Genomic DNA, 138,236 nt, shown 5'->3' on the forward strand with positions numbered 1-138,236 from the left:
CCAGGGCCCCTCCACACCACAGCCATGGCCTGCTCCGACCTCTGCCGCCCCTGCGGACCCACCCCGCTGGCTAACAGCTGCAACGAGCCCTGTGTCAGGCAGTGCGAGGACTCCCGCGTCGTCATCCAGCCTCCCGCCGTGCTCGTCACCCTGCCAGGACCCATCCTCAGCTCCTTCCCCCAGAGCACCGCCGTCGGATCCTCCTCATCGGCTGCCGTGGGCAACGTCCTCAGCTCCCAGGGAGTGCCCGTCTCCTCCGGAGGCTTCGGCTTCGGCTTCGGCTACGGCTACGGCTTGGGCGGCCTGGGCTGCTTCGGCGCCGGAAGGGGCTGCTACCCCTGCTAAGGGCCCTCACCACCACCCCTGACACCAACCACCCACACCCTACAAGCCACGGCATCGATTGAGGACGCAGCTCCGGGCTGTTGCTGGCACATGGGCTCACCCTCCATGGCTCCTCCTCTCAAGGCACCATGAAAAGAAACAGGGAAGGGGGAGCCGCGGCTGCCTGGAAACATGGCCCACGTACCTCCTCCTGTTCTCCAACTGTCTTCTTTGCATCGCCCCTTCTGCTATGTCTGCTGCTCTCCGCTGCAAACACCTTCTCACAAGCCAAAGCCCACTTGGAGCTCCAGTGAGCTACTCCTACTGCAGGGCGGGAAGACCTCAGAGATCTGGCAACATCACCTGCACAAGGGACCTCGGCTTGTGGTCGCTGTACTTCCACCACAGATCGGCTCTCTTCCACTCGGCACTCCTGACTTTTCCCTGTGTTTTTCCCTCAATAAAGTTCTCCTGCAAACCACCCAAACAAGCCTCCTCTTTCTTTCTTCTCCCAAGGCTCTTCCAACCTCACCCACCTAAAGCCAGGGCTCAACAGGCCATCAGAATGAGTAGAAAAGCGCTACACAACAACTCTTAGCGACGATCTCTCCAGCAAGGACACCAACACAGACTGGAAGCAGGGGGCTTCCTTCCCATGACACAAGCCCTTCACTTGCCTGCAGAAAGGCTCGGACATGCTATGCACGCACTTCTAGACATGCCCTTAACATAGGTTCCCCATGGCTACACACACCTGACCAACCCCTTTCCCCAGCACAACTCTCTAGTCACCACAACAAGCACAATCAAAGCAAAAAGAATCACTGGGTGCCAAACTACCTCTGAAGATCATCTGCTTCAACCCAAGCGGCTCAAGCATGGCCAGCTCAAGCACGCTGTCAACAAACATGGCCAGTCAAGTTTTCAGTATCTCCAGGGATGGGACTTCAGCACTTCTTTGCAGAACCACTTTCACTCTTTGACCACTCTCACACTGAAAAACGATTGCCACTCTTCCAAGGGTACGGCAGGTCATTTCAGATTTCTCCATTCTCCCTTGTCCTGGTCATGCACACCCACGAGAAGACTCTCACTGCCGTTTCCACCTGCCCTCCCAGTTGGGATTTAGACACACTGATGACATTTCCCCGGCACAGCATTGCCTCCCAGATGAAAAAAGCTCTCAGCTCTCTCAGTTTCCCTCATAGCAAAGATGCTCCAGTCCCTTCAGAGTCTGAATCGCCCTGAATTCACATCAATCCTCTAAGTCCATGTCCTTCTTCAATGGGGGAGCCTTCAATGGACACAGGACTCCATGTGAGGCCTCACCAGCCCTGCAGGGACTACAGGATCACCTCCACAAACCTCCTGGCAACGCTCTTCCCAACGCCGCCCTGGAGATACTTGGCCTCTTTTGCCGTAATGGTGCAGTGATGCCTCGCAGTCAGGTCATTCTCCACCAGCAACACAAAGCAGGGTTCAGTAAAGCTGCTTTCCAGCCTCTCTACCCCCAGCATGTCCAGATGCCCTGTGCTATTCACGCCACAGATGCAGGCCTTTGCATTTCTGCCTCTTGAACTCCCAGAGATTCCCCTCTGCCTCATTCTCCAGACTCCCTCAGAATGGCAGCACAACCATCCACTGGCTTAGGTTCTCTTCCAGATTTTGCATCATCTGACAACTTCCCTAGGCAGCACTTCGTCCCACTCCCCACGTCACTGATGAGGATGTTGAACAGTGTTGGCCCCATGGATGCCAGTCCTGGGCTACGCCATTTGAGACTTGCCTGCATCTGGACTTTGGGACACTCATCACAAGCCACTGCGCCCAGCCCTTCAGCCACTTTCGCAACCAACACTGTCTCAGTGTGTTTAGGAACATGCAAGGGGGGAAAGCGTCAAAGCTTAACGAAAAAAGGCAAGGTAAACACCAGCCACGGCTCTCATCCTTGTCCACAAAGAGAGTCACTTCAATATAGAGGACATGGAGGTCGGTCAACTGTGACTTCCCCTTTGTAAATCCACACTGACAGATCCGCACCAGCTTCTTGTCCTTCCTGGGACTGACAGTGCTTTCTGCGAGGATTTCCAACATCACCTGCCACAGGAGCAAGGCCAGTCTCAACAGTTTCTACTTTCCCAAATCTTCCATCCTCGTCTGCTTCAATAGATCAGGCCTTTAAGCTCTCTTCCAGCCATCAGGAACTGCTCAAAAGGGAAGCCGTCTTTCTCACAGCCACAGCCTTACAAGACCGAGGGGCAGGCAACCTCATGGATCTCAGCCAGCGGGGAAGGCCAGGCCTAAAGACACGCTTAGCAAGCTGGCATAAGGCGGGGAGGGACGGAACGTCATGGTAGGGTCAGTCCCTTGTGTCTGGCAAATCTACAAATCCCAAACCAGTCTGCCAGGGCTGCGAGGAAATGGAGACCCCTCTTCACAACACACCCAAAGCCACAACACGAATGCATCCCGATGACCTCACTGTTGACAAGCACATCTACGTTTTGGCAACATCTACCAAACGCTCTGACAAAAAGAACCAACATTAATGCATTTTTCCTCTATTACTCGCACTTAAAAGTTGCCGACAGGGTCAGAAGGACACGTCCTCAACAGAAGTACAGAAACGGAGTGTTGCGGGAAGGGAAACACACCCCACCTCATTCTTGGCGAGGTCGTGGCACACAAGAGCCGCCTGCTGCAAAATGCCGTCACGCGCAAAGGCTGTCCCGCCCCTTGGGCACCCGCATAAAAGCCGGCCCAGCGCCTCTCTCCCTCACACCCTTCTCCTGACGCCTTCTCCTCCGCGCTCAACAAGGTGAGCCTCAACCCCCTTCCCCTCCTTCTCCTGGCCTGCCTGGCCCGGCTCTTCCAGCACGCTCTGCTGGCCCCAGCCTCAGCAGCCCTCACGCCTCCCCGCAGCCACGCTCCCCACAGCCCCACACCACGCCTCCCCACTCCCTCGCCCTCCTGCACCACCGCCCCTCCGCTTTCTCACCCCCATCTCTTCCAGGGCCCCTCCACACCACAGCCATGGCCTGCTCCGACCTCTGCCGCCCCTGCGGACCCACCCCGCTGGCTAACAGCTGCAACGAGCCCTGTGTCAGGCAGTGCGAGGACTCCCGCGTCGTCATCCAGCCTCCCGCCGTGCTCGTCACCCTGCCAGGACCCATCCTCAGCTCCTTCCCCCAGAGCACCGCCGTCGGATCCTCCTCATCGGCTGCCGTGGGCAACGTCCTCAGCTCCCAGGGAGTGCCCGTCTCCTCCGGAGGCTTCGGCTTCGGCTACGGCTACGGCTTGGGCGGCCTGGGCTGCTTCGGCGCCGGAAGGGGCTGCTACCCCTGCTAAGGGCCCTCACCACCACCCCTGACACCAACCACCCACACCCTGCAAGCCACGGCATCGATTGAAGACGCAGCTCCGGGCTGTTGCCGGCACATGGGCTCACCCTCCACGGCTCCTCCTCTCTAAGCACCAAACATGGAAGCAGTGAAGGGGCAGCCCAGGTTTCCTGGAAACATTGCCCAAGTACCTCCTCTTTTTCTCCAACTGTCTTCTTTGCATCCACCTTCCTGCTATGTCCACGACTCTCTGCCGCAGGCACCTTCTACAAAGCCAAAGGTCACTGGGGACCTCAGGCGGGCTGCTCCAACTGTAGGGTAGGAAGGCTGTGGTGCTCTGGAAAAGTCTACTGCCCCGAAGGGACCTCTGCTGATGGTCACCCTATTGCACCTCAGACGACCTTGCTTTCCATTTTTTTTCCTTCAATAAAGTTCTGCATCCCAGTCAATGACTATACCACATCTTTTCTTCTCCGAAATCTCTTTCAACTTTACCCAGCACAAAGCCAGGGCTCAACTGCCATTGCTGTGGTGGGTGGAAAAGGGATACAAGACCTCTCCTCGAAAATACGTCACCACCAACACAGACTGGACCTGGGGGGCTTCCAGATTGTGGCACAAGCCCATTCTTGCACAAACTAAGGGGTAGATAGCACAACACTCCCCTACACACACCTCTGATGAGGTCCTTCCTGTGCCAGCACACACTTGACTAACTGTTTTCCACAGCATTACTCTCCAGCTCTCCCAGCAAACAGAATCACGGGATCATTACTTTGGCAGGAACCTCTGGAGAGCAGGTGCTTCTACTCCCTCTGCGCAAGCAGGGACAGCTGCAGCAGGTTGTCCGGGTTCCACGGCCGCTCACATTTTCAGTATCTCCCAGGATGGAGCCTCTTCCACTCCTTGACCACACTCACACTGAGCAAGACTTGCTGCTTTTGCCCGTGGAATTCCATCCTTTCTCACTTGTGCCCAAGGCCTCTTGTCCTGCAAATGCGCGCTACTGAGGAGAGCCCGGCTCCCTTCACCTCATTCCCTGGCTTCAAGGATTTATAAACATTTAAGAATGAGTGTAAAGGGGAGGCAGTGGATGTACAGTTCTCGATTTTAGTAAGGTTTCCGATTCTGGCCCTCTCGGAATACGCCTACACAATTGTTCCAACTGTGATGTGAGAACGTACATGCAGCATTGGGTAAAGAACTGGCTGAACAGCAGCGCTCAAAGAGTTGTAGGGAATGGGGATACAGCTGACACCTTCTGGAGCAGGCAGGATAGATTAGAGCACTGGGCAATGATTAACGGCCAGAAATTGAAGAAGAAGAAATGGCAGATTGTGCACCTAGGAGGGAGCAATCTCTCTACGCATGTAACAGACTGGGAGAGGAGTGGCTGGAGAGCAGCCCTGCAGAAAGGGATCTGGGGGTGCTGGCTGACAGCAGGCTCCCGACGAGTCAGCAGCATAGCCTGGCAGCCAAGGGGGCAAACCGCATCCTGGGGTGCAGCCAACACAGTACAACCAGCCGGTCACAGGAGGGGATTAGCCCGCTGGATTCCCCGCTGCTGCAGCCTCACCTTGAGTATCGTGGGCAGAATTGGATCCCTCCAATTTAAAAAAGGATGTTAAAGTTCTTGAAAGCAGCCAGAGCAGGGCAAGGAAGCTGATGGATGACAGGGCTGGAAGGCAAGTCCTATAAGGAGCAGCAAAAAACTCTGTGTTCATCTAGCCTGGAGAAAAGGAGGCTGAGGGGCAGCCTCATTGCTCTCTGCTGCTTCCAGAGGACAGGACGTGGAGAGGGAGCTGCTGAGCTCTTCTCCATGAGATCCAGAGACAGGATTCATGGCAATGGGTCAAATGAACCTCCTCAATGGGAGGTTCAGACAGAAGGAATTATTTTGTTATAGAGCGTGTGGCGAAACACTGAAAGAGGATTCCTAGAGAGGAGGACGATGCCCCAAGTCTGACAGTGTTTAAGAGGCATCTGGACAAACAATGCCCTTAATTACATTCTCTTCTCTTCATCACCCCAGCAGCGAACAGGCAGTTGGACAAGATGATCACTGCACGTCCCTTCCAACTGGACTCTTCTAGTCCAGTCTTGTCTATTATGCTTCGCCAAGCCTTTGGCACGCAAACATCACCTCGAGGTTCTCAGGTGCACAGCCCCATGCAGCACGCACGCCTCCCCTTTCCCCTCCACTGGATCCAATCCCACTCTGGCCCCACAAACACTGCGCAGAGAAATGGCCTCACCCCTCGGCAATCACCCCAAAGTCAGACCCCAACTCACCAGCCTCCCCTGCCTGCCGTTCCCACTCCCCCTGGGCCTCTCCCCACACTCACCATCTCTCCCACAACTCACCAGCCTCAGCTCCACAGCCAGGCCCTGCCTCAGCACCCTCAGCAGCCAGCCAATCATGAGACACCTAACAGCCTGCCAATCAGGGGGCAGCTGACAGGCACCAGCTGCTGCAGAAGCCCCTGGAAGCTTCCAGAAGGTGCCTGTCAGGACTCCAAAACCGACATTTCTGGTACAATAAATGGATAATCTTCACCAGACAGCCCCCAGAACAACTGCTGGGAGGGGTGGCTGTGAATGAGGGAATGAATGGGTAGAAATGCTGGCGAAAACCAAAAGTAACACCTCACACGAGAGCAGTTAGGGGACTCAGAGGGGAAAGAGGGAGGGAAAATGCCCTGATTAAATAACATCCCCCCCAAAATCTGCCATCAATTAATACCTCAACAGAGCCTGCGCTTCTTCCTGCGCTGCAGGGTGCCAGACACACCCACACAGGGTCCCCTGTCATCGTCCCCCTTGTTGTGGTCCCCAGGCCAACTGCCTGGCAGTCCCCATGACACCATCTGCCCTCACAGACGGCTCCCAGGGCCACCCACACAGGATCCCATGGCCCCATCCCCCCTGGCTACCAGGACCCTGTGCAACCCATGCAGGGTGCCCAGGTCACCACCCGCCTTGCTCTGGGCTCCTCAGCTGAACCAAGCGTGGGTCCCTGTGGCACTGTCCACCTGGCTGCCTGGTCCCCCTGCCACCTATGTGGGAGTCCCCACACCACAGTCTCACCTTGCTTCGGGGTCCCCAACTGATCCCTTGCAGAGGATCCTCAGTCCACCATCTCCCCTTCATTGCAGGGTCCCACAGTGACCCATGCAGAGGGTCTCCGGACCATCATCCTCCCTACCTCAGCGTCCCTGGGCCACTTGCTCAGGGGACCCCAAGACACCATTCCTCCGCTCTGAGATCACACAGAAAGCCCCCTCTCTGAGTGCATCCACCCAATCTGGGGTAGGGTCCTCCATGTGCTGCAGGTGGATATTTACTGCACCACAGACCTGCACGCTCTGCAGGTGGACAGCCTGCCTCACCATGGCCTTCTCCACAGGCTGCAGGGGAATCTCGCCTCTGCTGCCTCGAGCAGATCCTACCCCTTTTTCTTTACTGACTTGACACTCTGCAAAGTTGTTTCCTCTCACACATTCTCCCTCCTATCTTCCTGCTGCTGTTGCGCAGTACTTCTTCCCCTGCTTAAATACATTAGCAAAGCGGCGCGACTACAACAGCTGATTGGCTCAGGTTTGGCATGGAATGTGCTGTCATGGAGCCGGCTGGCATTGGCTTTATTGGATGTGAGGGAAGCTTCTGGCATATTCTCACAGAAGACAACCCTGCAGATCTGTCGCTAACAAAACCTTGCGATATAAATCAATATACCCAGCGACAAACATACAGTCCTGATGGGCAATGAGAAATACAGAAAGCATACCCAAAGGAAAAGGCCACGTGTAAGGACAGGCTTAGTGAGCTGGCAGAAAGATGTGGAGGGATGGAACGCCAGGGCAGAACCAGCCCCTCACACCCACAACACGTCCAAAGCCCAGATCAGTCTGCCAAGGCTCTGAGGAGATGGGGCCCCCTCTTCACAACACACCCGCAAAACCACCTCACACGGGTGCCACGGGATGACCTCACTGATGACACCCCATTAGTCCTACACTTTCGCTGCGTCTGCTGAATGCCCTGACACGCACCTTCCATGTAAATGCTCCCAAATACCTACTCTCCTTTCAAAGCTTCTGACGGGGTCAGGTGGAAACGTCCGCAAGAGCAAGACATGAAATGGAGCACTGCGGGAAGGGAAACACACCCCACCTCATTATTGGCGAGGTCGTGGCACACAAGAGCCGCCTGCTGCAAAATGCCGTCACGCGCAAAGGCTGTCCCGCCCCTTGGGCACCCGCATAAAAGCCGGCCCAGCGCCTCTCTCCCTCACACCCTTCTCCTGACGCCTTCTCCTCCGCGCTCAACAAGGTGAGCCTCAACCCCCTTCCCCTCCTTCTCCTGGCCTGCCTGGCCCGGCTCTTCCAGCACGCTCTGCTGGCCCCAGCCTCAGCAGCCCTCACGCCTCCCCGCAGCCACGCTCCCCACAGCCCCACACCACGCCTCCCCACTCCCTCGCCCTCCTGCACCACCGCCCCTCCGCTTTCTCACCCCCCTCTCTTCCAGGGCCCCTCCACACCACAGCCATGGCCTGCTCCGACCTCTGCCGCCCCTGCGGACCCACCCCGCTGGCTAACAGCTGCAACGAGCCCTGTGTCAGGCAGTGCGAGGACTCCCGCGTCGTCATCCAGCCTTCCACCGTGGTGGTCACCCTGCCAGGACCCATCCTCAGCTCCTTCCCCCAGAGCACCGCCGTCGGATCCTCCTCATCGGCTGCCGTGGGCAACGTCCTCAGCTCCCAGGGAGTGCCCGTCTCCTCCGGAGGCTTCGGCTTCGGCTACGGCTACGGCTTGGGCGGCCTGGGCTGCTTCGGTGCCAGACGGGGCTGCTACCCCTGCTAAGGGCCCTCACCACCACCCCTGACACCAACCACCCACACCCTGCAAGCCACGGCATCGATTGAAGACGCAGCTCCGGGCTGTTGCCGGCACATGGGCTCGCCATCCATGGCTCCTCCTCTCAAGGCACCATGAAAAGAAACAGGGAAGGGGGAGCCCCGGCTGCCTGGAAACATGGCCCATGTACCTTCTCCTTTTCTCCAACTGTCTTCTTTGCATCGCCCCTTCTGCTATGTCTGCTGCTCTCCGCTGCAAACACCTTCTCACAAGCCAAAGCCCACTTGGAGCTCCAGTGAGCTACTCCTACTGCAGGGCAGGAAGACCTCACAGATCTGGCAACATCAACTGCACAAAAGGGACCTCGGCTTGTGGTCGCTGTACTTCCACCACAGATCGGTTCTCTTCCACTCGGCACTCCTGCCTTTTCCCTGTGTTTTTCCCTCAATAAAGTTCTCCTGCAAACCACCCAAACAAGCCTCCTCTTTCTTTCTTCTCCCAAGGCTCTTCCAACCTCACCCACCTAAAGCCAGGGCTCAACAGGCCATCAGAATGAGTAGAAAAGCGCTACACAACAACTCTTAGCGAGGATCTCTCCAGCAAGAACACCAACACAGACTGGAAGCGGGGGGCTTCCCGCCCATGACACAAGCCCTTCACTTGCCTGCAGAAAGGCTCGGACACGCTATGCACTTCTAGACATGCCCTTAACATAGGTTCCCCATGGCTACACACACCTGACCAACCCCTTTCCCCAGCACAACTCTCTGGTCACCACAACAAGCACAATCAAAGCAAAAAGAATCACTGGGTGCCAAGCTACCTCTGAAGATCATCTGCTTCAACCCAAGCGGCTCAAGCATGGCCAGTTCAAGCACGCTGTCAACAAACATGGCCAGTCAAGTTTTCAGTATCTCCAGGGATGGGACTTCAGCACTTCTTTGCAGAACCAGTTTCACTCTTTGACCACTCTCACACTGAAAAACGATTGCCACTCTTCCAAGGGTACGGCAGGTCATTTCAGATTTCTCCATTCTCCCTTATCCTGGTCATGCACACCCATGAGAAGAGTCTCACTGCCGTTTCCACCTGCCCTCCCAGTTGGGATTTAGACACACTGATGACATCTCCCCGGCACAGCATTGCCTACCAGATGAAAAAAGCTCTCAGCTCTCTCAGTTTCCCTCATAGCAAAGATGCTCCAGTCCCTTCAGCATCTCGGTTGCCCTGCACTCACCTCATTCCTCTAAGTCCATGTCCTTCTTCAACAGAGGAGACCTCAATGGACACAGGACTCCATGTGAGGCCTCACCAGACCTTCAGGGAGTACAGGATCACCTCCCCAAACCTCCTGGCAACGCTCTTCCCAACGCCGCCCTGCAGATACTTGGCCTCTTTTGCCGTAATGGCGCAGTGATGCCTCGCAGTCAGGTCATTCTCCACCAGCAACACAAAGCAGGGTTCAGAAAAGCTGCTTTCCAGCCTCTCTACCCCCAGCATGTCCAGATGCCCTGTGCTATTCACGCCACAGATGCAGGCCTTTGCATTTCTGCCTCTTGAACTCCCAGAGATTCCCCTCTGCCTCATTCTCCAGACTCCCTCAGAATGGCAGCACGACCATCCGTTGGCTTAGGTTCTCTTCCAGATTTTGCATCATCTGACAACTTCCTTAGGCAGCACTTCGTCCCACTCCCCATGTCACTGATGAGGATGTTGAACAGTGTTGGCCCCATGGATGCCAGTCCTGGGCTACGCTATTTGAGACTTGCCTGCATCTGGACTTTGGGACACTCATCACAAGCCACTGCGCCCAGCCCTTCAGCCACTTTCGCAACCAATACTTTCTCAGTGTGTTTAGGAACATGCAAGGGGGGAAAGCATCAATGCTTAACAAAAAAAGGCGAGGTAAACACCAGCCACGGCTCTCATCCTTGTCCACAAAGAGAGTCACTTCAATATAGAGGACATGGAGGTCGGTCAACTGTGATTTCCCCTTTGTAAATCCACACTGACAGATCCGCACCAGCTTCTTGTCCTTCCTGGGACTGACAGTGCTTTCTGCGAGGATTTCCAACATCACCTGCCACAGGAGCAAGGCCAGTCTCAACAGTTTCTACTTTCCCAAATCTTCCATCCTCGTCTGCTTCAATACATCAGGCCTATAAGCTCTCTTCCAGCCATCAGGAACTGCTCAAAAGGGAAGCCGTCTTTCTCACAGCCACAGCCTTACAAGACCGAGGGGCAGGCAACCTCATGGATCTCAGCCAGCGGGGAAGGCCAGGCCTAAAGACACGCTTAGCAAGCTGGCATAAGGCGGGGAGGGACGGAACGTCATGGTAGGGTCAGCCCCTCGTGTCTGGCAAATCTACAAATCCCAAACCAGTCTGCCAGGGCTGCGAGGAAATGGAGACCCCTCTTCACAACACACCCAAAGCCACAACACGAATGCATCCCGATGACCTCACTGTTGACAAGCACATCTACATTTTGGCAACATCTACCAAACGCTCTGACAAAAAGAACCAACATTAATGCATTTTTCCTCTATTACTCCCACTTAAAAGTTGCCTCCAGTGTCACGAGTACACGTCCTCAAGAGAAGGACACAAACCAGAGGTTTGCGGGAAGGGAAACACACCCCACCTCATTATTGGCGAGGTCGTGGCACACAAGAGCCGCCTGCTGCAAAATGCCGTCACGCGCAAAGGCTGTCCCGCCCCTTGGGCACCCGCATAAAAGCCGGCCCAGCGCCTCTCTCCCTCACACCCTTCTCCTGACGCCTTCTCCTCCGCGCTCAACAAGGTGAGCCTCAACCCCCTTCCCCTCCTTCTCCTGGCCTGCCTGGCCCGGCTCTTCCAGCACGCTCTGCTGGCCCCAGCCTCAGCAGCCCTCACGCCTCCCCGCAGCCACGCTCCCCACAGCCCCACACCACGCCTCCCCACTCCCTCGCCCTCCTGCACCACCGCCCCTCCGCTTTCTCACCCCCCTCTCTTCCAGGGCCCCTCCACACCACAGCCATGGCCTGCTCCGACCTCTGCCGCCCCTGCGGACCCACCCCGCTGGCTAACAGCTGCAACGAGCCCTGTGTCAGGCAGTGCGAGGACTCCCGCGTCGTCATCCAGCCTTCCACCGTGGTGGTCACCCTGCCAGGACCCATCCTCAGCTCCTTCCCCCAGAGCACCGCCGTCGGATCCTCCTCATCGGCTGCCGTGGGCAACGTCCTCAGCTCCCAGGGAGTGCCCGTCTCCTCCGGAGGCTTCGGCTACGGCTACGGCTACGGCTTGGGCGGCCTGGGCTGCTTCGGCGCCAGAAGGGGCTGCTACCCCTGCTAAGGGCCCTCACCACCACCCCTGACACCAACCACCCACACCCTGCAAGCCACGGCATCGATTGAAGACGCAGGTCCGGGCTGTTGCCGGCACATGGGCTCACCCTCCATGGCTCCTCCTCTCAAGGCACTATGCAAAGAAACAGGGAAGGGGGAGCCCCGGCTGCCTGGAAACATGGCCCATGTTCCTCCTCCTGTTCTCCAACTGTCTTCTTTGCATCGCCACTCCTGCTATGTCCAATATTCTCCGCTGCAAACACCTTCTAAGCAGAGAAAGGCCATCAAGGCCTCTGGTGGGATGCTCCCACTGCAGAACAGGAACAGCTGGGTGATCTACTGCATGCAAGGGACCTTGGCTGATGGTCGCCGTACTTCTCCATCAGACCAGCTCCCTTCCACTCGGCGATCCTGCATTCTCCCTGGTTTTTTCTCTCAATAAAATTCTCCTGCATCCCAGACTGCAATGCCTCCACTTCCTTTCTTCTCCCGAGGCTCTTCCAACCTCACCCAGCACAAAGACAGGGCTCAGGAACCCACTGGGCTGAGTGGAAATGGGCTGCAAGACCTCACCTATCGAGTATGTCCTTAGCAACAACAACAACAAACACCACCGTAAAACAATTTAGATGGAAGTGTCTCTTAAGATCATCGAGTCCAAACTCGTTAATCTAATGCTACCAAGTCCACCACTAATCCACATCCCTGAACAACACATCGACACAGCATTTAAATAACTCCCGGGATGGTGACTCAACTAATTCTAAAGGCATCCACATCTAAAGCCTCGCAAACTTTTCAGTGAAGAAATGTTTCCTAATATCCAATCTAACCCTCCCCTGGCACAACGTAAGGCCGTTTCCTTTCATCGTATCACTTGTTACTGGATCGACACTCCCACCCAACTAGCTGATGTCTGCAATGTTACTGAGGGTGCACTTTATCCCCTCCTCCAGATCACTGATAAAGCTATTCAAGAAAATTGGCTCAAACTCTCAGCCACGGCCAACACCACTTGTGACTGGCCACCAACTGGATTTAACTCCATTCACCACAACTCTTAGGGCACAAACATCCAGCCGTTCTCTACCAAGCAAACAGTATGTCAGTCCAAGCCATGAGCAGCTAGTTTCTCCAGGAGAATGATGTAGGAAACAGCATCAAGTGCTTTACTAACTTGCAGGGAAAGAACATCCAACGCCTCTCCTCTCACTGACGGAGATCAGGATAGTCAAGCTGGACCTGCCTTTCATAAAACCATGCTGACCGAGCCTGATCACCTGGTTGCCCTGTAGGTGCCGAGTGAAGGCTCTCGAGATGATCTGCTCCATATCTTTGCCTGGCACTGAGGTCACACTCACAGGACTGTAGTTCCCCACATCCTCAATCCAGCATTTCTTGCACATGAGCCTCACTTTTGCTAATCTCCAGTCAGCTGGGACCTACCCGGTTAGCCAAGGAGTGCTGAGAAGTGCTTGAAAGTGGCTTGCAGAGCACATCCAACACCTCCTTTGATGCCTGTGGGTGGATCACTTTCGTTCCCACAGACTTGTGCATGTCCAAGCGCAGTAGCAGGTCGCTAACCATCTCCGTTGAACTATGAGGGCTTCATTCTGCTCCCCACTGACCCACTCCCTTCCTCATCACAACTCTGGCCATCACAGCAAAGAAAATCACAGCAAAAAGAATCACTGAGAGTGCAAGCAACCTCCGGAGCTCAACGTCTCCATCCCAACCTCCTCAAGCATGGCCAGATCGAGCACGATGTCCATAAACACGTCCACACAGGTTTTCAGTGTCTCCGAGGATGGGAATTCAGCACATCTTTGCACAACCAGTTTCACTCTTTGACCACTCTCACACCAAAAAAGGGTTGCTTTCCCTTCCAAGGAAATGGCACATCTTTTCAGCCTTCTCCATTCACCTTTGCACTGTCCATGGGCACCCATAAGAAGATTCTCATTCCTCTGCCCTTCTGCCCTCCCACCTGCAATTTCGACACACTGATGACATCTTCCCAGCATGGCCTTGACTCATGCCTGAAAACCCGCCAAGATCATTTAGCTTCCCCTCATAGTAAAGATGCTTTACTACTACCAGCATCTGGGTGGCCCAGCACTTACCTTATTCCAATAAGTCCATGTCCTTCTTCCATGGGGGAGCCCTCAATGGACACAGGACACCACATGGGACCCCACCAGCCCTGCAGAGAGTACAGGATCACCTCCCCAACCTCCTGCCAATGCTCTTCCCAACGACACCCTGGAGACACTTGCCCCCTTCAGACATGACAGCACAATGATACCTTGCAGTCAGCTCGTTCTCCCAAGCAGCAACACAAAGCAGGGTTCAGAAAAGCTGCTTTCCAGCCTTTCTACCCCCAGCATGTCCTGCTGGGCGTGATGACACTCTAGGTGCACAAATTGTTCCTCATATCCAATGCAAAGCTCCCTGGAAACAACTGGAGGCTGTTTCCTCCTCTATCTCTCGTTACTAGAAATAAGAGACTGACAGGCACCTCCATACAACCTTCATTCAAGCAGTTGTACAGAGAAATAACATCCCTGCACAACTTTCTTTTTCGGGAAACTAAAGCAGCCAAGTTGCTTGAAGCATTCCTCATTCATTGTTCTTCTCTAGACACTTCACCAGCTTTATTGCTCTTTTTTGGACACATGACACCAGAGCCCAGGCTGAAAACTTACCAGCCCTTGCCGAGGCGATTGCTCCGGAGGGGCCAACCCAAGCCTTTGGGGAGCAGGGCAGGCCTCCCCGCAGCACAGGGCTTGCCAGCTCTGAACCAGGGCTGCCAGGCCAACGGCCTGCTCTCGCAAACAGCCCTCCTCTGCCTGCTGGCACTGCCACCCCCAGGGACGGCCCCAAGGGGCTGCAAGCCCAAACAGGCAGCCGCCTTCCTCCCAGCCACAGCCTAACAAGTCAGAGGGGCAACAAGACACACACACAGAGCAGCTGACAGGAAAGGCCGGGTCTAAAGAGAGGCTTAGCGAGCTGGCGGTGAGGAGGGGAGGGACTGAACGCCATGGCAGGGTCAATGCCTTGTGCCTGACACAACTGCAAAGACCAGGCCAGGTTGCCAGGGCTGTGAGGAACTGCAGACCCCGTTACACAACATACCGCAAGCCACAACACACGAATGCATTGGGTTGACCTCATTGTTGACAAGCACATCTACATTTCGGCGACATCTAGCAAATGCTCTGACACAAAGAACGAACATTAATGCATTTTTCCTCTCTTACTCGCACTTAAAAGTTGCCGTCAGGGTCAGAAGGACACGTCCTCAAGAGAAGGACACAAAACAGAGGTTTGTGGAAAGGGAAACACACCCCACCTCATTATTGGCGAGGTCGTGGCACACAAGAGCCGCCTGCTGCAAAATGCCGTCACGCGCAAAGGCTGTCCCGCCCCTTGGGCACCCGCATAAAAGCCGGCCCAGCGCCTCTCTCCCTCACACCCTTCTCCTGACGCCTTCTCCTCCGCGCTCAACAAGGTGAGCCTCAACCCCCTTCCCCTCCTTCTCCTGGCCTGCCTGGCCCGGCTCTTCCAGCACGCTCTGCTGGCCCCAGCCTCAGCAGCCCTCACGCCTCCCCGCAGCCACGCTCCCCACAGCCCCACACCACGCCTCCCCACTCCCTCGCCCTCCTGCACCACCGCCCCTCCGCTTTCTCACCCCCCTCTCTTCCAGGGCCCCTCCACACCACAGCCATGGCCTGCTCCGACCTCTGCCGCCCCTGCGGACCCACCCCGCTGGCTAACAGCTGCAACGAGCCCTGTGTCAGGCAGTGCGAGGACTCCCGCGTCGTCATCCAGCCTCCCGCCGTGCTCGTCACCCTGCCAGGACCCATCCTCAGCTCCTTCCCCCAGAGCACCGCCGTCGGATCCTCCTCATCGGCTGCCGTGGGCAACGTCCTCAGCTCCCAGGGAGTGCCCGTCTCCTCCGGAGGCTTCGGCTACGGCTACGGCTACGGCTTGGGCGGCCTGGGCTGCTTCGGCGCCGGAAGGGGCTGCTACCCCTGCTAAGGGCCCTTGACACACGAGCTTGATGTCAACGGCCTCTTCTCTCAAGGAACCACGCAAAGAAATATGTAAGGGCCAGCACTGGATGCCTGGAAACAGGGCCCGTGTACCGCCTTCTTTTGTCCAAATGTCTTCTCTGCATCCTCCCTTCTGCCATGTCCCCTACACTCTGCTGCAAACACCTTCTCACAAACCTAAACCCACTGGGGACCTCAGGTGGGATTCTCCCACTGCAGGGTAGGAGTACCGGTGTACTCTGGAAAAATCTAGTGCCCCTAAGGGACCCCTGCTGAATGGTCACCCTATTACACCTCAGACAAGCTCCCTTCCACTTCGTGCGTCTTCTTTTTCCTTTCTTTTCTCCTTAATAAATTTGTCCCACATCTTAGCCAAAGACTACTCTGCTTCCTTTCTTCTCCAAAAGCTCTTTCAGCTTTACTCAGCACAAAGCCAGGGCTCAACTGCCATTGGGGTGGGTGGAAAAGGGATACAAGACCTCTCCTCGGAAATATGCACCACCAACACAGACTGGACCTGGGGGGCTTCCAGAATGTGCCAGAAGCCCATCCTTGCCTCAGCACCTTCAGCAACCAGCCAATCACAAGGCTCCTCTCAACATACCAGTCAGGGGGCAGCTGACAACCTGCCAGTCAGGGGGCAACTAATAGGCACCAGCTGCTGCAAAAGGCCCTGGGAGCATCCAGCAGGTGCCTGTCAGGATTCCAAAATTGACATTGCTGGTAGAACAAATGGATAATCTTCACCAAATGGCCCCCAAAACAACTGCTGGCAGGGCTGGGCGGTGAATGAGGGAATGAATGGGTAGAAATGCTGACGAAAACCAAAAGTAACACCTCACACGAGAGCAGTTAGGGGACTCTGAGGGGAAAGAGGGAGGGAAAATGCACTGATTAAATAACATCCCCCCAAAATCTGCCATCAATTAATACCTCAACAGAGCCTGCGCTTCTTCCTGCGCTGCAGGGTGCCAGACACACCCACACAGGGTCCCCTGTCATCGTCCCCCTTGTTGTGGTTCCCAGGCCAACTGCCTGGCAGTCCCCATGACACCATCTGCCCTCACAGACGGCTCCCAGGGCCACCCACACAGGATCCCACGGTCCCATCCCCCCTGGCTACCAGGACCCTGGGCAACCCATGCAGGGTGCCCAGGTCACCACCCGCCTTGCTCTGGGCTCCTCAGCTGAACCAAGCGTGGGTCCCTGTGGCACTGTCCACCTGGCTGCCTGGTCCCCCTGCCACCTATGTGGGAGTCCCCACACCACAGTCTCACCTTGCTTCGGGGTCCCCAACTGATCCCTTGCAGAGGATCCTCAGTCCACCATCTCCTCTTCATTGCAGGGTCCCACAGTGACCCATGCAGAGGGTCTCCGGACCATCATCCTCCCTACCTCAGCGTCCCTGGGCCACTTGCTCAGGGGACCCCAAGACACCATTCCTCCGCTCTGAGATCACACAGAAAGCCCCCTCTCTGAGTGCATCCACCCAATCTGGGGTAGGGTCCTCCATGTGCTGCAGGTGGATATTTACTGCACCACAGACCTGCACGCGCTGCAGGTGGACAGCCTGCCTCACCATGGCCTTCTCCACAGGCTGCAGGGGAATCTCGCCTCTGCTGCCTCGAGCAGATCCCACCCCTTTTTCTTTACTGACTTGACACTGCAAAGTTGTTTCCTCTCACACATTCTCCCTCCTATCTTCCTGCTGCTGTTGCGCAGTACTTCTTCCCCTGCTTAAATACATTAGCAAAGCGGCGCGACTACAACAGCTGATTGGCTCAGGTTTGGCATGGAATGTGCTGTCATGGAGCCGGCTGGCATTGGCTTTATTGGATGTGAGGGAAGCTTCTGGCATATTCTCACAGAAGACAACCCTGCAGATCTATCGCTAACAAAACCTTGCGATATAAATCAATATACCCAGCGACAAACATACAGTCCTGATGGGCAATGAGAAATACAGAAAGCATACCCAAAGGAAAAGGCCACGTATAAGGACAGGCTTAGTGAGCTGGCAGAGAGGTGTGGAGGGATGGAACGCCACGGCAGAACCAGCCCCTCACACCCACAACACGTCCAAAGCCCACATCAGTCTGCCAAGGCTCTGAGGAGATGGGGCCCACTCTTCACAACACACCCGCAAAACCACCTCACACGGGTGCCACGGGATGACCTCACTGATGACACCCCATTAGTCCTACACTTTCGCTGCGTCTGCTGAATGCCCTGACACGCACCTTCCATGTAAATGATCCCAAATACCTACTTTCCTTTCAAAGCTTCTGACGGGCTCAGGTGGATACGTCTGCAAGAAGAAGACATGAAAAGGGAGCATTGAGGGAAAGGAAACACACCCCACCTCATTCTTGGCGAGGTCGTGGCACACAAGAGCCGCCTGCTGCAAAATGCCGTCACGCGCAAAGGCTGTCCCGCCCCTTGGGCACCCGCATAAAAGCCGGCCCAGCGCCTCTCTCCCTCACACCCTTCTCCTGACGCCTTCTCCTCCGCGCTCAACAAGGTGAGCCTCAACCCCCTTCCCCTCCTTCTCCTGGCCTGCCTGGCCCGGCTCTTCCAGCACGCTCTGCTGGCCCCAGCCTCAGCAGCCCTCACGCCTCCCCGCAGCCACGCTCCCCACAGCCCCACACCACGCCTCCCCACTCCCTCGCCCTCCTGCACCACCGCCCCTCCGCTTTCTCACCCCCCTCTCTTCCAGGGCCCCTCCACACCACAGCCATGGCCTGCTCCGACCTCTGCCGCCCCTGCGGACCCACCCCGCTGGCTAACAGCTGCAACGAGCCCTGTGTCAGGCAGTGCGAGGACTCCCGCGTCGTCATCCAGCCTCCCGCCGTGCTCGTCACCCTGCCAGGACCCATCCTCAGCTCCTTCCCCCAGAGCACCGCCGTCGGATCCTCCTCATCGGCTGCCGTGGGCAACGTCCTCAGCTCCCAGGGAGTGCCCGTCTCCTCTGGAGGCTTCGGCTACGGCTACGGCTTGGGCGGCCTGGGCTGCTTCGGTGCCAGAAGGGGCTGCTACCCCTGCTAAGGGCCCTCACCACCACCCCTGACACCAACCACCCACACCCTGCAAGCCACGGCATCGATTGAAGACGCAGCTCCGGGCTGTTGCCGGCACATGGGCTCACCCTCCACGGCTCCTCCTCTCTAAGCACCAAACATGGAAGCAGTGAAGGGGCAGCCCAGGTTTCCTGGAAACATTGCCCAAGTACCTCCTCTTTTTCTCCAACTGTCTTCTTTGCATCCGCCTTCCTGCTATGTCCACGACTCTCTGCCGCAGGCACCTTCTACAAAGCCAAAGGTCACTGGGGACCTCAGGCGGGCTGCTCCAACTGTAGGGTAGGAAGGCTGTGGTGCTCTGGAAAAGTCTACTGCCCCGAAGGGACCTCTGCTGATGGTCGCCCTACTGCACCTCAGACCACCTTGTTTTCCAATTTTTTTCTTCAATAAAGTTCTTCTGCATCCCAGTCAAAGACTATAACACTTATTTTCTTCTCCGAAAGCTCCTTCCACTTTACCCAGCAGAAAGCCAGGGCTCAACTGCCATTGCTGTGGTGGGTGGAAATGGGATACAAGACCTCTCCTCGGAAATGCGTCACCACCAACACAGACTGGACCTGGGGGGCTTCCAGAATGTGGCACAAGCCCATTCTTGCACAAACTAAGGGGTAGATAGCACAACACTCCCCTACACACACCTCTGATGAGGTCCTTCCTGTGCCAGCACACACTTGACTGTCTTCCACAGCATTACTCTCCAGCTCTCCCAGCAAACAGAATCACGAGATCATTACTTTGGCAGGAACCTCTGGAGAGCAGGTGCTTCTACACCCTCTGTGCAAGCAGGGACAGCTGCAGCAGGTTGTCCGGGTTCCACGGCCGATCACATTTTCAGTATCTCCCAGGATGGAGCCTCTTCCACTCCTTGACCACGCTCACACTGAGAAAGACTTGCTGCTTTTGCCCGTGGAATTCCATCCTTTCTCACTTGTGCCCAAGGCCTCTTGTCCTGCAAACGCGCGCTACTGAGGAGAGCCCGGCTCCCTTCACCTCATTCCCTGGCTTCAAGGATTTATACACATTTAAGAATGAGTGTAAAGGGGAGGCAGAGGATGTACAGTTCTCGATTTTAGTAAGGTTTCCGATTCTGTCCCTCTCGGAAAATTGCCTACACAATTGTTCCAACTGTGATGTGATAAAGTACACGCAGCGATGGGTAAAGAACTGGCTGAACATCAGGTCTCAGTGTTCTGGTGAATGGGGCTACATCTGGCTGGTGACTGGTCACCTGTGGTGAGCCTCAGGGCTCCATTCTAGGGCCAGCTCCAGACAAGATCATTACCAACGCTCTGGAGGCAGGAGTTGAACGTGCCATTAGCAAATCTGCTGATGATACCAAACTGGGAGGTGCTGTTGACTATCTTGAGGGACAAGAATCTTGCCAGAGGGATCAAAAAAGGGTGTTAACTGCTTGGAAGCAGCCAAAGCAGGACAACAAAGCTGGGAAAAGAGCTGGAAGGCATGTCCTAGGAGGACTGGCTAAAGACTCTGGGTTTACCTAGTCTGCAGAAAGGAGGCTGAGGTGCTACCTCATTGCACTCTGCTGCTTCCTCAGGAGAGGACGTGGAGAGGGAGCTGCTGAGCTCTTCTCCATGAGACCCAGTGACAGGATTCATGGCAATGGGTCAGAGCTGCAGTGGGGAAGTTCAGACAGATAGAAGGAAATATTTTGTTATAGATCAGGTGGTCAAACACTGAAAGAGGCTTCCTAGAGAGGAGGACGATGCCCCAAGTCTGACAGTGTTTAAGAGGCATTTGGACAAACAATCCCTTAATTACATGCTCTTCCTCTTTGTCACCCCAGCAGCGAACAGGCAGTTGGACAAGATGATCACTGCACGTCCCTTCCAACTGGACTCTTCTAATCCAGTCTTGTCTATTATGCTTCGCCAAGCCTTTGGCATGCAAACATCACCTCGAGGTTCTCAGGTGCACAGCCCCATGCAGCACGCACGCCTCCCCTTTCCCCTCCACTGCATCCAATCCCACTCTGGCCCCACAAACACTGCACAGAGAAATGGCCTCACCCCTCGGCAATCACCCCAAAGTCAGAACCCACCTCCCCTGCCTGCCGTTCCCACTCCCCCTGGGCCTCTCCCCACACTCACCATCTCTCCCACAACTCACCAGCCTCAGCTCCACCGCCAGGTCCACCCCCAGCGGCCAGCCAATCACAAGGCATTTAGCAGCATGGCAATCAGGGGGCAGCTGTCAGCCTGCCAATCAGGGGGCAGCTGACAGGCACCAGCTGCTGCAGAAGCTCCTGGAAGCTTCCAGAACATGCCTGTCAGGAGCCAAAATCGATATTTCTGGTACGATAAATGGATAATCTTCACCAATCTGCCCCGAAAACAACTGCTGGGATGGGAAGGCGGTGAACGAGGGAATGAATTAGTAGAAATGCTACTGAAAACCAAATCAAACATCTCACACGAGAGCTGTTAGGGGACTCAGAGAGGGAAGAGGGAGGTAAAATGCCCTGATTAAATAACACCCCCAAAAAACTCTGACATCAGCGAAGACATCAACAGACCCTGATCTTCTTCCCGTAATGCAGCGTTCATGGGACAGCCATGCAGGGTCATTGTCCCCTCTTGCTGTAGTCCACACCCAACTGCCTGGCAGTCCCAGTGACACCCTCTTCCCTCATGATGTGGTCCCCAGGTCATCCAGAGATGGTCCCATCTCCAAGTCCCCTCTTGCACTGCCTTGCACTTTTCTCCTGACACCTTCTCTCTTCCATGGTCAAAAACGTGAGCATTCTTGCCTCCCACTCCCCTCAGATATCTCCAAATTCTCTTGCATCCCACCAGACACTGCCGAGAGAAATAGCCTCCTCCCTTGGCAAATCCCCCAAAGGTCCTGGCTCACCAGCCTCCCCTGCCTGCTGCTCCCACTCCCCCTCTGCTTCTCACCACGCTCACGGGCTCTCCAGAAATTCACTTGCTCTTGCAGGGTGCCTCATCTGCAAGCATAGAGACTTTTAGGTTGGAAAGGACCCATAACATCATCCAGGTCAACAATTAACCCAGCACTGCCAAGGCCACCAGTAAACCATGACCCTAAGCACCACATCTACAGGTTTCTCCAGGATGGTGACACAACCTCTTCCCTGAGCAGACTCTTCCACTGCCTGACAGCTCCTTCCATACAGACATGTTTTCTCATAGCCAACTTAAACCTTCCCTGGCACAAACTGTAGCTGTTTCCTCTTCTCTTATCACTTGTTACCAGGAATAAGAGTCTGAAACCCACTCAGTTACAAAGTCCACTCAGGTAGCTGTATGGAGTGATAAGGTCTGTGCTCAGCCTTCAGACTGAATAACCCCACTTCACACACAAGCACGTCAGAAATATTGTTCTCTTCACGCTTCCCCAGCTTCGCTGCTCTTCTTCAGATGCATCACGCTAAAGTCCAGTTTACAAACTTACCAGCCCCGGCTCAGGGGAGCACTCTGGAGAGGCCAAGCCAATCCTTTGGGGAGCAGGGCAGGCCTCCCCACAGCACAGGGCTTGACAGCTCTGAACCAGGGCTGCCAGGCCAACGGCCTGCTCTGGCAAACAGCCCTCCTCTGCCTGCTGGCACTGCCACCCCCAGGGACGGCCCCAAGGGGCTGCAAGCCCAAACGGGCAGGAGCCTTTCTCCCAGCCACAGCCTTACAAGCCAGAGGGGCAACAAGACACACACACAGAGCAGATAGCCGAAAGGGCAGGGCTAAAGAGAGGATTAGCGAGCTGGCGGTGAGGTGGGGAGGGACTGAACGCCATGTCAGGGTCAATGCCTTGTGCCTGACACAACTGAAAAGAACAGACCAGGTTGCCAGGGCTGTGAGGAATTGGAGACCCCATTACACAACATACCGCAAGCCACAACACACGAATGCATCCTGATGACCTCACTGTTGACAAACACATCTACATTTTGGCAACATCTACCAAATATTCTGTCAAACACAAGCAAGACTGAGTCTGTTTCCTCTAATATTTGTACTTAAAAGTTGCCGCCAGGGTCAGAAGGACACGTCCTCAAGTGAAGGACACGAAACAGAGGTTTGCGGGAAGGGAAACACACCCCACCTCATTATTGGCGAGGTCGTGGCACACAAGAGCCGCCTGCTGCAAAATGCCGTCACGCGCAAAGGCTGTCCCGCCCCTTGGGCACCCGCATAAAAGCCGGCCCAGCGCCTCTCTCCCTCACACCCTTCTCCTGACGCCTTCTCCTCCGCGCTCAACAAGGTGAGCCTCAACCCCCTTCCCCTCCTTCTCCTGGCCTGCCTGGCCCGGCTCTTCCAGCACGCTCTGCTGGCCCCAGCCTCAGCAGCCCTCACGCCTCCCCGCAGCCACGCTCCCCACAGCCCCACACCACGCCTCCCCACTCCCTCGCCCTCCTGCACCACCGCCCCTCCGCTTTCTCACCCCCCTCTCTTCCAGGGCCCCTCCACACCACAGCCATGGCCTGCTCCGACCTCTGCCGCCCCTGCGGACCCACCCCGCTGGCTAACAGCTGCAACGAGCCCTGTGTCAGGCAGTGCGAGGACTCCCGCGTCGTCATCCAGCCTCCCGCCGTGCTCGTCACCCTGCCAGGACCCATCCTCAGCTCCTTCCCCCAGAGCACCGCCGTCGGATCCTCCTCATCGGCTGCCGTGGGCAACGTCCTCAGCTCCCAGGGAGTGCCCGTCTCCTCCGGAGGCTTCGGCTACGGCTACGGCTTGGGCGGCCTGGGCTGCTTCGGCGCCGGAAGGGGCTGCTACCCCTGCTAAGGGCCCTCACCACCACCCCTGACACCAACCACCCACACCCTGGAAGCCACGGCATCCATTGAGGACGCAGCTCCGGGCTGTTGCTGGCACATGGGCTCACCCTCCATGGCTCCTCCTCTCAAGGCACCATGAAAAGAAACAGGGAAGGGGGAGCCCCGGCTGCCTGGAAACTTGGCCCATGTACCTCCTCCTGTTCTCCAACTGTCTTCTTTGCATTGCCCCTTCTGCTATGTCTGCTCCTCTCCGCTGCAAACACCTTCTCACAAGCCAAAGCCCACTTGGAGCTCCAGTGAGGTACTCCTACTGCAGGGCGGGAAGACCTCAGAGATCTGTCAACATCACCTGCACAAGGGACCTCGGCTTGTGGTCGCTGTACTTCCACCACAGATCGGCTCTCTTCCACTCGGCACTCCTGTCTTTTCCCTGTGTTTTTCCCTCAATAAAGTTCTCCTGCAAACCACCCAAACAAGCCTCCTCTTTCTTTCTTCTCCCAAGGCTCTTCCAACCTCACCCACCTAAAGCCAGGGCTCAACAGGCCATCAGAATGAGTAGAAAAGCGCTACACAACAACTCTTAGCGAGGATCTCTCCAGCAAGGACACCAACACAGACTGGAAGCGGGGGGCTTCCCGCCCATGACACAAGCCCTTCACTTCCCTGCAGAAAGGCTCGGACACGCTGTGCACTTCTAGACATGCCCTTAACATAGGTTCCCCATGGCTACACACACCTGACCAACCCTTTTCCCCAGCACAACTCTCTGGTCACCACAACAAGCACAATCAAAGCAAAAAGAATCACTGGGTGCCAAGCTACCTCTGAAGATCATCTGCTTCAACCCAAGCGGCTCAAGCATGGCCAGCTCAAGCACGCTGTCAACAAACATGGCCAGTCAAGTTTTCAGTATCTCCAGGGATGGGACTTCAGCACTTCTTTGCAGAACCACTTTCACTCTTTGACCACTCTCACAATGAAAAACGATTGCCACTCTTCCAAGGGTACGGCAGGTCATTTCAGATTTCTCCATTCTCCCTTGTCCTGGTCATGCACACCCATGAGAAGACTCTCACTGCCGTTTCCACATGCCCTCCCAGTTGGGATTTAGACACACTGATGACATCTCCCCGGGACAGCATTGCCTACCAGATGAAAAAAGCTCTCAGCTCTCTCAGTTTCCCTCATAGCAAAGATGCTCCAGTCCCTTCAGAGTCTCAATGGCCCTGAATTCACCTCAGTCCTCTAAGTCCATGTCCTTCTTCAACAGGGGATACCTCAATGGACACAGGACTCCATGTGAGGCCTCAGCAGCCCTGCAGGGACGACAGGATCACCTCCCCAAACCTCCTGGCAACGCTCTTCCCAACGCCGCCCTGGAGATACTTGGCCTCTTTTGCCGTAATGGCGCAGTGATGCCTCGCAGTCAGGTCATTCTCCACCAGCAACACAAAGCAGGGTTCAGTAAAGCTGCTTTCCAGCCTCTCTACCCCCAGCATGTCCAGATGCCCTGTGCTATTCACGCCACAGATGCAGGCCTTTGCATTTCTGCCTCTTGAACTCCCAGAGATTCCCCTCTGCCTCATTCTCCAGACTCCCTCAGAATGGCAGCACAACCATCCGTTGGCTTAGGTTCTCTTCCAGATTTTGCATCATCTGACAACTTCCTTAGGCAGCACTTCGTCCCACTGCCCACGCCACTGATGAGGATGTTGAACAGTGTTGGCCCCATGGATGCTAGTCCTGGGCTACGCCGTTTGAGACTTGCCTGCATCTGGACTTTGGGACACTCATCACAAGCCACTGCGCCCAGCCCTTCAGCCACTTTCGCAACCAATACTTTCTCAGTGTGTTTAGGAACATGCAAGGGGGGAAAGCGTCAAAGCTTAACGAAAAAAGGCGAGGTAAACACCAGCCACGGCTCTCATCCTTGTCCACAAAGAGAGTCACTTCAATATAGAGGACATGGAGGTTGGTCAACTGTGACTTCCCCTTTGTAAATCCACACCGACAGATCCGCACCAGCTTCTTGTCCTTCCTGGGACTGACAGTGCTTTCTGCGAGGATTTCCAACATCACCTGCCACAGGAGCAAGGCCAGTCTCAACAGTTTCTACTTTCCCAAATCTTCCATCCTAGTCTGCTTCAATACATCAGGCCTATAAGCTCTCTTCCAGCCATCAGGAACTGCTCAAAAGGGAAGCCGTCTTTCTCACAGCCACAGCCTTACAAGACCGAGGGGCAGGCAACCTCGTGGATCTCAGCCAGCGGGGAAGGCCAGGCCTAAAGACATGCTTAGCAAGCTGGCATAAGGCGGGGAGGGATGGAACGCCATGGCAGGGTCAATGCCTCGTGCCTGACACAATTGCAAAGACCAGACCAGGTTGCCAGGGCTGTGAGGCATTGGAGACCCCATTACACAACATACCGCAAGCCACAACACACGAATGCATTGGGTTGACCTCATTGTTGACAAGCACATCTACATTTCGGCGACATCTACCAAATGCTCTGACAAAAAGAACCAACATTAATGCATTATTCCTCTATTACTCACACTTAAAAGTTGCCTCCAGTGTCACGAGTACACGTCCTCAAGAGAAGGACATGAAAAGTGAGCGTTGCGGGAAGGGAAACACACCCCACCTCATTATTGGCGAGGTCGTGGCACACAAGAGCCGCCTGCTGCAAAATGCCGTCACGCGCAAAGGCTGTCCCGCCCCTTGGGCACCCGCATAAAAGCCGGCCCAGCGCCTCTCTCCCTCACACCCTTCTCCTGACGCCTTCTCCTCCGCGCTCAACAAGGTGAGCCTCAACCCCCTTCCCCTCCTTCTCCTGGCCTGCCTGGCCCGGCTCTTCCAGCACGCTCTGCTGGCCCCAGCCTCAGCAGCCCTCACGCCTCCCCGCAGCCACGCTCCCCACAGCCCCACACCACGCCTCCCCACTCCCTCGCCCTCCTGCACCACCGCCCCTCCGCTTTCTCACCCCCCTCTCTTCCAGGGCCCCTCCACACCACAGCCATGGCCTGCTCCGACCTCTGCCGCCCCTGCGGACCCACCCCGCTGGCTAACAGCTGCAACGAGCCCTGTGTCAGGCAGTGCGAGGACTCCCGCGTCGTCATCCAGCCTTCCACCGTGGTGGTCACCCTGCCAGGACCCATCCTCAGCTCCTTCCCCCAGAGCACCGCCGTCGGATCCTCCTCATCGGCTGCCGTGGGCAACGTCCTCAGCTCCCAGGGAGTGCCCGTCTCCTCCGGAGGCTTCGGCTTCGGCTACGGCTTGGGCGGCCTGGGCTGCTTCGGCGCCGGGAGAGGCTGCTACCCCTGCTAAGGGCCCTCACCACCACCCCTGACACCAACCACCCACACCCTGCAAGCCACGGCATCGATTGAAGACGCAGCTCCGGGCTGTTGCCGGCACATGGGCTCACCCTCCACGGCTCCTCCTCTCTAAGCACCAAACATGGAAGCAGTGAAGGGGCAGCCCAGGTTTCCTGGAAACATTGCCCAAGTACCTCCTCTTTTTCTCCAACTGTATTCTTTGCATCCGCCTTCCTGCTATGTCCACGACTCTCTGCCGCAGGCACCTTCTACAAAGCCAAAGGTCACTGGGGACCTCAGGCGGGCTGCTCCAACTGTAGGGTAGGAAGGCTGTGGTGCTCTGGAAAAGTCTACTGCCCCGAAGGGACCTCTGCTGATGGTCACCCTATTGCACCTCAGACGACCTTGCTTTCCATTTCTTTTCCTTCAATAAAGTTCTGCATCCCAGTCAATGACTATACCACATCTTTTCTTCTCCGAAATCTCTTTCAACTTTACCCAGCACAAAGCCAGGGCTCAACTGCCATTGCTGTGGTGGGTGGAAAAGGGATACAAGACCTCTCCTCGAAAATACGTCACCACCAACACAGACTGGACCTGGGGGGCTTCCAGATTGTGGCACAAGCCCATTCTTGCACAAACTAAGGGGTAGATAGCACAACACTCCCCTACACACACCTCTGATGAGGTCCTTCCTGTGCCAGCACACACTTGACTAACTGTTTTCCACAGCATTACTCTCCAGCTCTCCCAGCAAACAGAATCACGGGATCATTACTTTGGCAGGAACCTCTGGAGAGCAGGTGCTTCTACTCCCTCTGCGCAAGCAGGGACAGCTGCAGCAGGTTGTCCGGGTTCCACGGCCGCTCACATTTTCAGTATCTCCCAGGATGGAGCCTCTTCCACTCCTTGACCACACTCACACTGAGCAAGACTTGCTGCTTTTGCCCGTGGAATTCCATCCTTTCTCACTTGTGCCCAAGGCCTCTTGTCCTGCAAATGCGCGCTACTGAGGAGAGCCCGGCTCCCTTCACCTCATTCCCTGGCTTCAAGGATTTATAAACATTTAAGAATGAGTGTAAAGGGGAGGCAGTGGATGTACAGTTCTCAGTTTTAGTAAGGTTTCCGATTCTGGCCCTCTCGGAATACGCCTACACAATTGTTCCAACTGTGATGTGAGAACGTACATGCAGCATTGGGTAAAGAACTGGCTGAACAGCAGCGCTCAAAGAGTTGTAGGGAATGGGGATACAGCTGACACCTTCTGGAGCAGGCAGGATAGATTAGAGCACTGGGCAATGATTAACGGCCAGAAATTGAAGAAGAAGAAATGGCAGATTGTGCACATAGGAGGGAGCAATCTCTCTACGCACGTAACAGACTGGGAGAGGAGTGGCTGGAGAGCAGCCCTGCAGAAAGGGATCTGGGGGTGCTGGCTGACAGCAGGCTCCCGACGAGTCAGCAGCATAGCCTGGCAGCCAAGGGGGCAAACCGCATCCTGGGGTGCAGCCAACACAGTACAACCAGCCGGTCACAGGAGGGGATTAGCCCGCTGGATTCCCCGCTGCTGCAGCCTCACCTTGAGTATCGTGGGCAGAATTGGATCCCTCCAATTTAAAAAAGGATGTTAAAGTTCTTGAAAGCAGCCAGAGCAGGGCAAGGAAGCTGATGGATGACGGGGCTGGAAGGGCAAGTCCTATAAGGAGCAGCAAAAGACTCTGTGTTCATCTAGCCTGGAGAAAAGGAGGCTGAGGGGCAGCCTCATTGCTCTCTGCTGCTTCCAGAGGACAGGACGTGGAGAGGGAGCTGCTGAGCTCTTCTCCATGAGATCCAGAGACAGGATTCATGGCAATGGGTCAAATGAACCTCCTCAATGGGAGGTTCAGACAGATAGAAGGAATTATTTCATTACAGAGCGCGTGGCGAAACACTGAAAGAGGCTTCCTAGAGAGGTGGACGATGCCCCAAGTCTGACAGTGTTTAAGAGGCATTTGGACAAACAATGCCCTTAATTACATGCTCTTCCTCTTCGTCACCCCAGCAGCGAACAGGCAGTTGGACAAGATGATCACTGCACGTCCCTTCCAACTGGACTCTTCTAGTCCAGTCTTGTCTATTATGCTTCGCCAAGCCTTTGGCACGCAAACATCACCTCGAGGTTCTCAGGTGCACAGCCCCACGCAGCACGCACGCCTCCCCTTTGCCCTCCACTGCATCCAATCCCACTCTGGCCCCACAAACACTGCGCAGAGAAATGGCCTCACCCCTCGGCAATCACCCCAAAGTCAGACCCCACCTCCCCAGCCTCCCCTGCCTGCCGTTCCCACTCCCCCTGGGCCTCTCCCCACACTCACCATCTCTCCCACAACTCACCAGCCTCAGCTCCACAGCCAGGCCCTGCCTCAGCACCCTCAGCAGCCAGCCAATCACAAGGCACTTAACAGCCTGCCAATCAGGGGGCAGCTGACAGGCACCAGCTGCTGCAGAAGCCCCTGGAAGCTTCCAGAAGGTGCCTGTCAGGACTCCAAAATCGACATTTCTGGTACAATAAATGGATAATCTTCACCAAACAGCCCCCAAAACAACTGCTGGGAGGGGTGGCTGTGAATGAGGGAATGAATGAGTAGAAATGCTGGCGAAAAACAAACAAAACATCTCAAATGACAGCAGTTAGGGGACTCAGCGGGGTAGGAGGGAAGGAAAATGCCCTCATAAAATAATATCCCCCCCCAAAAAAAACTGATGCAAATAAAGGCATCCACAGACTCTGTCCGTCTTCGCTGTACTGCTGGGTGCCGTAGACACCCATGTAGGGTCCCCTGTCATTGTTCACCCTTGCTGTGGCCCCCAGGCCAACTGCCTGGCACTCCCAGTGACACCACCTTCCCTCATGGTGGGGTTCTCGGGTCAGCCAGAGATGGTCCCGTGTCCCAGTCCCCTCTCGCACCGCCTTGCATGTTTCTCCTGATGCCTTCTCCTCCATGGTCAAAAACGTGAGCATCCTTGCCTCCAATTCCCCTCACAAATCACCAAATTCTCATACGTCCCACCAGACACCGCGCAGAGAAATGGCCTCACCCCAAGGAAAATCCCCAAGGCCCTGGCTCACCAGCTGCCCCTGCCTCCTCCTCCCACTCCCCCTCTCCTCTCGCCACACTCATGGGCTCTCCGGAAACTCACGTCTCCCTGCACGGTGACCCATGTGCAATCAAAGAGTCCTTTAGCATGGAAAAAACCCTTAAGAGCACTGAGTACAAATGTTAACCTCACACCACTCGTCTGCCACTAACCATGTCCCTAAGTGTCACATCTAAACGTCTATCAAATACCACCCGCGATGGGGACTCCACCATTTCCCTGCGCAACCTTCTCCAAAACTTGATAACACTCTGGGTGCACAAATTGTTCCTCATGTCCAAACCAAAGCTCAAAGGGCACAATTGGAGGCTGTTTCCTCTTCTGTCACTCATTACTAATAATAAGAGACAGACACGCACCTCCATACAACCTTCATTCAAGCAGTTGTACACAGCAATAACGTCTCCCCTCCGTCTTCCTTTTCTGGAAACAAACCACCCAAAGTTCCTTCAAGCATTCCCCATTTATTCTTCTTTTATAGTCCATTCAGCAGCTTCACTGCTCTAATTTGGATGCATCACGCCACGGCCCACACTGTAAATTTCCCAGCCCCGGCTCACGGGAGCGCTCCGGCGGGGCCAACCCAAGCCTTTGGGGAGCAGGGCAGGCCTCCCGACAGCACAGGGCTTGCCAGCTCTGAACCAGGGCTGCCAGGCCAACGGCCTGCTCTCGCAAACAGCCCTCCTCTGCCTGCTGGCACTGCCACCCCCAGGGACGGCCCCAAGGGGCTGCAAGCCCAAACAGGCAGCCGCCTTTCTCCCAGCCACAGCCTAACAAGCCAGAGGGGCAACAAGACACACACACAGAGCAGATAGCCGAAAGGCCAGGGCTAAAGAGAGGCTTAGCGAGCTGGCGGTGAGGTGGGGAGGGACTGAACGCCATGTCAGGGTCAACGCCTTGTGCCTGACACAACTGCAAAGACCAGACCAGCTTACCAGGGCTGTGAGGAATTGGAGACCCCATTACACAACATGCCGCAAGCCACAACACACGAATGCATTGGGTTGACCTCATTGTTGACAAGCACATCTACATTTCGGCAACATCTAGCAAATGCTCTGACACAAAGAACCAACATTAATGCATTTTTCCTCTATTACTCGCACTTAAAAGTTGCATCAAGAGTCACGAGTACAGGTCCTCCAGAAAAGGACATGAAAAGTGAGCGTTGCGGGAAGGGAAACACACCCCACCTCATTATTGGCGAGGTCGTGGCACACAAGAGCCGCCTGCTGCAAAGTGCCGTCACGCGCAAAGGCTGTCCCGCCCCTTGGGCACCCGCATAAAAGCCGGCCCAGCGCCTCTCTCCCTCACACCCTTCTCCTGACGCCTTCTCCTCCGCGCTCAACAAGGTGAGCCTCAACCCCCTTCCCCTCCTTCTCCTGGCCTGCCTGGCCCGGCTCTTCCAGCACGCTCTGCTGGCCCCAGCCTCAGCAGCCCTCACGCCTCCCCGCAGCCACGCTCCCCACAGCCCCACACCACGCCTCCCCACTCCCTCGCCCTCCTGCACCACCGCCCCTCCGCTTTCTCACCCCCCTCTCTTCCAGGGCCCCTCCACACCACAGCCATGGCCTGCTCCGACCTCTGCCGCCCCTGCGGACCCACCCCGCTGGCTAACAGCTGCAACGAGCCCTGTGTCAGGCAGTGCGAGGACTCCCGCGTCGTCATCCAGCCTTCCACCGTGGTGGTCACCCTGCCAGGACCCATCCTCAGCTCCTTCCCCCAGAGCACCGCCGTCGGATCCTCCTCATCGGCTGCCGTGGGCAACGTCCTCAGCTCCCAGGGAGTGCCCGTCTCCTCCGGAGGCTTCGGCTTCGGCTACGGCTACGGCTTGGGCGGCCTGGGCTGCTTCGGCGCTGGAAGGGGCTGCTACCCCTGCTAAGGGCCCTCACCACCACCCCTGACACCAACCACCCACACCCTGCAAGCCACGGCATTGATTGAGGACGCAGGTCCGGGCTGTTGCTGGCACATGGGCTCACCCTCCATGGCTCCTCCTCTCAAGGCACTATGCAAAGAAACAGGGAAGGGGGAGCCCCGGCTGCCTGGAAACATGGCCCATGTACCTCCTCCTGTTCTCCAACTGTCTTCTTTGCATCGCCCCTTCTGCTATGTCTACTACTCTCTACTGCAAACACCTTCTCACAAGTCACAGCCCACTTGGTGGCTTTGGTGGGCTGCTCTCACTGGAGGGAAGGTAGACCTCAGAGCTCTGGAACGTGTAATGCACTCAAGAGACCTCGGATGATGGTTGCCATATTTCTACATCAGACCAGCTCCCTTCCACTCGGCGATCCTGCATTCTCCCTGGTTTTTTCTCTCAATAAAGTTCTTCTGCATCCCAGATTCACATGCCTCCACTTCCTTTCTTCTCCCAAGGCTCTTCCAACCTCACCCAGCACAAAGCCAGGGCTCTGCAACCCATTGGCATGGGTGGAAAGGGGCTACAAGACCTCACCTATCGAGTATGTCCCCAGCAACAGCAACAATAGAGACCAGCTTAGAATCATTCAGGTTGGAAAAGTCTGTTATGATCATCGAGTCCACCTGTTAACCTAACACTACCAAGTCCACCACTAAACCACGTCTGTTAACAGCACATCTACACATCATTTATATACCTCCAGGGATGGTGACTCAACAAATTTCCTGGGCAGCATGTTCTAACGCTTGGCAACCTTTTTAAAGAACAAATGTTTCCTCATATCCAATCTAATCCTCCCCTGGCACAACATGAGATTGTTTCCTTTCATCCTATCACTTCTTACTTGGGAAAAGAAGCCAACATCCACGTCTCTGTCACCTCCTTTCAGGTAGCTGCAGAGATCGACAAGGGTCCCCTCAGCCTCCTGTTCTTCAGAACCACTCCAGGTCCTTCAGTGACTCTTTGTAGGACTCATTCGCTAAGCGCTTCACCAGCTTCCTTGCCCTTCTTTGGACATTCTCCAGCACCTCAATGGCTTCTTTTAGTGAGGGGCCCAAAACTGAACACGGTATTCCAGGGGCGGCCTCATCAGTAACTAAAGAACAGCGGGACGATCCCTTCCCTAGTCCTGCTGGCCACACTGTTCCTGACAGAAGCCAGGACACTATTGGCCTCCTTGGCCACCTGGGCACACTGCTGGCTCATACTCAGACGGTTGTTGACCAAGACCCGCAGGTCCTTTTCCATCAGGCAGCTTTCCAGCCACTCTGCCCCAAGCCTAGAGCATTGCAGGGGGGTTGTTGTGACCCAGTTGCAGGACCCAGCACCGATCCTTGTTGATCCTCATACAATTGTCCTCGGCCCATCGATGCAGCCTGTCCAGATCCCTCTGTCAACCCTTCCTACCCTCAAGCAGATCAACACTCCCACTCAACTTGCTGATGTCTGCAGTGTTACTGAGGGTGCACGCCATCCCCTCCGCCAGATCGCTGATAAAGCTATTCAAGAAAATTGGCCCAAACACCCAGCCCTGGGCAACACCACTTGTGACGGGCCACCAACTGGATTTACCTCCATTCACCACAACTCTTAGGGCACAAATATCCAGCTGGTTCTCTACCAAGCAAACAGTATGTCTAATCCAAACCACGAGCAGCTGGTTTCACCAGGAGAATGATCTGGGAAACAGCATCAAAGGCTTTACTAAATTGCAGGTAAAGAACATCCAAAGCCTCTCCTCTTATTGAGGGAGATCAGGATAGTCAAGCAGGACCTGCCTTTCATAAAACCATGCTGACTGGGCTTGATCACCTGGTTGCCCTGTAGGTGCTGAGGGAAGGCACTCAGGTTGATCTGCTCTACAACTTTGCTTGGCACTGTGGTCACACTCACAGGACTCTAGTTCCCCACATCCTCTTTCCAGCCTTTCTTGTACACGAGCCTCAATTCTGCTAATCTCCAGTCAACATGGGTGTAACTGTTTACCCCAGGAGTGCTGAGAAGTGCTTGAAAGTGGCTTGATGATGCACATCTACCAGACCCCTCAATATGCTTGGACAGATCCAACACAGCCCCATGGACATGTGCGTGTCTAAGTGCTCTAGCAGGTCGCTAACCATCTGCATTGAACTATGAGGGCTTCATTCTGCTCCCCGCTGACCCACTTCCTGCCTCAGCAGTAATCTGGACATCACATCAAAGACAGTCACACCAAAAAGAATCTCACGGTGTGCAAGGATCCTCTGGAGATCATCTACTTCATGCCAACCTGCTCAAGCACAGCCAGCTCGAGCACGATGTCCAGCACCATGTCCACACAGGTTTTCAGTGTCTCCAAGGATGGGAATTCAGCACATCTTTGCACAACCAGTTTCACTCTTTGACCACTCTCACACCGGAAAAAAAGGTTGCCTTCCCTTCCAAGGAAATGGCACATCTTTGCACCTCTGTCCATTCACCTTTGCACTATCCATGGGCACACGTAAGAAGATTCTCACTCCTCTGTCCATCTGCCCTCCAATCTGGGATTTAGACACACTGATGATATCTCCCTGGCACAGTCTTGAATCCTGCCTGATAAAACTCCCAGCTCTCTCAGCTTCCCCTCATAGCAAAGATGCTCCAGTCCATTCAGCGTCTCGTGAGAGCCCTGCACTCACCTCGTTCCATTAAGTTTACATCCCTCCTCCACAGGGGAGCCCTCAATGGACACAGGACTCCACATGGGGCCTCACCACCCCTGCAGAGAGCTCAGGATCACCTCCGCCAACCTCCTGCTAACGCTCTTCCCAACGCCATCCTGGAGATACTTGGCGTTTTTTGCCAAGACGATGTGATGATACCACAGCATCCAGCTCGTTCTCCCAACCAGCAACACAAAGCCGGGTTCAGTAAAGCTGCTTTCCAGCCTCTCTACCCCTAGCATGCCCTGCTGCCCAGCATTATTCACCACAAAGATGCAGGCCTTCGCATTTCTGCATCTTCAACTCCCAGAGATTCCCCTCTGCCTCATTCTCCAGCTACCTCTGAATGGCGGCACAACCATCCGTTGGCTTAGCCTCTCTTCCAGGTTTTGCATCATCTGACAACTTCCTGAGGCAGCACGGTGTACTACCACCCACGTCATTTGATGAGGATGTTGAACAGTGTTGGCCCCATGGATGCCAGTCCTGGGCTACGCCATTTGAGACTTGCCTGCATCTGGACTTTGGGACACTCATCACAAGCTGCTGGACCCAGCCCTTCAGCCACTTACACAACCCATACTTTCCTGGCTTGTCTAGGAATGGGCAAGGGCAGAAATAGTCAAAGGCCTCACTAAACAGGCGAGGTAAACACCAGCCACGGCGCCCTCCTCATCCACAAAGTGAGTCACTTCAATATAGAGGACACAGATGCCGGATAAGCATGATTTCCCCTTTGTAAATCCACACTGACAGCTCTGCATCAGCTTCTTGTCCTTCCTGGGACTGGCACTGCTTTCTGGGAGGATTTTCAAGATCACTTGCCACAGGAGCAAGGCCAGCCTCACCAGCTTCTACCTTCCTGAATCTTCCTTTCCAATCTGCTTCAATACATGAGCCCTATAACCTCTCCTCCAGCCATCAGGAACTACTCCCAGGCACCATCACATTTCCAAGCTACTTGGTGTGCTCTCTCAAGGACTCCAGCCAGCTCCCGCAGCATTCATCGCTGTGACACCTCAAGCCCCCAGGACATACGTCCATCCTGTCACAAAGCAGTCCTTCCTGCCAAGATTCATCTCCCTCATACACAAAGACCGTTTGAACACAAAATCCTGCAAAACACTCTCCTGGACTCAGCTGGGAAACACCTTGCCATTCCTCTAGACCTTCACCACGCGTCCACCACCACCAGGGCCTCGGCTCTGCAGCCGCGTGCTGCATGCTTGCCTCCAACTCCCCTTGGAAATCTCCAAACTCTCTTTCCATTGGACACTGCAAAGAGAAATGGCCTCAGCCTTCGGCACTCATCCCAAGGAAAGTCCCCAAAGGCCCTGGCTCACCAGCCGCCCCTTCCTGCTTCTCCCACTCCCCCTCTGCCTCTCACCACACTCATGGGCTCTCCAGAAACTCCCTTACACTTTCAGGCTGTCCCATGTGCAATCACAGAATACTTTATTTTGGAAAAGACATTTAACATAATCAAGTCCAACAGTTAACTTCATACGACCTAGTCCGCCACTAAACCATGTCTCTAAGCGCCACATCTAAATGTCTATTAAAACCCTTCTGGGATGGGGACTCCACCATTTCCCTGCGCAACCTTCTCCACGGCTTGATAACACTCTGGGTGCACATATTGCTCCTCATGTCCAATCCAAAGCTCCCCGGGCACAATTGGAGGCTGTTTCCTCCTCTATCACTCATTACTAAGAATGGGAGACTGACACGCACCTCCGTGCAACCTTCATTCAAGTAGTTGTACAGAGCAATAACATTTCCCCTCAGTCTTAGTTTCCTGGAAAGAAAACACCCGAAGTTCCTTCAAGCATTCCTCATTTATTATTCTTTTATAGTCCCTTCAGCAGCTTCACTGCGCTAATTTGGATACATCACGCCAAGGCCCAGACTCTAAACTTCCCAGCCTCAGATAAGGGGAGCGCTCTGGCGAGCCAACCCAAGCCTTTGGGGAGCAGGGCAGGCCTCCCCACAGCACAGGGCTTGCCAGCTCTGAACCAGGGCTGCCAGGCCAACGGCCTGCTCTCGCAAACAGCCCTCCTCTGCCTGCTGGCACTGCCACCCCCAGGGACGGCCCCAAGGGGCTGCAAGCCCAAACTGGCAGCCGCCTTTCTCCCAGCCACAGCCTAACAAGCCAGACGGGCAACAAGACACACACAGAGCAGCTGACAGGAAAAGCCGGGTCTAAAGACAGACTTACTGAGCTGGCGGTAAGGTGGGGAGGGATGGAACGCCATGGCAGGGGCAGTGTCTCATGCCTGGCACACTTGCAAAGCCCGGACCAGCCAGCCAGGGCTGCGAGGAAATGGAGACCCCTCTTCACAACACACCCAAAGCCACAACACGAATGCATCCTGATGACCTCAATTGTTGACAAGCACATCTACATTTTGGCAACATCTACCAAACGCTCTGATGAACAAAAGCAACACTAAGGCTTTTTCCTCTGTTACTCGCACTTAAAAGTTGCCGCCACGGTCAGAAGGACACGTCCTCAACAGAAGTACAGAAATGGAGCGTTGCGGGAAGGGAAACACACCCCACCTCATTACTGGCGAGGTCGTGGCACACAAGAGCCGCCTGCTGCAAAATGCCGTCACGCGCAAAGGCTGTCCCGCCCCTTGGGCACCCGCATAAAAGCCGGCCCAGCGCCTCTCTCCCTCACACCCTTCTCCTGACGCCTTCTCCTCCGCGCTCAACAAGGTGAGCCTCAACCCCCTTCCCCTCCTTCTCCTGGCCTGCCTGGCCCGGCTCTTCCAGCACGCTCTGCTGGCCCCAGCCTCAGCAGCCCTCACGCCTCCCCGCAGCCACGCTCCCCACAGCCCCACACCACGCCTCCCCACTCCCTCGCCCTCCTGCACCACCGCCCCTCCGCTTTCTCACCCCCCTCTCTTCCAGGGCCCCTCCACACCACAGCCATGGCCTGCTCCGACCTCTGCCGCCCCTGCGGACCCACCCCGCTGGCTAACAGCTGCAACGAGCCCTGTGTCAGGCAGTGCGAGGACTCCCGCGTCGTCATCCAGCCTCCCGCCGTGCTCGTCACCCTGCCAGGACCCATCCTCAGCTCCTTCCCCCAGAGCACCGCCGTCGGATCCTCCTCATCGGCTGCCGTGGGCAACGTCCTCAGCTCCCAGGGAGTGCCCGTCTCCTCCGGAGGCTTCGGCTTCGGCTACGGCTACGGCTTGGGCGGCCTGGGCTGCTTCGGCGCCAGAAGGGGCTGCTACCCCTGCTAAGGTGCATTGTCACATGAGCTTGATGTCAACGGCTCCTCCTCTCTAAGCACCAAACATGGAAGCAGTGAAGGGGCAGCCCAGGTTTCCTGGAAACATTGCCCAAGTACCTCCTCTTTTTCAGCAACTGTCTTCCTTGCATCCGCTTTCCTGCTATGTCCGCGAATCTCCTGCCACAGGCACCTTCTACAAAGCCAAAGCCCACTGGGGACCTCAGGCGGGCTGCTCCAACTGTAGGGTAGGAAGGCTGTGGTGCTTTGGAAAAGTCTACTGCCCCGAAGGGACCTCTGCTGATGGTCGCCCTACTGCACCTCAGACGACCTAGCTTTCCATTTTTTTTCTTCAATAAAGTTCTTCTGCATCCCAGTCAAAGACTATAACACTTCTTTTCTTCTCCGAAAGCTCCTTCCACTTTACCCAGCACAAAGCCAGGGCTCAACTGCCATTGCTGTAGTGGGTGGAAAAGGGATACAAGACCTCTCCTCAGAAATGCGTCACCACCAACACAGACTGGACCTGGGGGGCTTCCAGAATGTGGCACAAGCCCATTCTTGCACAAACTAAGGGGTAGATAGCACAACACTCCCCTACACACACCTCTGATGAGGTCCTTCCTGTGCCAGCACACACTTGACTAACTGTATTCCACAGCATTACTCTCCAGCTCTCCCAGCAAACAGAATCACGGGATCATTACTTTGGCAGGAACCTCTGGAGAGCAGGTGCTTCTACTCCCTCTGCGCAAGCAGGGACAGCTGCAGCAGGTTGTCCGGGTTCCACGGCCGCTCACATTTTCAGTATCTCCCAGGATGGAGCCTCTTCCACTCCTTGACCACACTCACACTGAGCAAGACTTGCTGCTTTTGCCCGTGGAATTCCATCCTTTCTCACTTGTGCCCAAGGCCTCTTGTCCTGCAAACGCGCGCTACTGAGGAGAGCCCGGCTCCCTTCACCTCATTCCCTGGCTTCAAGGATTTATAAACATTTAAGAATGAGTGTAAAGGGGAGGCAGTGGATGTACAGTTCTCAATTTTAGTAAGGTTTCCGATTCTGTCCCTCTCGGAATACGCCTACACAATTGTTCCAACTGTGATGTGAGAACGTACATGCAGCGATGGGTAAAGAACTGGCTGAACAGCAGGGCTCAAAGAGTTGTAGGGAATGGGGATACAGCTGACACCTTCTGGAGCAGGCAGGATAGATTAGAGCACTGGGCAATGATTAACGGCCAGAAATTGAAGAAGAAGAAATGGCAGATTGTGCACCTAGGAGGGAGCAATCTCTCTACGCACGTAACAGACTGGGAGAGGAGTGGCTGGAGAGCAGCCCTGCAGAAAGGGATCTGGGGGTGCTGGCTGACAGCAGGCTCCCGACGAGTCAGCAGCATAGCCTGGCAGCCAAGGGGGCAAACCGCATCCTGGGGTGCAGCCAACACAGTACAACCAGCCGGTCACAGGAGGGGATTAGCCCGCTGGATTCCCCGCTGCTGCAGCCTCACCTTGAGTATCGTGGGCAGAATTGGATCCCCCAATTTAAAAAAGGATGTTAAAGTTCTTGAAAGCAGCCAGAGCAGGGCAAGGAAGCTGATGGATGACAGGGCTGGAAAGGCAAGTCCTATAAGGAGCAGCAAAAGACTCTGTGTTCATCTAGCCTGGGGAAAAGGAAGCTGAGGGGCAGCCTCATTGCTCTCTGCTGCTTCCAGAGGACAGGACGTGGAGAGGGAGCTGCTGAGCTCTTCTCTATGAGATCCAGAGACAAGATTCATGGCAATGGGTCAAATGAACCTCCTCAATGGGAGGTTCAGACAGATAGAATGAATTATTTAGTTACAGAGCATGTGGCGAAACACTGAAAGAGGCTTCCTAGAGAGGTGGACGATGCCCCAAGTCTGACAGTGTTTAAGAGGCATTTGGACAAACAATGGCCTTAATTACATGCTCTTCCTCTTCGTCACCCCAGCAGCGAACAGGCAGTTGGACAAGATGATCACTGCACGTCCCTTCCAACTGGACTCTTCTAGTCCAGTCTTGTCTATTATGCTTCGCCAAGCCTTTGGCACGCAAACATCACCTCGAGGTTCTCAGGTGCACAGCCCCACGCAGCACGCACGCCTCCCCTTTCCCCTCCACTGCATCCAATCCCACTCTGGCCCCACAAACACTGCGCAGAGAAATGGCCTCACCCCTCGGCAATCACCCCAAAGTCAGAACCCACCTCCCCTGCCTGCCGTTCCCACTCCCCCTGGGCCTCTCCCCACACTCACCATCTCTCCCACAACTCACCAGCCTCAGCTCCACAGCCAGGCCCTGCCTCAGCACCCTCAGCAGCCAGCCAATCACAAGGCACTTAACAGCCTGCCAATCAGGGGGCAGCTGACAGGCACCAGCTGCTGCAGAAGCCCCTGGAAGCTTCCAGAAGGTGCCTGTCAGGACTCCAAAATCGACATTTCTGGTACAATAAATGGATAATCTTCACCAGACAGCCCCCAAAACAACTGCTGGGAGGGGTGGCTGTGAATGAGGGAATGAATGAGTAGAAATGCTGGCGAAAAAACAAACAAAACATCTCAAATGACAGCAGTTAGGGGACTCAGAGGGGTAAGAGGGAGGGAAAATGCCCTCATAAAATAATATCCCCCCCCAAAAAAAACTGATGCAAATAAAGGCATCCACAGACTCTGTCCGTCTTCGCTGTACTGCTGGGTGCAGTAGACACCCATGTAGGGTCCCCTGTCATTGTTCACCCTTGCTGTGGCCCCCAGACCAACTGCCTGGCACTCCCAGTGACACCACCTTCCCTCATGGTGGGGTTCTCGGGTCAGCCAGAGATGGTCCCGTGTCCCAGTCCCCTCTCGCACCGCCTTGCATGTTTCTCCTGATGCCTCCTCCTCCATGGTCAAAAACATGAGCACCCTTGCCTCCAATTCCCCTCACGAATCACCAAATTCTCATACGTCCCACCAGACACCACGCAGAGAAATGGCCTCACCCCAAGGAAAATCCCCAAGGCCCTGGCTCACCAGCCGCCCCTGCCTGCTCCTCCCACTCCCCCTCTCCTCTCGCCACACTCATGGGCTCTCCGGAAACTCACGTCTCCCTGCACGGTGACCCATGTGCAATCACAGAGTCCTTTAGCATGGAAAAAACCCTTAAGAGCATTGAGTCCAAATGTTAACCTCACACTACTAGACCGCCACTAACCATGTCCCTAAGTGTCACATCTAAACCTCTATCAAATACCACCCGGGATGGGGACTCCACCACTTCCCTGCGCAACCTTCTCCACAGCTTGATAACACTCTGGGTGCACTAATTGTTCCTCATGTCCAAATCAAAGCTCCCCGGGAACAATTGGAGGCTGTTTCCTCTTCTATCACTCATTACTAATAATAAGAGACAGACACGCACCTCCATACAACCTTCATTCAAGTAGCTGTATACAGCAATAACGTCTCCCCTCAGTCTTTGTTTTCTGGAAACAAACCACCCAAAGTTCCTTCAAGCATTCCCCATTTATTCTTCTTTTATAGTCCATTCAGCAGCTTCACTGCTCTAATTTGGATGCATCACGCCAAGGCCCACACTGTAAATTTCCCAGCCCCGGCTCGGGGGAGTGCTCCGGCGGGGCAAACCCAAGCCTTTGGGGAGCAGGGCAGGCCTCCCCACAGCACAGGGCTTGCCAGCTCTGAACCAGGGCTGCCAGGCCAACGGCCTGCTCTCGCAAACAGCCCTCCTCTGCCTGCTGGCACTGCCACCCCCAGGGACGGCCCCAAGGGGCTGCAAGCCCAAACAGGCAGCCGCCTTCCTTCCAGCCACAGCCTTACAAGCCAGAGGGGCAACAAGACACACACACAGAGCAGATAGCTGAAAGGCCAGGGCTAAAGAGAGGTTTAGCGAGCTGGCGGTGAGGTGGGGAGGGACTGAACGCCATGGCAGGGTCAATGTCTTGTGCCTGACACAACTGCAAAGAACAGACCAGATTTCCAGGGCTGTGAGGAACTGGAGACCCCATTACACAACATACCCAAAGCCACAACACACGAATGCATCCCGATGACCTCACTGTTGAGAAGCACATCTACATTTTGGCAACATCTACCAAATGCTCTGATGAACAAAAGCAACACTAAGGATTTTTCCTCTGTTACTCGCACTTAAAAGTTGCCGCCAGGGTCAGAAGGACACTTCCTCAAGAGAAGGACACGAAACAGAGGTTTGCGGGAATAGAAACACACCCCACCTCATTATTGGCGAGGTCGTGGCACACAAGAGCCGCCTGCTGCAAAATGCCGTCACGCGCAAAGGCTGTCCCGCCCCTTGGGCACCCGCATAAAAGCCGGCCCAGCGCCTCTCTCCCTCACACCCTTCTCCTGACGCCTTCTCCTCCGCGCTCAACAAGGTGAGCCTCAACCCCCTTCCCCTCCTTCTCCTGGCCTGCCTGGCCCGGCTCTTCCAGCACGCTCTGCTGGCCCCAGCCTCAGCAGCCCTCACGCCTCCCCACAGCCACGCTCCCCACAGCCCCACACCACGCCTCCCCACTCCCTCGCCCTCCTGCACCACCGCCCCTCCGCTTTCTCACCCCCCTCTCTTCCAGGGCCCCTCCACACCACAGCCATGGCCTGCTCCGACCTCTGCCGCCCCTGCGGACCCACCCCACTGGCTAACAGCTGCAACGAGCCCTGTGTCAGGCAGTGCGAGGACTCCCGTGTCGTCATCCAGCCTCCCGCCGTGCTCGTCACCCTGCCAGGACCCATCCTCAGCTCCTTCCCCCAGAGCACCGCCGTCGGATCCTCCTCATCGGCTGCCGTGGGCAACGTCCTCAGCTCCCAGGGAGTGCCCGTCTCCTCCGGAGGCTTCGGCTTCGGCTACGGCTACGGCTTGGGCGGCCTGGGCTGCTTCGGTGCCAGAAGGGGCTGCTACCCCTGCTAAGGGCCCTCACCACCACCCCTGACACCAACCACCCACACCCTGGAAGCCCCGGCATCGATTGAGGACACAGCTCCGGGATGTTGCTGGCACATGGGCTCACCCTCCATGGTTCCTCCTCTCAAGGCACCATGAAAAGAAACAGGGAAGGGGGAGCCCCGGCTGCCTGGAAACTTGGCCCACGTACCTTCTCCTGTTCTCCAACTGTCTTCTTTGCATCGCCCCTTCTGCTATGTCTGCTGCTCTCCACTGCAAACACCTTCTCACAAGCCAAAGCCCACTTGGAGCTCCAGTGAGCTACTCCTACCGCAGGGCGGGAAGACCTCAGAGATCTGGCAACATCACCTGCACAAGGGACCTCGGCTTGTGGTCGCTGTACTTCCACCACAGATCGGCTCTCTTCCACTCGGCGCTCCTGCCTTTTCCCTGTGTTTTTCCCTCAATAAAGTTCTCCTGCAAACCACCCAAACAAGCCTCCTCTTTCTTTCTTCTCCCAAGGCTCTTCCAACCTCACCCACCTAAAGCCAGGGCTCAACAGGCCATCAGAATGAGTAGAAAAGCGCTACACAACAACTCTTAGCGAGGATCTCTCCAGCAAGGACACCAACACAGACTGGAAGCGGGGGGCTTCCCGCCCATGACACAAGCCCTTCACTTGCCTGCAGAAAGGCTCGGACATGCTATGCACTTCTAGACATGCCCTTAACATAGCTTCCCCATGGCTACACACACCTGACCAACCCTTTTCCCCAGCACAACTCTCTGGTCACCACAACAAGCACAATCAAAGCAAAAAGAACCACTGGCTGCCAAGCTACCTCTGAAGATCATCTGCTTCAACCCAAGCGGCTCAAGCATGGCCAGCTCAAGCACGCTGTCAACAAACATGTCCAGTCAAGTTTTCAGTATCTCCAGGGATGGGACTTCAGCACTTCTTTACAGAAACAGTTGCACTCTTTGACCACTCTCACACTGAAAAACGATTGCCACTCTTCCAAGGGTACAGCAGGTCATTTCAGATTTCTCCATTCTCCCTTGTCCTGGTCATGCACACCCATGAGAAGAGTCTCACTGCCGTTTCCACATGCCCTCCCAGTTGGGATTTAGACACACTGATGACATCTCCCTGGCACAGCATTTCCTCCCAGATGAAAAAAGCTCTCAGCTCTCTCAGTTTCCCTCATAGCAAAGATGCTCCAGTCCCTTTAGAGTCTCAATGGCCCTGAATTCACCTCAATCCTCTAAGTCCATGTCCTTCTTCAACGGGGGAGCCTTCTATGGACACAGGACTCCATGTGAGGCCTCACCAGCCCTGCAGGGACTACAGGATCACCTCCACAAACCTCCTGGCAACGCTCTTCCCAACGCCGCTCTGGAGATACTTGGCCTCTTTTGCCGTAATGGCGCAGTGATGCCTCGCAGTCAGGTCATTCTCCACCAGCAACACAAAGCAGGGTTCAGTAAAGCTGCTTTCCAGCCTCTCTACCCCCAGCATGTCCAGATGCCCTGTGCTATTCACGCCACAGATGCAGGCCTTTGCATTTCTGCCTCTTGAACTCCCAGAGATTCCCCTCTGCCTCATTCTCCAGACTCCCTCAGAATGGCAGCACGACCATCCATTGGCTTAGGTTCTCTTCCAGATTTTGCATCATCTGACAACTTCCCTAGGCAGCACGTCGTCCCACTCCCCAAGTCACTGATGAGGATGTTGAACAGTGTTGGCCCCATGGATGCCAGTCCTGGGCTACGCCGTTTGAGACTTGCCTGCATCTGGACTTTGGGACACTCATCACAAGCCACTGCGCCCAGCCCTTCAGCCACTTTCGCAACCAATACTTTCTCAGTGTGTTTAGGAACATGCAAGGGGGGAAAGTGTCAAAGCTTAACGAAAAAAGGCGAGGTAAACACCAGCCACGGCTCTCATCCTTGTCCACCAAGAGAGTCACTTCAATATAGAGGACATGGAGGTCGCTCAACTGTGACTTCCCCTTTGTAAATCCACACCGACAGATCCGCACCAGCTTCTTGTCCTTCCTGGGACTGATAGTGCTTTCTGGGAGGATTTTCAACATCACCTGCCACAGGAGCAAGGCCAGTCTCAACAGTTTCTACTTTCCCAAATCTTCCATCCTCGTCTGCTTCAATAGATCAGGCCTATAAGCTCTCTTCCAGCCATCAGGAACTGCTCAAAAGGGAAGCCGTCTTTCTCACAGCCACAGCCTTACAAGAACGAGGGGCAGGCAACCTCGTGGATCTCAGCCAGCGGGGAAGGCCAGGCCTAAAGACACGCTTAGCAAGCTGGCATAAGGCGGGGAGGGACGGAACGTCATGGTAGGGTCAGCCCCTCGTGTCTGGCAAATCTACAAATCCCAAACCAGTCTGCCAGGGCTGCGAGGAAATGGAGACCCCTCTTCACAACACACCCAAAGCCACAACACGAATGCATCCCGATGACCTCACTTGTCGAGAAGCATATCTATATTTTGGCAACATCTAGCAAACGCTCTGAGAAAAAGAACCAACATTTATGACTTTTTCCTCTATTACTCGCACTTAAAAGTTGCCGCCAGGGTCAGAAGGACACGTCCTCAAGAGAAGTACAGAAATGGAGCGTTGCGGGAAGGGAAACACACCCCACCTCATTATTGGCGAGGTCGTGGCACACAAGAGCCGCCTGCTGCAAAATGCCGTCACGCGCAAAGGCTGTCCCGCCCCTTGGGCACCCGCATAAAAGCCGGCGCCCAGCGCCTCTCTCCCTCACACCCTTCTCCTGACGCCTTCTCCTCCGCGCTCAACAAGGTGAGCCTCAACCCCCTTCCCCTCCTTCTCCTGGCCTGCCTGGCCCGGCTCTTCCAGCACGCTCTGCTGGCCCCAGCCTCAGCAGCCCTCACGCCTCCCCGCAGCCACGCTCCCCACAGCCCCACACCACGCCTCCCCACTCCCTCGCCCTCCTGCACCACCGCCCCTCCGCTTTCTCACCCCCCTCTCTTCCAGGGCCCCTCCACACCACAGCCATGGCCTGCTCCGACCTCTGCCGCCCCTGCGGACCCACCCCGCTGGCTAACAGCTGCAACGAGCCCTGTGTCAGGCAGTGCGAGGACTCCCGCGTCGTCATCCAGCCTCCCGCCGTGCTCGTCACCCTGCCAGGACCCATCCTCAGCTCCTTCCCCCAGAGCACCGCCGTCGGATCCTCCTCATCGGCTGCCGTGGGCAACGTCCTCAGCTCCCAGGGAGTGCCCGTCTCCTCCGGAGGCTTCGGCTTCGGCTACGGCTACGGCTTGGGCGGCCTGGGCTGCTTCGGTGCCAGAAGGGGCTGCTACCCCTGCTAAGGGCCCTCACCACCACCCCTGACACCAACCACCCACACCCTGGAAGCCCCGGCATCGATTGAGGACGCAGCTCCGGGCTGTTGCCGGCACATGGGCTCGCCATCCACGGCTCCTCCTCTCTAAGCACCAAACATGGAAGCCATGAAGGGGCAGCCCAGGTTTCCTGGAAACATTGCCCAAGTACCACCTCTTTTTCTCCAACTGTCTTATTTGCATCAGCCTTCCTGCTATGTCTACTACTCTCCACTGCATACACTTTCTCACAAGCCACAGCCCACTTGGTGGCTTTGGCGGGCTGCTCTCACTGGAGGGAAGGTAGACCTCAGAGCTCTGGAACGTGTAATGCACTCAAGAGACCTCGGATGATGGTTGCCATATTTCTACATCAGACCAGCTCCCTTCCCCTCGGTGCTCCTGCATTCTCCCTGTTTTTTTCTCTCAATAAAGTCCATCTGCATCCCAGTTTCACATGCCTCCACTTCCTTTCTTCTCCCAAGGCTCTTCCAACCTCACCCAGCACAAAGCCAGGGCTCTGCAACCCATTGGCATGGGTGGAAAGGGGCTACAAGACATCACCTATCGAGTATGTCCCCAGCAACAGTAACAATAGAGACCAGCTTAGAATCATTCAGGTTGGAAGAGGCTGTTATGATCATCGAGTCCACCTGTTAACCTAACACTACCAAGTCCACCACTAAATCACGTCTGTTAACAGCACATCTACACATCATTTATATACCTCCTGGGATGGTGACTCAACAAATTTCCTGGGCAGCATGTTCTAACGCTTGGCAACCTTTTTAATGAACAAATGTTTCCTAATATCCAATCTAATCCTCCCCTGGCACAACATGAGATTGTTTCCTTTCATCCTATCACTTCTTACTTGGGAAAAGAAGCCAACATCCACGTCTCTGTCACCTCCTTTCAGGTAGCTGCAGAGATCGACAAGGGTCCCCTCAGCCTCCTGTTCTTCAGAACCACTCCAGGTCCCTCAGTGACTCTTTGTAGGACTCATTCGCTAAGCGCTTCACCAGCTTCCTTGCCCTTCTTTGGACATTCTCCAGCACCTCAATGGCTTCTTTTAGTGAGGGGCCCAAAACTGAACACGGTATTCCAGGGGCGGCCTCATCAGTAACTAAAGAACAGCGGGACGATCCCTTCCCTAGTCCTGCTGGCCACACTGCTCCTGACAAGCCAGGACACTATTGGCCTCCTTGGCCACCTGGGCACACTGCTGGCTCATACTCAGACGGTTGTTGACCAAGACTCGCAGGTTCTTTTCCATCGGGCAGCTTTCCAGCCACTCTGCCCCAAGCCTAGAGCATTGCAGGGGGGTTGTTGTGACCCAGTTGCAGGACCCAGCACTGATCCTTGTTGATCCTCATACAGTTGGCCTCGGCCCATCGATGCAGCCTGTCCAGATCCCTCTGTCAACCCTTCCTACCCTCAAGCAGATCAACACTCCCAGTCAACTTGCTGATGTCTGCAGTGTTACTGAGGGTGCACGCCATCCCCTCCGCCAGATCGCTGATAAAGCTATTAAACAAAATTGGCCCAAACACACAGCCCTGGGCAACACCACTTGTGACTGGCCACCAACTGGATTTACCTCCATTCACCACAACTCTTAGGGCACAAATATCCAGCTGGTTCTCTACCAAGCAAACAGTATGTCTAATCCAAACCACGAGCAGCTAGTTTCACCAGGAGAATGATCTGGGAAACAGCATCAAAGGCTTTACTAAATTGCAGGTAAAGAACATCCAAAGCCTCTCCTCTTATTGAGGGAGATCAGGATAGTCAAGCAGGACCTGCCTTTCATAAAACCATGCTGACTGAGCCTGATCACCTGGTTGCCCTGTAGGTGCCGAGGGAAGGCACTCAGGTTGATCTGCTCTACAACTTTGCTTGGCACTGTGGTCACACTCACAGGACTCTAGTTCCCCACATCCTCTTTCCAGCCTTTCTTGTACATGAGCCTCAATTCTGCTAATCTCCAGTCAACATGGGTGTAACTGTTTACCCCAGGAGTGCTGAGAAGTGCTTGAAAGTGGCTTGATGATGCACATCTACCAGGCCCCTCAATATGCTTGGACAGATCCAACACAGCCCCATGGACATGTGCGTGTCTAAGTGCTCTAGCAGGTCGCTAACCATCTCCATTGAACAATGAGGGCTTCATTCTGCTCCCCGCTGACCCACTTCCTGCCTCAGCAGTAATCTGGACATCACATCAAAGACAGTCACACCAAAAAAAATCTCACGGTGTGCAAGGATCCTCTGGAGATCATCTACTTCATCCCAACCTGCTCAAGCACAGCCGGCTCGAGCACGATGTCCAGCACCATGTCCACACAGGTTTTCAGTATCTCCAAGGATGGGAATTCAGCACATCTTTGCACAACCAGTTTCACTCTTTGACCACTCTCACACCGGAAAAAAGGGTTGCCTTCCCTTCCAAGGAAATGGCACATCTTTGCACCTCTGTCCATTCACCTTTGCACTATCCATGGGCACACGTAAGAAGATTCTCACTCCTCTGTCCATCTGCCCTCCAATCTGGGATTTAGACACACTGATGATATCTCCCTGGCACAGTCTTGAATCCTGCCTGATAAAACTCCCAGCTCTCTCAGCTTCCCCTCATAGCAAAGATGCTCCAGTCCATTCAGCGTCTCGTGAGAGCCCTGCACTCACCTCGTTCCATTAAGTTTACATCCCTCCTCCACAGGGGAGCCCTCAATGGACACAGGACTCCACATGGGGCCTCACCACCCCTGCAGAGAGCTCAGGATCACCTCCGCCAACCTCCTGCTAACGCTCTTCCCAACGCCATCCTGGAGATACTTGGCGTTTTTTGCCAAGACGATGTGATGATACCACAGCATCCAGCTCGTTCTCCCAACCAGCAACACAAAGCCGGGTTCAGTAAAGCTGCTTTCCAGCCTCTCTACCCCTAGCATGCCCTGCTGCCCAGCATTATTCACCACAAAGATGCAGGCCTTCGCATTTCTGCATCTTCAACTCCCAGAGATTCCCCTCTGCCTCATTCTCCAGCTACCTCTGAATGGTGGCACAACCATCCGTTGGCTTAGCCTCTCTTCCAGGTTTTGCATCATCTGACAACTTCTTTAGGCAGCATTTTGTCCCACTCCCCACGTCACTGATGAGGATGTTGAACAGTGTTGGCCCCATGGATGCCAGTCCTGGGCTATGCCATTTGAGACTTGCCTGCATCTGGACTTTGGGACACTCATCACAAGCTGCTGGACCCACCCCTTCAGCCACTTACACAACCCATACTTTCCTGGCTTGTCTAGGAATGGGCAAGGGCAGAAATAGTCAAAGGCCTCACTAAACAGGCGAGGTAAACACCAGCCACGGCTCCCTCCTCGTCCACAAAGTGAGTCACTTCAATATAGAGGACACAGATGCCGGATAAGCATGATGTCCCCTTCGTAAATCCACACTGACAGCTCTGCATCAGCTTCTTGTCCTTCCTGGGACTGGCACTGCTTTCTGGGAGGATTTTCAAGATCACTTGCCACAGGAGCAAGGCCAGCCTCACCAGCTTCTACCTTCCCGAATCTTCCTTTCCAATCTGCTTCAATACATGAGCCCTATAACCTCTCCTCCTGCCATCAGGAACTACTCCCAGGCACCATCACATTTCCAAGCTACTTGGTGTGCTCTCTCAAGGACTCCAGCCAGCTCCCGCAGCATTCATCGCTGTGACACCTCAAGCCCCCAGGACATACGTCCATCCTGTCACAAAGCAGTCCTACCTGCCAAGATTCATCTCCCTCATACACAAAGACCGTTTGAACACAAAATCCTGCAAAACACTCTCCTGGACTCAGCTGGGAAACACCTTGCCATTCCTCTAGACCTTCACCACGTGTCCACCACCACCAGGGCCTCGGCTCTGCAGCCGCGTGCTGCATGCTTGCCTCCAACTCCCCTTGGAAATCTCCAAACTCTCTTTCCATTGGACACTGCAAAGAGAAATGGCCTCAGCCTTTGGCACTCATCCCAAGGAAAGTCCCCAAAGGCCCTGGCTCACCAGCCGCCCCTTCCTGCTTCTCCCACTCCCCCTCTGCCTCTCACCACACTCATGGGCTCTCCAGAAACTCCCTTACACTTTCAGGCTGTCCCTTGTGCAATCACAGAACACTTTATTTTGGAAAAGACATTTAACATAATCAAGTCCAACAGTTAACTTCACACAACCTAGTCCGACACTAAACCATGTCTCTAAGCACCACATCTAAATGTCTATTAAATCCCTCCTGGGATGGGGACTCCACCATTTCCCTGCGCAACCTTCTCCACAGCTTGATAACACTCTGGGTGCACAAACTGTTCCTCATGTCCAATCCAAAGCTCCCCGGGCACAACTGGATGCTGTTTCCTCTTCTGTCACTCATTACTAATAATAAGAGACTGACACGCACCTCCGTACAACCTTCATTCAAGTAGTTGTACACAGCAATAACATCTCCCCTCCATCTTCCTTTTATGGAAACAAACCACCCAAAGTTCCTTCAAGCATTCCCCATTTATTCTTCTTTTATAGTCCATTCAGCAGCTTCACTGCTCTAATTTGGATGCATCACGCCAAGGCCCAGACTCTAAACTTCCCAGCCCCAGATAAGGGGAGCGCTCTGGCGAGCCAACCCAAGCCTTTGGGGAGCAGGGCAGGCCTCCCCACAGCACAGGGCTTGCCAGCTCTGAACCAGGGCTGCCAGGCCAACGGCCTGCTCTTGCAAACAGCCCTCCTCTGCCTGCTGGCACTGCCACCCCCAGGGACAGCCCCAAGGGGCTGCAAGCCCAAACAGGCAGCCGCCTTCCTCCCAGCCACAGCCTAACAAGCCAGAGGGGCAACAAGACACACACACAGTGCAGATGTCTTTTGCCCTGGCCTTTTGGCTATGTTTAGCGAGCTGGCGGTGAGGTGGGGAGGGACTGAACACCGTGGCAGGGTCAACGCCTTGTACCTGACAAAACTGCAAAGAACAGACCAGATTTCCAGGGCTGTGAGGAATTGGAGACCCCATTACACAACATACCGCAAGGCACAACACAAGACTGCATCCTGATGACCTCACTGTTGACAAGCACATCTACATTTTGGCAACATCTACCAAATGTTCTCTCAAACACAACCAAGACTGAGTCTGTTTCCTCTATTATTTGTACTTGAAACTTGCCGCCTGTGTCAGAATGACACGTCCTCAAGAAGAAGGACATGAAACTGAGCGTTGTGGGAAGGAAACACACCCCACCTCATTATTGGCGAGGTCGTGGCACACAAGAGCCGCCTGCTGCAAAATGCCGTCACGCGCAAAGGCTGTCCCGCCCCTTGGGCACCCGCATAAAAGCCGGCCCAGCGCCTCTCTCCCTCACATCCTTCTCCTGACGCCTTCTCCTCCGCGCTCAACAAGGTGAGCCTCAACCCCCTTCCCCTCCTTCTCCTGGCCTGCCTGGCCCGGCTCTTCCAGCACGCTCTGCTGGCCCCAGCCTCAGCAGCCCTCACGCCTACCCGCAGCCACGCTCCCCACAGCCCCACACCACGCCTCCCCACTCCCTCGCCCTCCTGCACCACCGCCCCTCCGCTTTCTCACCCCCCTCTCTTCCAGGGCCCCTCCACACCACAGCCATGGCCTGCTCCGACCTCTGCCGCCCCTGCGGACCCACCCCGCTGGCTAACAGCTGCAACGAGCCCTGTGTCAGGCAGTGCGAGGACTCCCGCGTCGTCATCCAGCCTCCCGCCGTGCTCGTCACCCTGCCAGGACCCATCCTCAGCTCCTTCCCCCAGAGCACCGCCGTCGGATCCTCCTCATCGGCTGCCGTGGGCAACGTCCTCAGCTCCCAGGGAGTGCCCGTCTCCTCCGGAGGCTTCGGCTTCGGCTACGGCTACGGCTTGGGCGGCCTGGGCTGCTTCAGTGCCAGAAGAGGCTGCTACCCCTGCTAAGGGCCCTCACCACCACCCCTGACACCAACCACCCACACCCTGGAAGCCACGGCATCGATTGAGGACGCAGCTCCGGGCTGTTGCTGGCACATGGGCTCACCCTCCATGGCTCCTCCTCTCAAGGCACCATGAAAAGAGACAGGGAAGGGGGAGCCCCGGCTGCCTTGAAACTTGGCCCATGTACCTCCTCCTTTTCTCCAACTGTCTTCTTTGCATCGCCTCTTCTGCTATTTCCCTTTCTCTCTGCTGCAAACAGCCTCTCACAAGCCAAAGCCCACTTGGAGCTCCAGTGAGCTACTCCTACTGCAGGGCAGGAAGACCTCAGAGATCTGACAAAATCAACTGCACAAAAGGGCTCTCGGCTTGTGGTCGCTGTACTTCCACCACAGATCGGTTCTCTTCCACTCGGCGCTCCTGCCTTTTCCCTGTGTTTTTCCCTCAATAAAGTTCTCCTGCAAACCACCCAAACAAGCCTCCTCTTTCTTTCTTCTCCCAAGGCTCTTCCAACCTCACCCACCTAAAGCCAGGGCTCAACAGGCCATCAGAATGAGTACAAAAGCGCTACACAACAACTCTTAGCGAGGATCTCTCCAGCAAGGACACCAACACAGACTGGAAGCGGGGGGCTTCCCGCCCATGGCACATGCCCTTCACTTGCCTGCAGAAAGGCTCGGACACGCTATGCACTTCTAGACATGCCCTTAACATAGCTTCCCCATGGCTACACACACCTGACCAACCCTTTTCCCCAGCATAACTCTCTGGTCACCACAACAAGCACAATCAAAGCAAAAAGAATCACTGGGTGCCAAGCTACCTCTGAAGATCATCTGCTTCAACCCAAGCGGCTCAAGCATGGCCAGCTCAAGCACGCTGTCAACAAACATGGCCAGTCAAGTTTTCGGTATCTCCAGGGATGGGACTTCAGCACTTCTTTGCAGAACCAGTTTCACACTTTGACCACTCTCACACTGAAAAAGGATTGCCACTCTTCCAAGGGTACGGCAGGTCATTTCAGATTTCTCCATTCTCCCTTGTCCTGGTCATGCACACCCATGAGAAGACTCTCACTGCCGTTTCCACCTGCCCTCCCAGTTGGGATTTAGACACACTGATGACATCTCCCCGGCACAGCATTGCCTACCAGATGAAAAAAGCTCTCAGCTCTCTCAGTTTCCCTCATAGCAAAAATGCTCCAGTCCCTTCAGAGTCTCAATGGCCCTGAATTCACCTCAGTCCTCTAAGTCCATGTCCTTCTTCAACAGGGGATACCTCAATGGACACAGGACTCCATGTGAGGCCTCAGCAGCCCTGCAGGGACTACAGGATCACCTCCACAAACCTCCTGGCAATGCTCTTCCCAACGCCGCCCTGGAGATACTTGGCCTCTTTTGACGTAATGGCGCAGTGATGCCTCGAAGTCAGGTCATTCTCCACCAGCAACACAAAGCAGGGTTCAGTAAAGCTGCTTTCCAGCCTCTCTACCCCCAGCATGTCGAGATGCCCTGTACTATTCACCACACAGATGCAGGCCTTTGCATTTCTGCCTCTTGAACTCCCAGAGATTCCCCTCTGCCTCATTCTCCAGACTCCCTCAGAATGGCAGCACGACCATCCGTTGGCTTAGGTTCTCTTCCAGATTTTGCATCATCTGACAACTTCCTTAGGCAGCACTTCGTCCCACTCCCCACGCCACTGATGAGGATGTTGAACAGTGTTGGCCCCATGGATGCCAGTCCTGGGCTACGCCATTTGAGACTTGCCTGCATCTGGACTTTGGGACACTCATCACAAGCCACTGCGCCCAGCCCTTCAGCCACTTTCGCAACCAATACTTTCTCAGTGTGTTTAGGAACATGCAAGGGGGGAAAGCGTCAAAGCTTAACAAAAAAAGGCGAGGTAAACACCAGCCACGGCTCTCATCCTTGTCCACCAAGAGAGTCACTTCAATATAGAGGACATGGAGGTCGGTCAACTGTGATTTCCCCTTTGTAAATCCACACTGACAGATCCGCACCAGCTTCTTGTCCTTCCTGGGACTGACAGTGCTTTCTGCGAGGATTTCCAACATCACCTGCCACAGGAGCAAGGCCAGTCTCAACAGTTTCTACTTTCCCAAATCTTCCATACTCGTCTGCTTCAATAGATCAGGCCTATAAGCTCTCTTCCAGCCATCAGAAACTGCTCAAAAGGGAAGCCGTCTTTCTCACAGCCACAGCCTTACAAGACCGAGGGGCAGGCAACCTCATGGATCTCAGCCAGCGGGGAAGGCCAGGCCTAAAGACACGCTTAGCAAGCTGGCATAAGGCGGGGAGGGACGGAACGTCATGGTAGGGTCAGCCCCTCGTGTCTGGCAAATCTACAAATCCCAAACCAGTCTGCCAGGGCTGCGAGGAAATGGAGACCCCTCTTCACAACACACCCAAAGCCACAACACGAATGCATCCCGATGACCTCACTGTTGACAAGCACATCTACATTTTGGCAACATCTACCAAACGCTCTGACAAAAAGAACCAACATTAATGCATTTTTCCTCTATTACTCACACTTAAAAGTTGCCGCCACGGTCAGAAGGACACGTGCTCCAGAAAAGGACATGAAATGGAGCGTTTTGGGAAGGGAAACACACCCCACCTCATTATTGGCGAGGTCGTGGCACACAAGAGCCGCCTGCTGCAAAATGCCGTCACGCGCAAAGGCTGTCCCGCCCCTTGGGCACCCGCATAAAAGCCGGCCCAGCGCCTCTCTCCCTCACACCCTTCTCCTGACGCCTTCTCCTCCGCGCTCAACAAGGTGAGCCTCAACCCCCTTCCCCTCCTTCTCCTGGCCTGCCTGGCCCGGCTCTTCCAGCACGCTCTGCTGGCCCCAGCCTCAGCAGCCCTCACGCCTCCCCGCAGCCACGCTCCCCACAGCCCCACACCACGCCTCCCCACTCCCTCGCCCTCCTGCACCACCGCCCCTCCGCTTTCTCACCCCCCTCTCTTCCAGGGCCCCTCCACACCACAGCCATGGCCTGCTCCGACCTCTGCCGCCCCTGCGGACCCACCCCGCTGGCTAACAGCTGCAACGAGCCCTGTGTCAGGCAGTGCGAGGACTCCCGCGTCGTCATCCAGCCTCCCGCCGTGCTCGTCACCCTGCCAGGACCCATCCTCAGCTCCTTCCCCCAGAGCACCGCCGTCGGATCCTCCTCATCGGCTGCCGTGGGCAACGTCCTCAGCTCCCAGGGAGTGCCCGTCTCCTCCGGAGGCTTCGGCTACGGCTACGGCTTGGGCGGCCTGGGCTGCTTCGGTGCCAGACGGGGCTGCTACCCCTGCTAAGGGCCCTCACCACCACCCCTGACACCAACCACCCACACCCTGCAAGCCACGGCATCGATTGAGGACGCAGCTCCGGGCTGTTGCCGGCACATGGGCTCGCCATCCACGGCTCCTCCTCTCTAAGCACCAAACATGGAAGCAGTGAAGGGGCAGCCCAGGTTTCCTGGAAACATTGCCCAAGTACCTCCTCTTTTTCTCCAACTGTCTTCTTTGCATCCGCCTTCCTGCTATGTCCACGACTCTCTGCCACAGGCACCTTCTACAAAGCCAAAGCTCACTGGGGACCTCAGGCGGGCTGCTCCAACTGTAGGGTAGGAAGGCTGTGGTGCTCTGGAAATGTCTACTGCCCCGAAGGTACCTCTGCTGATGGTCACCCTATTGCACCTCAGACGACCTTGCTTTCCATTTTTTTTCCTTCAATAAAGTTCTGCATCCCAGTCAATGACTATACCACATCTTTTCTTCTCCGAAATCTCTTTCAACTTTACCCAGCACAAAGCCAGGGCTCAACTGCCATTTCTGTAGTGGGTGGAAAAGGGATACAAGACCTCTCCTCGAAAATACGTCACCACCAACACAGACTGGACCTGGGGGGCTTCCAGATTGTGGCACAAGCCCATTCTTGCACAAACTAAGGGGTAGATAGCACAACACTCCCCTACACACACCTCTGATGAGGTCCTTCCTGTGCCAGCACACACTTGACTAACTGTCTTCCACAGCATTACTTTCCAGCTCTCCCAGCAAACAGAATCACGGGATCATTACTTTGGCAGGAACCTCTGGAGAGCAGGTGCTTCTACTCCCTCTGCGCAAGCAGGGACAGCTGCAGCAGGTTGTCCGGGTTCCACGGCCGCTCACATTTTCAGTATCTCCCAGGATGGAGCCTCTTCCACTCCTTGACCACGCTCACACTGAGAAAGACTTGCTGCTTTTGCCCGTGGAATTCCATCCTTTCTCACTTGTGCCCAAGGCCTCTTGTCCTGCAAACGCGCGCTACTGAGGAGAGCCCGGCTCCTTCACCTCATTCCCTGGCTTCAAGGATTTATACACATTTAAGAATGAGTGTAAAGGGGAGGCAGTGGATGTACAGTTCTCAATTTTAGTAAGGTTTCCGATTCTGGCCCTCTCGGAATACGCCTACACAATTGTTCCAACTGTGATGTGAGAACGTACATGCAGCGATGGGTAAAGAACTGGCTGAACAGCAGCGCTCAAAGAGTTGTAGGGAATGGGGATACAGCTGACACCTTGTGGAGCAGGCAGGATAGATTAGAGCACTGGGCAATGATTAACGGCCAGAAATTGAAGAAGAAGAAATGGCAGATTGTGCACCTAGGAGGGAGAAATCTCTCTACGCACGTAACAGACTGGGAGAGGAGTGGCTGGAGAGCAGCCCTGCAGAAAGGGATCTGGGGGTGCTGGCTGACAGCAGGCTCCCTACGAGTCAGCAGCATAGCCTGGCAGCCAAGGGGGCAAACCGCATCCTGGGGTGCAGCCAACACAGTACAACCAGCCGGTCACAGGAGGGGATTAGCCCGCTGGATTCCCCGCTGCTGCAGCCTCACCTTGAGTATCGTGGGCAGAATTGGATCCCTCCAATTTAAAAAAGGATGTTAAAGTTCTTGAAAGCAGCCAGAGCAGGGCAAGGAAGCTGATGGATGACAGGGCTGGAAGGCAAGTCCTATAAGGAGCAGCAAAAGACTCTGTGTTCATCTAGCCTGGAGAAAAGGAGGCTGAGGGGCAGCCTCATTGCTCTCTGCTGCTTCCAGAGGACAGGACGTGGAGAGGGAGCTGCTGAGCTCTTCTCTATGAGATCCAGAGACAAGATTCATGGCAATGGGTCAAATGAACCTCCTCAATGGGAGGTTCAGACAGATAGAATGAATTATTTAGTTACAGAGCATGTGGCGAAACACTGAAAGAGGCTTCCTAGAGAGGTGGACGATGCCCCAAGTCTGACAGTGTTTAAGAGGCATTTGGACAAACAATGGCCTTAATTACATGCTCTTCCTCTTCGTCACCCCAGCAGCGAACAGGCAGTTGGACAAGATGATCACTGCACGTCCCTTCCAACTGGACTCTTCTAGTCCAGTCTTGTCTATTATGCTTCGCCAAGCCTTTGGCACGCAAACATCACCTCGAGGTTCTCAGGTGCACAGCCCCACGCAGCACGCATGCCTCCCCTTTCCCCTCCACTGCATCCAATCCCACTCTGGCCCCACAAACACTGCGCAGAGAAATGGCCTCACCCCTCGGCAATCACCCCAAAGTCAGAACCCACCTCCCCTGCCTGCCGTTCCCACTCCCCCTGGGCCTCTCCCCACACTCACCATCTCTCCCACAACTCACCAGCCTCAGCTCCACCGCCAGGCCCTGCCTCAGCACCCTCAGCAGCCAGCCAATCATGAGACACCTAACAGCCTGCCAATCAGGGGGCAGCTGACAGGCACCAGCTGCTGCAGAAGCCCCTGGAAGCTTCCAGAAGGTGCCTGTCAGGACTCCAAAATCGACATTTCTGGTACAATAAATGGATAATCTTCACCAGACAGCCCCCAAAACAACTGCTGGGAGGGGTGGCTGTGAATGAGGGAATGAATGAGTAGAAATGCTGGCGAAAAACAAACAAAACATCTCAAATGACAGCAGTTAGGGGACTCAGAGGGGTAAGAGGGAGGGAAAATGCCCTCATAAAATAATATCCCCCCCCCAAAAAAACTGATGCAAATAAAGGCATCCACAGACTCTGTCCGTCTTCGCTGTACTGCTGGGTGCCGTAGACACCCATGTAGGGTCCCCTGTCATTGTTCACCCTTGCTGTGGCCCCCAGGCCAACTGCCTGGCACTCCCAGTGACACCACCTTCCCTCATGGTGGGGTTCTCGGGTCAGCCAGAGATGGTCCCGTGTCCCAGTCCCCTCTCGCACCGCCTTGCATGTTTCTCCTGATGCCTTCTCCTCCATGGTCAAAAACATGAGCACCCTTGCCTCCAATTCCCCTCACGAATCACCAAATTCTCATACGTCCCACCAGACACCACGCAGAGAAATGGCCTCACCCCAAGGAAAATCCCCAAGGCCCTGGCTCACCAGCCGCCCCTGCCTGCTCCTCCCACTCCCCCTCTCCTCTCGCCACACTCATGGGCTCTCCGGAAACTCACGTCTCCCTGCACGGTGACCCATGTGCAATCACAGAGTCCTTTAGCATGGAAAAAACCCTTAAGAGCATTGAGTCCAAATGTTAACCTCACACTACTAGTCCGCCACTAACCATGTCCCTAAGTGTCACATCTAAACGTCTATCAAATACCACCCAGGATGGGGACTCCACCATTTCCCTGCGCAACATTCTCCACGGCTTAATAACACTCTGGGTGCACAAATTGTTCCTCATGTCCAAACCAAAGATCCCCGGTAACAATTGGAGGCTGTTTCCTCTTCTATCACTCATTACTAATAATAAGAGACAGACACGCACCTCCATACAACCTTCATTCAAGTAGCTGTATACAGCAATAACGTCTCCCCTCAGTCTTTGTTTTCTGGAAACAAACCACCCAAAGTTCCTTCAAGCATTCCCCATTTATTCTTCTTTTATAGTCCATTCAGCAGCTTCACTGCTCTAATTTGGATGCATCACGCCAAGGCCCACACTGTAAATTTCCCAGCCCCGGCTCGGGGGAGTGCTCCGGCGGGGCAAACCCAAGCCTTTGGGGAGCAGGGCAGGCCTCCCCACAGCACAGGGCTTGCCAGCTCTGAACCAGGGCTGCCAGGCCAACGGCCTGCTCTCGCAAACAGCCCTCCTCTGCCTGCTGGCACTGCCACCCCCAGGGACGGCCCCAAGGGGCTGCAAGCCCAAACAGGCAGCCGCCTTTCTCCCAGCCACAGCCTAACAAGCCAGAGGGGCAACAAGACACACACACAGAGCAGATAGCTGAAAGGCCAGGGCTAAAGAGAGGTTTAGCGAGCTGGCGGTGAGGTGGGGAGGGACTGAACGCCATGGCAGGGTCAATGTCTTGTGCCTGACACAACTGCAAAGAACAGACCAGATTTCCAGGGCTGTGAGGAACTGGAGACCCCATTACACAACATACCGCAAGCCACAACACACGAATGCATCCCGATGACCTCACTGTTGAGAAGCACATCTACATTTTGGCAACATCTACCAAATGCTCTGATGAACAAAAGCAACACTAAGGATTTTTCCTCTGTTACTCGCACTTAAAAGTTGCCGCCAGGGTCAGAAGGACACGTCCTCAAGAGAAGGACACGAAACAGAGGTTTGCGGGAATAGAAACACACCCCACCTCATTATTGGCGAGGTCGTGGCACACAAGAGCCGCCTGCTGCAAAATGCCGTCACGCGCAAAGGCTGTCCCGCCCCTTGGGCACCCGCATAAAAGCCGGCCCAGCGCCTCTCTCCCTCACACCCTTCTCCTGACGCCTTCTCCTCCGCGCTCAACAAGGTGAGCCTCAACCCCCTTCCCCTCCTTCTCCTGGCCTGCCTGGCCCGGCTCTTCCAGCACGCTCTGCTGGCCCCAGCCTCAGCAGCCCTCACGCCTCCCCGCAGCCACGCTCCCCACAGCCCCACACCACGCCTCCCCACTCCCTCGCCCTCCTGCACCACCGCCCCTCCGCTTTCTCACCCCCCTCTCTTCCAGGGCCCCTCCACACCACAGCCATGGCCTGCTCCGACCTCTGCCGCCCCTGCGGACCCACCCCGCTGGCTAACAGCTGCAACGAGCCCTGTGTCAGGCAGTGCGAGGACTCCCGCGTCGTCATCCAGCCTTCCACCGTGGTGGTCACCCTGCCAGGACCCATCCTCAGCTCCTTCCCCCAGAGCACCGCCGTCGGATCCTCCTCATCGGCTGCCGTGGGCAACGTCCTCAGCTCCCAGGGAGTGCCCGTCTCCTCCGGAGGCTTCGGCTTCGGCTATGGCTACGGCTTGGGCGGCCTGGGCTGCTTCGGCGCCGGGAGAGGCTGCTACCCCTGCTAAGGTGCATTGTCACATGAGCTTGATGTCAACGGCTCCTCCTCTCTAAGCACCAAACATGGAAGCAGTGAAGAGGCAGCCCAGGTTTCCTGGAAACATTGCCCACGTACCTCCTCTTTTTGTCCAGCTGTCTTTGCATCTGCCTTCCTGCTATGTCCGCAAATCTCCCGCCACAGGCACCTTCTACAAAGCCAAAGCCCACTGGGGACCTCAGGCGGGCTGCTCCAACTGTAGGGTAGGAAGGCTGTGGTGCTTTGGAAAAGTCTACTGCCCCGAAGGGACCTCTGCTGATGGTCGCCCTACTGCACCTCAGACGACCTTGCTTTCCATTTTTTTTCTTCAATAAAGTTCTCCTGCATCCCAGTCAAAGACTATAACACTTCTTTTCTTCTCCGAAAGCTCCTTCCACTTTACCCAGCACAAAGCCAGGGCTCAACTGCCATTGTTGTGGTGGGTGGAAAAGGGATACAAGACCTCTCCTCGGAAATGCGTCACCACCAACACAGACTGGACCTGGGGGGCTTCCAGAATGTGGCACAAGCCCATTCTTGCACAAACTAAGGGGTAGATAGCACAACACTCCCCTACACACACCTCTGATGAGGTCCTTCCTGTGCCAGCACACACTTGACTAACTGTATTCCCCTCTATGACTCTCCAGCTCTCCCAGCAAACAGAATCACGGGATCATTACTTTGGCAGGAACCTCTGGAGAGCAGGTGCTTCAACTCCCTCTGCGCAAGCAGGGACAGCTGCAGCAGGTTGTCCGGGTTCCACGGCCGCTCACATTTTCAGTATCTCCCAGGATGGAGCCTCTTCCACTCCTTGACCACGCTCACACTGAGCAAGACTTGCTGCTTTTGCCCGTGGAATTCCATCCTTTCTCACTTGTGCCCAAGGCCTCTTGTCCTGCAAACGCGCGCTACTGAGGAGAGCCCGGCTCCCTTCACCTCAATCCCTGGCTTCAAGGATTTATACACGTTTAAGAATGAGTGTAAAGGGGAGGCAGTGGATGTACAGTTCTCGATTTTAGTAAGGTTTCCGATTCTGTCCCTCTCGGAATACGCCTACACAATTGTTCCAACTGTGATGTGAGAACGTACACGCAGCGATGGGTAAAGAACTGGCTGAACAGCAGGGCTCAAAGAGTTGTAGGGAATGGGGATATAGCTGACACCTTCTGGAGCAGGCAGGATAGATTAGAGCACTGGGCAATGATTAACAGCCAGAAATTGAAGAAGAAGAAATGGCAGACTGTGCACCTAGGAGGGAGCAATCTCTCTACGCACGTAACAGACTGGGAGAGGAGTGGCTGGAGAGCAGCCCTGCAGAAAGGGATCTGGGGGTGCTGGCTGACAGCAGGCTCCCTACGAGTCAGCAGCATAGCCTGGCAGCCAAGGGGGCAAACCGCATCCTGGGGTGCAGCCAACACAGTACAACCAGCTGGTCACAGGAGGGGATTAGCCCGCTGGATTCCCCGATGCTGCAGCCTCACCTTGAGTATCGTGGGCAGAATTGGATCCCCCAATTTAAAAAAGGATGTTAAAGTTCTTGAAAGCAGCCAGAGCAGGGCAAGGAAGCTGATGGATGACAGGGCTGGAAGGCAAGTCCTATAAGGAGCAGCAAAAGACTCTGTGTTCATCTAGCCTGGAGAAAAGGAAGCTGAGGGGCAGCCTCATTGCTCTCTGCTGCTTCCAGAGGACAGGACGTGGAGAGGGAGCTGCTGAGCTCTTCTCCATGAGATCCAGAGACAGGATTCATGGCAATGGGTCAAATGAACCTCCTCAATGGGAGGTTCAGACAGATAGAATGAATTATTTAGTTACAGAGCATGTGGCAAAACACTGAAAGAGGCTTCCTAGAGAGGTGGACGATGCCCCAAGTCTGACAGTGTTTAAGAGGCATTTGGACAAACAATGGCCTTAATTACATGCTCTTCCTCTTCGTCACCCCAGCAGCGAACAGGCAGTTGGACAAGATGATCACTGCACGTCCCTTCCAACTGGACTCTTCTAGTCCAGTCTTGTCTATTATGCTTCGCCAAGCCTTTGGCACGCAAACATCACCTCGAGGTTCTCAGGTGCACAGCCCCACGCAGCACGCACGCCTCCCCTTTCCCCTCCACTGCATCCAATCCCACTCTGGCCCCACAAACACTGCGCAGAGAAATGGCCTCACCCCTCGGCAATCACCCCAAAGTCAGAACCCACCTCCCCTGCCTGCCGTTCCCACTCCCCCTGGGCCTCTCCCCACACTCACCATCTCTCCCACAACTCACCAGCCTCAGCTCCACCGCCAGGCCCTGCCTCAGCACCCTCAGCAGCCAGCCAATCACAAGGCACTTAACAGCCTGCCAATCAGGGGGCAGCTGACAGGCACCAGCTGCTGCAGAAGCCCCTGGAAGCTTCCAGAAGGTGCCTGTCAGGACTCCAAAATCGACATTTCTGGTACAATAAATGGATAATCTTCACCAAACAGCCCCCAAAACAACTGCTGGGAGGGGTGGCTGTGAATGAAGAAATGAATGAGTAGAAATGCTGGCGAAAAACAAACAAAACATCTCAAATGACAGCAGTTAGGGGACTCAGAGGGGTAAGAGGGAGGGAAAATGCCCTCATAAAATAATATCCCCCCCAAAAAAAACCTGATGCAAATAAAGGCATCCACAGACTCTGTCCGTCTTCGCTGTACTGCTGGGTGCCGTAGACACCCATGTAGGGTCCCCTGTCATTGTTCACCCTTGCTGTGGCCCCCAGGCCAACTGCCTGGCACTCCCAGTGACACCACCTTCCCTCATGGTGGGGTTCTCGGGTCAGCCAGAGATGGTCCCGTGTCCCAGTCCCCTCTCGCACCGCCTTGCATGTTTCTCCTGATGCCTTCTCCTCCATGGTCAAAAACGTGAGCACCCTTGCCTCCAATTCCCCTCACGAATCACCAAATTCTCATACGTCCCACCAGACACCGCGCAGAGAAATGGCCTCACCCCAAGGAAAATCCCCAAGGCCCTGGCTCACCAGCCGCCCCTGCCTGCTCCTCCCACTCCCCCTCTCCTCTCGCCACACTCATGGGCTCTCCGGAAACTCACGTCTCCCTGCACGGTGACCCATGTGCAATCACAGAGTCCTTTAGCATGGAAAAAACCCTTAAGAGCATTGAGTCCAAATGTTAACCTCACACTACTAGTCCGCCACTAACCATGTCCCTAAGTGTCACATCTAAATGTCTATCAAATACCACCCGGGATGGGGACTCCACCATTTCCCTGTGCAACCTTCTCCACGGCTTGATAACACTCTGAGTGCACAAATTGTTGCTCATGTCCAAACCAAAGCTCCCCGGGCACAATTGGAGGCTGTTTCCTCTTCTATCACTCATTACTAATAATAAGAGACAGACACGCACCTCCATACAATCTTCATTCCAGTAGCTGTACACAGCAATAACGTCTCCCCTCAGTCTTTGTTTTCTGGAAACAAACCACCCAAAGTTCCTTCAAGCATTCCCCATTTATTCTTCCTTTATAGTCCATTCAGCACCTTCACTGCTCTAATTTGGATGCATCACGCCAAGGCCCACACTGTAAATTTCCCAGCCCCGGCTCAGGGGAGTGCTCTGGCAGGCCAACCCAAGCCTTTGGGGAGCAGGGCAGGCCTCCCCACAGCACAGGGCTTGCCAGCTCTGAACCAGGGCTGCCAGGCCAACGGCCTGCTCTCGCAAACAGCCCTCCTCTGCCTGCTGGCACTGCCACCCCCAGGGACGGCCCCAAGGGGCTGCAAGCCCAAACAGGCAGCCGCCTTTCTCCCAGCCACAGCCTAACAAGCCAGAGGGGCAACAAGACACACACACAGAGCAGATAGCTGAAAGGCCAGGGCTAAAGAGAGGTTTAGCGAGCTGGCGGTGAGGTGGGGAGGGACTGAACGCCATGGCAGGATCAATGCCTTGTGCCTGACACAACTGCAAAGAACAGACCAGATTTCCAGGGCTGTGAGGAACTGGAGACCCCATTACACAACATACCGCAAGCCACAACACACGAATGCATTGGGTTGACCTCACTGTTGAGAAGCACATCTACATTTTGGCAACATCTACCAAATGTTCTGTCAAACACAACCAAGATGGAGTCTGTTTCCTCTATTATTTGTACTTAAAAGTTGCCGCCAGGGTCAGAAGGAGACGTCCTCCAGAAAAGGACATGAAATGGAGCGTTGCGGGAAGGGAAACACACCCCACCTCATTATTGGCGAGGTCGTGGCACACAAGAGCCGCCTGCTGCAAAATGCCGTCACGCGCAAAGGCTGTCCCGCCCCTTGGGCACCCGCATAAAAGCCGGCCCAGCGCCTCTCTCCCTCACACCCTTCTCCTGACGCCTTCTCCTCCGCGCTCAACAAGGTGAGCCTCAACCCCCTTCCCCTCCTTCTCCTGGCCTGCCTGGCCCGGCTCTTCCAGCACGCTCTGCTGGCCCCAGCCTCAGCAGCCCTCACGCCTCCCCGCAGCCACGCTCCCCACAGCCCCACACCACGCCTCCCCACTCCCTCGCCCTCCTGCACCACCGCCCCTCCGCTTTCTCACCCCCCTCTCTTCCAGGGCCCCTCCACACCACAGCCATGGCCTGCTCCGACCTCTGCCGCCCCTGCGGACCCACCCCGCTGGCTAACAGCTGCAACGAGCCCTGTGTCAGGCAGTGCGAGGACTCCCGCGTCGTCATCCAGCCTTCCACCGTGGTGGTCACCCTGCCAGGACCCATCCTCAGCTCCTTCCCCCAGAGCACCGCCGTCGGATCCTCCTCATCGGCTGCCGTGGGCAACGTCCTCAGCTCCCAGGGAGTGCCCGTCTCCTCCGGAGGCTTCGGCTTCGGCTACGGCTACGGCTTGGGCGGCCTGGGCTGCTTTGGTGCCGGAAGGGGCTGCTACCCCTGCTAAGGGCCCTTGACACACAAGCTCAACATCAACGGCTCCTCCTCTCTATGCATTAAATAAGGAAGCAAGGATGGGGTAGCTGCGGTTTCCTGGAAACATGACCCATGTACCTCCTCCTGTTCTCCAACTGTCTTCTTTGCATCGCCACTCCTGCTATGTCCAATATTCTCCGCTGCAAACACCTTCTCAGCAGAGAAAGGCCATCAAGCCTCTGGTGGGATGCTCCCACTGCAGAACAGGAACAGCTGGGTGATCTACGGCATGCAAGGGACCTTGGCTGATGGTCGCCGTACTTCTCCATCAGACCAGCTCCCTTCCACTCGGCGATCCTGCATTCTCCCTGGTTTTTTCTCTCAATAAAATTCTCCTGCATCCCCGCTTGAAATGCCTCCACTTCCTTTCTTCTCCCAAGGCTCTTCCAACCTCACCCAGCACAAAGACAGGGCTCAGGAACCCACTGGGCTGAGTGGAAATGGGCTGCAAGACCTCACCTATCGAGTATGACCTTAGCAACTACAACAACACACACCACCGTAAAACAAATTATATGGAAGTGCCTCTTAAAATCACCAAGTCCAACCGTTAATCTAATGCTACCAAGTCCAGCACTAATCCACATCCCTGAACAACACATCGACACAGCATTTAAATAACTCCAGGGATGGTGACTCAACTAATTCTAAAGGCAGCCAGTTCCAATGCCTCGTAACTTTTCAGTGAAGAAATGTTTCCTAATATCCAATCTAACCCTCCCCTGGCACAACTGGAGGCCTTTTCCTTTCATCGTGTCACTTGTTACTGGATCGACACTCCCACCCAACTAGCTGATGTCTGCAATGTTACTGAGGGTGCACTTTATCCCCTCCTCCAGATCACTGATAAAGCTATTCAAGAAAATTGGCTCAAACTCTCAGCCACGGGCAACTCCACTTGTGACTGGCCACCAACTGGATTTAACTCCATTCACCACAACTCTTAGGGCACAAACATCCAGCTGTTCTCTACCAAGCAAACAGTATGTCAGTCCAAGCCATGAGCATCTAGTTTCTCCAGGAGAATGATGTAGGAAACAGCATCAAGTGCTTTACTAACTTGCAGGGAAAGAACACCCAACGCCTCTCCTCTCCTCTCACTGAAGGGGATCAGTATAGTCAAGCAGGACCTGCCTTTCATAAAACCATGCTGACCGAGCCTTATCACCTGGTTGCCCTGTAGGTGCCGAGTGAAGGCTCTCGAGATGATCTGCTCCATATCTTTGCCTGGCACTGAGGTCACACTCACAGGACTGTAGTTCCCCACATCCTCGATCCAGCCTTTCTTGCACATGAGCCTCACTTTTGCTAATCTCCAGTCAGCTGGGACCTACCCGGTTAGCCAAGGAGTGCTGAGAAGTGCTTGAAAGTGGCTTGCAGAGCACATCCAACACCTCCTTCAATGCCCATGGGTGGATCATTTTGTTCCCACACACTTGTGCATGTCCAAGCGCTCTAGCAGGTCGCTAACCATCTCCGTTGAACTATGAGGGCTTCATTCTGCTCCCCACTGACCCACTCCCTTGCTCATCACAACTCTGGCCATCACAGCAAAGAGAAACACGGCAAAAAGAATCACTGAGAGTGCAAGCAACCTCCGGAGCTCAACGTCTCCATCCCAACCTCCTCAAGCATGGCCAGATCGAGCACGATGTCCATAAACACGTCCACACAGGTTTTCAGTGTCTCCAGGCATGGGAATTCAGCACATCTTTGCACAACCAGTTTCACTCTTTGACCACTCTCACACCAAAAAAGGGTTGCCTTCCCTTCCAAGGAAATGGCACATCTTTTCAGCCTTCTCCATTCACCTTTGCACTGTCCATGGGCACCCATACGAGGATTCTCACTCCTCTGCCCTTCTGCCCTCCCACCTGCGATTTCGACACACTGATGACATCTTCCCAGCATGGCCTTGACTCATGCCTGAAAACCCGCCAAGATCATTTAGCTTCCCCTCATAGTAAAGATGCTCTACTACTCTCAGCATCTGGGTGGCCCAGCACTTACCTTATTCCAATAAGTCCATGTCCTTCTTCCATGGGGGAGCCCTCAATGGACACAGGACTCCACATGGGACCTCACCAGCACTGCAGAGAGTACAGGATCACCTCCCCAACCTCCTGCCAACCATCTTCCCAATGACACCCTGGAGACACTTGCCCCCTTCAGACGTGACAGCACAATGATACCTTGCAGTCAGCTCGTTCTCCCAAGCAGCAACACAAAGCAGGGTTCAGAAAAGCTGCTTTCCAGCCTTTCTACCCCCAGCATGTCCTGCTGGGCGTGATGACACTCTAGGTGCACAAATTGTTCCTCATATCCAATGCAAAGCTCCCTGGACATAACTGGAGGCTGTTTCCTCCTCTATCTCTCGTTACTAGAAATAAGAGACTGACAGGCACCTCCATACAACCTTCATTCAAGCAGTTGTACAGAGAAATAACATCCCTGCACAACTTTCTTTTTCGGGAAACTAAAGCAGCCAAGTTGCTTGAAGCATTCCCCATTCATTGTTCTTCTCTAGACTCTTCACCAGCTTTGTTGCTCTTTTTTGGACACATGACACCAGAGCCCAGGCTGAAAACTTACCAGCCCTTGCCGAGGCGATTGCTCCGGAGGGGCCAACCCAAGCCTTTGGGGAGCAGGGCAGGCCTCCCGACAGCACAGGGCTTGCCCGCTCTGAACCAGGGCTGCCAGGCCAACGGCCTGCTCTCGCGAACAGCCCTCCTCTGCCTGCTGGCACTGCCACCCCCAGGGATGGCCCCAAGGGGCTGCAAGCCCAAACAGGCAGTCGCCTTTCTCCCAGCCACAGCCTAACAAGCCAGAGGGTCAACAAGACACACACAGAGCAGCTGACAGGAAAGCCCGGGTCTAAAGAGAAGCTTAGTGAGCTGGCGGTGAGGTGGGGAGGGACTGAACGCCATGGCAGGGTCAATGCCTTGTGCCTGACACAACTGCAAAGACCAGACCAGGTTGCCAGGGCTGTGAGGAACTGGAGACCCCATTACACAACATACCGCAAGCCACAACACACGAATGCATTGGGTTGACCTCATTGTTGACAAGCACATCTACATTTCGACAACATCTACCAAATGCTCTGACACAAAGAACCAACATTAATGCAATTTTCCTCTATTACTCGCACTTAAAAGTTGCCTCCAGTGTCACGAGTACACGTCCTCCAGAAAAGGACATGAAAAGTGAGCGTTGTGGGAAGGGAAACACACCCCACCTCATTATTGGCGAGGTCGTGGCACACAAGAGCCGCCTGCTGCAAAATGCCGTCACGCGCAAAGGCTGTCCCGCCCCTTGGGCACCCGCATAAAAGCCGGCCCAGCGCCTCTCTCCCTCACACCCTTCTCCTGACGCCTTCTCCTCCGCGCTCAACAAGGTGAGCCTCAACCCCCTTCCCCTCCTTCTCCTGGCCTGCCTGGCCCGGCTCTTCCAGCACGCTCTGCTGGCCCCAGCCTCAGCAGCCCTCACGCCTCCCCGCAGCCACGCTCCCCACAGCCCCACACCACGCCTCCCCACTCCCTCGCCCTCCTGCACCACCGCCCCTCCGCTTTCTCACCCCCCTCTCTTCCAGGGCCCCTCCACACCACAGCCATGGCCTGCTCCGACCTCTGCCGCCCCTGCGGACCCACCCCGCTGGCTAACAGCTGCAACGAGCCCTGTGTCAGGCAGTGCGAGGACTCCCGCGTCGTCATCCAGCCTTCCACCGTGGTGGTCACCCTGCCAGGACCCATCCTCAGCTCCTTCCCCCAGAGCACCGCCGTCGGATCCTCCTCATCGGCTGCCGTGGGCAACGTCCTCAGCTCCCAGGGAGTGCCCGTCTCCTCCGGAGGCTTCGGCTTCGGCTACGGCTACGGCTTGGGCGGCCTGGGCTGCTTCGGCGCCAGAAGGGGCTGCTACCCCTGCTAAGGTGCATTGTCACATGAGCTTGATGTCAACGGCTCCTCCTCTCTAAGCACCAAACATGGAAGCAGTGAAGGGGCAGCCCAGGTTTCCTGGAAACATTGCCCAAGTACCTCCTCTTTTTCAGCAACTGTCTTCCTTGCATCCGCTTTCCTGCTATGTCCGCGAATCTCCTGCCGCAGGCACCTTCTACAAAGCCAAAGCCCACTGGGGACCTCAGGCGGGCTGCTCCAACTGTAGGGTAGGAAGGCTGTGGTGCTTTGGAAAAGTCTACTGCCCCGAAGGGACCTCTGCTGATGGTCGCCCTACTGCACCTCAGACGACCTAGCTTTCCATTTTTTTTCTTCAATAAAGTTCTTCTGCATCCCAGTCAAAGACTATAACACTTCTTTTCTTCTCCGAAAGCTCCTTCCACTTTACCCAGCACAAAGCCAGGGCTCAACTGCCATTGCTGTAGTGGGTGGAAAAGGGATACAAGACCTCTCCTCAGAAATGCGTCACCACCAACACAGACTGGACCTGGGGGGCTTCCAGAATGTGGCACAAGCCCATTCTTGCACAAACTAAGGGGTAGATAGCACAACACTCCCCTACACACACCTCTGAGAGGTCCTTCCTGTGCCAGCACACACTTGACTAACTGTCTTCCACAGCATTACTCTCCAGCTCTCCCAGCAAACAGAATCACGGGATCATTACTTTGGCAGGAACCTCTGGAGAGCAGGTGCTTCTACTCCCTCTGCGCAAGCAGGGACAGCTGCAGCAGGTTGTCCGGGTTCCACGGCCGCTCACATTTTCAGTATCTCCCAGGATGGAGCCTCTTCCACTCCTTGACCACACTCACACTGAGCAAGACTTGCTGCTTTTGCCCGTGGAATTCCATCCTTTCTCACTTGTGCCCAAGGCCTCTTGTCCTGCAAACGCGCGCTACTGAGGAGAGCCCGGCTCCCTTCACCTCATTCCCTGGCTTCAAGGATTTATAAACATTTAAGAATGAGTGTAAAGGGGAGGCAGTGGATGTACAGTTCTCAATTTTAGTAAGGTTTCCGATTCTGGCCCTCTCGGAATACGCCTACACAATTGTTCCAACTGTGATGTGAGAACGTACATGCAGCGATGGGTAAAGAACTGGCTGAACAGCAGGGCTCAAAGAGTTGTAGGGAATGGGGATACAGCTGACACCTTCTGGAGCAGGCAGGATAGATTAGAGCACTGGGCAATGATTAACAGCCAGAAATTGAAGAAGAAGAAATGGCAGATTGTGCACCTAGGAGGGAGCAATCTCTCTACGCACGTAACAGACTGGGAGAGGAGTGGCTGGAGAGCAGCCCTGCAGAAAGGGATCTGGGGGTGCTGGCTGACAGCAGGCTCCCGACGAGTCAGCAGCATAGCCTGGCAGCCAAGGGGGCAAACCGCATCCTGGGGTGCAGCCAACACAGTACAACCAGCCGGTCACAGGAGGGGATTAGCCCGCTGGATTCCCCGCTGCTGCAGCCTCACCTTGAGTATCGTGGGCAGAATTGGATCCCCCAATTTAAAAAAGGATGTTACAGTTCTTGAAAGCAGCCAGAGCAGGGCAAGGAAGCTGATGGATGACAGGGCTGGAAGGCAAGTCCTATAAGGAGCAGCAAAAAACTCTGTGTTCATCTAGCCTGGAGAAAAGGAAGCCGAGGGGCAGCCTCATTGCTCTCTGCTGCTTCCAGAGGACAGGACGTGGAGAGGGAGCTGCTGAGCTCTTCTCCATGAGATCCAGAGACAGGATTCATGGCAATGGGTCAAATGAACCTCCTCAATGGGAGGTTCAGACAGATAGAAGGAATTATTTCATTACAGAGCGCGTGGCGAAACACTGAAAGAGGCTTCCTAGAGAGGTGGACGATGCCCCAAGTCTGACAGTGTTTAAGAGGCATTTGGACAAACACTGCCCTTAATTACATGCTCTTCCTCTTCGTCACCCCAGCAGCGAACAGGCAGTTGGACAAGATGATCACTGCACGTCCCTTCCAACTGGACTCTTCTAGTCCAGTCTTGTCTATTATGCTTCGCCAAGCCTTTGGCACGCAAACATCACCTCGAGGTTCTCAGGTGCACAGCCCCACGCAGCACGCACGCCTCCCCTTTCCCCTCCACTGCATCCAATCCCACTCTGGCCCCACAAACACTGCGCAGAGAAATGGCCTCACCCCTCGGCAATCACCCCAAAGTCAGAACCCACCTCCCCTGCCTGCCGTTCCCACTCCCCCTGGGCCTCTCCCCACACTCACCATCTCTCCCACAACTCACCAGCCTCAGCTCCACAGCCAGGCCCTGCCTCAGCACCCTCAGCAGCCAGCCAATCACAAGGCACTTAACAGCCTGCCAATCAGGGGGCAGCTGACAGGCACCAGCTGCTGCAGAAGCCCCTGGAAGCTTCCAGAAGGTGCCTGTCAGGACTCCAAAATCGACATTTCTGGTACAATAAATGGATAATCTTCAACAGACAGCCCCCAAAACAACTGCTGGGAGGGGTGGCTGTGAATGAGGGAATGAATGGGTAGAAATGCTGACGAAAACCAAAAGTAACACCTCACACGAGAGCAGTTAGGGGACTCAGAGGGGAAAGAGGGAGGGAAAATGCCCTGATTAAATAACATCCCCCCAAAATCTGCCATCAATTATTACCTCAACAGAGTCTGCGCTTCTTCCTGCGCTGCAGGGTGCCAGACACACCCACACAGGGTCCCCCGTCATCGTCCCCCTTGTTGTGGTCCCCAGGCCAACTGCCTGGCAGTCCCCATGACACCATCTGCCCTCACAGACGGCTCCCAGGGCCACCCACACAGGATCCCATGGCCCCATCCCCCCTGGCTACCAGGACCCTGGGCAACCCATGCAGGGTGCCCAGGTCACCACCCGCCTTGCTCTAGGCTCCTCAGCTGAACCAAGCGTGGGTCCCTGTGGCACTGTCCACCTGGCTGCCTGGTCCCCCTGCCACCTATGTGGGAGTCCCCACACCACAGTCTCACCTTGCTTCGGGGTCCCCAACTGATCCCTTGCAGAGGATCCTCAGTCCACCATCTCCTCTTCACTGCAGGGTCCCACAGTGACCCATGCAGAGGGTCTCCGGACCATCATCCTCCCTACCTCAGCGTCCCTGGGCCACTTGCTCAGGGGACGCCAAGACACCATTCCTCCGCTCTGAGATCACACAGAAAGCCCCCTCTCTGAGTGCCTCCACCCAATCTGGGGTAGGGTCCTCCATGTGCTGCAGGTGGATATTTACTGCACCACAGACCTGCACGCGCTGCAGGTGGACAGCCTGCCTCACCATGGCCTTCTCCACAGGCTGCAGGGGAATCTCGCCTCTGCTGCCTCGAGCAGATCCTACCCCTTTTTCTTTACTGACTTGACACTCTGCAAAGTTGTTTCCTCTCACACATTCTCCCTCCTATCTTCCTGCTGCTGTCGCACAGTACTTCTTCCCCTGCTTAAATACATTAGCAAAGCGGCGCGACTACAACAGCTGATTGGCTCAGATTTGGCATGGAATGTGCTGTCATGGAGCCGGCTGGCATTGGCTTTATTGGATGTGAGGGAAGCTTCTGGCATATTCTCACAGAAGACAACCCTGCAGATCTGTCGCTAACAAAACCTTGCGATATAAATCAATATACCCAGCGACAAACATACAGTCCTGATGGGCAATGAGAAATACAGAAAGCATACCCAAAGGAAAAGGCCACGTGTAAGGACAGGCTTAGTGAGCTGGCAGAAAGGTGTGGAGGGATGGAACGCCACGGCAGAACCAGCCCCTCACACCCACAACACATCCAAAGCCCACATCAGTCTGCCAAGGCTCTGAGGAGATGGGGCCCACTCTTCACAACACACCCGCAAAACCACCTCACACGGGTGCCACGGGATGACCTCACTGATGACACCCCATTAGTCCTACACTTTCGCTGCGTCTGCTGAATGCCCTGACACGCACCTTCCATGTAAATGCTCCCAAATACCTACTCTTCATTCAAAGCTTCTGACGGGCTCAGGTGGATACGTCTGCAAGAAGAAGACATGAAAAGGGAGCATTGAGGGAAAGGAAACACACCCCACCTCATTATTGGCGAGGTCGTGGCACACAAGAGCCGCCTGCTGCAAAATGCCGTCACGCGCAAAGGCTGTCCCGCCCCTTGGGCACCCGCATAAAAGCCGGCCCAGCGCCTCTCTCCCTCACACCCTTCTCCTGACGCCTTCTCCTCCGCGCTCAACAAGGTGAGCCTCAACCCCCTTCCCCTCCTTCTCCTGGCCTGCCTGGCCCGGCTCTTCCAGCACGCTCTGCTGGCCCCAGCCTCAGCAGCCCTCACGCCTCCCCGCAGCCACGCTCCCCACAGCCCCACACCACGCCTCCCCACTCCCTCGCCCTCCTGCACCACCGCCCCTCCGCTTTCTCACCCCCCTCTCTTCCAGGGCCCCTCCACACCACAGCCATGGCCTGCTCCGACCTCTGCCGCCCCTGCGGACCCACCCCGCTGGCTAACAGCTGCAACGAGCCCTGTGTCAGGCAGTGCGAGGACTCCCGCGTCGTCATCCAGCCTTCCACCGTGGTGGTCACCCTGCCAGGACCCATCCTCAGCTCCTTCCCCCAGAGCACCGCCGTCGGATCCTCCTCATCGGCTGCCGTGGGCAACGTCCTCAGCTCCCAGGGAGTGCCCGTCTCCTCCGGAGGCTTCGGCTTCGGCTACGGCTACGGCTTGGGCGGCCTGGGCTGCTTCGGCGCTGGAAGGGGCTGCTACCCCTGCTAAGGGCCTTGACACACGAGCTCAACATCAACGGCTCCTCCTCTCTATGCATTAAATAAGGAACCAAGGATGGGGTAGCCGCGCTTTCCTGGAAACATGACCCATGTACCTCCTCCTGTTCTCCAACTGTCTTCTTTGCATCGCCACTCCTGCTATGTCCAATCTTCTCCGCTGCAAACACCTTCTCAGCAGAGAAAGGCCATCAAGGACTCTGGTGGGATGCTCCCACTGCAGAACAGGAACAGCTGGGTGATCTACTGCATGCAAGGGACCTTGGCTGATGGTCGCCGTACTTCTCCATCAGACCAGCTCCCTTCCACTCGGCGATCCTGCATTCTCCCTGGTTTTTTCTCTCAATAAAATTCTCCTGCATCCCAGCTTGCAATGCCTCCACTTCCTTTCTTCTCCCAAGGCTCTTCCAACCTCACCCAACACAAAGACAGGGCTCAGGAACCCACTGGGCTGAGTGGAAATGGGCTGCAAGGCCTCACCTATCGAGTATGTCCTTAGCAACAACAACAACACACACCACCATAAAACAATTTAGATGGAAGTGTCTCTTAAGATCATCGAGTCCAAACTCGTTAATCTAATGATACCAAGTCCACCACTAATCCACATCCCTGAACAACACATTGACACAGCATTTAAATAACTCCAGGGATGGTGACTCAACTAATTCTAAAGGCACCCAGTTCCAATGCCTCGCAAACTTTTCAGTGGAGAAATGTTTCCTACTATCCAATCTAACCCTCCCCTGGCACAACGTGAGGCCGTTTCCTTTCATCGTATCACTTGTTACTGGATCGACACTCCCACCCAACTAGTTGATGTCTGCAATGTTACTGAGGGTGCACTTTATCCCCTCCTCCAGATCACTGATAAAGCTATTCAAGAAAATTGGCTCAAACTCTCAGCCACGGCCAACACCACTTGTGACTGACCACCAACTGGATTTAACTCCATTCACCACAACTCTTAGGGCACAAATATCCAGCCGGTTCTCTACCAAGCAAACAATATGTCAGTCCAAGCCATGAGCAGCTAGTTTCTCCAGGAGAATGATGTAGGAAACAGCATCAAGTGCTTTACTACCTTGCAGGGAAAGAATGTCCAACGCCTCTCCTCTCAGTGACGGAGATCAGGATAGTCAAGCTGGACCTGCCTTTCATAAAACCATGCTGACCGAGCCTGATCACCTGGTTGACCTGTAGGTGCCGAGTGAAGGCTCTCGAGATGATCTGCTCCATATCTTTGCCTGGCACTGAGGTCACACTCACAGGACTGTAGTTCCCCACATCCTCGATCCAGCCTTTCTTGCACATGAGACTCACTTTTGCTAATCTCCAGTCAGCTGGGACCTACCCGGTTAGCCAAGGAGTGCTGAGAAGTGCTTGAAAGTGGCTTGCAGAGCACATCCAACACCTCCTTCAATGCCCGTGGGTGGATCATTTTGTTCCCATAGACTTGTGCATGTCCAAGCACTTTAGCAGGTCGCTAACCATCTCCGTTGAACTATGAGGGCTTCATTCTGCTCCCCACTGACCCACTCCCTTGCTCATCACAACTCTGGCCATCACAGCAAAGAGAAACACGGCAAAAAGAATCACTGAGAGTGCAAGCAACCTCCAGAGCTCAACGTCTCCATCCCAACCTGCTCAAGCATGGCCAGATCGAGCACGATGTCCATAAACACGTCCACACAGGTTTTCAGTGTCTCCAAGGATGGGAATTCAGCACATCTTTGCACAACCAGTTTCACTCTTTGACCACTCTCACACCAAAAAAGGGTTGCCTTCCCTTCCAAGGAAATGGCACATCTTTTCAGCCTTCTCCATTCACCTTTGCACTGTCCATGGGCACCCATACGAGGATTCTCACTCCTCTGCCCTTCTGCCCTCCCACCTGCGATTTCGACACACTGATGACATCTTCCCAGCATAGCCTTGACTCATGCCTGAAAACCCGCCAAGATCATTTAGCTTCCCCTCATAGTAAAGATGCTCTACTACTCTCAGCATCTGGGTGGCCCAGCACTTACCTTATTCCAATAAGTCCATGTCCTTCTTCCATGGGGGAGCCCTCAATGGACACAGGACTCCCCATGGGACCTCACCAGCCCTGCAGAGAGTACAGGATCACCTCCCCAACCTCCTGCCACCATCTTCCCAATGACACCCTGGAGACACTTGCCCTCTTCGGACATGACAGCACAATGATACCTTGCAGTCAGCTCGTTCTCCCAAGCAGCAACACAAAGCAGGGTTCAGAAAAGCTGCTTTCTAGCCTTTCTACCCCCAACATGTCCTGCTGCACGCGATGACACTCTAGGTGCACAAATTGTTCCTCATATCCAATGCAAAATTCCGTGGACACAACAGGAGGCTGTTTCCTCCTCTATCTCTCGTTACTAGAAATAAGAGACTGACAGGCACCTCCGTACAACCTTCATTCAAGCAGTTGTACAGAGAAATAACATCCATGCACAACTTTCTTTTTCGGGAAACTAAAGCAGCCAAGTTGCTTGAAGCATTCCCCATTCATTGTTCTTCTCTAGACTCTTCACCAGCTTTGTTGCTCTTTTTTGGACACATGACACCAGAGCCCAGGCTGAAAACTTACCAGCCCTTGCCGAGGCGATTGCTCCGGAGGGGCCAACCCAAGCCTTTGGGGAGCAGGGCAGGCCTCCCCACAGCACAGGGCTTGCCAGCTCTGAACCAGGGCTGCCAGGCCAACGGCCTGCTCTCGCAAACAGCCCTCCTCTGCCTGCTGGCACTGCCACCCCCAGGGACGGCCCCAAGGGGCTGCAAGCCCAAACAGGCAGCCGCCTTCCTCCCAGCCACAGCCTAACAAGCCAGAGGGGCAACAAGACACACACACAGAGCAGCTGACAGGAAAGGCCGGGTCTAAAGAGAGGCTTAGCGAGCTGGCGGTGAGGAGGGGAGGGACTGAACGCCATGGCAGGGTCAATGTCTTGTGCCTGACAAAAATGCAAAGACCAGACCAGTTTGCCAGGGCTGTGAGGAACTGGAGACCCCATTACACAACATACCGCAAGCCACAACACATGAATGCATTGGGTTGACCTCATTGTTGACAAGCACATCTACATTTCGGCAACATCTAGCAAATGCTCTGACACAAAGAACCAACATTAATGCAATTTTCCTCTATTACTCGCACTTAAAAGTTGCCTCCAGTGTCACGAGTACACGTCCTCCAGAAAAGGACATGAAAAGTGAGTGTTGCGGGAAGGGAAACACACCCCACCTCATTATTGGCGAGGTCGTGGCACACAAGAGCCGCCTGCTGCAAAATGCCGTCACGCGCAAAGGCTGTCCCGCCCCTTGGGCGCCCGCATAAAAGCCGGCCCAGCGCCTCTCTCCCTCACACCCTTCTCCTGACGCCTTCTCCTCCGCGCTCAACAAGGTGAGCCTCAACCCCCTTCCCCTCCTTCTCCTGGCCTGCCTGGCCCGGCTCTTCCAGCACGCTCTGCTGGCCCCAGCCTCAGCAGCCCTCACGCCTCCCCGCAGCCACGCTCCCCACAGCCCCACACCACGCCTCCCCACTCCCTCGCCCTCCTGCACCACCGCCCCTCCGCTTTCTCACCCCCCTCTCTTCCAGGGCCCCTCCACACCACAGCCATGGCCTGCTCCGACCTCTGCCGCCCCTGCGGACCCACCCCGCTGGCTAACAGCTGCAACGAGCCCTGTGTCAGGCAGTGCGAGGACTCCCGCGTCGTCATCCAGCCTTCCACCGTGGTGGTCACCCTGCCAGGACCCATCCTCAGCTCCTTCCCCCAGAGCACCGCCGTCGGATCCTCCTCATCGGCTGCCGTGGGCAACGTCCTCAGCTCCCAGGGAGTGCCCGTCTCCTCCGGAGGCTTCGGCTACGGCTACGGCTACGGCTTGGGCGGCCTGGGCTGCTTCGGTGCCAGAAGGGGCTGCTACCCCTGCTAAGGGCCCTCACCACCACCCCTGACACCAACCACCCACACCCTGGAAGCCACGGCATCGATTGAGGACGCAGCTCCGGGCTGTTGCTGGCACATGGGCTCACCCTCCATGGCTCCTCCTCTCAAGGCACTATGCAAAGAAACAGGGAAGGGGGAGCCCCGGCTGCCTGGAAACATGGCCCATGTACCTCCTCCTTTTCTCCAACTGTCTTCTTTGCATCGCCCCTTCTGCTATGTCTACTACTCTCCACTGCAAACACCTTCTCACAAGCCAAAGCCCACTTGGTGGCTTTGGTGGGCTGCTCTCACTGGAGGGAAGGTAGACCTCAGAGCTCTGGAATGTGTAATGCACTCAAGAGACCTCGGATGATGGTTGCCATATTTCTACATCAGACCAGCTCCCTTCCCCTCGGTGCTCCTGCATTCTCCCTGTTTTTTTATCTCAATAAAGTTCTTCTGCATCGCAGCTTCACATGCCTCCACTTCCTTTCTTCTCCCAAGGCTCTTCCAACCTCACCCAGCACGAAGCCAGGGCTCTGCAACCCATTGGCATGGGTGGAAAGGGGCTACAAGACCTCACCTATCGAGTATGTCCCCAGCAACAGCAACAATAGACACCAGCTTAGAATCATTCAGGTTGGAAAAGTCTGTTATGATCATCGAGTCCACCTGTTAACCTAACACTACCAAGTCCACCACTAAACCACGTCTGTTAACAGCACATCTACACATCATTTATATACCTCCAGGGATGGTGACTCAACAAATTTCCTGGGCAGCATGTTCTAACGCTTGGCAACCTTTTTAATGAACAAATGTTTCCTAATATCCAATCTAATCCTCCCCTGGCACAACATGAGATTGTTTCCTTTCATCCTATCACTTCTTACTTGGGAAAAGAAGCCAACATCCACCTCTCTGTCACCTCCTTTCAGGTAGCTGCAGAGATCCATAAGGGTCCCCTCAGCGTCCTGTTCTTCAGAACCACTCCAGGTCCCTCAGTGACTCTTTGTAGGACTCATTCGCTAAGCGCTTCACCAGCTTCCTTGCCCTTCTTTGGACATTCTCCAGCACCTCAATGGCTTCTTTTAGTGAGGGGCCCAAAACTGAACACGGTATTCCAGGGGCGGCCTCATCAGTAACTAAAGAACAGCGGGACGATCCCTTCCCTAGTCCTGCTGGCCACACTGTTCCTGACAGAAGCCAGGACACTATTGGCCTCCTTGGCCACCTGGGCACACTGCTGGCTCATACTCAGACGGTTGTTGACCAAGACCCGCAGATCCTTTTCCATCAGGCAGCTTTCCAGCCACTCTGCCCCAAGCCTAGAGCATTGCAGGGGGGTTGTTGTGACCCAGTTGCAGGACCCAGCACCGATCCTTGTTGATCCTCATACAGTTGGCCTTGGCCCATCGATGCAGCCTGTCCAGATCCCTCTGTCAACCCTTCCTACCCTCAAGCAGATCAACACTCCCACTCAACTTGCTGATGTCTGCAGTGTTACTGAGGGTGCACGCCATCCCCTCCTCCAGATCGCTGATAAAGCTATTAAACAAAATTGGCCCAAACACACAGCCCTGGGCAACACCACTTGTGACTGGCCACCAACTGGATTTACCTCCATTCACCACAACTCTTAGGGCACAAATATCCAGCTGGTTCTCTACCAAGCAAACAGTATGTCTAATCCAAACCACGAGCAGCTAGTTTCACCAGGAGAATGATCTGGGAAACAGCATCAAAGGCTTTACTAAATTGCAGGTAAAGAACATCCAAAGCCTCTCCTCTTATTGAGGGAGATCAGGATAGTCAAGCTGGACCTGCCTTTCATAAAACCATGCTGACCGAGCCTGATCACCTGGTTGCCCTGTAGGTGCCGAGTGAAGGCTCTCGAGATGATCTGCTCCATATCTTTGCCTGGCACTGAGGTCACACTCACAGGAGCTTAGTTCCCCACATCCTCGATCCAGCCTCTCTTGCACATGAGCCTCACTTTTGCTAATCTCCAGTCAGCTGGGACCTACCCGGTTAGCCAAGGAGTGATGAGAAGTGCTTGAAAGTGGCTTGCAGAGCACATCCAACACCTCCTTCAATGCCCGTGGGTGGATCATTTTGTTCCCACAGACTTGTGCATGTCCAAGCGCTCTAGCTGGTCGCTAACCATCTCCGTTGAACTATGAGGGCTTCATTCTGCTCCCCACTGGCCCACTCCCTTCCTCATCACAACTCTGGCCATCACAGCAAAGAAAATCACAGCAAAAAGAATCACTGAGAGTGCAAGGAATCTCCGGAGCTCAACGTCTCCATCCCAACCTCCTCAAGCATGGCCAGATCGAGCACGATGTCCATAAACACGTCCAAACAGGTTTTCAGTGTCTCCAGGCATGGGAATTCAGCACATCTTTGCACAACCAGTTTCACTCTTTGACCACTCTCACACCAAAAAAGGGTTGCCTTCCCTTCCAAGGAAATGGCACATCTTTTCAGCCTTCTCCATTCACCTTTGCACTGTCCATGGGGACCCATAAGAAGGTTCTCACTCCTCTGCCCTTCTGCCCTCCCACCTGCAATTTCGACACACTGATGACATCTTCCCAGCATGGCCTTGACTCATGCCTGAAAACCTTCCCAGATCATTTAGCCTCCCCTCATAGTAAAGATGCTCTACTATTCTCAGCATCTGGGTGGCCCAGCACTTACCTTATTCCACTAAGTCCACGTCCTTCTTCCATGGGGGAGCCCTCAATGGACACAGGACTCCACATGGGACCCCACCAACCCTGCAGAGAGTACAGGATCACCTCCCCAACCTCCTGCCAATGATCATCCCAATGACACCCTGGAGACACTTGCCCCCTTCAGACGTGACAGCACAATGATACCTTGCAGTCAGCTCGTTCTCCCAAGCAGCAACACAAAGCAGGGTTCAGAAAAGCTGTTTTCCAGCCTTTCTACCCCCAGCATGTCCTGCTGGGCGTGATGACACTCTAGGTGCACAAATTGTTCCTCATATCCAATGCAAAGCTCCCTGGACATAACTGGAGGCTGTTTCCTCCTCTATCTCTCGTTACTAGAAATAAGAGACTGACAGGCACCTCCATACAACCTTCATTCAAGCAGTTGTACAGAGAAATAACATCCCTGCACAACTTTCTTTTTCGGGAAACTAAAGCAGCCAAGTTGCTTGAAGCATTCCTCATTCATTGTTCTTCTCTAGACACTTCACCAGCTTTATTGCTCTTTTTTGGACACATGACACCAGAGCCCAGGCTGAAAACTTACCAGCCCTTGCCGAGGCGATTGCTCCGGAGGGGCCAACCCAAGCCTTTGGGGAGCAGGGCAGGCCTCCCCGCAGCACAGGGCTTGCCAGCTCTGAACCAGGGCTGCCAGGCCAACGGCCTGCTCTCGCAAACAGCCCTCCTCTGCCTGCTGGCACTGCCACCCCCAGGGACGGCCCCAAGGGGCTGCAAGCCCAAACAGGCAGCCGCCTTCCTCCCAGCCACAGCCTTACAAGCCAGAGGGGCAAAAAGAAACACACACAGAGCAGCTGACAGGAAAGGCCGGGTCTAAAGAGAGGCTTAGCGAGCTGGCAGTGAGGAGGGGAGGGACTGAACGCCATGGCAGGGTCAATGTCTTGTGCCTGACACAACTGCAAAGACCAGACCAGGTTTCCAGGGCTGTGAGGAACGGGAGACCCCGTTACACAACATACCGCAAGCCACAACACACGAATGCATTGGGTTGACCTCACTGTTGACAAGCACATCTACGTTTTGGCAACATCTACCAAACGCTCTGACAAAAAGAACCAACATTAATGCATTTTTCCTCTATTACTCGCACTTAAAAGTTGCCGCCAGGGTCAGAAGGACACGTCCTCAACAGAAGTACAGAAACGGAGCGTTGCGGGAAGGGAAACACACCCCACCTCATTATTGGCGAGGTCGTGGCACACAAGAGCCGCCTGCTGCAAAGTGCCGTCACGCGCAAAGGCTGTCCCGCCCCTTGGGCACCCGCATAAAAGCCGGCCCAGCGCCTCTCTCCCTCACACCCTTCTCCTGACGCCTTCTCCTCCGCGCTCAACAAGGTGAGCCTCAACCCCCTTCCCCTCCTTCTCCTGGCCTGCCTGGCCCGGCTCTTCCAGCACGCTCTGCTGGCCCCAGCCTCAGCAGCCCTCACGCCTCCCCGCAGCCACGCTCCCCACAGCCCCACACCACGCCTCCCCACTCCCTCGCCCTCCTGCACCACCACCCCTCCGCTTTCTCACCCCCCTCTCTTCCAGGGCCCCTCCACACCACAGCCATGGCCTGCTCCGACCTCTGCCGCCCCTGCGGACCCACCCCGCTGGCTAACAGCTGCAACGAGCCCTGTGTCAGGCAGTGCGAGGACTCCCGCGTCGTCATCCAGCCTCCCGCCGTGCTCGTCACCCTGCCAGGACCCATCCTCAGCTCCTTCCCCCAGAGCACCGCCGTCGGATCCTCCTCATCGGCTGCCGTGGGCAACGTCCTCAGCTCCCAGGGAGTGCCCGTCTCCTCCGGAGGCTTCGGCTTCGGCTACGGCTACGGCTTGGGCGGCCTGGGCTGCTTCGGCGCCGGGAGAGGCTGCTACCCCTGCTAAGGGCCCTCACCACCACCCCTGACACCAACCACCCACACCCTGGAAGCCACAGCATCCACTGAGGATGCAGCTCCGGGCTGTTGCTGGCACATGGGCTCACCCTCCATGGCTCCTCCTCTCAAGGCACCATGAAAAGAAACAGGGAAGGGGGAGCCCCGGCTGCCTTGAAACTTGGCCCACGTACCTTCTCCTTTTCTCCAACTGTCTTCTTTGCATCGCCCCTTCTGCTATGTCTGCTGCTCTCCGCTGCAAACACCTTCTCACAAGCCAAAGCCCACTTGGAGCTCCAGTGAGCTACTCCTACTGCAGGGCAGGAAGACCTCAGAGATCTGGCAACATCATCTGCACACAAGGGACCTCGGCTTGTGGTCGCTGTACTTCCACCACAGATCGGCTCTCTTCCACTCGGCACTCCTGCCTTTTCCCTGTGTTTTTCCCTCAATAAAGTTCTCCTGCAAAACACCCAAACAAGCCTCCTCTTTCTTTCTTCTCCCAAGGCTCTTCCAACCTCACCCACCTAAAGCCAGGGCTCAACAGGCCATCAGAATGAGTACAAAAGCGCTACACAACAACACTTAGCGAGGATCTCTCCAGCAAGGACACCAACACAGACTGGAAGCGGAGGTCTTCCCGCCCATGACACAAGCCCTTCACTTGCCTGCAGAAAGGCTCGGACACGCTATGCATTTCTAGACATGCCCTTAACATAGGTTCCCCATGGCTACACACACCTGACCAACCCTTTTCCCCAGCACAACTCTCTGGTCACCACAACAAGCACAATCAAAGCAAAAAGAATCACTGGGTGCCAAGCTACCTCTGAAGATCATCTGCTTCAACCCAAGCGGCTCAAGCAGGGCCAGCTCAAGCAGGCTGTCAACAAACATGGCCAGTCAAGTTTTCAGTATCTCCAGGGATGGCACTGTAGCACTTCTTTGCAGAACCAGTTTCACTCTTTGACCACTCTCACACTGAAAAAAGATTGCCACTCTTCCACGGGTACGGCAGGTCATTTCAGATTTCTCCATTCTCCCTTGTCCTGGTCATGCACACCCATAAGAAGAGTCTCACTGCCGTTTCCACATGCCCTCCCAGTTGGGATTTAGACACACTGATGACATCTCCCCGGCACAGCATTGCCTCCCAGATGAAAAAAGCTCTCAGCTCTCTCAGTTTCCCTCATAGCAAAGATGCTCCAGTCCCTTCAGAGTCTCAATGGCCCTGAATTCACCTCAGTCCTCTAAGTCCATGTCCTTCTTCAACAGGGGATACCTCAATGGACACAGGACTCCATGTGAGGCCTCACCAGCCCTGCAGGGAGTACAGGATCACCTCCCCAAACCTCCTGGCAACGCTCTTCCCAACGCCGCCCTGGAGATACTTGGCCTCTTTTGCCGTAATGGTGCAGTGATGCCTCACAGTCAGGTCATTCTCCACCAGCAACACAAAGCAGGGTTCAGTAAAGCTGCTTTCCAGCCTCTCTACCCCCAGCATGTCCAGATGCCCTGTGCTATTCACCACACAGATGCAGGCCTTTGCATTTCTGCCTCTTGAACTCCCAGAGATTCCCCTCTGCCTCATTCTCCAGACTCCCTCAGAATGGCAGCACGACCATCCATTGGCTTAGGTTCTCTTCCAGATTTTGCATCATCTGACAACTTCCTTAGGCAGCACTTCGTCCCACTCCCCACGCCACTGATGAGTATATGTTGAACAGTGTTGGCCCCATGGATGCCAGTCCTGGGCTACGCCATTTGAGACTTGCCTGCATCTGGACTTTGGGACACTCATCACAAGCCACTGCGCCCAGCCCTTCAGCCACTTTCGAAACCAATACTTTCTCAGTGTGTTTAGGAACATGCAAGGGGGGAAAGCGTCAAAGCTTAACAAAAAAAGGCGAGGTAAACACCAGCCACGGCTCTCATCCTTTTCCACCAAGAGAGTCACTTCAATATAGAGGACATGGAGGTCGGTCAACTGTGACTTCCCCTTTGTAAATCCACACTGACAGATCCGCACCAGCTTCTTGTCCTTCCTGGGACTGACAGTGCTTTCTGCGAGGATTTCCAACATCACCTGCCACAGGAGCAAGGCCAGTCTCAACAGTTTCTACTTTCCCAAATCTTCCATCCTTGCCTGCTTCAATAGATCAGGCCTATAAGCTCTCTTCCAGCCATCAGAAACTGCTCAAAAGGGAAGCCGTCTTTCTCACAGCCACAGCCTTACAAGACCGAGGGGCAGGCAACCTCATGGATCTCAGCCAGCGGGGAAGGCCAGGCCTAAAGACACGCTTAGCAAGCTGGCATAAGGCGGGGAGGGACGGAACGTCATGGTAGGGTCAGCCCCTCATGTCTGGCAAATCTACAAATCCCAAACCAGTCTGCCAGGGCTGCGAGGAAATGGAGACCCCTCTTCACAACACACCCAAAGCCACAACACGAATGCATCCCGATGACCTCACTGTTGACAAGCACATCTACATTTTGGCAACATCTACCAAACGCTCTGACAAAAAGAACCAACATTAATGCATTTTTCCTCTATTACTCGCACTTAAAAGTTGCCTCCAGTGTCACGAGTACACGTCCTCCAGAAAAGGACATGAAAAGTGAGTGTTGCGGGAAGGGAAACACACCCCACCTCATTATTGGCGAGGTCGTGGCACACAAGAGCCGCCTGCTGCAAAATGCCGTCACGCGCAAAGGCTGTCCCGCCCCTTGGGCACCCGCATAAAAGCCGGCCCAGCGCCTCTCTCCCTCACACCCTTCTCCTGACGCCTTCTCCTCCGCGCTCAACAAGGTGAGCCTCAACCCCCTTCCCCTCCTTCTCCTGGCCTGCCTGGCCCGGCTCTTCCAGCACGCTCTGCTGGCCCCAGCCTCAGCAGCCCTCACGCCTCCCCGCAGCCACGCTCCCCACAGCCCCACACCACGCCTCCCCACTCCCTCGCCCTCCTGCACCACCGCCCCTCCGCTTTCTCACCCCCCTCTCTTCCAGGGCCCCTCCACACCACAGCCATGGCCTGCTCCGACCTCTGCCGCCCCTGCGGACCCACCCCGCTGGCTAACAGCTGCAACGAGCCCTGTGTCAGGCAGTGCGAGGACTCCCGCGTCGTCATCCAGCCTTCCACCGTGGTGGTCACCCTGCCAGGACCCATCCTCAGCTCCTTCCCCCAGAGCACCGCCGTCGGATCCTCCTCATCGGCTGCCGTGGGCAACGTCCTCAGCTCCCAGGGAGTGCCCGTCTCCTCCGGAGGCTTCGGCTTCGGCTACGGCTACGGCTTGGGCGGCCTGGGCTGCTTCGGTGCCAGAAGGGGCTGCTACCCCTGCTAAGGGCCCTCACCACCACCCCTGACACCAACCACCCACACCCTGCAAGCCACGGCATCGATTGAGGATGCAGCTCCGGGCTGTTGCTGGCACATGGGCTCACCCTCCATGGCTCCTCCTCTCAAGGCACCATGAAAAGAAACAGGGAAGGGGGGAGCCCCGGCTGCCTTGAAACTTGGCCCACGTACCTCCTCCTTTTCTCCAACTGTCTTCTTTGCATCGCCCCTTCTGCTATGTCTGCTGCTCTCCGCTGCAAACACCTTCTCACAAGCCAAAGCCCACTTGGAGCTCCAGTGAGGTACTCCTACTGCAGGGCGGGAAGACCTCAGAGATCTGACAACATCAACTGCACAAGGGACCTCGGCTTGTGGTCGCTGTACTTCCACCACAGATCGGCTCTCTTCCACTCGGCACTCCTGTCTTTTCCCTGTGTTTTTCCCTCAATAAAGTTCTCCTGCAAACCACCCAAACAAGCCTCCTCTTTCTTTCTTCTCCCAAGGCTCTTCCAACCTCACCCACCTAAAGCCAGGGCTCAACAGGCCATCAGAATGAGTACAAAAGCGCTACACAACAACTCTTAGCGAGGATCTCTCCAGCAAGGACACCAACACAGACTGGAAGCGGAGGTCTTCCCGCCCATGACACAAGCCCTTCACTTGCCTGCAGAAAGGCTCGGACATGCTATGCACGCACTTCTAGACATGCCCTTAACATAGGTTCCCCATGGCTACACACACCTGACCAACCCTTTTCCCCAGCACAACTCTCTGGTCACCACAACAAGCACAATCAAAGCAAAAAGAATCACTGGGTGCCAAGCTACCTCTGAAGATCATCTGCTTCAACCCAAGTGGCTCAAGCATGGGCAGCTCAAGCAGGCTGTCAACAAACATGGCCAGTCAAGTTTTCAGTATCTCCAGGGATGGGACTTCAGCACTTCTTTCCAGAACCACTTTCACTCTTTGACCACTCTCACACTGAAAAACGATTGCCACTCTTCCACGGGCACGGCAGGTCATTTCAGATTTCTCCATTCTCCCTTATCCTGGTCATGCACACCCATAAGAAGAGTCTCACTGCCGTTTCCACATGCCCTCCCAGTTGGGATTTAGACACACTGATGACATCTCCCCGGCACAGCATTGCCTCCCAGATGAAAAAAGCTCTCAGCTCTCTCAGTTTCCCTCATAGCAAAGATGCTCCAGTCCCTTCAGAGTCTCAATGGCCCTGAATTCACCTCAGTCCTCTAAGTCCATGTCCTTCTTCAACAGGGGATACCTCAATGGACACAGGACTCCATGTGAGGCCTCACCAGCCCTGCAGGGAGTACAGGATCACCTCCCCAAACCTCCTGGCAACGCTCTTCCCAACGCCGCCCTGGAGATACTTGGCCTCTTTTGCCGTAATGGTGCAGTGATGCCTCGCAGTCAGGTCATTCTCCACCAGCAACACAAAGCAGGGTTCAGTAAAGCTGCTTTCCAGCCTCTCTACCCCCAGCATGTCCAGATGCCCTGTGCTATTCACCACACAGATGCAGGCCTTTGCATTTCTGCCTCTTGAACTCCCAGAGATTCCCCTCTGCCTCATTCTCCAGACTCCCTCAGAATGGCAGCACGACCATCCATTGGCTTAGGTTCTCTTCCAGATTTTGCATCATCTGACAACTTCCTTAGGCAGCACGTCGTCCCACTCCCCACGCCACTGATGAGGATGTTGAACAGTGTTGGCCCCATGGATGCCAGTCCTGGGCTACGCCATTTGAGACTTGCCTGCATCTGGACTTTGGGACACTCATCACAAGCCACTGCGCCCAGCCCTTCAGCCACTTTCGCAACCAATACTTTCTCAGTGTGTTTAGGAACATGCAAGGGGGGAAAGCGTCAAAGCTTAACAAAAAAAGGCGAGGTAAACACCAGCCACGGCTCTCATCCTTGTCCACCAAGAGAGTCACTTCAATATAGAGGACATGGAGGTTGGTCAACTGTGACTTCCCCTTTGTAAATCCACACTGACAGATCCGCACCAGCTTCTTTTTATTCCTGGGACTGACAGTGCTTTCTGCGAGGATTTCCAACATCACCTGCCACAGCAGCAAGGCCAGTCTCAACAGTTTCTACTTTCCCAAATCTTCCATCCTCGTCTGCTTCAATAGATCAGGCCTATAAGCTCTCTTCCAGCCATCAGGAACTGCTCAAAAGGGAAGCCGTCTTTCTCACAGCCACAGCCTTACAAGACCGAGGGGCAGGCAACCTCATGGATCTCAGCCAGCGGGGAAGGCCAGGCCTAAAGACACACTTAGCAAGCTGGCATAAGGCGGGGAGGGACGGAACGTCATGGTAGGGTCAGCCCCTCATGTCTGGCAAATCTACAAATCCGAAAGCAGTCTGCCAGGACTGCGAGGAAATGGAGACCCCTCTTCACAACACACCCAAAGCCACAACACGAATGCATCCCGATGACCTCACTGTTGACAAGCACATCTACATTTTGGCAACATCTACCAAACGCTCTGACAAAAAGAACCAACATTAATGCATTTTTCCTCCTCTATTACTCGCACTTAAAAGTTGCCTCCAGTGTCACGAGTACAAGTCCTCAAGAGAAGGACACAAACCAGAGGTTTGCGGGAAGGGAAACACACCCCACCTCATTATTGGCGAGGTCGTGGCACACAAGAGCCGCCTGCTGCAAAATGCCGTCACGCGCAAAGGCTGTCCCGCCCCTTGGGCACCCGCATAAAAGCCGGCCCAGCGCCTCTCTCCCTCACACCCTTCTCCTGACGCCTTCTCCTCCGCGCTCAACAAGGTGAGCCTCAACCCCCTTCCCCTCCTTCTCCTGGCCTGCCTGGCCCGGCTCTTCCAGCACGCTCTGCTGGCCCCAGCCTCAGCAGCCCTCACGCCTCCCCGCAGCCACGCTCCCCACAGCCCCACACCACGCCTCCCCACTCCCTCGCCCTCCTGCACCACCGCCCCTCCGCTTTCTCACCCCCCTCTCTTCCAGGGCCCCTCCACACCACAGCCATGGCCTGCTCCGACCTCTGCCGCCCCTGCGGACCCACCCCGCTGGCTAACAGCTGCAACGAGCCCTGTGTCAGGCAGTGCGAGGACTCCCGCGTCGTCATCCAGCCTTCCACCGTGGTGGTCACCCTGCCAGGACCCATCCTCAGCTCCTTCCCCCAGAGCACCGCCGTCGGATCCTCCTCATCGGCTGCCGTGGGCAACGTCCTCAGCTCCCAGGGAGTGCCCGTCTCCTCCGGAGGCTTCGGCTACGGCTTCGGCTACGGCTACGGCTTGGGCGGCCTGGGCTGCTTCGGTGCCAGAAGGGGCTGCTACCCCTGCTAAGGGCCCTCACCACCACCCCTGACACCAACCACCCACACCCTGCAAGCCACGGCATCGATTGAGGACGCAGCTCCGGGCTGTTGCTGGCACATGAGCTCACCCTCCATGGTTCCTCCTCTCAAGGCACCATGAAACGAAACAGGGAAGGGGGAGCCCCGGCTGCCTTGAAACTTGGCCCATGTAACTTCTCCTTTTCTCCAACTGTCTTCTTTCCATCGCCCCTTCTGCTATGTCTGCTGCTCTCCGCTGCAAACACCTTCTCACAAGCCAAAGCCCACCTGGAGCTCCAGTGAGCTACTCCTACTGCAGGGCGGGAAGACCTCAGAGATCTGGCAACATCATCTGCACAAGGGACCTCGGCTTGTGGTCGCTGTACTTCCACCACAGATCGGCTCTCTTCCACTCGGCACTCCTGCCTTTTCCCTGTGTTTTTCCCTCAATAAAGTTCTCCTGCAAACCACCCAAACAAGCCTCCTCTTTCTTTCTTCTCCCAAGGCTCTTCCAACCTCACCCAGCACAAAGCCAAGGCTCTGCAACCCATTGGCATGGGTGGAAAGGGGCTACAAGACCTCACCTATCGAGTATGTCCCCAGCAACAGCAACAGTAGACACCAGCTTAGAATCATTCAGGTTGGAAAAGGCTGTTATGATCATCGAGTCCACCTGTTAACCTAACACTACCAAGTCCACCACTAAACCACATCTGTTAACAGCACATCTACACATCATTTATATACCTCCAGGGATGGTGACTCAACAAATTTCCTGGGCAGCATGTTCTAACGCTTGGCAACCTTTTTAATGAACAAATGTTTCCTAATATCCAATCTAATCCTCCCCTGGCACAACATGAGATTGTTTCCTTTCATCCTATCACTTCTTACTTGGGAAAAGAAGCCAACATCCACCTCTCTGTCACCTCCTTTCAGGTAGCTGCAGAGATCCATCAGGGTCCCCTCAGCCTCCTGTTCTTCAGAACCACTCCAGGTCCCTCAGTGACTCTTTGTAGGACTCATTCGCTAAGCGCTTCACCAGCTTCCTTGCCCTTCTTTGGACATTCTCCAGCACCTCAATGGCTTCTTTTAGTGAGGGGCCCAAAACTGAACACGGTATTCCAGGGGCGGCCTCATCAGTAACTAAAGAACAGCAGGACGATCCCTTCCCTAGTCCTGCTGGCCACACTGTTCCTGACAGAAGCCAGGACACTATTGGCCTCCTTGGCCACCTGGGCACACTGCTGGCTCATACTCAGACGGTTGTTGACCAAGACCCGCAGGTCCTTTTCCATCAGGCAGCTTTCCAGCCACTCTGCCCCAAGCCTAGAGCATTGCAGGGGGGTTGTTGTGACCCAGTTGCAGGACCCAGCACCGATCCTTGTTGATCCTCATACAATTGGCCTTGGCCCATCGATGCAGCCTGTCCAGATCCCTCTGTCAACCCTTCCTACCCTCAAGCAGATCAACACTCCCACTCAACTTGCTGATGTCTGCAGTGTTACTGAGGGTGCACGCCATCCCCTCCGCCAGATCGCTGATAAAGCTATTCAAGAAAATTGGCCCAAACACACAGCCCTGGGCAACACCACTTGTGACTGGCCACCAACTGGATTTACCTCCATTCACCACAACTCTTAGGGCACAAATATCCAGCTGGTTCTCTACCAAGCAAACAGTATGTCTAATCCAAACCACGAGCAGCTGGTTTCACCAGGAGAATGATCTGGGAAACAGCATCAAAGGCTTTACTAAATTGCAGGTAAAGAACATCCAAAGCCTCTCCTCTTATTGAGGGAGATCAGGATAGTCAAGCAGGACCTGCCTTTCATAAAACCATGCTGACTGAGCTTGATCACCTGGTTGCCCTGTAGGTGCTGAGGGAAGGCACTCAGGTTGATCTGCTCCATATCTTTGCCTGGCACTGTGGTCACACTCACAGGACTCTAGTTCCCCACATCCTCTTTCCAGCCTTTCTTGTACACGAGCCTCAGTTCTGCTAATCTCCAGTCAACATGGGTGTAACTGTTTACCCCAGGAGTGCTGAGAAGTGCTTGAAAGTGGCTTGATGATGCACATCTACCAGACCCCTCAATATGCTTGGACAGATCCAACACAGCCCCATGGACATGTGCGTGTCTAAGTGCTCTAGCAGGTCGCTAACCATCTCCATTGAACTATGAGGGCTTCATTCTGCTCCCCGCTGACCCACTTCCTGCCTCAGCAGTAATCTGGACATCACATCAAAGACAGTCACACCAAAAAGAATCTCACGGTGTGCAAGGATCCTCTGGAGATCATCTACTTCATGCCAACCTGCTCAAGCACAGCCAGCTCGAGCACGATGTCCAGCACCATGTCCACACAGGTTTTCAGTGTCTCCAAGGATGGGAATTCAGCACATCTTTGCACAACCAGTTTCACTCTTTGACCACTCTCACACCGGAAAAAAAGGTTGCCTTCCCTTCCAAGGAAATGGCACATCTTTGCACCTCTGTCCATTCACCTTTGCACTATCCATGGGCACACGTAAGAAGATTCTCACTCCTCTGTCCATCTGCCCTCCAATCTGGGATTTAGACACACTGATGATATCTCCCTGGCACAGTCTTGAATCCTGCCTGATAAAACTCCCAGCTCTCTCAGCTTCCCCTCATAGCAAAGATGCTCCAGTCCATTCAGCGTCTCGTGAGAGCCCTGCACTCACCTCGTTCCATTAAGTTTACATCCCTCCTCCACAGGGGAGCCCTCAATGGACACAGGACTCCACATGGGGCCTCACCACCCCTGCAGAGAGCTCAGGATCACCTCCGCCAACCTCCTGCTAACGCTCTTCCCAACGCTATCCTGGAGATACTTGGCGTTTTTTGCCAAGACGATGTGATGATACCACAGCATCCAGCTCGTTCTCCCAACCAGCAACACAAAGCAGGGTTCAGTAAAGCTGCTTTCCAGCCTCTCTACCCCTAGCATGCCCTGCTGCCCAGCATTATTCACCACAAAGATGCAGGCCTTCGCATTTCTGCATCTTCAACTCCCAGAGATTCCCCTCTGCCTCATTCTCCAGCTACCTCTGAATGGCGGCACAACCATCCGTTGGCTTAGACTCTCTTCCAGGTTTTGCATCATCTGACAACTTCCTGAGGCAGCACGGTGTACTACCACCCACGTCATTTGATGAGGATGTTGAACAGTGTTGGCCCCATGGATGCCAGTCCTGGGCTACGCCATTTGAGACTTGCCTGCATCTGGACTTTGGGACACTCATCACAAGCTGCTGGACCCAGCCCTTCAGCCACTTACACAACCCATACTTTCCTGGCTTGTCTAGGAATGGGCAAGGGCAGAAATAGTCAAAGGCCTCACTAAACAGGCGAGGTAAACACCAGCCACGGCGCCCTCCTCATCCACAAAGTGAGTCACTTCAATATAGAGGACACAGATGCCGGATAAGCATGATTTCCCCTTTGTAAATCCACACTGACAGCTCTGCATCAGCTTCTTGTCCTTCCTGGGACTGGCACTGCTTTCTGGGAGGATTTTCAAGATCACTTGCCACAGGAGCAAGGCCAGCCTCACCAGCTTCTACCTTCCTGAATCTTCCTTTCCAATCTGCTTCAATACATGAGCCCTATAACCTCTCCTCCAGCCATCAGGAACTACTCCCAGGCACCATCACATTTCCAAGCTACTTGGTGTGCTCTCTCAAGGACTCCAGCCAGCTCCCGCAGCATTCATCGCTGTGACACCTCAAGCCCCCAGGACATACGTCCATCCTGTCACAAAGCAGTCCTTCCTGCCAAGATTCATCTCCCTCATACACAAAGACCGTTTGAACACAAAATCCTGCAAAACACTCTCCTGGACTCAGCTGGGAAACACCTTGCCATTCCTCTAGACCTTCACCACGCGTCCACCACCACCAGGGCCTCGGCTCTGCAGCCGCGTGCTGCATGCTTGCCTCCAACTCCCCTTGGAAATCTCCAAACTCTCTTTCCATTGGACACTGCAAAGAGAAATGGCCTCAGCCTTTGGCACTCATCCCAAGGAAAGTCCCCAAAGGCCCTGGCTCACCAGCCGCCCCTTCCTGCTTCTCCCACTCCCCCTCTGCCTCTCACCACACTCATGGGCTCTCCAGAAACTCCCTTATACTTTCAGGCTGTCCCATGTGCAATCACAGAATACTTTATTTTGGAAAAGACATTTAACATAATCAAGTCTAACAGTTAACTTCACACTACTAGTCCGCCACTAATCCATGTCTCTGAGCGCCACATCTAAATGTCTATTAAATCCCTCCTGGGATGGGGACTCCACCATTTCCCTGCGCAAGTTTCTCCACAGCTTGATAACTCTCTGGGTGCACATATTGTTCCTCATGTCCAATCCAAAGCTCCCCGGGCACAATTGGAGGCTGTTTCCTCCTCTATCACTCATTACTAATAATAAGAGACTGACACGCACCTCCGTACAACCTTCATTCAAGTAGCTGTACACAGCAATAACGTCTCCCCTCCGTCTTCCTTTTATGGAAACAAACTACCCAAAGTTCCTTCAAGCATTCCCCCTTTATTCTTCTTTTATAGTCCATTCAGCAGCTTCACTGCTCTAATTTGGATGCATCACGCCAAGGCCCACACTGTAAATTTCCCAGCCCCGGCTCGGGGGAGTGCTCCGGCGGGGCCAACCCAAGCCTTTGGGGAGCAGGGCAGGCCTCCCCACAGCACAGGGCTTGCCAGCTCTGAACCAGGGCTGCCAGGCCAACGGCCTGCTCTCGCAAACAGCCCTCCTCTGCCTGCTGGCACTGCCACCCCCAGGGACGGCCCCAAGGGGCTGCAAGCCCAAACAGGCAGCCGCCTTCCTCCCAGCCACAGCCTTACAAGCCAGAGGGGCAACAAGACACACACAGAGCAGCTGACAGGAAAGGCCGGGTCTAAAGAGAGGTTTAGCGAGCTGGCAGTGAGGAGGGGAGGGACTGAACGCCATGGCAGGGTCAATGCCTTGTGCCTGACAAAAATGCAAAGACCAGACCAGTTTGCCAGGGCTGTGAGGAATTGGAGACCCCATTACACAACATACCGCAAGCCACAACACACGAATGCATTGGATGACCTCATTGTTGACAAGCACATCTACATTTTGGCAACATCTAGCAAATGCTCTGAAACAAAGAACCAACATTAATGCAATTTTCCTCTATTACTCGCACTTAAAAGTTGCCTCCAGTGTCACGAGTACAAGTCCTCAAGAGAAGGACATGAAAAGTGAGCGTTGTGGGATGGGAAACACACCCCACCTCATTATTGGCGAGGTCGTGGCACACAAGAGCCGCCTGCTGCAAAATGCCGTCACGCGCAAAGGCTGTCCCGCCCCTTGGGCACCCGCATAAAAGCCGGCCCAGCGCCTCTCTCCCTCACACCCTTCTCCTGACGCCTTCTCCTCCGCGCTCAACAAGGTGAGCCTCAACCCCCTTCCCCTCCTTCTCCTGGCCTGCCTGGCCCGGCTCTTCCAGCACGCTCTGCTGGCCCCAGCCTCAGCAGCCCTCACGCCTCCCCGCAGCCACGCTCCCCACAGCCCCACACCACGCCTCCCCACTCCCTCGCCCTCCTGCACCACCGCCCCTCCGCTTTCTCACCCCCCTCTCTTCCAGGGCCCCTCCACACCACAGCCATGGCCTGCTCCGACCTCTGCCGCCCCTGCGGACCCACCCCGCTGGCTAACAGCTGCAACGAGCCCTGTGTCAGGCAGTGCGAGGACTCCCGCGTCGTCATCCAGCCTCCCGCCGTGCTCGTCACCCTGCCAGGACCCATCCTCAGCTCCTTCCCCCAGAGCACCGCCGTCGGATCCTCCTCATCGGCTGCCGTGGGCAACGTCCTCAGCTCCCAGGGAGTGCCCGTCTCCTCCGGAGGCTTCGGCTTCGGCTACGGCTACGGCTTGGGCGGCCTGGGCTGCTTCGGCGCCGGAAGGGGCTGCTACCCCTGCTAAGGGCCCTTGACACACGAGCTTGATGTCAACGGCTCCTCCTCTCTATGCATTAAATAAGGAACCAAGGATGGGGTAGCCGCGCTTTCCTGGAAACATGACCCATGTACCTCCTCCTGTTCTCCAACTGTCTTCTTTGCATCGCCACTCCTGCTATGTCCAATATTCTCCGCTGCAAACACCTTCTCAGCAGAGAAAGGCCATCAAGCCTCTGGTGGGATGCTCCCACTGCAGAACAGGAACAGCTGGGTGATCTACGGCATGCAAGGGACCTTGGCTGATGGTCGCCGTACTTCTCCATCAGACCAGCTCCCTTCCACTCGGCGATCCTGCATTCTCCCTGGTTTTTTCTCTCAATAATATTCTCCTGCATCCCCGCTTGAAATGCCTCCACTTCCTTTCTTCTCCCAAGGCTCTTCCAACCTCACCCAGCACAAAGACAGGGCTCAGGAACACACTGGGCTGAGTGGAAATGGGCTGCAAGGCCTCACCTATCGAGTATGACCTTAGCAACTACAACAACACACACCACCATAAAACAAATTATATGGAAGTGCCTCTTAAGATCACCAAGTCCAACCGTTAATCTAATGCTACCAAGTCCAGCACTAATCCACATCCCTGAACAACACATCGACACAGCATTTAAATAACTCCAGGGATGGTGACTCAACTAATTCTAAAGGCAGCCAGTTCCAATGCCTCGTAACTTTTCAGTGAAGAAATGTTTCCTAATATCCAATCTAACCCTCCCCTGGCACAACTGGAGGCCTTTTCCTTTCATCGTGTCACTTGTTACTGGATCGACACTCCCACCCAACTAGCTGATGTCTGCAATGTTACTGAGGGTGCACTTTATCCCCTCCTCCAGATCACTGATAAAGCTATTCAAGAAAATTGGCTCAAACTCTCAGCCACGGCCAACACCACTTGTGACTGGCCACCAACTGGATTTAACTCCCTTCACCACAACTCTTAGGGCACAAATATCCAGCCGGTTCTCTACCAAGCAAACAATATGTCAGTCCAAGCCATGAGCAGCTAGTTTCTCCAGGAGAATGATGTAGGAAACAGCATCAAGTGCTTTACTAACTTGCAGGGAAAGAACATCCAACACCTCTCCTCTCACTGACGGAGATCAGGATAGTCAAGCAGGACCTGCCTTTCATAAAACCATGCTGACCGAGCCTGATCACCTGGTTGCCCTGTAGGTGCCGAGTGAAGGCTCTCGAGATGATCTGCTCCATATCTTTGCCTGGCACTGAGGTCACACTCACAGGACTGTAGTTCCCCACATCCTCGATCCAGCCTTTCTTGCACATGAGACTCACTTTTGCTAATCTCCAGTCAGCTGGGACCTACCCGGTTAGCCAAGGAGTGCTGAGAAGTGCTTGAAAGTGGCTTGCAGAGCACATCCAACACCTCCTTCAATGCCCGTGGGTGGATCATTTTGTTCCCACAGACTTGTGCATGTCCAAGCACTTTAGCAGGTCGCTAACCATCTCCGTTGAACTATGAGGGCTTCATTCTGCTCCCCACTGAACCACTCCCTTCCTCCTCACAACTCTGGCCATCACAGCAAAGAGAAACACGGCAAAAAGAATCACTGAGAGTGCAAGCAACATCCAGAGCTCAACGTCTCCATCCCAACCTCCTCAAGCATGGCCAGATCGAGCACGATGTCCATAAACACGTCCACACAGGTTTTCAGTGTCTCCAAGGATGGGAATTCAGCACATCTTTGCACAACCAGTTTCACTCTTTGACCACTCTCACACCAAAAAAGGGTTGCCTTCCCTTCCAAGGAAATGGCACATCTTTTCAGCCTTCTCCATTCACCTTTGCACTGTCCATGGGCACCCATACGAGGATTCTCACTCCTCTGCCCTTCTGCCCTCCCACCTGCGATTTCGACACACTGATGACATCTTCCCAGCATGGCCTTGACTCATGCCTGAAAACCCACCAAGATCATTTAGCTTCCCCTCATAGTAAAGATGCTCTACTACTCTCAGCATCTGGGTGGCCCAGCACTTACCTTATTCCACTAAGTCCACGTCCTTCTTCCATGGGGGAGCCCTCAATGGACACAGGACACCACATGGGACCCCACCAACCCTGCAGAGAGTACAGGATCACCTCCCCAACCTCCTGCCAATGATCATCCCAATGACACCCTGGAGACACTTGCCCCCTTCAGACGTGACAGCACAATGATACCTTGCAGTCAGATCGTTCTCCCAAGCAGCAACACAAAGCAGGGTTCAGAAAAGCTGCTTTCTAGCCTTTCTACCCCCAGCATGTCCTGCTGGGCGCGATGACACTCTAGGTGCACAAATTGTTCCTCATATCCAATGCAAAGCTCCCTGGACACAACAGGAGGCTGTTTCCTCCTGTATCTCTCGTTACTAGAAATAAGAGACTGACAGGCACCTCCATACAACCTTCATTCAAGCAGTTGTACAGAGAAATAACATCCCTGCACAACTTTCTTTTTTGGGAAACTAAAGCAGCCAAGTTGCTTGAAGCATTCCCCATTAATTCTTCTTCTCTAGACTCTTCATCAGCTTTGTTGCTCTTTTTTGGACACATGACACCAGAGCCCAGGCTGAAAACTTACCAGCCCTTGCCGAGGCGATTGCTCCGGAGGGGCCAACCCAAGCCTTTGGGGAGCAGGGCAGGCCTCCCGACAGCACAGGGCTTGCCAGCTCTGAACCAGGGCTGCCAGGCCAACGGCCTGCTCTCGCAAACAGCCCTCCTCTGCCTGCTGGCACTGCCACCCCCAGGGACGGCCCCAAGGGGCTGCAAGCCCAAACAGGCAGCCGCCTTTCTCCAAGCCACAGTCTTACAAGCCAGATGGGTAACAAGACACACACAGAGCAGCTGACAGGAAAGGCCGGGTCTAAAGAGAGGCTTAGTGAGCTGGCGGTGAGGAGGGGAGGGATTGAACGCCATGGCAGGGTCAATGCCTCGTGCCTGACACAACTGCAAAGAACAGACCAGGTTGACAGGGCTGTGAGGCATTGGAGACCCCATTACACAACATACCGCAAGCCACAACACACGAATGCATTGGGTTGACCTCATTGTTGACAAGCACATCTACATTTCGGCAACAGCTACCAAATGCTCTGAGACAAAGAACCAACATTAATGCATTTTTCCTCTATTACTCGCACTTAAAAGTTGCCTCCAGTGTCACGAGTACACGTCCTCCAGAAAAGGACATGAAAAGTGAGCGTTGCGGGAAGGGAAACACACCCCACCTCATTATTGGCGAGGTCGTGGCACACAAGAGCCGCCTGCTGCAAAATGCCGTCACGCGCAAAGGCTGTCCCGCCCCTTGGGCACCCGCATAAAAGCCGGCCCAGCGCCTCTCTCCCTCACACCCTTCTCCTGACGCCTTCTCCTCCGCGCTCAACAAGGTGAGCCTCAACCCCCTTCCCCTCCTTCTCCTGGCCTGCCTGGCCCGGCTCTTCCAGCACGCTCTGCTGGCCCCAGCCTCAGCAGCCCTCACGCCTCCCCGCAGCCACGCTCCCCACAGCCCCACACCACGCCTCCCCACTCCCTCGCCCTCCTGCACCACCGCCCCTCCGCTTTCTCACCCCCCTCTCTTCCAGGGCCCCTCCACACCACAGCCATGGCCTGCTCCGACCTCTGCCGCCCCTGCGGACCCACCCCGCTGGCTAACAGCTGCAACGAGCCCTGTGTCAGGCAGTGCGAGGACTCCCGCGTCGTCATCCAGCCTTCCACCGTGGTGGTCACCCTGCCAGGACCCATCCTCAGCTCCTTCCCCCAGAGCACCGCCGTCGGATCCTCCTCATCGGCTGCCGTGGGCAACGTCCTCAGCTCCCAGGGAGTGCCCGTCTCCTCCGGAGGCTTCGGCTTCGGCTACGGCTTGGGCGGCCTGGGCTGCTTCGGCGCCGGAAGGGGCTGCTACCCCTGCTAAGGTGCATTGTCACATGAGCTCAACATCAACGGCTCCTCCTCTCTATGCATTAAATAAGGAAGCAAGGATGGGGTAGCTGCGCTTTCCTGGAAACATGACCCATGTACCTCCTCCTGTTCTCCAACTGTCTTCTTTGCATCGCCACTCCTGCTATGTCCAATATTCTCCGCTGCAAACACCTTCTCAGCAGAGAAAGGCCATCAAGGCCTCTGGTGGGATGCTCCCACTGCAGAACAGGAACAGCTGGGTGATCTACTGCATGCAAGGGACCTTGGCTGATGGTCGCCGTACTTCTCCATCAGACCAGCTCCCTTCCACTCGGCGATCCTGCATTCTCTCTGGTTTTTTCTCTCAATAAAATTCTCCTGCATCCCAGCTTGCAATGCCTCCACTTCCTTTCTTCTCCCAAGGCTCTTCCAACCTCACCCAACACAAAGACAGGGCTCAGGAACACACTGGGCTGAGTGGAAATGGGCTGCAAGGCCTCACCTATCGAGTATGTCCTTAGCAACAACAACAACACACACCACCATAAAACAATTTAGATGGAAGTGTCTCTTAAGATCATCGAGTCCAAACTCGTTAATCTAATGCTACCAAGTCCACCACTAATCCACATCCCTGAACAACACATCGACACAGCATTTAAATAACTCCAGGGATGGTGACTCAACTAATTCTAAAGGCAGCCAGTTCCAATGCCTCGCAAACTTTTCTTGAAGAAATGTTTCCTAATATCCAATCTAACCCTCCCCTGGCACAACGTGAGGCCGTTTCCTTTCATCGTATCACTTGTTACTGGATCGACACTCCCACCCAACTTGTTGATGTCTGCAATGTTACTGAGGGTGCACTTTATCCCATCCTCCAGATCACTGATAAAGCTATTCAAGAAAATTGGCTCAAACTCTCAGCCACGGCCAACACCACTTGTGACTGGCCACCAACTGGATTTAACTCCGTTCACCACAACTCTTAGGGCACAAACATCCAGCCGGTTCTCTACCAAGCAAACAGTATGTCAGTCTAAGCCCTGAGCAGCTAGTTTCTCCAGGAGAATGATGTAGGAAACAGCATCAAGTGCTTTACTAACTTGCAGGAAAGAACATCCAACGTCTCTCCTCTCCTCTCCTCTCACTGACGGAGATCAGGATAGTCAAGCAGGACCTGCCTTTCATAAAACCATGCTGACCGAGCCTGATCACCTGGTTGCCCTGTAGGTGCCGAGTGAAGGCTCTCGAGATGATCTGCTCCATATCTTTGCCTGGCACTGAGGTCACACTCACAGGACTGTAGTTCCCCACATCCTCGATCCAGCATTTCTTGCACATGAGCCTCACTTTTGCTAATCTCCAGTCAGCTGGGACCTACCCGGTTAGCCAAGGAGTGCTGAGAAGTGCTTGAAAGTGGCTTGCAGAGCACATCCAACACCTCCTTCAATGCCCGTGGGTGGACCACTTTTGTTCCCTTAGACTTGTGCATGTCCAAGCGCTCTAGCAGGTCGCTAACCATCTCCGTTGAACTATGAGGGCTTCATTCTGCTCCCACTGAACCACTCCCTTCCTCATCACAACTCTGGCCATCAAAGCAAAGAAAATCACAGCAAGAAGAATCACTGAGAGTGCAAGGAACCTCCGGAGCTCAACGTCTCCATCCCAACCTCCTCAAGCATGGCCAGATCGAGCACGATGTCCATAAACACGTCCACACAGGTTTTCAGTGTCTCCAAGGATGGGAATTCAGCACATCTTTGCACAACCAGTTTCACTCTTTGACCACTCTCACACCAAAAAAGGGTTGCCTTCCCTTCCAAGGAAATGGCACATCTTTGCACCTCTGTCCATTCACCTTTGCACTATCCATGGGCACACGTAAGAAGATTCTCACTCCTCTGCCCTTCTGCCCTCCCACCTGCGATTTCGACACACTGATGACATCTTCCCAGCATGGCCTTGACTCCTGCCTGAAAACCCGCCAAGATCATTTAGCTTCCCCTCATAGTAAAGATGCTCTACTGCTCTCAGCATCTGGGTGGCCCAGCACTTACCTTATTCCACTAAGTCCACGTCCTTCTTCCATGGGGGAGCCCTCAATGGACACAGGACACCACATGGGACCCCACCAACCCTGCAGAGAGTACAGGATCACCTCCCCAGCCTCCTGCCAATGCTATTCCCAACGACACCCTGGAGACACTTGCCCCCTTCAGACGTGACAGCACAATGATACCTTGCAGTCAGCTCGTTCTCCCAAGCAGCAACACAAAGCAGGGTTCAGAAAAGCTGTTTTCCAGCCTTTCTACCCCCAGCATGTCCTGCTGGGCGTGATGACACTCTAGGTGCACAAATTGTTCCTCATATCCAATGCAAAGCTCCCTGGACATAACTGGAGGCTGTTTCCTCCTCTATCTCTCGTTACTAGAAATAAGAGACTGACAGACACCTCCATACAACCTTCATTCAAGCAGTTGTACAGAGAAATAACATCCCTGCACAACTTTCTTTTTCGGGAAACTAAAGCAGCCAAGTTGCTTGAAGCATTCCTCATTCATTGTTCTTCTCTAGACACTTCACCAGCTTTATTGCTCTTTTTTGGACACATGACACCAGAGCCCAGGCTGAAAACTTACCAGCCCTTGCGAGGAGATTGCTCCGGAGGGGCCAACCCAATCCTTTGGGGAGCAGGGCAGGCCTCCCGACAGCACAGGGCTTGCCAGCTCTGAACCAGGGCTGCCAGGCCAACGGCCTGCTCTCGCAAACAGCCCTCCTCTGCCTGCTGGCACTGCCACCCCCAGGGACGGCCCCAAGGGGCTGCAAGCCCAAACAGGCAGCCGCCTTCCTCCCAGCCACAGCCTTACAAGCCAGAGGGGCAAAAAGAAACACACACAGAGCAGCTGACAGGAAAGGCCGGGTCTAAACAGAGTCTTGGTGAGCTGGCGGTGAGGAGGGGAGGGACTGAACGCCATGGCAGGGTCAATGTCTTGTGCCTGACACAACTGCAAAGACCAGACCAGGTTTCCAGGGCTATGAGGAACTGCAGACCCCATTACACAACATACCGCAAGCCACAACACACGAATGCATTGGGTTGACCTCATTGTTGACAAGCACATCTACATTTCGGCGACATCTAGCAAATGCTCTGACACAAAGAACCAACATTAATGCAATTTTCCTCTATTACTCGCACTTAAAAGTTGCCGCCAGGGTCAGAAGGACACGTCCTCAAGAGAAGGACACGAAACAGAGTTTTGCGGGAAGGGAAACACACCCCACCTCATTCTTGGCGAGGTCGTGGCACACAAGAGCCGCCTGCTGCAAAATGCCGTCACGCGCAAAGGCTGTCCCGCCCCTTGGGCACCCGCATAAAAGCCGGCCCAGCGCCTCTCTCCCTCACACCCTTCTCCTGACGCCTTCTCCTCCGCGCTCAACAAGGTGAGCCTCAACCCCCTTCCCCTCCTTCTCCTGGCCTGCCTGGCCCGGCTCTTCCAGCACGCTCTGCTGGCCCCAGCCTCAGCAGCCCTCACGCCTCCCCGCAGCCACGCTCCCCACAGCCCCACACCACGCCTCCCCACTCCCTCGCCCTCCTGCACCACCGCCCCTCCGCTTTCTCACCCCCCTCTCTTCCAGGGCCCCTCCACACCACAGCCATGGCCTGCTCCGACCTCTGCCGCCCCTGCGGACCCACCCCGCTGGCTAACAGCTGCAACGAGCCCTGTGTCAGGCAGTGCGAGGACTCCCGCGTCGTCATCCAGCCTCCCGCCGTGCTCGTCACCCTGCCAGGACCCATCCTCAGCTCCTTCCCCCAGAGCACCGCCGTCGGATCCTCCTCATCGGCTGCCGTGGGCAACGTCCTCAGCTCCCAGGGAGTGCCCGTCTCCTCCGGAGGCTTCGGCTTCGGCTACGGCTTGGGCGGCCTGGGCTGCTTCGGCGCTGGAAGGGGCTGCTACCCCTGCTAAGGGCCCTCACCACCACCCCTGACACCAACCACCCACACCCTGCAAGCCACGGCATCGATTGAGGACGCAGCTCCGGGCTGTTGCTGGCACATGGGCTCACCCTCCATGGCTCCTCCTCTCAAGGCACCATGAAAAGAAACAGGGAAGGGGGAGCCCCGGCTGCCTTGAAACTTGGCCCATGTAACTTCTCCTTTTCTCCAACTGTCTTCTTTGCATCGCCCCTTCTGCTATGTCTGCTGCTCTCCACTGCAAACACCTTCTCACAAGCCAAAGCCCACTTGGAGCTCCAGTGAGGTACTCCTACTGCAGGGCGGGAAGACCTCAGAGATCTGGCAACATCAACTGCACAAGGGACCTCGGCTTGTGGTCGCTGTACTTCCACCACAGATCGGCTCTCTTCCACTCGGCACTCCTGTCTTTTCCCTGTGTTTTTCCCTCAATAAAGTTCTCCTGCAAACCACCCAAACAAGCCTCCTCTTTCTTTCTTCTCCCAAGGCTCTTCCAACCTCACCCACCTAAAGCCAGGGCTCAACAGGCCATCAGAATGAGTACAAAAGCGCTACACAACAACTCTTAGCGAGGATCTCTCCAGCAAGGACAACAACACAAACTGGAAGCGGGGGGCTTCCCACCCATGACACAAGCCCTTCACTTGCCTGCAGAAAGGCTCGGACACGCTATGCATTTCTAGACATGCCCTTAACATAGCTTCCCCATGGCTACACACACCTGACCAACCCTTTTCCCCAGCACAACTCTCTGGTCACCACAACAAGCACAATCAAAGCAAAAAGAATCACTGGGTGCCAAGCTACCTCTGAAGATCATCTGCTTCAACCCAAGCGGCTCAAGCAGGGCCAGCTCAAGCAGGCTGTCAACAAACATGGCCAGTCAAGTTTTCAGTATCTCCAGGGATGGCACTGTAGCACTTCTTTGCAGAACCAGTTTCACTCTTTGACCACTCTCACACTGAAAAACGATTGCCACTCTTCCACGGGTACGGCAGGTCTTTTCAGATTTCTCCATTCTCCCTTATCCTGGTCATGCACACCCATGAGAAGAGTCTCACTGCCGTTTCCACATGCCCTCCCAGTTGGGATTTAGACACACTGATGACATCTCCCCGGCACAGCATTGCCTCCCAGATGAAAAAAGCTCTCAGCTCTCTCAGTTTCCCTCATAGCAAAGATGCTCCAGTCCCTTCAGAGTCTCAATGGCCCTGAATTCACCTCAGTCCTCTAAGTCCATGTCCTTCTTCAACAGGGGATACCTCAATGGACACAGGACTCCATGTGAGGCCTCAGCAGCCCTGCAGGGACTACAGGATCACCTCCCCAAACCTCCTGGCAACGCTCTTCCCAACGCCGCCCTGGAGATACTTGGCCTCTTTTGCCGTAATGGCGCAGTGATGCCTCGCAGTCAGGTCATTCTCCACCAGCAACACAAAGCAGGGTTCAGTAAAGCTGCTTTCCAGCCTCTCTACCCCCAGCATGTCCAGATGCCCTGTGCTATTCACGCCACAGATGCAGGCCTTTGCATTTCTGCCTCTTGAACTCCCAGAGATTCCCCTCTGCCTCATTCTCCAGACTCCCTCAGAATGGCAGCACGACCATCCATTGGCTTAGGTTCTCTTCCAGATTTTGCATCATCTGACAACTTCCTTAGGCAGCACTTCGTCCCACTCCCCACGCCACTGATGAGGATGTTGAACAGTGTTGGCCCCATGGATGCCAGTCCTGGGCTACGCCGTTTGAGACTTGCCTGCATCTGGACTTTGGGACACTCATCACAAGCCACTGCGCCCAGCCCTTCAGCCACTTTCGCAACCAATACTTTCTCAGTGTGTTTAGGAACATGCAAGGGGGGATGCATCAAAGCTTAAGGAAAAAAGGCGAGGTAAACACCAGCCACGGCTCTGATCCTTGTCCACAAAGAGAGTCACTTCAATATAGAGGACATGGAGGTCGCTCAACTGTGATTTCCCCTTTGTAAATCCACACTGACAGATCCGCACCAGCTTCTTTTTCTTCCTGGGACTGACAGTGCTTTCTGCGAGGATTTCCAACATCACCTGCCACAGGAGCAAGGCCAGTCTCAACAGTTTCTACTTTCCCAAATCTTCCATCCTCGTCTGCTTCAATAGATCAGGCCTATAAGCTCTCTTCCAGCCATCAGGAACTGCTCAAAAGGGAAGCCGTCTTTCTCACAGCCACAGCCTTACAAGACCGAGGGGCAGGCAACCTCATGGATCTCAGCCAGCGGGGAAGGCCAGGCCTAAAGACACGCTTAGCAAGCTGGCATAAGGCGGGGAGGGACGGAACGTCATGGTAGGGTCAGCCCCTCGTATCTGGCAAATCTACAAATCCCAAACCAGTCTGCCAGGGCTGCGAGGAAATGGAGACCCCTCTTCACAACACACCCAAAGCCACAACACGAATGCATCCCGATGACCTCACTGTTGACAAGCACATCTACATTTTGGCAACATCTACCAAACGCTCTGACAAAAAGAACCAACATTAATGCATTTTTCCTCTATTACTCGCACTTAAAAGTTGCCTCCAGTGTCACAAGTACACGTCCTCAAGAGAAGGACACAAACCAGAGGTTTGCGGGAAGGGAAACACACCCCACCTCATTCTTGGCGAGGTCGTGGCACACAAGAGCCGCCTGCTGCAAAATGCCGTCACGCGCAAAGGCTGTCCCGCCCCTTGGGCACCCGCATAAAAGCCGGCCCAGCGCCTCTCTCCCTCACACCCTTCTCCTGACGCCTTCTCCTCCGCGCTCAACAAGGTGAGCCTCAACCCCCTTCCCCTCCTTCTCCTGGCCTGCCTGGCCCGGCTCTTCCAGCACGCTCTGCTGGCCCCAGCCTCAGCAGCCCTCACGCCTCCCCGCAGCCACGCTCCCCACAGCCCCACACCACGCCTCCCCACTCCCTCGCCCTCCTGCACCACCGCCCCTCCGCTTTCTCACCCCCCTCTCTTCCAGGGCCCCTCCACACCACAGCCATGGCCTGCTCCGACCTCTGCCGCCCCTGCGGACCCACCCCGCTGGCTAACAGCTGCAACGAGCCCTGTGTCAGGCAGTGCGAGGACTCCCGCGTCGTCATCCAGCCTTCCACCGTGGTGGTCACCCTGCCAGGACCCATCCTCAGCTCCTTCCCCCAGAGCACCGCCGTCGGATCCTCCTCATCGGCTGCCGTGGGCAACGTCCTCAGCTCCCAGGGAGTGCCCGTCTCCTCCGGAGGCTTCGGCTTCGGCTACGGCTACGGCTTGGGCGGCCTGGGCTGCTTCGGTGCCAGAAGGGGCTGCTACCCCTGCTAAGGGCCCTCACCACCACCCCTGACACCAACCACCCACACCCTGCAAGCCACGGCATCGATTGAGGACGCAGCTCCGGGCTGTTGCTGGCACATGAGCTCACCCTCCATGGTTCCTCCTCTCAAGGCACCATGAAACGAAACAGGGAAGGGGGAGCCCCGGCTGCCTTGAAACTTGGCCCATGTAACTTCTCCTTTTCTCCAACTGTCTTCTTTCCATCTCCCCTTCTGCTATGTCTGCTGCTCTCCGCTGCAAACACCTTCTCACAAGCCAAAGCCCACCTGGAGCTCCAGTGAGCTACTCCTACTGCAGGGCGGGAAGACCTCAGAGATCTGGCAACATCATCTGCACAAGGGACCTCGGCTTGTGGTCGCTGTACTTCCACCACAGATCGGCTCTCTTCCACTCGGCACTCCTGCCTTTTCCCTGTGTTTTTCCCTCAATAAAGTTCTCCTGCAAACCACCCAAACAAGCCTCCTCTTTCTTTCTTCTCCCAAGGCTCTTCCAACCTCACCCAGCACAAAGCCAAGGCTCTGCAACCCATTGGCATGGGTGGAAAGGGGCTACAAGACCTCACCTATCGAGTATGTCCCCAGCAACAGCAACAGTAGACACCAGCTTAGAATCATTCAGGTTGGAAAAGGCTGTTATGATCATCGAGTCCACCTGTTAACCTAACACTACCAAGTCCACCACTAAACCACATCTGTTAACAGCACATCTACACATCATTTATATACCTCCAGGGATGGTGACTCAACAAATTTCCTGGGCAGCATGTTCTAACGCTTGGCAACCTTTTTAATGAACAAATGTTTCCTAATATCCAATCTAATCCTCCCCTGGCACAACATGAGATTGTTTCCTTTCATCCTATCACTTCTTACTTGGGAAAAGAAGCCAACATCCACCTCTCTGTCACCTCCTTTCAGGTAGCTGCAGAGATCCATCAGGGTCCCCTCAGCCTCCTGTTCTTCAGAACCACTCCAGGTCCCTCAGTGACTCTTTGTAGGACTCATTCGCTAAGCGCTTCACCAGCTTCCTTGCCCTTCTTTGGACATTCTCCAGCACCTCAATGGCTTCTTTTAGTGAGGGGCCCAAAACTGAACACGGTATTCCAGGGGCGGCCTCATCAGTAACTAAAGAACAGCAGGACGATCCCTTCCCTAGTCCTGCTGGCCACACTGTTCCTGACAGAAGCCAGGACACTATTGGCCTCCTTGGCCACCTGGGCACACTGCTGGCTCATACTCAGACGGTTGTTGACCAAGACCCGCAGGTCCTTTTCCATCAGGCAGCTTTCCAGCCACTCTGCCCCAAGCCTAGAGCATTGCAGGGGGGTTGTTGTGACCCAGTTGCAGGACCCAGCACCGATCCTTGTTGATCCTCATACAATTGGCCTTGGCCCATCAATGCAGCCTGTCCAGATCCCTCTGTCAACCCTTCCTACCCTCAAGCAGATCAACACTCCCACTCAACTTGCTGATGTCTGCAGTGTTACTGAGGGTGCACGCCATCCCCTCCGCCAGATCGCTGATAAAGCTATTAAACAAAATTGGCCCAAACACACAGCCCTGGGCAACACCACTTGTGACTGGCCACCAACTGGATTTACCTCCATTCACCACAACTCTTAGGGCACAAATATCCAGCTGGTTCTCTACCAAGCAAACAGTATGTCTAATCCAAACCACGAGCAGCTGGTTTCACCAGGAGAATGATCTGGGAAACAGCATCAAAGGCTTTACTAAATTGCAGGTAAAGAACATCCAAAGCCTCTCCTCTTATTGAGGGAGATCAGGATAGTCAAGCAGGACCTGCCTTTCATAAAACCATGCTGACTGAGCTTGATCACCTGGTTGCCCTGTAGGTGCTGAGGGAAGGCACTCAGGTTGATCTGCTCTACAACTTTGCTTGGCACTGTGGTCACACTCACAGGACTCTAGTTCCCCACATCCTCTTTCCAGCCTTTCTTGTACACGAGCCTCAGTTCTGCTAATCTCCAGTCAACATGGGTGTAACTGTTTACCCCAGGAGTGCTGAGAAGTGCTTGAAAGTGGCTTGATGATGCACATCTACCAGACCCCTCAATATGCTTGGACAGATCCAACACAGCCCCATGGACATGTGCGTGTCTAAGTGCTCTAGCAGGTCGCTAACCATCTGCATTGAACTATGAGGGCTTCATTCTGCTCCCCGCTGACCCACTTCCTGCCTCAGCAGTAATCTGGACATCACATCAAAGACAGTCACACCAAAAAGAATCTCACGGTGTGCAAGGATCCTCTGGAGATCATCTACTTCATGCCAACCTGCTCAAGCACAGCCAGCTCGAGCACGATGTCCAGCACCATGTCCACACAGGTTTTCAGTGTCTCCAAGGATGGGAATTCAGCACATCTTTGCACAACCAGTTTCACTCTTTGACCACTCTCACACCGGAAAAAAAGGTTGCCTTCCCTTCCAAGGAAATGGCACATCTTTGCACCTCTGTCCATTCACCTTTGCACTATCCATGGGCACACGTAAGAAGATTCTCACTCCTCTGTCCATCTGCCCTCCAATCTGGGATTTAGACACACTGATGATATCTCCCTGGCACAGTCTTGAATCCTGCCTGATAAAACTCCCAGCTCTCTCAGCTTCCCCTCATAGCAAAGATGCTCCAGTCCATTCAGCGTCTCGTGAGAGCCCTGCACTCACCTCGTTCCATTAAGTTTACATCCCTCCTCCACAGGGGAGCCCTCAATGGACACAGGACTCCACATGGGGCCTCACCACCCCTGCAGAGAGCTCAGGATCACCTCCGCCAACCTCCTGCTAACGCTCTTCCCAACGCTATCCTGGAGATACTTGGCGTTTTTTTGCCAAGACGATGTGATGATACCACAGCATCCAGCTCGTTCTCCCAACCAGCAACACAAAGCAGGGTTCAGTAAAGCTGCTTTCCAGCCTCTCTACCCCTAGCATGCCCTGCTGCCCAGCATTATTCACCACAAAGATGCAGGCCTTCGCATTTCTGCATCTTCAACTCCCAGAGATTCCCCTCTGCCTCATTCTCCAGCTACCTCTGAATGGCGGCACAACCATCCGTTGGCTTAGACTCTCTTCCAGGTTTTGCATCATCTGACAACTTCCTGAGGCAGCACGGTGTACTACCACCCACGTCATTTGATGAGGATGTTGAACAGTGTTGGCCCCATGGATGCCAGTCCTGGGCTATGCCATTTGAGACTTGCCTGCATCTGGACTTTGGGACACTCATCACAAGCTGCTGGACCCAGCCCTTCAGCCACTTACACAACCCATACTTTCCTGGCTTGTCTAGGAATGGGCAAGGGCAGAAATAGTCAAAGGCCTCACTAAACAGGCGAGGTAAACACCAGCCACGGCGCCCTCCTCATCCACAAAGTGAGTCACTTCAATATAGAGGACACAGATGCCGGATAAGCATGATTTCCCCTTTGTAAATCCACACTGACAGCTCTGCATCAGCTTCTTGTCCTTCCTGGGACTGGCACTGCTTTCTGGGAGGATTTTCAAGATCACTTGCCACAGGAGCAAGGCCAGCCTCACCAGCTTCTACCTTCCCGAATCTTCCTTTCCAATCTGCTTCAATACATGAGCCCTATAACCTCTCCTCCAGCCATCAGGAACTACTCCCAGGCACCATCACATTTCCAAGCTACTTGGTGTGCTCTCTCAAGGACTCCAGCCAGCTCCCGCAGCATTCATCGCTGTGACACCTCAAGCCCCCAGGACATATGTCCATACTGTCACAAAGCAGTCCTTCCTGCCAAGATTCATCTCCCTCATACACAAAGACCGTTTGAACACAAAATCCTGCAAAACACTCTCCTGGACTCAGCTGGGAAACACCTTGCCATTCCTCTAGACCTTCACCACGCGTCCACCACCACCAGGGCCTCGGCTCTGCAGCCGCGTGCTGCATGCTTGCCTCCAACTCCCCTTGGAAATCTCCAAACTCTCTTTCCATTGGACACTGCAAAGAGAAATGGCCTCAGCCTTTGGCACTCATCCCAAGGAAAGTCCCCAAAGGCCCAGGCTCACCAGCCGCCCCTTCCTGCTTCTCCCACTCCCCCTCTGCCTCTCACCACACTCATGGGCTCTCCAGAAACTCCCTTATACTTTCAGGCTGTCCCATGTGCAATCACAGAATACTTTATTTTGGAAAAGACATTTAACATAATCAAGTCTAACAGTTAACTTCACACTACTAGTCCGCCACTAATCCATGTCTCTGAGCGCCACATCTAAATGTCTATTAAATCCCTCCTGGGATGGGGACTCCACCATTTCCCTGCGCAAGTTTCTCCACAGCTTGATAACTCTCTGGGTGCACATATTGTTCCTCATGTCCAATCCAAAGCTCCCCGGGCACAATTGGAGGCTGTTTCCTCCTCTATCACTCATTACTAATAATAAGAGACTGACACGCACCTCCGTACAACCTTCATTCAAGTAGCTGTACACAGCAATAACGTCTCCCCTCCGTCTTCCTTTTATGGAAACAAACTACCCAAAGTTCCTTCAAGCATTCCCCCTTTATTCTTCTTTTATAGTCCATTCAGCAGCTTCACTGCTCTAATTTGGATGCATCACGCCAAGGCCCACACTGTAAATTTCCCAGCCCCGGCTCGGGGGAGTGCTCCGGCGGGGCCAACCCAAGCCTTTGGGGAGCAGGGCAGGCCTCCCCACAGCACAGGGCTTGCCAGCTCTGAACCAGGGCTGCCAGGCCAACGGCCTGCTCTCGCAAACAGCCCTCCTCTGCCTGCTGGCACTGCCACCCCCAGGGACGGCCCCAAGGGGCTGCAAGCCCAAACAGGCAGCCGCCTTCCTCCCAGCCACAGCCTTACAAGCCAGAGGGGCAAAAAGACACACACAGAGCAGCTGACAGGAAAGGCCGGGTCTAAAGAGAGGTTTAGCGAGCTGGCAGTGAGGAGGGGAGGGACTGAACGCCATGGCAGGGTCAATGCCTTGTGCCTGACAAAAATGCAAAGACCAGACCAGTTTGCCAGGGCTGTGAGGAACTGGAGACCCCATTACACAACATACCGCAAGCCACAACACACGAATGCATTGGATGACCTCATTGTTGACAAGCACATCTACATTTTGGCAACATCTAGCAAATGCTCTGAAACAAAGAACCAACATTAATGCAATTTTCCTCTATTACTCGCACTTAAAAGTTGCCTCCAGTGTCACGAGTACAAGTCCTCAAGAGAAGGACATGAAAAGTGAGCGTTGTGGGATGGGAAACACACCCCACCTCATTATTGGCGAGGTCGTGGCACACAAGAGCCGCCTGCTGCAAAATGCCGTCACGCGCAAAGGCTGTCCCGCCCCTTGGGCACCCGCATAAAAGCCGGCCCAACGCCTCTCTCCCTCACACCCTTCTCCTGACGCCTTCTCCTCCGCGCTCAACAAGGTGAGCCTCAACCCCCTTCCCCTCCTTCTCCTGGCCTGCCTGGCCCGGCTCTTCCAGCACGCTCTGCTGGCCCCAGCCTCAGCAGCCCTCACGCCTCCCCGCAGCCACGCTCCCCACAGCCCCACACCACGCCTCCCCACTCCCTCGCCCTCCTGCACCACCGCCCCTCCGCTTTCTCACCCCCCTCTCTTCCAGGGCCCCTCCACACCACAGCCATGGCCTGCTCCGACCTCTGCCGCCCCTGCGGACCCACCCCGCTGGCTAACAGCTGCAACGAGCCCTGTGTCAGGCAGTGCGAGGACTCCCGCGTCGTCATCCAGCCTCCCGCCGTGCTCGTCACCCTGCCAGGACCCATCCTCAGCTCCTTCCCCCAGAGCACCGCCGTCGGATCCTCCTCATCGGCTGCCGTGGGCAACGTCCTCAGCTCCCAGGGAGTGCCCGTCTCCTCCGGAGGCTTCGGCTACGGCTACGGCTACGGCTTGGGCGGCCTGGGCTGCTTCGGTGCCAGAAGGGGCTGCTACCCCTGCTAAAGGCCCTCACCACCACCCCTGACACCAACCACCCACACCCTGGAAGCCCCGGCATCGATTGAGGACGCAGCTCCGGGCTGTTGCTGGCACATGGGCTCACCCTCCATGGCTCCTCCTCTCAAGGCACCATGAAAAGAAACAGGGAAGGGGGAGCCCCGGCTGATTGGAAACATGGCCCACGTACCTTCTCCTGTTCTCCAACTGTCTTCTTTGCATCGCCCCTTCTGCTATGTCTACTACTCTCCACTGCAAACACCTTCTCACAAGCAAAGCCCACTTGGAGCTCCAGTGAGCTACTCCTACCGCAGGGCAGGAAGACCTCAGAGATCTGGCAACATCACCTGCACAAGGGACCTCGGCTTGTGGTCGCTGTACTTCCACCACAGATCGGCTCTCTTCCACTCGGCGCTCCTGCCTTTTCCCTGTGTTTTTCCCTCAATAAAGTTCTCCTGCAAACCACCCAAACAAGCCTCCTCTTTCTTTCTTCTCCCAAGGCTCTTCCAACCTCACCCACCTAAAGCCAGGGCTCAACAGGCCATCAGAATGAGTACAAAAGCGCTACACAACAACTCTTAGCGAGGATCTCTCCAGCAAGGACACCAACACAGACTGGAAGCGGGGGGCTTCCCGCCCATGACACAAGCCCTTCACTTGCCTGCAGAAAGGCTCGGACACGCTATGCATTTCTAGACATGCCCTTAACATAGCTTCCCCATGGCTACACACACCTGACCAACCCTTTTCCCCAGCACAACTCTCTGGTCACCACAACAAGCACAATCAAAGCAAAAAGAATCACTGGGTGCCAAGCTACCTCTGAAGATCATCTGCTTCAACCCAAGCGGCTCAAGCATGGCCAGCTCAAGCAGGCTGTCAACAAACATGGCCAGTCAAGTTTTCAGTATCTCCAGGGATGGCACTGTAGCACTTCTTTGCAGAACCAGTTTCACTCTTTGACCACTCTCACACTGAAAAACGATTGCCACTCTTCCACAGGTACGGCAGGTCTTTTCAGATTTCTCCATTCTCCCTTATCCTGGTCATGCACACCCATGAGAAGAGTCTCACTGCCGTTTCCACATGCCCTCCCAGTTGGGATTTAGACACACTGATGACATCTCCCCGGCACAGCATTGCCTCCCAGATGAAAAAAGCTCTCAGCTCTCTCAGTTTCACTCATAGCAAAGATGCTCCAGTCCCTTCAGAGTCTCAATGGCCCTGAATTCACCTCAGTCCTCTAAGTCCATGTCCTTCTTCAACAGGGGATACCTCAATGGACACAGGACTCCATGTGAGGCCTCAGCAGCCCTGCAGGGACTACAGGATCACCTCCACAAACCTCCTGGCAATGCTCTTCCCAACGCCGCCCTGGAGATACTTGGCCTCTTTTGACGTAATGGCGCAGTGATGCCTCGAAGTCAGGTCATTCTCCATCAGCAACACAAAGCAGGGTTCAGTAAAGCTGCTTTCCAGCCTCTCTACCCCCAGCATGTCGAGATGCCCTGTACTATTCACCATACAGATGCAGGCCTTTGCATTTCTGCCTCTTGAACTCCCAGAGATTCCCCTCTGCCTCATTCTCCAGACTCCCTCAGAATGGCAGCACGACCATCCGTTGGCTTAGGTTCTCTTCCAGATTTTGCATCATCTGACAACTTCCTTAGGCAGCACTTCGTCCCACTCCCCACGCCACTGATGAGGATGTTGAACAGTGTTGGCCCCATGGATGCCAGTCCTGGGCTACGCCATTTGAGACTTGCCTGCATCTGGACTTTGGGACACTCATCACAAGCCACTGCGCCCAGCCCTTCAGCCACTTTCGCAACCAATACTTTCTCAGTGTGTTTAGGAACATGCAAGGGGGGAAAGCATCAAAGCTTAACAAAAAAAGGCGAGGTAAACACCAGCCACGGCTCTCATCCTTGTCCACCAAGAGAGTCACTTCAATATAGAGGACATGGAGGTCGGTCAACTGTGATTTCCCCTTTGTAAATCCACACTGACAGATCCGCACCAGCTTCTTGTCCTTCCTGGGACTGACAGTGCTTTCTGCGAGGATTTCCAACATCACCTGCCACAGGAGCAAGGCCAGTCTCAACAGTTTCTACTTTCCCAAATCTTCCATACTCGTCTGCTTCAATAGATCAGGCCTATAAGCTCTCTTCCAGCCATCAGAAACTGCTCAAAAGGGAAGCCGTCTTTCTCACAGCCACAGCCTTACAAGACCGAGGGGCAGGCAACCTCATGGATCTCAGCCAGCGGGGAAGGCCAGGCCTAAAGACACGCTTAGCAAGCTGGCATAAGGCGGGGAGGGATGGAACGTCATGGTAGGGTCAGCCCCTCGTGTCTGGCAAATCTACAAATCCCAAACCAGTCTGCCAAGGCTGCGAGGAAATGGAGACCCCTCTTCACAACACACCCAAAGCCACAACACGAATGCATCCCGATGACCTCACTGTTGACAAGCACATCTACATTTTGGCAACATCTACCAAACGCTCTGACAAAAAGAACCAACATTAATGCATTTTTCCTCTATTACTCACACTTAAAAGTTGCCGCCACGGTCAGAAGGACACGTGCTCCAGAAAAGGACATGAAATGGAGCGTTTTGGGAAGGGAAACACACCCCACCTCATTATTGGCGAGGTCGTGGCACACAAGAGCCGCCTGCTGCAAAATGCCGTCACGCGCAAAGGCTGTCCCGCCCCTTGGGCACCCGCATAAAAGCCGGCCCAGCGCCTCTCTCCCTCACACCCTTCTCCTGACGCCTTCTCCTCCGCGCTCAACAAGGTGAGCCTCAACCCCCTTCCCCTCCTTCTCCTGGCCTGCCTGGCCCGGCTCTTCCAGCACGCTCTGCTGGCCCCAGCCTCAGCAGCCCTCACGCCTCCCCGCAGCCACGCTCCCCACAGCCCCACACCACGCCTCCCCACTCCCTCGCCCTCCTGCACCACCGCCCCTCCGCTTTCTCACCCCCCTCTCTTCCAGGGCCCCTCCACACCACAGCCATGGCCTGCTCCGACCTCTGCCGCCCCTGCGGACCCACCCCGCTGGCTAACAGCTGCAACGAGCCCTGTGTCAGGCAGTGCGAGGACTCCCGCGTCGTCATCCAGCCTTCCACCGTGGTGGTCACCCTGCCAGGACCCATCCTCAGCTCCTTCCCCCAGAGCACCGCCGTCGGATCCTCCTCATCGGCTGCCGTGGGCAACGTCCTCAGCTCCCAGGGAGTGCCCGTCTCCTCCGGAGGCTTCGGCTTCGGCTACGGCTACGGCTTGGGCGGCCTGGGCTGCTTCGGTGCCAGACGGGGCTGCTACCCCTGCTAAGGGCCCTCACCACCACCCCTGACACCAACCACCCACACCCTGCAAGCCACGGCATCGATTGAGGACGCAGCTCCGGGCTGTTGCCGGCACATGGGCTCGCCATCCACGGCTCCTCCTCTCTAAGCACCAAACATGGAAGCAGTGAAGGGGCAGCCCAGGTTTCCTGGAAACATTGCCCAAGTACCTCCTCTTTTTCTCCAACTGTCTTCTTTGCATCCGCCTTCCTGCTATGTCCACGACTCTCTGCCACAGGCACCTTCTACAAAGCCAAAGTCCACTGGGGACCTCAGGCGGGCTGCTCCAACTGTAGGGTAGGAAGGCTGTGGTGCTCTGGAAATGTCTACTGCCCCGAAGGTACCTCTGCTGATGGTCACCCTATTGCACCTCAGACGACCTTGCTTTCCATTTTTTTTCCTTCAATAAAGTTCTGCATCCCAGTCAATGACTATACCACATCTTTTCTTCTCCGAAATCTCTTTCAACTTTACCCAGCACAAAGCCAGGGCTCAACTGCCATTTCTGTAGTGGGTGGAAAAGGGATACAAGACCTCTCCTCGAAAATACGTCACCACCAACACAGACTGGACCTGGGGGGCTTCCAGATTGTGGCACAAGCCCATTCTTGCACAAACTAAGGGGTAGATAGCACAACACTCCCCTACACACACCTCTGATGAGGTCCTTCCTGTGCCAGCACACACTTGACTAACTGTCTTCCACAGCATTACTCTCCAGCTCTCCCAGCAAACAGAATCACGGGATCATTACTTTGGCAGGAACCTCTGGAGAGCAGGTGCTTCTACTCCCTCTGCGCAAGCAGGGACAGCTGCAGCAGGTTGTCCGGGTTCCACGGCCGCTCACATTTTCAGTATCTCCCAGGATGGAGCCTCTTCCACTCCTTGACCACGCTCACACTGAGAAAGACTTGCTGCTTTTGCCCGTGGAATTCCATCCTTTCTCACTTGTGCCCAAGGCCTCTTGTCCTGCAAACGCGCGCTACTGAGGAGAGCCCGGCTCCCTTCACCTCATTCCCTGGCTTCAAGGATTTATACACATTTAAGAATGAGTGTAAAGGGGAGGCAGTGGATGTACAGTTCTCAATTTTAGTAAGGTTTCCGATTCTGGCCCTCTCGGAATACGCCTACACAATTGTTCCAACTGTGATGTGAGAACGTACATGCAGCGATGGGTAAAGAACTGGCTGAACAGCAGCGCTCAAAGAGTTGTAGGGAATGGGGATACAGCTGACACCTTCTGGAGCAGGCAGGATAGATTAGAGCACTGGGCAATGATTAACGGCCAGAAATTGAAGAAGAAGAAATGGCAGATTGTGCACCTAGGAGGGAGAAATCTCTCTACGCACGTAACAGACTGGGAGAGGAGTGGCTGGAGAGCAGCCCTGCAGAAAGGGATCTGGGGGTGCTGGCTGACAGCAGGCTCCCGACGAGTCAGCAGCATAGCCTGGCAGCCAAGGGGGCAAACCGCATCCTGGGGTGCAGCCAACACAGTACAACCAGCCGGTCACAGGAGGGGATTAGCCCGCTGGATTCCCCGCTGCTGCAGCCTCACCTTGAGTATCGTGGGCAGAATTGGATCCCTCCAATTTAAAAAAGGATGTTAAAGTTCTTGAAAGCAGCCAGAGCAGGGCAAGGAAGCTGATGGATGACAGGGCTGGAAGGCAAGTCCTATAAGGAGCAGCAAAAGACTCTGTGTTCATCTAGCCTGGAGAAAAGGAGGCTGAGGGGCAGCCTCATTGCTCTCTGCTGCTTCCAGAGGACAGGACGTGGAGAGGGAGCTGCTGAGCTCTTCTCTATGAGATCCAGAGACAAGATTCATGGCAATGGGTCAAATGAACCTCCTTAATGGGAGGTTCAGACAGATAGAATGAATTATTTAGTTACAGAGCATGTGGCGAAACACTGAAAGAGGCTTCCTAGAGAGGTGGACGATGCCCCAAGTCTGACAGTGTTTAAGAGGCATTTGGACAAACAATGGCCTTAATTACATGCTCTTCCTCTTCGTCACCCCAGCAGCGAACAGGCAGTTGGACAAGATGATCACTGCACGTCCCTTCCAACTGGACTCTTCTAGTCCAGTCTTGTCTATTATGCTTCGCCAAGCCTTTGGCACGCAAACATCACCTCGAGGTTCTCAGGTGCACAGCCCCACGCAGCACGCACGCCTCCCCTTTCCCCTCCACTGCATCCAATCCCACTCTGGCCCCACAAACACTGCGCAGAGAAATGGCCTCACCCCTCGGCAATCACCCCAAAGTCAGAACCCACCTCCCCTGCCTGCTGTTCCCACTCCCCCTGGGCCTCTCCCCACACTCACTATCTCTCCCAAAACTCACCAGCCTCAGCTCCACAGCCAGGCCCTGCCTCAGCACCCTCAGCAGCCAGCCAATCACAAGGCACTTAACAGCCTGCCAATCAGGGGGCAGCTGACAGGCACCAGCTGCTGCAGAAGCCCCTGGAAGCTTCCAGAAGGTGCCTGTCAGGACTCCAAAATCGACATTTCTGGTACAATAAATGGATAATCTTCACCAGACAGCCCCCAAAACAACTGCTGGGAGGGGTGGCTGTGAATGAGGGAATGAATGAGTAGAAATGCTGGCGAAAAACAAACAAAACATCTCAAATGACAGCAGTTAGGGGACTCAGAGGGGTAAGAGGGAGGGAAAATGCCCTCATAAAATAATATCCCCCCCCAAAAAAAACTGATGCAAATAAAGGCATCCACAGACTCTGTCCGTCTTCGCTGTACTGCTGGGTGCCGTAGACACCCATGTAGGGTCCCCTGTCATTGTTCACCCTTGCTGTGGCCCCCAGACCAACTGCCTGGCACTCCCAGTGACACCACCTTCCCTCATGGTGGGGTTCTCGGGTCAGCCAGAGATGGTCCCGTGTCCCAGTCCCCTCTCGCACCGCCTTGCATGTTTCTCCTGATGCCTTCTCCTCCATGGTCAAAAACATGAGCACCCTTGCCTCCAATTCCCCTCACGAATCACCAAATTCTCATACGTCCCACCAGACACCACGCAGAGAAATGGCCTCACCCCAAGGAAAATCCCCAAGGCCCTGGCTCACCAGCCGCCCCTGCCTGCTCCTCCCACTCCCCCTCTCCTCTCGCCACACTCATGGGCTCTCCGGAAACTCACGTCTCCCTGCACGGTGACCCATGTGCAATCACAGAGTCCTTTAGCATGGAAAAAACCCTTAAGAGCATTGAGTCCAAATGTTAACCTCACACTACTAGTCCGCCACTAACCATGTCCCTAAGTGTCACATCTAAACGTCTATCAAATACCACCCAGGATGGGGACTCCACCATTTCCCTGTGCAACCTTCTCCACGGCTTAATAACACTCTGGGTGCACAAATTGTTCCTCATGTCCAAACCAAAGATCCCCGGTAACAATTGGAGGCTGTTTCCTCTTCTATCACTCATTACTAATAATAAGAGACAGACACGCACCTCCATACAACCTTCATTCAAGTAGCTGTATACAGCAATAACGTCTCCCCTCAGTCTTTGTTTTCTGGAAACAAACCACCCAAAGTTCCTTCAAGCATTCCCCATTTATTCTTCTTTTATAGTCCATTCAGCAGCTTCACTGCTCTAATTTGGATGCATCACGCCAAGGCCCACACTGTAAATTTCCCAGCCCCGGCTCGGGGGAGTGCTCCGGCGGGGCAAACCCAAGCCTTTGGGGAGCAGGGCAGGCCTCCCCACAGCACAGGGCTTGCCAGCTCTGAACCAGGGCTGCCAGGCCAACGGCCTGCTCTCGCAAACAGCCCTCCTCTGCCTGCTGGCACTGCCACCCCCAGGGACGGCCCCAAGGGGCTGCAAGCCCAAACAGGCAGCCGCCTTCCTTCCAGCCACAGCCTTACAAGCCAGAGGGGCAACAAGACACACACACAGAGCAGATAGCTGAAAGGCCAGGGCTAAAGAGAGGTTTAGCGAGCTGGCGGTGAGGTGGGGAGGGACTGAACGCCATGGCAGGGTCAATGTCTTGTGCCTGACACAACTGCAAAGAACAGACCAGATTTCCAGGGCTGTGAGGAACTGGAGACCCCATTACACAACATACCCAAAGCCACAACACACGAATGCATCCCGATGACCTCACTGTTGACAAGCACATCTACATTTTGGCAACATCTACCAAATGCTCTGATGAACAAAAGCAACACTAAGGATTTTTCCTCTGTTACTCGCACTTAAAAGTTGCCGCCAGGGTCAGAAGGACACGTCCTCAAGAGAAGGACACGAAACAGAGGTTTGCGGGAATAGAAACACACCCCACCTCATTATTGGCGAGGTCGTGGCACACAAGAGCCGCCTGCTGCAAAATGCCGTCACGCGCAAAGGCTGTCCCGCCCCTTGGGCACCCGCATAAAAGCCGGCCCAGCGCCTCTCTCCCTCACACCCTTCTCCTGACGCCTTCTCCTCCGCGCTCAACAAGGTGAGCCTCAACCCCCTTCCCCTCCTTCTCCTGGCCTGCCTGGCCCGGCTCTTCCAGCACGCTCTGCTGGCCCCAGCCTCAGCAGCCCTCACGCCTCCCCGCAGCCACGCTCCCCACAGCCCCACACCACGCCTCCCCACTCCCTCGCCCTCCTGCACCACCGCCCCTCCGCTTTCTCACCCCCCTCTCTTCCAGGGCCCCTCCACACCACAGCCATGGCCTGCTCCGACCTCTGCCGCCCCTGCGGACCCACCCCGCTGGCTAACAGCTGCAACGAGCCCTGTGTCAGGCAGTGCGAGGACTCCCGCGTCGTCATCCAGCCTCCCGCCGTGCTCGTCACCCTGCCAGGACCCATCCTCAGCTCCTTCCCCCAGAGCACCGCCGTCGGATCCTCCTCATCGGCTGCCGTGGGCAACGTCCTCAGCTCCCAGGGAGTGCCCGTCTCCTCCGGAGGCTTCGGCTTCGGCTACGGCTACGGCTTGGGCGGCCTGGGCTGCTTCGGTGCCAGAAGGGGCTGCTACCCCTGCTAAGGGCCCTCACCACCACCCCTGACACCAACAACCCACACCCTGCAAGCCACGGCATCGATTGAAGACGCAGCTCCGGGCTGTTGCCGGCACATGGGCTCACCATCCACGGCTCCTCCTCTCTAAGCACCAAACATGGAAGCAGTGAAGGGGCAGCCCAGGTTTCCTGGAAACATTGCCCAAGTACCTCCTCTTTTTCTCCAACTGTCTTCTTTGCATCCGCCTTCCTGCTATGTCCACGACTCTCTGCCGCAGGCACCTTCTACAAAGCCAAAGCTCACTGGGGACCTCAGGCGGGCTGCTCCAACTGTAGGGTAGGAAGGCTGTGGTGCTCTGGAAATGTCTACTGCCCCGAAGGGACCTCTGCTGATGGTCGCCCTACTGCACCTCAGACCACCTTGTTTTCCAATTTTTTTCTTCAATAAAGTTCTTCTGCATCCCAGTCAAAGACTATAACACTTATTTTCTTCTCCGAAAGCTCCTTCCACTTTACCCAGCAGAAAGCCAGGGCTCAACTGCCATTGCTGTGGTGGGTGGAAATGGGATACAAGACCTCTCCTCGGAAATGCGTCACCACCAACACAGACTGGACCTGGGGGGCTTCCAGAATGTGGCACAAGCCCATTCTTGCACAAACTAAGGGGTAGATAGCACAACACTCCCCTACACACACCTCTGATGAGGTCCTTCCTGTGCCAGCACACACTTGACTGTCTTCCACAGCATTACTCCCCACCTCTCCCAGCAAACAGAATCATGGGATCATTACTTTGGCAGGAACCTCTGGAGAGCAGGTGCTTCTACTCCCTCTGTGCAAGCAGGGACAGCTGCAGCAGGTTGTCCGGGTTCCACGGCCGATCACATTTTCAGTATCTCCCAGGATGGAGCCTCTTCCACTCCTTGACCACGCTCACACTGAGAAAGACTTGCTGCTTTTGCCCGTGGAATTCCATCCTTTCTCACTTGTGCCCAAGGCCTCTTGTCCTGCAAACGCGCGCTACTGAGGAGAGCCCGGCTCCCTTCACCTCATTCCCTGGGTTCAAGGATTTATACACATTTAAGAATGAGTGTAAAGGGGAGGCAGAGGATGTACAGTTCTCGATTTTAGTAAGGTTTCCGATTCTGTCCCTCTCGGAAAATTGCCTACACAATTGTTCCAACTGTGATGTGATAAAGTACACGCAGCGATGGGTAAAGAACTGGCTGAACATCAGGTCTCAGTGTTCTGGTGAATGGGGCTACATCTGGCTGGTGACTGGTCACCTGTGGTGAGCCTCAGGGCTCCATTCTAGGGCCAGCTCCAGACAAGATCATTACCAACGCTCTGGAGGCAGGAGTTGAACGTGCCATTAGCAAATCTGCTGATGATACCAAACTGGGAGGTGCTGTTGACTATCTTGAGGGACAAGAATCTTGCCAGAGGGATCAAAAAAGGGTGTTAACTGCTTTGAAGCAGCCAAAGCAGGACAACAAAGCTGGGAAAAGAGCTGGAAGGCATGTCCTAGGAGGACTGGCTAAAGACTCTGGGTTTACCTAGTCTGCAGAAAGGAGGCTGAGGGGCTACCTCATTGCACTCTGCTGCTTCCTCAGGAGAGGACGTGGAGAGGGAGCTGCTGAGCTCTTCTCCATGAGACCCAGTGACAGGATTCATGGCAATGGGTCAGAGCTGCAGTGGGGAAGTTCAGACAGATAGAAGGAAATATTTTGTTATAGATCAGGTGGTCAAACACTGAAAGAGGCTTCCTAGAGAGGAGGACGATGCCCCAAGTCTGACAGTGTTTAAGAGGCATTTGGACAAACAATCCCTTAATTACATGCTCTTCCTCTTTGTCACCCCAGCAGCGAACAGGCAGTTGGACAAGATGATCACTGCACGTCCCTTCCAACTGGACTCTTCTAGTCCAGTCTTGTCTATTATGCTTCGCCAAGCCTTTGGCATGCAAACATCACCTCGAGGTTCTCAGGTGCACAGCCCCATGCAGCACGCACGCCTCCCCTTTCCCCTCCACTGCATCCAATCCCACTCTGGCCCCACAAACACTGCGCAGAGAAATGGCCTCACCCCTCGGCAATCACCCCAAAGTCAGAACCCACCTCCCCTGCCTGCCGTTCCCACTCCCCCTGGGCCTCTCCCCACACTCACCATCTCTCCCACAACTCACCAGCCTCAGCTCCACCGCCAGGTCCACCCCCAGCGGCCAGCCAATCACAAGGCATTTAGCAGCATGGCAATCAGGGGGCAGCTGTCAGCCTGCCAATCAGGGGGCAGCTGACAGGCACCAGCTGCTGCAGAAGCTCCTGGAAGCTTCCAGAACATGCCTGTCAGGAGCCAAAATCGATATTTCTGGTACGATAAATGGATAATCTTCACCAATCTGCCCCGAAAACAACTGCTGGGATGGGAAGGCGGTGAACGAGGGAATGAATTAGTAGAAATGCTACTGAAAACCAAATCAAACATCTCACACGAGAGCTGTTAGGGGACTCAGAGAGGGAAGAGGGAGGTAAAATGCCCTGATTAAATAACACCCCCAAAAAACACTGACATCAGCGAAGACATCAACAGACCCTGCTCTTCTTCCCGTAATGCAGCGTTCATGGGACAGCCATGCAGGGTCATTGTCCCCTCTTGCTGTAGTCCACACCCAACTGCCTGGCAGTCCGAGTGACACCCTCTTCCCTCATGATGTGGTCCCCAGGTCATCCAGAGATGGTCCCATCTCCAAGTCCCCTCTTGCACTGCCTTGCACTTTTCTCCTGACACCTTCTCTCTTCCATGGTCAAAAACGTGAGCATTCTTGCCTCCCACTCCCCTCAGATATCTCCAAATTCTCTTGCATCCCACCAGACACTGCCGAGAGAAATAGCCTCCTCCCTTGGCAAATCCCCCAAAGGTCCTGGCTCACCAGCCTCCCCTGCCTGCTGCTCCCACTCCCCCTCTGCTTCTCACCACGCTCACGGGCTCTCCAGAAATTCACTTGCTCTTGCAGGGTGCCTCATCTGCAAGCATAGAGACTTTTAGGTTGGAAAGGACCCATAACATCATCCAGGTCAACAATTAACCCAGCACTGCCAAGGCCACCAGTAAACCATGACCCTAAGCACCACATCTACAGGTTTCTCCAGGATGGTGACACAACCTCTTCCCTGAGCAGACTCTTCCACTGCCTGACAGCTCCTTCCATACAGACATGTTTTCTCATAGCCAACTTAAACCTTCCCTGGCACAAACTGTAGCTGTTTCCTCTTCTCTTATCACTTGTTACCAGGAATAAGAGTCTGAAACCCACTCAGTTACAAAGTCCACTCAGGTAGCTGTATGGAGTGATAAGGTCTGTGCTCAGCCTTCAGACTGAATAACCCCACTTCACACACAAGCACGTCAGAAATATTGTTCTCTTCACGCTTCCCCAGCTTCGCTGCTCTTCTTCAGATGCATCACTCTAAAGTCCAGTTTACAAACTTACCAGCCCCGGCTCAGGGGAGCACTCTGGAGAGGCCAAGCCAATCCTTTGGGGAGCAGGGCAGGCCTCCCCACAGCACAGGGCTTGACAGCTCTGAACCAGGGCTGCCAGGCCAACGGCCTGCTCTGGCAAACAGCCCTCCTCTGCCTGCTGGCACTGCCACCCCCAGGGACGGCCCCAAGGGGCTGCAAGCCCAAACGGGCAGGAGCCTTTCTCCCAGCCACAGCCTTACAAGCCAGAGGGGCAACAAGACACACACACAGAGCAGATAGCCGAAAGGGCAGGGCTAAAGAGAGGATTAGCGAGCTGGCGGTGAGGTGGGGAGGGACTGAACGCCATGTCAGGGTCAATGCCTTGTGCCTGACACAACTGAAAAGAACAGACCAGGTTGCCAGGGCTGTGAGGAATTGGAGACCCCATTACACAACATACCGCAAGCCACAACACACGAATGCATCCTGATGACCTCACTGTTGACAAGCACATCTACATTTTGGCAACATCTACCAAATATTCTGTCAAACACAAGCAAGACTGAGTCTGTTTCCTCTAATATTTGTACTTAAAAGTTGCCGCCAGGGTCAGAAGGACACGTCCTCAAGTGAAGGACACGAAACAGAGGTTTGCGGGAAGGGAAACACAACCCACCTCATCATTGGCGAGGTCGTGGCACACAAGAGCTGCCTGCTGCAAAATGCCGTCACGCGCAAAGGCTGTCCCGCCCCTTGGGCACCCGCATAAAAGCCGGCCCAGCGCCTCTCTCCCTCACACCCTTCTCCTGACGCCTTCTCCTCCGCGCTCAACAAGGTGAGCCTCAACCCCCTTCCCCTCCTTCTCCTGGCCTGCCTGGCCCGGCTCTTCCAGCACGCTCTGCTGGCCCCAGCCTCAGCAGCCCTCACGCCTCCCCGCAGCCACGCTCCCCACAGCCCCACACCACGCCTCCCCACTCCCTCGCCCTCCTGCACCACCGCCCCTCCGCTTTCTCACCCCCCTCTCTTCCAGGGCCCCTCCACACCACAGCCATGGCCTGCTCCGACCTCTGCCGCCCCTGCGGACCCACCCCGCTGGCTAACAGCTGCAACGAGCCCTGTGTCAGGCAGTGCGAGGACTCCCGCGTCGTCATCCAGCCTTCCACCGTGGTGGTCACCCTGCCAGGACCCATCCTCAGCTCCTTCCCCCAGAGCACCGCCGTCGGATCCTCCTCATCGGCTGCCGTGGGCAACGTCCTCAGCTCCCAGGGAGTGCCCGTCTCCTCCGGAGGCTTCGGCTTCGGCTACGGCTACGGCTTGGGCGGCCTGGGCTGCTTCGGTGCCGGAAGGGGCTGCTACCCCTGCTAAGGGCCCTCACCACCACCCCTGACACCAACCACCCACACCCTGGAAGCCACAGCATCCACTGAGGACGCAGCTCCGGGCTGTTGCTGGCACATGGGCTCACCCTCCATGGCTCCTCCTCTCAAGGCACCATGAAAAGAGACAGGGAAGGGGGAGCCCCGGCTGCCTTGAAACTTGGCCCACGTACCTTCTCCTTTTCTCCAACTGTCTTCTTTGCATCGCCCCTTCTGCTATGTCTGCTGCTCTCCGCTGCAAACACCTTCTCACAAGCCAAAGCCCACTTGGAGCTCCAGTGAGCTACTCCTACTGCAGGGCAGGAAGACCTCAGAGATCTGGCAACATCAACTGCACAAAAGGGACCTCGGCTTGTGGTCGCTGTACTTCCACCACAGATCGGCTCTCTTCCACTCGGCACTCCTGCCTTTTCCCTGTGTTTTTCCCTCAATAAAGTTCTCCTGCAAACCACCCAAACAAGCCTCCTCTTTCTTTCTTCTCCCAAGGCTCTTCCAACCTCACCCACCTAAAGCCAGGGCTCAACAGGCCATCAGAATGAGTACAAAAGCGCTACACAACAACTCTTAGCGAGGATCTCTCCAGCAAGGACACCAACACAGAGTGGAAGCGGGGGGCTTCCCGCCCATGACACAAGCCCTTCACTTGCCTGCAGAAAGGCTCGGACACGCTGTGCACTTCTAGACATGTCCTTAACATAGCTTCCCCATGGCTACACACACCTGACCAACCCCTTTCCCCAGCACAACTCTCTAGTCACCACAACAAGCACAATCAAAGCAAAAAGAATCACTGGGTGCCAAGCTACCTCTGAAGATCATCTGCTTCAACCCAAGCGGCTCAAGCATGGCCAGCTCAAGCACGCTGTCAACAAACATGTCCAGTCAAGTTTTCAGTATCTCCAAGGATGGGACTTCAGCACTTCTTTGCAGAGACACTTTCACTCTTTGACCACTCTCACACTGAAAAACGATTGCCACTCTTCCAAGGGTACGGCAGGTCATTTCAGATTTCTCCATTCTCCCTTGTCCTGGTCATGCACACCCACGAGAAGACTCTCACTGCCGTTTCCACATGCCCTCCCAGTTGGGATTTAGACACACTGATGACATCTCCCCGGGACAGCATTGCCTCCCAGATGAAAAAAGCTCTCAGCTCTCTCAGTTTCCCTCATAGCAAAGATGCTCCAGTCCCTTCAGCATCTCGGTTGCCCTGCACTCACCTCATTCCTCTAAGTCCATGTCCTGCTTCAACAGAGGAGACCTCAATGGACACAGGACTCCATGTGAGGCCTCACCAGACCTTCAGGGAGTACAGGATCACCTCCCCAAACCTCCTGGCAACGCTCTTCCCAACGCCGCCCTGGAGATACTTGGCCTCTTTTGCCGTAATGGCGCAATGATGCCTTGCAGTCAGGTCATTCTCTACCAGCAACACAAAGCAGGGTTCAGTAAAGCTGCTTTCCAGCCTCTCTACCCCCAGCATGTCCAGATGCCCTGTGCTATTCAACACACAGATGCAGGCCTTTGCATTTCTGCCTCTTGAACTCCCAGAGATTCCTCTCTGCCTCATTCTCCAGACTCCCTCAGAATGGCAGCACAACCATCCGTTGGCTTAGGTTCTCTTCCAGATTTTGCATCATCTGACAACTTCCCTAGGCAGCACTTCGTCCCACTGCCCACGCCACTGATGAGGATGTTGAACAGTGTTGGCCCCATGGATGCTAGTCCTGGGCTACGCCGTTTGAGACTTGCCTGCATCTGGACTTTGGGACACTCATCACAAGCTGCTGGACCCAGCCCTTCAGCCACTTTCGCAACCAATACTTTTTCAGTGTGTTTAGGAACATGCAAGGGGGGAAAGCGTCAAAGCTTAACGAAAAAAGGTGAGGTAAACACCAGCCACGGCTCTCATCCTTGTCCACCAAGAGAGTCACTTCAATATAGAGGACATGGAGGTTGGTCAACTGTGACTTCCCCTTTGTAAATCCACACCGACAGATCCGCACCAGCTTCTTGTCCTTCCTGGGACTGACAGTGCTTTCTGCGAGGATTTCCAACATCACCTGCCACAGGAGCAAGGCCAGTCTCAACAGTTTCTACTTTCCCAAATCTTCCATCCTAGTCTGCTTCAATAGATGAGGCCTTTAAGCTCTCTTCCAGCCATCAGGAACTGCTCAAAAGGGAAGCCGTCTTTCTCACAGCCACAGCCTTACAAGACCGAGGGGCAGGCAACCTCGTGGATCTCAGCCAGCGGGGAAGGCCAGGCCTAAAGACTTGCTTAGCAAGCTGGCATAAGGTGGAGAGGGACGGAACGTCATGGTAGGGTCAGCCCCTCGTGTCTGGCAAATCTACAAATCCCAAACCAGTCTGCCAGGGCTGCGAGGAAATGGAGACCCCATTACACAACATACCGCAAGCCACAACACACGAATGCATTGGGTTGACCTCATTGTTGACAAGCACATCTACATTTCGGCAACATCTAGCAAATGCTCTGACACAAAGAACCAACATTAATGCAATTTTCCTCTATTACTCGCACTTAAAAGTTGCCTCCAGTGTCACGAGTACACGTCCTCAAGAAAAGGACATGAAAAGTGAGCGTTGTGGGAAGGGAAGCACACCCCACCTCATTATGGGTGAGGTCGTGGCACACAAGAGCCGCCTGCTGCAAAATGCCGTCACGCGCAAAGGCTGTCCCGCCCCTTGGGCACCCGCATAAAAGCCGGCCCAGCGCCTCTCTCCCTCACACCCTTCTCCTGACGCCTTCTCCTCCGCGCTCAACAAGGTGAGCCTCAACCCCCTTCCCCTCCTTCTCCTGGCCTGCCTGGCCCGGCTCTTCCAGCACGCTCTGCTGGCCCCAGCCTCAGCAGCCCTCACGCCTCCCCGCAGCCACGCTCCCCACAGCCCCACACCACGCCTCCCCACTCCCTCGCCCTCCTGCACCACCGCCCCTCCGCTTTCTCACCCCCCTCTCTTCCAGGGCCCCTCCACACCACAGCCATGGCCTGCTCCGACCTCTGCCGCCCCTGCGGACCCACCCCGCTGGCTAACAGCTGCAACGAGCCCTGTGTCAGGCAGTGCGAGGACTCCCGCGTCGTCATCCAGCCTTCCACCGTGGTGGTCACCCTGCCAGGACCCATCCTCAGCTCCTTCCCCCAGAGCACCGCCGTCGGATCCTCCTCATCGGCTGCCGTGGGCAACGTCCTCAGCTCCCAGGGAGTGCCCGTCTCCTCCGGAGGCTTCGGCTTCGGCTACGGCTACGGCTTGGGCGGCCTGGGCTGCTTCGGCGCTGGAAGGGGCTGCTACCCCTGCTAAGGGCCCTTGACACACGAGCTTGATGTCAACGGCCTCTCTTTTCTATGCATTAAAAAAGGAAGCAAGGATGGGGTAGCCTGGGCTGCCTGGAAACATGGCCCATGTACCTTCTCCTTTTCTCCAACTGTCTTTGCATCGCCCCTTCTACTATGTCTGCTGCTCTTTGCTGCAAACAGTTTCTCACCATCCACAGCCCACTTGGAGGCTCTGTTGGTCTGCTCCAAACTGTATGGCAGGAAGACCTCAGAGCTCTGGAACGGGTACTGCACTCAAGGGACCTTGGATAATGGTCACTGCACTTCTACCTCACACCAGCTCCCTTCCACTCAGTGATCCTGCATTCTCCCTGTTTTTTTCTCTCAATAAAATTATCTTGTATGCCAGCTTGAAATGCCTCCACTTCCTTTCTTCTCCAAAGGCTCTTCCAACCTCAGCCAGCACAAGGGCAGACCTCAGCAACCCACTGGCGTGGGTGGAAAGGTGCTATAAGACCTACCCTATCGAGTATGTCCCCAGCAACAGCAACAATAGAGAACAGCATAGAGTCATTTAGGTTGGAAAAGGCCATTAGGATCATCGATTCCACCCGTTAACCTGACACTACCAAGTCCACCACTAAACCACGTCCCTACACATCATTTATATACCTCCAGGGATGGTCACTCAACCAATTCCCAGAGCCTTGACTCCTGCCTGAAAAAACTCCAGGATCTCTTAGCTTATCCCCACATAGTAAAGATGCTCTACTTTCCTCAGAGTCTCAGTGGCCCTGAACTCACCTTGTTCCTCTAAATCCATGTCCTCCTTCCACGGGGGAGACCTCAATGGACACAGGACTCCATGTGGGGCCCAGCAGCCCTGCAGAGAGTACAGGATCACCTCCCCAAACCTCCTGGCAACGCTCTTCCCAATGATGCCCTGGGGATACTTGGCATATTTTGCCGTAATGGTGCAGTGATGCCTCGTAGTCAGGTTATTCTCCACCAGCAACACAAAGCAGGGTTCAGGAAAGCTGTTTGCCAGCCTCTCTGCCCCCAGCATGTCCTGCTGCCCAGCGCTATTCACGCCACAGATGCAGACCTTTGCATTTCTGCCTCTTGAACTCCCAGAGATTACCTCTTGCCCCATTCTCCAGCCTCTCCAGCTCCCTCAGAACGGCAGCACAAACATCCCTTGGCTTAGGCTCTTTTCCAGGTTTTGCATCATCTGACAACTTCCCTAGGCAGCACGCTGTCTCTGACCACGTCACTGATGAGGATGTTGAACAGTGTTGGCCCCATGGATGCCAGTCCTGGGCTACGCCATTTGAGACTTGCCTGCATCTGGACTTTGGGACACTCATCACAAGACACTGCACCCAGCCCTTCAGCCACTTTCACAACCAATACTTTCTCAGTGTGTTTAGGAACGTGCAAGGGGGGAAATCGTCAAAGCTTAACGAAAAAAGGTGAGGTAAACACCAGCCACGGCTCTCATCCTTGTCCACAAAGAGAGTCACTTCAATATAGAGGACATGGAGGTCGGTCAACTGTGATTTCCCCTTTGTAAATCCACACTGAGAGATCCGCATCAGCTTCTTGTTCTTCCTGGGACTGACAGTGCTTTCTGCGAGGATTTCCAACATCACCTGCCACAGGAGCAAGGCCAGTCTCAACAGTTTCTACTTTCCCAAATCTTCCATCCTCGTCTGCTTCAATAGATCAGGCCTATAAGCTCTCTTCCAGCCATCAGGAACTGCTCAAAAGGGAAGCCGTCTTTCTCACAGCCACAGCCTTACAAGACCGAGGGGCAGGCAACCTCATGGATCTCAGCCAGCGGGGAAGGCCAGGCCTAAAGACACGCTTAGCAAGCTGGCATAAGGCGGAGAGGGACGGAACGTCATGGCAGGGTCAGCCCCTCGTGTCTGGCAAATCTACAAATCCCAAACCAGTCTGCCAGGGCTGCGAGGAAATGGAGACCCCTCTTCACAACACACCCAAAGCCACAACACGAATGCATCCCGATGACCTCACTGTTGACAAGCACATCTACGTTTTGGCAACATCTACCAAACGCTCTGACAAAAAGAACCAACATTAATGCATTTTTCCTCTATTACTCGCGCTTAAAAGTTGCCGCCACGGTCAGAAGGACACGTGCTCCAGAAAAGGACATGAAAAGTGAGCGTTTTGGGAAGGGAAACACACCCCACCTCATTATGGGTGAGGTCGTGGCACACAAGAGCCGCCTGCTGCAAAATGCCATCACGCGCAAAGGCTGTCCCACCCCTTGGGCACCCGCATAAAAGCCGGCCCAGCGCCTCTCTCCCTCACACCCTTCTCCTGACACCTTCTCCTCCGCGCTCAACAAGGTGAGCCTCAACCCCCTTCCCCTCCTTCTCCTGGCCTGCCTGGCCCGGCTCTTCCAGCACGCTCTGCTGGCCCCAGCCTCAGCAGCCCTCACGCCTCCCCGCAGCCACGCTCCCCACAGCCCCACACCACGCCTCCCCACTCCCTCGCCCTCCTGCACCACCGCCCCTCCGCTTTCTCACCCCCCTCTCTTCCAGGGCCCCTCCACACCACAGCCATGGCCTGCTCCGACCTCTGCCGCCCCTGCGGACCCACCCCGCTGGCTAACAGCTGCAACGAGCCCTGTGTCAGGCAGTGCGAGGACTCCCGCGTCGTCATCCAGCCTCCCGCCGTGGTGGTCACCCTGCCAGGACCCATCCTCAGCTCCTTCCCCCAGAGCACCGCCGTCGGATCCTCCTCATCGGCTGCCGTGGGCAACGTCCTCAGCTCCCAGGGAGTGCCCGTCTCCTCCGGAGGCTTCGGCTTCGGCTACGGCTACGGCTTGGGCGGCCTGGGCTGCTTCGGTGCCGGGAGAGGCTGCTCCCCCTGCTAAGGGCCCTCACCACCACCCCTGACACCAACCACCCACACCCTGCAAGCCACGGCATCGATTGAAGACGCAGCTCCGGGCTGTTGCCGGCACATGGGCTCGCCATCCACGGCTCCTCCTCTCTAAGCACCAAACATGGAAGCAGTGAAGGGGCAGCCCAGGTTTCCTGGAAACATTGCCCACGTACCTCCTCTTTTTCTCCAACTGTCTTATTTGCATCTGCCTTCCTGCTATGTCCGCAAATCTCCCGCCACAGGCACCTTCTACAAAGCCAAAGCCCACTGGGGACCTCAGGCGGGCTGCTCCAACTGTAGGGTAGGAAGGCTGTGGTGCTCTGGAAAAGTCTACTGCCCCGAAGGGACCTCTGCTGATGGTCGCCCTACTGCACCTCAGACGAGCTCACTTTCTGGTTTTTTTTTCCCTCAATAAAGTTCTCCTGCATCCCAGTCAAAGATTATAACACCTCTTTTCTTCTCCGAAAGCTCTTTCAACTTTACCCAGCACAAAGCCAGGGCTCAACTGCCATTGCTGTGGTGGATGGAAAAGGGATACAAGACCTCTCCTCGAAAATACGTCACCACCAACACAGACTGGACCTGGGGGGCTTCCAGATTGTGGCACAAGCCCATTCTTGCACAAACTAAGGGGTAGATAGCACAACACTCCCCTACACACACCTCTGATGAGGTCCTTCCTGTGCCAGCACACACTTGACTAACTGTCTTCCACAGCATTACTCTCCAGCTCTCCCAGCAAACAGAATCACGGGATCATTACTTTGGCAGGAACCTCTGGAGAGCAGGTGCTTCTACTCCCTCTGCGCAAGCAGGGACAGCTGCAGCAGGTTGTCCGGGTTCCACGGCCGCTCACATTTTCAGTATCTCCCAGGATGGAGCCTCTTCCACTCCTTGACCACACTCACACTGAGCAAGACTTGCTGCTTTTGCCCGTGGAATTCCATCCTTTCTCACTTGTGCCCAAGGCCTCTTGTCCTGCAAACGCGCGCTACTGAGGAGAGCCCGGCTCCCTTCACCTCATTCCCTGGCTTCAAGGATTTATAAACATTTAAGAATGAGTGTAAAGGGGAGGCAGTGGATGTACAGTTCTCAATTTTAGTAAGGTTTCCGATTCTGTCCCTCTCGGAATACGCCTACACAATTGTTCCAACTGTGATGTGAGAACGTACATGCAGCGATGGGTAAAGAACTGGCTGAACAGCAGCGCTCAAAGAGTTGTAGGGAATGGGGATACAGCTGACACCTTCTGGAGCAGGCAGGATAGATTAGAGCACTGGGCAATGATTAACGGCCAGAAATTGAAGAAGAAGAAATGGCAGATTGTGCACCTAGGAGGGAGCAATCTCTCTACGCATGTAACAGACTGGGAGAGGAGTGGCTGGAGAGCAGCCCTGCAGAAAGGGATCTGGGGGTGCTGGCTGACAGCAGGCTCCCGACGAGTCAGCAGCACAGCCTGGCAGCCAAGGGGGCAAACCGCATCCTGGGGTGCAGCCAACACAGTACAACCAGCCAGTCACAGGAGGGGATTAGCCCGCTGGATTCCCCGCTGCTGCAGCCTCACCTTGAGTATCGTGGGCAGAATTGGATCCCTCCAATTTAAAAAAGGATGTTAAAGTTCTTGAAAGCAGCCAGAGCAGGGCAAGGAAGCTGATGGATGACAGGGCTGGAAGGCAAGTCCTATAAGGAGCAGCAAAAAACTCTGTGTTCATCTAGCCTGGAGAAAAGGAGGCTGAGGGGCAGCCTCATTGCTCTCTGCTGCTTCCAGAGGACAGGACGTGGAGAGGGAGCTGCTGAGCTCTTCTCCATGAGATCCAGAGACAGGATTCATGGCAATGGGTCAAATGAACCTCCTCAATGGGAGGTTCAGACAGATAGAAGGAATTATTTCATTACAGAGCGCGTGGCGAAACACTGAAAGAGGCTTCCTAGAGAGGAGGACGATGCCCCAAGTCTGACAGTGTTTAAGAGGCATTTGGACAAACAATGGCCTTAATTACATGCTCTTCCTCTTCGTCACCCCAGCAGCGAACAGGCAGTTGGACAAGATGATCACTGCACGTCCCTTCCAACTGGACTCTTCTAGTCCAGTCTTGTCTATTATGCTTCGCCAAGCCTTTGGCACGCAAACATCACCTCGAGGTTCTCAGGTGCACAGCCCCACGCAGCACGCACGCCTCCCCTTTCCCCTCCACTGCATCCAATCCCACTCTGGCCCCACAAACACTGCGCAGAGAAATGGCCTCACCCCTCGGCAATCACCCCAAAGTCAGATCCCACCTCCCCTGCCTGCCGTTCCCACTCCCCCTGGGCCTCTCCCCACACTCACCATCTCTCCCACAACTCACCAGCCTCAGCTCCACCGCCAGGCCCTGCCTCAGCACCCTCAGCAGCCAGCCAATCACAAGACACCTAACAGCCTGCCAATCAGGGGGCAGCTGACAGGCACCAGCTGCTGCAGAAGCCCCTGGAAGCTTCCAGAAGGTGCCTGTCAGGACTCCAAAATCGACATTTCTGGTACAATAAATGGATAATCTTCACCAAACAGCCCCCAAAACAACTGCTGGGAGGGGTGGCTGTGAATGAGGGAATGAATGAGTAGAAATGCTGGCGAAAAACAAACAAAACATCTCAAATGACAGCAGTTAGGGGACTCAGAGGGGTAAGAGGGAGGGAAAATGCCCTCATAAAATAATATCCCCCCCCCCAAAAAAACTGATGCAAATAAAGGCATCCACAGACTCTGTCCGTCTTCGCTGTACTGCTGGGTGCCGTAGACACCCATGTAGGGTCCCCTGTCATTGTTCACCCTTGCTGTGGCCCCCAGGCCAACTGCCTGGCACTCCCAGTGACACCACCTTCCCTCATGGTGGGGTTCTCGGGTCAGCCAGAGGTGGTCCCGTGTCCCAGTCCCCTCTCGCACCGCCTTGCATGTTTCTCCTGATGCCTTCTCCTCCATGGTCAAAAACGTGAGCACCCTTGCCTCCAATTCCCCTCACGAATCACCAAATTCTCATACGTCCCACCAGACACCGTGCAGAGAAATGGCTTCACCCCAAGGAAAATCCCCAAGGCCCTGGCTCACCAGCCGCCCCTGCCTGCTCCTCCCACTCCCCCTCTCCTCTCGCCACACTCATGGGCTCTCCGGAAACTCACGTCACCCTGCACGGTGACCCATGTGCAATCACAGAGTCCTTTAGCATGGAAAAAACCCTTAAGAGCATTGAGTCCAAATGTTAACCTCACACTACTACTCTGCCACTAACCATGTCCCTAAATGTCACATCTAAACGTCTATCAAATACCACCCGGGATGGGGACTCCACCATTTCCCTGCGCAACCTTCTCCACAGCTTGATGACACTCTGGGTGCACAAATTGTTCTTCATATCCAAACCAAAGTTCCCCGGGCACAATTGGAGGCTGTTTCCTCTTCTATCACTCATCACTAATAATAAGAGACTGACACGCACCTCCGTACAACCTTCATTCAAGTAGTTGTACACAGCAATAACATCTCCCCTCCGTCTTCCTTTCCTGGAAACAAACCACCCAAAGTTCCTTCAAGCATTCCCCATTTATTCTTCTCTTATAGTCCATTCAGCAGCTTTACTGCTCTAATTTGGATGCATCATGCCACGGCCCACACTGTAAATTTCCCAGCCCCGGCTCGGGGGAGTGCTCCGGCGGGACAAACCCAAGCCTTTGGGGAGCAGGGCAGGCCTCCCTAACAAGCCAGAGGGGCAACAAGACACACACACAGAGCAGATAGCTGAAAGGCCAGGGCTAAAGAGAGGTTTAGCGAGCTGGCGGTGAGGTGGGGAGGGACGGAACGCCGTGGCAGGGTCAATGCCTTGTGCCTGACACAACTGCAAAGACCAGACCAGATTTCCAGGGCTGTGAGGAATTGGAGACCCCGTTACACAACATACCTCAAGCCACAACACACGAATGCATTGGGTTGACCTCATTGTTGACAAGCACATCTACATTTCGGCAACATCTAGCAAATGCTCTGACACAAAGAACCAACATTAATGCAATTTTCCTCTATTACTCGCACTTAAAAGTTGCCTCCAGTGTCACGAGTACACGTCCTCCAGAAAAGGACATCAAAAGTGAGCGTTTTGGGAAGGGAAACACCCCCCACCTCATTATTGGCGAGGTCGTGGCACACAAGAGCCGCCTGCTGCAAAATGCCGTCACGCGCAAAGGCTGTCCCGCCCCTTGGGCACCCGCATAAAAGCCGGCCCAGCGCCTCTCTCCCTCACACCCTTCTCCTGACGCCTTCTCCTCCGCGCTCAACAAGGTGAGCCTCAACCCCCTTCCCCTCCTTCTCCTGGCCTGCCTGGCCCGGCTCTTCCAGCACGCTCTGCTGGCCCCAGCCTCAGCAGCCCTCACGCCTCCCCGCAGCCACGCTCCCCACAGCCCCACACCACGCCTCCCCACTCCCTCGCCCTCCTGCACCACCGCCCCTCCGCTTTCTCACCCCCCTCTCTTCCAGGGCCCCTCCACACCACAGCCATGGCCTGCTCCGACCTCTGCCGCCCCTGCGGACCCACCCCGCTGGCTAACAGCTGCAACGAGCCCTGTGTCAGGCAGTGCGAGGACTCCCGCGTCGTCATCCAGCCTCCCGCCGTGCTCGTCACCCTGCCAGGACCCATCCTCAGCTCCTTCCCCCAGAGCACCGCCGTCGGATCCTCCTCATCGGCTGCCGTGGGCAACGTCCTCAGCTCCCAGGGAGTGCCCGTCTCCTCCGGAGGCTTCGGCTTCGGCTACGGCTACGGCTTGGGCGGCCTGGGCTGCTTCGGTGCCGGGAGAGGCTGCTACCCCTGCTAAGGGCCCTTGACACACGAGCTTGATGTCAACGGCCTCTCCTCTCTATGCATTAAAAAAGGAAGCAAGGATGGGGTAGCCTGGGCTGCCTGGAAACATGGCCCATGTACCTTCTCCTTTTCTCCAACTGTCTTTGCATCGCCCCTTCTACTATGTCTGCTGCTCTTTGCTGCAAACAGTTTCTCACCATCCACAGCCCACTTGGAGGCTCTGCTGGTCTGCTCCAAACTGTATGGCAGGAAGACCTCAGAGCTCTGGAACGGGTACTGCACTCAAGGGACCTTGGATGATGGTCACTGCACTTCTACCTCACACCAGCTCCCTTCCACTCAGTGATCCTGCATTCTCCCTTTTTTTTTCTCTCAATAAAATTATCTTGTATGCCAGCTTGAAATGCCTCCACTTCCTTTCTTCTCCAAAGGCTCTTCCAACCTCAGCCAGCACAAGGGCAGACCTCAGCAACCCACTGGCGTGGGTGGAAAGGTGCTATAAGACCTACCCTATCGAGTATGTCTGCAGCAACAGCAACAATAGAGAACAGCATAGAGTCATTTAGGTTGGAAAAGACCATGAGGATCATCGATTCCACCCGTTAACCTAACACTACCGAGTCCACCACTAAACCACGTCCCTAAACAGCACATCTACACATCATTTGTATACCTCCAGGGATGGTCACTCAACCAATTCCCAGGGCCTTGACTCCTGCCTGAAAAAACTCCAGGATCTCTTGGCTTATCCCCACATAGTAAAGATGCTCTACTCTCTTCAGAGTCTCAATGGCCCCGAACTCACCTTGTTCCTCTAAATCCATGTCCTCCTTCCACGGGGGAGACCTCAATGGACACAGGACTCCACGTGGGGCCTCAGCAGCCCTGCAGGGAGTACAGGGTCACCTCCCCAAGCCTCCTGGCAACGCTCTTCCCAACGCCGCCCTGGAGACACTTGGCCTCTTTTGCCGTAATGGCGCAGTGATGCCTCGCAGTCAGGTCATTCTCCACCAGCAACACAAAGCAGGGTTCAGTAAAGCTGTTTTCCAGCCTCTCCGCCCCCAGCATGTCCAGATGCCCTGTGCTATTCACCACACAGATGCAGGCCTTTGTATTTCTGCCTCTAGAACTTCCAGAGATTACCTATTGCCCCATTCTCCAGCCTCTCCAGCTCCCTCAGAACGGCAGCACAAACATCCCTTGGCTTAGGCTCTCTTCCAGGTTTTGCATCATCTGATAACTTGCTGAGGCAGCACGCTGTCTCTGACCACGTCACTGATGAGGATGTTGAACAGTCTTGGCCCCATAGATGCCAGTCCTGGGCTACGCCATTTGAGACTTGCCTGCATCTCTAATTTGGGACATTCATCACAAGCCACTGCGCCCAGCCCTCCAGTCACTTCCAGAACC

At 55.0% G+C, this 138,236-nt stretch overlaps 24 protein-coding genes across 24 annotated transcripts; all 24 read left to right on the forward strand.

Annotated features, from left to right (window-relative positions):
• Positions 1–3,357: 3,357 nt before the first annotated feature.
• LOC122152688 (feather keratin 1-like) lies at positions 3,358–3,856 on the forward strand. Its single transcript, XM_042786134.1, has one exon. The coding sequence runs from the start codon at positions 3,358–3,360 to the stop codon at positions 3,670–3,672; it is 315 nt and encodes a 104-aa protein (XP_042642068.1). The 3' UTR covers positions 3,673–3,856.
• Positions 3,857–8,212: 4,356 nt separating this feature from the next.
• LOC122152682 (feather keratin-like) lies at positions 8,213–8,527 on the forward strand. The gene has a single exon (XM_042786129.1). The coding sequence runs from the start codon at positions 8,213–8,215 to the stop codon at positions 8,525–8,527; it is 315 nt and encodes a 104-aa protein (XP_042642063.1).
• Positions 8,528–11,538: 3,011 nt separating this feature from the next.
• Positions 11,539–11,853, forward strand: LOC122152704 (feather keratin-like). Its single transcript, XM_042786246.1, has one exon. It carries the CDS (start codon positions 11,539–11,541, stop codon positions 11,851–11,853), a length of 315 nt encoding a protein of 104 aa, XP_042642180.1.
• Positions 11,854–15,572: 3,719 nt separating this feature from the next.
• On the forward strand, positions 15,573–15,887 carry LOC122152709 (feather keratin 1-like). The gene has a single exon (XM_042786290.1). The coding sequence runs from the start codon at positions 15,573–15,575 to the stop codon at positions 15,885–15,887; it is 315 nt and encodes a 104-aa protein (XP_042642224.1).
• A 2,750-nt stretch (positions 15,888–18,637) lies between these two features.
• Positions 18,638–19,189, forward strand: LOC122152647 (feather keratin-like). The gene has a single exon (XM_042785959.1). The coding sequence runs from the start codon at positions 18,638–18,640 to the stop codon at positions 18,944–18,946; it is 309 nt and encodes a 102-aa protein (XP_042641893.1). The 3' UTR covers positions 18,947–19,189.
• A 4,240-nt stretch (positions 19,190–23,429) lies between these two features.
• LOC122152649 (feather keratin 1-like) lies at positions 23,430–23,786 on the forward strand. The gene has a single exon (XM_042785961.1). The coding sequence runs from the start codon at positions 23,430–23,432 to the stop codon at positions 23,736–23,738; it is 309 nt and encodes a 102-aa protein (XP_042641895.1). The 3' UTR covers positions 23,739–23,786.
• A 2,964-nt stretch (positions 23,787–26,750) lies between these two features.
• LOC122152648 (feather keratin-like) lies at positions 26,751–27,059 on the forward strand. The gene has a single exon (XM_042785960.1). The coding sequence runs from the start codon at positions 26,751–26,753 to the stop codon at positions 27,057–27,059; it is 309 nt and encodes a 102-aa protein (XP_042641894.1).
• Positions 27,060–37,731: 10,672 nt separating this feature from the next.
• On the forward strand, positions 37,732–38,322 carry LOC122152646 (feather keratin-like). The gene has a single exon (XM_042785958.1). The coding sequence runs from the start codon at positions 37,732–37,734 to the stop codon at positions 38,044–38,046; it is 315 nt and encodes a 104-aa protein (XP_042641892.1). The 3' UTR covers positions 38,047–38,322.
• A 4,334-nt stretch (positions 38,323–42,656) lies between these two features.
• Positions 42,657–43,017, forward strand: LOC122152695 (feather keratin-like). The gene has a single exon (XM_042786160.1). It carries the CDS (start codon positions 42,657–42,659, stop codon positions 42,969–42,971), a length of 315 nt encoding a protein of 104 aa, XP_042642094.1. The 3' UTR covers positions 42,972–43,017.
• Positions 43,018–45,982: 2,965 nt separating this feature from the next.
• On the forward strand, positions 45,983–46,361 carry LOC122152690 (feather keratin-like). Its single transcript, XM_042786136.1, has one exon. The coding sequence runs from the start codon at positions 45,983–45,985 to the stop codon at positions 46,295–46,297; it is 315 nt and encodes a 104-aa protein (XP_042642070.1). The 3' UTR covers positions 46,298–46,361.
• A 5,598-nt stretch (positions 46,362–51,959) lies between these two features.
• Positions 51,960–52,742, forward strand: LOC122152679 (feather keratin-like). Its single transcript, XM_042786125.1, has one exon. It carries the CDS (start codon positions 51,960–51,962, stop codon positions 52,272–52,274), a length of 315 nt encoding a protein of 104 aa, XP_042642059.1. The 3' UTR covers positions 52,275–52,742.
• Positions 52,743–55,285: 2,543 nt separating this feature from the next.
• LOC122152701 (feather keratin-like) lies at positions 55,286–55,595 on the forward strand. The gene has a single exon (XM_042786206.1). The coding sequence runs from the start codon at positions 55,286–55,288 to the stop codon at positions 55,592–55,594; it is 309 nt and encodes a 102-aa protein (XP_042642140.1). The 3' UTR covers position 55,595.
• Positions 55,596–69,151: 13,556 nt separating this feature from the next.
• LOC122152678 (feather keratin-like) lies at positions 69,152–69,583 on the forward strand. The gene has a single exon (XM_042786124.1). It carries the CDS (start codon positions 69,152–69,154, stop codon positions 69,464–69,466), a length of 315 nt encoding a protein of 104 aa, XP_042642058.1. The 3' UTR covers positions 69,467–69,583.
• An 8,299-nt stretch (positions 69,584–77,882) lies between these two features.
• On the forward strand, positions 77,883–78,646 carry LOC122152696 (feather keratin-like). Its single transcript, XM_042786169.1, has one exon. It carries the CDS (start codon positions 77,883–77,885, stop codon positions 78,195–78,197), a length of 315 nt encoding a protein of 104 aa, XP_042642103.1. The 3' UTR covers positions 78,198–78,646.
• Positions 78,647–82,495: 3,849 nt separating this feature from the next.
• Positions 82,496–82,810, forward strand: LOC122152710 (feather keratin 1-like). Its single transcript, XM_042786291.1, has one exon. It carries the CDS (start codon positions 82,496–82,498, stop codon positions 82,808–82,810), a length of 315 nt encoding a protein of 104 aa, XP_042642225.1.
• Positions 82,811–85,824: 3,014 nt separating this feature from the next.
• On the forward strand, positions 85,825–86,139 carry LOC122152684 (feather keratin-like). Its single transcript, XM_042786130.1, has one exon. It carries the CDS (start codon positions 85,825–85,827, stop codon positions 86,137–86,139), a length of 315 nt encoding a protein of 104 aa, XP_042642064.1.
• A 3,017-nt stretch (positions 86,140–89,156) lies between these two features.
• Positions 89,157–89,551, forward strand: LOC122152702 (feather keratin-like). The gene has a single exon (XM_042786211.1). The coding sequence runs from the start codon at positions 89,157–89,159 to the stop codon at positions 89,475–89,477; it is 321 nt and encodes a 106-aa protein (XP_042642145.1). The 3' UTR covers positions 89,478–89,551.
• A 5,589-nt stretch (positions 89,552–95,140) lies between these two features.
• Positions 95,141–95,479, forward strand: LOC122152694 (feather keratin 1-like). The gene has a single exon (XM_042786144.1). The coding sequence runs from the start codon at positions 95,141–95,143 to the stop codon at positions 95,453–95,455; it is 315 nt and encodes a 104-aa protein (XP_042642078.1). The 3' UTR covers positions 95,456–95,479.
• Positions 95,480–99,092: 3,613 nt separating this feature from the next.
• On the forward strand, positions 99,093–103,506 carry LOC122152674 (feather keratin-like). The gene is made up of 2 exons (XM_042786090.1): positions 99,093–99,402; positions 103,361–103,506. The coding sequence occupies exon 1, from the start codon at positions 99,093–99,095 to the stop codon at positions 99,399–99,401; it is 309 nt and encodes a 102-aa protein (XP_042642024.1). The 3' UTR covers position 99,402; positions 103,361–103,506.
• Positions 103,051–103,367, forward strand: LOC122152673 (feather keratin 1-like). The gene has a single exon (XM_042786089.1). It carries the CDS (start codon positions 103,051–103,053, stop codon positions 103,357–103,359), a length of 309 nt encoding a protein of 102 aa, XP_042642023.1. The 3' UTR covers positions 103,360–103,367.
• Positions 103,507–106,367: 2,861 nt separating the features above from the next.
• LOC122152685 (feather keratin-like) lies at positions 106,368–106,756 on the forward strand. Its single transcript, XM_042786131.1, has one exon. It carries the CDS (start codon positions 106,368–106,370, stop codon positions 106,680–106,682), a length of 315 nt encoding a protein of 104 aa, XP_042642065.1. The 3' UTR covers positions 106,683–106,756.
• Positions 106,757–112,346: 5,590 nt separating this feature from the next.
• Positions 112,347–112,661, forward strand: LOC122152699 (feather keratin-like). The gene has a single exon (XM_042786187.1). The coding sequence runs from the start codon at positions 112,347–112,349 to the stop codon at positions 112,659–112,661; it is 315 nt and encodes a 104-aa protein (XP_042642121.1).
• A 3,008-nt stretch (positions 112,662–115,669) lies between these two features.
• On the forward strand, positions 115,670–115,984 carry LOC122152687 (feather keratin-like). Its single transcript, XM_042786133.1, has one exon. It carries the CDS (start codon positions 115,670–115,672, stop codon positions 115,982–115,984), a length of 315 nt encoding a protein of 104 aa, XP_042642067.1.
• Positions 115,985–120,667: 4,683 nt separating this feature from the next.
• On the forward strand, positions 120,668–120,982 carry LOC122152693 (feather keratin-like). The gene has a single exon (XM_042786143.1). It carries the CDS (start codon positions 120,668–120,670, stop codon positions 120,980–120,982), a length of 315 nt encoding a protein of 104 aa, XP_042642077.1.
• Positions 120,983–138,236: the final 17,254 nt, after the last annotated feature.

The sequence above is a fragment of the Tyto alba genome, unplaced genomic scaffold (assembly GCF_018691265.1).
Source record: "Tyto alba isolate M040663 unplaced genomic scaffold, T.alba_DEE_v4.0 Super-Scaffold_9, whole genome shotgun sequence".
Lineage (NCBI taxonomy): Eukaryota > Metazoa > Chordata > Aves > Strigiformes > Tytonidae > Tyto > Tyto alba.

Excerpts from the sequence above, each read along its gene's own strand:
- LOC122152688 (XM_042786134.1), top strand. The coding sequence starts at position 3,358 with ATGGCCTGCTCCGACCTCTGCCGCCCCTGCGGACCCACCCCGCTGGCT.
- LOC122152682 (XM_042786129.1), top strand. The coding sequence starts at position 8,213 with ATGGCCTGCTCCGACCTCTGCCGCCCCTGCGGACCCACCCCGCTGGCT.
- LOC122152704 (XM_042786246.1), top strand. The coding sequence starts at position 11,539 with ATGGCCTGCTCCGACCTCTGCCGCCCCTGCGGACCCACCCCGCTGGCT.
- LOC122152709 (XM_042786290.1), top strand. The coding sequence starts at position 15,573 with ATGGCCTGCTCCGACCTCTGCCGCCCCTGCGGACCCACCCCGCTGGCT.
- LOC122152647 (XM_042785959.1), top strand. The coding sequence starts at position 18,638 with ATGGCCTGCTCCGACCTCTGCCGCCCCTGCGGACCCACCCCGCTGGCT.
- LOC122152649 (XM_042785961.1), top strand. The coding sequence starts at position 23,430 with ATGGCCTGCTCCGACCTCTGCCGCCCCTGCGGACCCACCCCGCTGGCT.
- LOC122152648 (XM_042785960.1), top strand. The coding sequence starts at position 26,751 with ATGGCCTGCTCCGACCTCTGCCGCCCCTGCGGACCCACCCCGCTGGCT.
- LOC122152646 (XM_042785958.1), top strand. The coding sequence starts at position 37,732 with ATGGCCTGCTCCGACCTCTGCCGCCCCTGCGGACCCACCCCGCTGGCT.
- LOC122152695 (XM_042786160.1), top strand. The coding sequence starts at position 42,657 with ATGGCCTGCTCCGACCTCTGCCGCCCCTGCGGACCCACCCCACTGGCT.
- LOC122152690 (XM_042786136.1), top strand. The coding sequence starts at position 45,983 with ATGGCCTGCTCCGACCTCTGCCGCCCCTGCGGACCCACCCCGCTGGCT.
- LOC122152679 (XM_042786125.1), top strand. The coding sequence starts at position 51,960 with ATGGCCTGCTCCGACCTCTGCCGCCCCTGCGGACCCACCCCGCTGGCT.
- LOC122152701 (XM_042786206.1), top strand. The coding sequence starts at position 55,286 with ATGGCCTGCTCCGACCTCTGCCGCCCCTGCGGACCCACCCCGCTGGCT.
- LOC122152678 (XM_042786124.1), top strand. The coding sequence starts at position 69,152 with ATGGCCTGCTCCGACCTCTGCCGCCCCTGCGGACCCACCCCGCTGGCT.
- LOC122152696 (XM_042786169.1), top strand. The coding sequence starts at position 77,883 with ATGGCCTGCTCCGACCTCTGCCGCCCCTGCGGACCCACCCCGCTGGCT.
- LOC122152710 (XM_042786291.1), top strand. The coding sequence starts at position 82,496 with ATGGCCTGCTCCGACCTCTGCCGCCCCTGCGGACCCACCCCGCTGGCT.
- LOC122152684 (XM_042786130.1), top strand. The coding sequence starts at position 85,825 with ATGGCCTGCTCCGACCTCTGCCGCCCCTGCGGACCCACCCCGCTGGCT.
- LOC122152702 (XM_042786211.1), top strand. The coding sequence starts at position 89,157 with ATGGCCTGCTCCGACCTCTGCCGCCCCTGCGGACCCACCCCGCTGGCT.
- LOC122152694 (XM_042786144.1), top strand. The coding sequence starts at position 95,141 with ATGGCCTGCTCCGACCTCTGCCGCCCCTGCGGACCCACCCCGCTGGCT.
- LOC122152674 (XM_042786090.1), top strand. The coding sequence starts at position 99,093 with ATGGCCTGCTCCGACCTCTGCCGCCCCTGCGGACCCACCCCGCTGGCT.
- LOC122152673 (XM_042786089.1), top strand. The coding sequence starts at position 103,051 with ATGGCCTGCTCCGACCTCTGCCGCCCCTGCGGACCCACCCCGCTGGCT.
- LOC122152685 (XM_042786131.1), top strand. The coding sequence starts at position 106,368 with ATGGCCTGCTCCGACCTCTGCCGCCCCTGCGGACCCACCCCGCTGGCT.
- LOC122152699 (XM_042786187.1), top strand. The coding sequence starts at position 112,347 with ATGGCCTGCTCCGACCTCTGCCGCCCCTGCGGACCCACCCCGCTGGCT.
- LOC122152687 (XM_042786133.1), top strand. The coding sequence starts at position 115,670 with ATGGCCTGCTCCGACCTCTGCCGCCCCTGCGGACCCACCCCGCTGGCT.
- LOC122152693 (XM_042786143.1), top strand. The coding sequence starts at position 120,668 with ATGGCCTGCTCCGACCTCTGCCGCCCCTGCGGACCCACCCCGCTGGCT.